The sequence below is a fragment of the Amia ocellicauda genome, unplaced genomic scaffold, assembly GCF_036373705.1.
Source record: "Amia ocellicauda isolate fAmiCal2 unplaced genomic scaffold, fAmiCal2.hap1 HAP1_SCAFFOLD_63, whole genome shotgun sequence".
NCBI classification, from domain to species: Eukaryota; Metazoa; Chordata; class Actinopteri; order Amiiformes; family Amiidae; genus Amia; species Amia ocellicauda.
Window position 1 is genome coordinate 61197 of NW_027102993.1, and position 118281 is coordinate 179477.

Sequence of the window (118281 nt, forward strand, 5' to 3'; positions counted from 1 at the left end):
TGACGTCTAAACAATTAAAGATATACAGATTATTATTTTTGGTAAAGTTATAATACATTGCTATTAACTATGTGTGTCAGTAAAAGTTTAAATTTCCTAAAGGATTTTTATTGATCTTGCAAAATAAGTGTTTAGGGAACATTTGTAACATAGAGGTGGGTTAGCCACCGGCTAAGGGCAGCGGCTCCGGCTCCAGCACCGTCACCATGTCGCTGGAAAAGCGCTAAGTGAGCTCACAGTGAGCTCAGTGTAATGTCTGCTCTGGTGAGCTCACAGTGTGACCTAGTCGTGAGTTCACGTCTTCACTGGGTAGTCCTTGACAACTTAATTGACTCAAATCTTGGGCTTAATTGGTCAAAATGACCATTGGTTGAAGGTACTCAGGGACTGATGTGTAGAGAGACTTATTAAACCTGCAGGATTGTGGTTTTCCCAGATCAGAATTAACCAGATCACCACAAAGGAACATGGTAGGTGCTATTGCAACACAGATTACACAAATACATTGAAATCCAAGTTTGCAGTGGTCCTTGGGCCATTGTGTGGTGATCCAGATCACTTCAGCAGGAATTTTGCAGTGGTCTGGACTACAACTCTCTCTCTCTCTCTCTCTCTCTCTCTCTCTCTCTCTCTCTCAATTCAGTGCATTTGAATTGTCAAAGCAATTGGACATGCATACATACATACATACATATACACTCACCTAAAGGATTATTAGGAACACCTGTTCAATTTCTCATTAATGCAATTATCTAACCAACCAATCACATGGCAGTTGCTTCAATGCATTTAGGGGTGTGGTCCTGGTCAAGACAATCTCCTGAACTCCAAACTGAATGTCTGAATGGGAATGAAAGGTGATTTAAGCAATTTTGAGCGTGGCATGGTTGTTGGTGCCAGACGGGCCGGTCTGAGTATTTCACAATCTGCTCAATTACTGGGATTTTCACGCACAACCATTTCTAGGGTTTACAAAGAATGGTGTGAAAAGGGAAAAACATCCAGTATGCGGCAGTCCTGTGGGCGAAAATGCCTTGTTGATGCTAGAGCTCAGAGGAGAATGGGCCGACTCGATTCAAGCTGATAGAAGAGCAACTTTGACTGAAATAACCACTCGCTACAACCGAGGTATGCAGCAAAGCATTTGTGATGCCACAACACGTACAACCTTGAGGCAGATGGGCTACAACAGCAGAAGACCCCACTGGGTACCACTCATCTCCACTACAAATAGGAAAAAGAGGCTACAATTTGCACAAGCTCACCAAAATTGGACAGTTGAAGACTGGAAAAATGTTGCCTGGTCTGATGAGTCTCGATTTCAGAGTCAGAATTTGGCGTAAACAGAATGAGAACATGGATCCATCATGCCTTGTTACCACTGTGCAGGCTGGTGGTGGTGGTGTAATGGTGTGGGGGATGTTTTCTTGGCACACTTTAGGCCCCTTAGTGCCAATTGGGCATCGTTTAAATGCCACGGCCCGTTGTTTCTGACCATGTCCATCCCTTTATGACCACCATGTACCCATCCTCTGATGGCTACTTCCAGCAGGATAATGCACCATGTCACAAAGGTCGAATCATTTCAAATTGGTTTCTTGAACATGACAATGAGTTCACTGTACTAAACTGGCCCCCACAGTCACCAGATCTCAACCCAATAGAGCATCTTTGGGATGTGGTGTGTAACGTTATGTTGGGTGTATTTGGATAAGAGTATTTGGACTCTGAGCTGAAGCACGGATCTAAAGAAGACCTCTCCCCCCCAAAGTTATCAGATTTCCTTAGCTCGTCAGCTTGGAACTGGTTTGCATCAAAGTGACAGTTTTGGGGAGGATGGCACCGAGAAGAGGCCAAATAGTTTGTTATTCTGCTATGAGATGTCTGGAGAAAGGGGCCTGTGGGTGATAAAAACTCTTTGAAGTGGATGAGAGCCGAAATCCCGACATAGAGCTACGAACCCAGGCCAACCGGCATTTCCAAAAGATGGCATGGATTGACATCAGTCATAAATCCAAAGTCACAAAAGATTAAGTCTGTTTTAGTTACTTGTGATAAATTGTTGATATCCTAAGCGTTGGCATTAGAGTCATTAGGTGATTAATCGAGTACTGTTCTGTTGGGTTGTTACTGAATAGCCAAAACAATGATTACCCAAATGTCCCCATGTGAAGCATTGATTGTTAAGGTACCAGGAACAGAGATTCCTGAATTCCTTGGACGCCTAGGCAGTTTGGACTTTGAAGTAGAGTCGCGTCGAACTCAGTTGGCAAACGACACTACGACGCAACTCGAAAAAGAGTCGATAGAGGTGATGAAAGTTATGGCTAGCTTAGCACTTGCGAGCTCAAGGGTAGTGAACTGGATCATAAGCAAGTTTGAAAAACTGAAAAAGCTAGGAGAAAAGTATGCTAAAGCGAAAGAAGAAAGAGCCAAACGGCATGGAATGGTTTTAGAATTTGAAGGAAAGCTAGATACTTGTGGAAAACAAGTCATTGTGTTGAATGCTGAAAAAGAGGACTTAATTGAACAGAGAGAGCAATTAGGAAATGATTTAAGACAATGTCAAGTTGAATTGGAAACAACTCTGATCCAAGTAAAAGGTCTGCAAAATGACAGATGTAAAGCGGTTGAAAATGAAAGGATAGTTTTGAAGGACCGGGATGTTTTGGAAATGCGTCTTTGCAAAACAGTCAGGGAGAAAGATTTGGGCACTGTAAAAATGGAGATACTCGAAGGCGAGGTCATACATTTAAAAAGGGACAGTGAAGAAATGAGGAGAGTAAATCAGGTGCTTAGGGGAGAACTCAAATCAACTGAAGTTGAAAATGAGCGTCTCAAGCAACAAATAGGGGCCCTGAAAGCTGCCTCTTGGTGGGCTGCAAAGCTGACACCTGACAGCATAAAGGAACAGCCGGAACCGGCCAATGCACGGAGTCGCACACCGTCTCCACATTTAGGCCCCGGGTTGCCTCGTCCTGATCGTACCCCTCCCTGTAGTCTTTCTCCACCCAGGGTAAGAAGCTCGTCGCACAGACGAACTTCCTCTCCCGAGAGTCCAGACCGAAAGGTTAACATGCGCCAGTTGAGAGAACTGGCTAAAGATTGTGAAACCTTTAACCCAGCAGACAAGGAAGGAAATGTGGAAGCGTATATTAAGGACATTAAGTATGCTTTGAGTTTCTATCCTGAGGCTACGGAGAAGGAAAAGGTTCTCCTAATCCGCAAAACTACCTCTCGCCAAGTCCATTCTTGGATGGAGAGGCAAGGGTCCATGGTCTGCGATAGGTTTCAACGCTTGTGCAGAGCATTAGTTAGGGACTATTCCAGGTTCATTGATCCAGTGGCAGCAGTGACTGCCGCACAGCAGATCAAACAGGGTAAGCATGAGTCCCCCCGTGATTACTATGAAAAGCTTAGGAAAACCTATTTTGCGGGTCAAGATCGACCCGGGGCCGAGGAAGAGGTGAGCTTTAAAGGGTTGTTTGTTGCTAATTTGTTCCCAGCGATTAAGGAAATGATCATATTACATGCAGACGCAATGTATATGAACATAGCTGAAATTCGAAAAAATGGCACAGAAAGCTTGTGAAAGCAAGTACAATAGCACTTCTGATCGTAAAGATTCAAGCACCCAAGTACTGGCAAGGCGCTCTGAGAGCCCTATTTCTCCACTGGAGTTAGAGGGGACAGAGATTCAAAGAAGGAAAGAACCTCCCAAGGATGGAATCCAAGACACCCAGGCTTACAATAAAAAAAAGAAATCTGCTCCTAGCCTAGGTGGGTTAACTCAGTCTCTGAGCAATGTTGCAGTTTCTGAGCTACTGCTACGCTTAGCTCTGCTCCCTTTGCCCCCTCTTCCCAAACTGGAAGTTAGTAGCCAGGGTAAAGGGCCGGACTCGCCACCTAAGGAATGACTAGCTCTGGAACCACCCCCTGTCCCCGCCTCTGTGTTTTTGATTGGATGTGAGGAACAGCAGGGGGGTTTCTCTGACACATCAGCCCACTGGGACCTCCCAGTGGGGGAAGTTGCCTGCAGGCAAGCTGAACCTTTGGTGATGTTACTGGGTGATCTGACACAGAGAGGCAGAGCCAAGCAAGTTTACATAGAAGTGACCATTGAGAATGTGTGGGAGTGAGGAGCCTTGTTGGACACTGGGGCTGAAATTTGTTTAATGTCTGCCACCACAATGGGCAACCTGAAACAAATTATGGAAACCTCAGACCAACGACTGAAAGTGGAAGCTTGTAGTGTGAACATTACAAGTTACACAGAGACTAAGGCACAGCTCACTCAAAAGGCATTGTTAGAGTTCACCTTTGGGAAGATTAAGTTGGTTCATCCAGTTTATATTTCCAAATTTGAAACAGAGAAGTTGATCATTGGTCAGGATCTATTGAACAGGTTGTGGGCTCAAGTTGAATCACCAAAGCCGGTGGAATTGAATGACAGATATGATACAGCCACCAAGATACAACTTCCCAATGAGACCATTTTTTGTGCATGTCCCTAAAGGGGGCACCGGCTTACCATGTAAGCCAACCATTCGAACCCAGGTCCCTACCAACTATTATAGACATAGTGAAGGTCAGGTGCCTGAATAACACCTGAATTCCCAGTCACCTCCCTCTGTTAATCAACTTCCACCTATTGGTTACCGTCAGTAACCATACTCAATACTGAGTAATACCAATTGTTTTTTTGTTTTAATGTACTTGTGTTATAATATGTAACCTGTATATGTGCTAGTATAGGATTGTCAATTTGATTGGAATACATTCTGCTTAAATAATGAACTATTAGTTTGTTTTCTTTGATTTCTCGGGGTCATGAATGGTGAAGTCCACTGTTGAATTCTGTTACATAACTTTGAGATAAATGCTTAACGTCTTATTTTGTCTTGAAGGGGATAACGTCCTAGTCGACCTCAGTCCCATTCAAGAAAGGGGGTATGTAGCGTTATGTTGGGTGTATTTGGATAAGAGTATTTGGGCTCTGAGCTGAAGCACGGATCTAAAGAAGACCTCTCCCCCCCAAAGTTATCAGATTTCCTTAGCTCATCAGCTTGGAACTGGTTTGCATCAAAGTGACAGTTTTGGGGAGGATGGCACCGAGAAGAGGCCAAATAGTTTGTTATTCTGCTATGAGATGTCTGGAGAAAGGGGCCTGTAGGTGATAAAAACTCTTTGAAGTGGATGAGAGCCGAAATCCCGACATAGAGCTACGAACCCAGGCCAACCGGCATTTCCAAAAGATGGCATGGATTGACATCAGTCATAAATCAAGCCCCCCTCCAATAGGACACTGGGGGCTGAAACCGAAATCCAATCTCAAGAACTCAGGAACCAATCACCTATTGATCTGACAGACTATAAAGGACAAACAAGGCCTTTCTTTCTCTCTCTCTCTCACCTGAACCAGTAACTCGCTGCCACAGCTCAACCTGTAGCTCTGTTGCCCGAACCGGAACCAGAAACCAACCAAGTCTTTGCCGGCAACAGAAGAGTTAAACTGGGAGAAGGAGATTGAGCCGTACAAAGAATTATTTTAAAGGACTTTATTAAATAAAGAACTTTACAGACTGCGCTGCCCGCCTGTGCCCACCTGATCAGTGGAGTTTTACAGCTGGACAAATGACTAAGTCGACTGAATACGAAAGTGTCAGTCATTTAAATAGCTATTTGAGTTTTAAGAAACTTGACCCTTGGAACAAACAGGGCCCTGCTTTCCTCAAAGACTTTGTCTTCAAGTAACTACGGTGGAAACCTGCTTACAAAGAAGATTTTGTGCACAACCTTGGAGCCTTCAAACCAGTGGAAAATCTGTTTGGAAACGACTCTACTTTCGCGAAACCCCAACTTCCAGGTGCATCGACTGAGTGGAAGTTCTTGGACAAAGCCGAACCGGACTGCCTTTGTTCCAAACCACACGGACCTCGTGCCGTGTGCTGTTATCTGAGCCCGAAGGCAGAGAGGCATCTCTGCGACGAAGTTCAGATAAGTTTACAGTTTGGAGTTCATGATTCATGACATTTGAGAAATCAATTAGAAATGTTAATCTGTGATTCATAACTCTAGAATGTGTAATATCATTTAGTTTTCTTAAATATAAATGTGTGTTGCATTAAACTGTTTTGTTGATAATTTTAGAAATAAAATCTGTCAACGCCGAGAAATATCTTCTCATTCCTGTTTAACTGTTTAGTCTGAAATTGACACAAGTTAATAGACATTAGATAATTGGTGGCCCTGCCTATCCTTAATCATTGAATAATAATCAGTTAAGGGAAATTGTGGTAACAAGTAATGATAGGATCTTTCTCTGTACCTAAACGTTAATGAGACTGATATATATATAACGAGAAGTTACCTGACATAAATACTAACCTGCGTAGTTATTTAATGTCTGACTAATAATACTAACAAGAGACTCACCTTCATCTTACTAACTGGTATTGTAGTCAATGTGTTTATAACCTCTTTTGTTTAAGATTTGTGTTATCATATGCGATCCCATGGTCTTTGATTTGGTCACGGAAGTGATTTGTCTTTGATTTGTTGATCTAGAGTTGAATTTTAATTAGTTTTTCCCTTTTGTATAATTAGTGTAGTGCTACATTTAGTCTTTGTTTTGAATAAATTTGACAATTTATATCTTTGGAATTGGTGTCTGCGTCCAATTATTACAGAAATTGAGTTCTACAAGATTCCAGGATTCGTGATAAGGTGATACTATAAATTCACTTCTTTAATTGAAATTTATAAGTGTACCTTACGCTACAGGTGGAACGGGAGCTTCGTGCCCTGGATGTGCATCCCACAAATCTCCATCAACTGCAAGATGCTATCCTATCAATATGGGCCAACATTTCTAAAGAATGCTTTCAGCACCTTGTTGAATCAATGCCACGTAGAATTAAGGCAGTTCTGAAGGCGAAAGGGGGTCAAACACAGTATTAGTATGGTGTTCCTAATAATCCTTTAGGTGAGTGTATATGGAAAAGGAACAATATGTGTACATCTCTGCATATGGTGCCCTAACAGATGTGCAAGTTACATGACAGACAGACACTCACACACACTTTCAAAGACAGACAGACAGACAGACAGACACTCACACACACTTTCACACACTCACTTTCACAGACAGACAGACACAGACACAGACACACTCACTTTCACACAGAGACAGGCACATTTTCACACAGAGACAGACACACAAACACACACAAACAGACACAGACACACATACTTTGACAGACAGACAGACAGACACATGCATATTATGGGTCTTTGTTGGGTAGTGAAATGGGTAGCATCAGTCGCAGTGTGGGTAATGTCAGGGAGCCAATCATAGTCCCCGTTATTTGCATATCGTGGCGCAAAGCATTATGGGAAAAGCAACTTAACACGTTTAGTCATGTATTTGTCCATAGTTTACACATGAGATGAAAGAGACAGTATGACGTATTGAGCACCTGGGATTCCTCATGTGTATGTGAGGGGCAGAGGAACCGGATCCCAAGTGTGCGTCCCAGGTGCTATAGGTTTCAAAGCATGCAGGGGAATAGGCACCCCACCCTGACACCTATAGAAGACTGGATAGGGAGATATAAATAGCAATGGGGAGACTCTTGTACTTGGTGTGGCTCTATCCATATAGTGGGGCCAGCAGGTGCAGCAATAGAAGCTCAGCCTGGGGAGACTGGATTTAGCATTTCCTCTCCATTTTGATAACTATCCATAATCATTTCTGCAAAATACTTCTATGATACCTATGTATGTTTTTTACTTGTACTATATTATACTATCAAGTATCAGTGTACACATACAATGTGACCTGTTACATTAATACAGAGGCCACGGAAGGCCAGATCACTAATAGCCACTGTCCCCTGATATTACACTTTTTTACAATCACTTTGGCACTCATTTCAGAACCTTGATGTCATTTTTCAAAACTCTAGACACTAAACTCACACCCGATGATCAAAATGCACATTTTTCAAAACTCTAACACTTTTATACAATTGCTTGGATACAATACACATCAACCTCAGATCATTTGTTCATTGAACTAAAATGACACAACTTAACATCAAAGTATTACCATTTCAAAATGCAATTCACACATTACATCTGAGATCACTGTCTATTCATTTCATTACAAAGATCTAACTATCAATTGATACAGCTGCTCAAAATGATAAGTGACTGTTGCATTACTCTTAATGCATAGTTTTATGGAAACTGACAAACAGTATTCCATGTTTCGATCATGAAAGTTTCAGGATAATGAGATCCATTGACACCAATAACCGAGGAGCATGGTTTCTTAGGGTTACCATAGACTTGACTGTGTCTTCTTGTTTGTGAAGGAACAGGACTGTGTTTTCCTGTCTGGGTTCCGCAGGCTTAAGTGTGTTTGTAAACTGCAGCGTAGGTTTGACCTACTATTAGAAAAAAAAAAAAAAAGGAGCGCTAATTAATTGTTCAATATCTGATACGCCGGTGATAATATAAAATAACGTGTTTATAGTTTATAGAAGTTTATAGTGTTTATGGTAAATGAAGAAAAGTCATTAAGTTATATACAAGTTCTATAAATGCAAACATTGAAAAGCATGTTTGTTGTTATTCCTATATAGGATTTAGTATTATTTGTGTTTTCTTGTTTTTTGCTATGTTTTCTCCCCTGTCGTTTATTGTTATTTTGCGGGCTTGCACGCCTTGGTTGTTGTGTACAAAACGATACATAGAAAATGGGAAAACGTGTTACTGTGTGGGAACAGCTCTAGTAAGACGGGCGACCCGCCACTTAAAGGTACACATGTAAGGTACATGTATGATAACTATGGAGTGAAGCGGTGCGTTTGACTGGACAATAGGTGACAGAAAATTAAGGTTTCCAGAAGATGGGACTTTTGATTCAGATAGACTTGAGCACCTAAAAACGGTTTTGCAAAATAGGAATACAAAGCATTAAGAAATGAGAAACCAAAGCTAGCTATCTTAAAACATTTGTTAGAGAAAAGAAAGAAAAGACAACAGGCATAATTCAATCTGAATGCCCCGAAGACAAATTAAAAATATATATATATGTTTTTCAGTATAAATGACAGTCCTCAAGATACTGAAGGAAAATTACTAGATAAGTAATAAATAAGGGTAGTTTGAGACACTGCAGGTCAATATAACATGCCAACCAAAACCATGGTATCTGAATTTACTATGGATATAAATTAATATGTGTCTCTTTGTATGTTTGTACGTTTTCAGTTTGCGCAAGGTAAATGTCCATATTTTGACTTTTTCATGTAAGTCACAAATAGTTACAGAATGATAGCTAAAAAACGCCAGTTAAATATGTTGTAATAACAGACCTACAAGAAAGTCAGCATTTAACTGTACACAGAATGCTATTGCAAACAGAAATAATAATACAAAATTAAGTTATTTAAATAGGTCTTACGAAGTTAAAAGTAACATGTTAGAAATGGAATTAGAGCCAAATTTAGAAATAGGAATCCGAGGCAACCACAAACATTCGGTGAAGGTTTCTTACATATTGATAAATAGATAACCAGATACTCCAGGAAATTAACGATGTGCTCATTTGGAAGCTATGAGTTCCACAATGAAGAGTTTTTAAATCCCTAGAAATAGATCCCTAAATACAATGTGTAGGTAAGAAATTAACTATTGATCAGTTCAATCTGGATTCGGGAACAGTTCTTCTGAACCTGTACTGGTGTAGATTGGACTTCAATAGGAGGAAGTGACACAATAAAGACATGAGCCGCGCAGGAGGACAGTCTTAGTGCCCACGCAGGTTCTTAGTTGGGGAAATCATTGACTGGACACATTTTTTGAAAATGTGCTTTCCTGAAGTACCTGGACATCATTATTGAGATCAATGAAAAGGCTTATTTTCCAAAGATTAAATACATTCATTAACTACAATAATGTAGTGAAATGTATATAAATAGTAATAATACAAATCGATCAAATATAACTTGCATTTTCTTGTAAGAAATTAGGAATAGGAGAAAGAACAGCTGTTGGGATGCAGTGCGATGTTATCCAAAATTGAAAGCGGTTGAGAAAGGAGAGTTTGTTCTGTGTGAGACAAATGTACTGCCACGAGAGACTCTGATGGTGATTGACTGGAATATGAGGGAAAATAATGAAGTTACTACAGGTATAACTAAAGGTGTAACATAACTAATTTAATGAAACATAGTCATGGCAAGTTATAAAACTGTTTGGAAATAGTCCTTTCACAAACAGAAATACCCTATCAATTAGGAAGAGGGGGGCAGGGGGCAAGGGCCGTATGTGCTCCTCTGCTCCCCCTGTTCGCCTGAGCAGACAAGCAGCCTGAGATGAGAGAGAGAGAGAGAGAGAGAGAGAGAGAGAGAGAGAGAGAGAGAGAGAGAGAGAGAGAGAGAGAGAGAGAGAGAGAGAGAGAGAGAGAGAGAGAGAGAGAGAGAAGTCAGAGACAAGGCAGAGACTGTAAGTACGTGTAAGGGTTCATAACTTATTACAAACAGAGCAAGAGTGTAATGAATGGTAATTTACACTGCTTGTATTAATAATGATAATAATATTGATGTTGATACAGACGAATACATCACATACTAGATGACAACCGCATAAAACTAATAATAATGAAAATAGGAATAATAGGAGTATGGAAATAATTTCAAATTATGGTTTATTGGTAAAAAATGAATTGAGAAACAAAGATTAATAACTGCCATCATTTACCCAACTACTATTAACTATGGTGTTGAAGGAGCTGCTGTAATAGTTATTGTAATGTTCTCAGGTATTTAAGTTAGATAAAAGGACAAAGATAAGCACATTGTTTTGAAACTTTGACAACTCCACACAAAAAGAGTATCTACACTAGGAAGTAAAGCTGATTCAATAAACACAGGAGATATGATGCTGCTGACGACAGCTGAGTGCTGTACTGAAATAATTTGATAAATGAGATAAATTGGAATCAAGATTATTATTATTTTGAATTGTCCCTTTACTAGAAACCTTATAGATTGTGCGAATGTCAACTAATGTGATAGAGATGCCTTTTATAAGGACGATCTCTGATGTTGTGTGAACCACACATTGTGTCTTCAGACTGATTTATTCCACATGGCAGATATGCATATTATGAATCGTGTCCTGAAGGAACCGATGTCTGACCCATATGGAGAAGATGCTGGTGTTCTTGTTGAGACACAGTAGGCCGAGGGCGCGGCTTTAAAGACAGCCTCACAGCAACTTGAACAGACCAATGCTGAGGTCCACTACGCTGAAGTGATGCTTGACTCAGTGGAGAAATAAGTTAAAATACTATAATTAAAGGTTTTCCAGATTATAGGAATCTACAATATATTGTGAAACTGCTCAGATGACGTCCGCAGTAGCACATATTCTTCTATTGATAGTTTAATTTATAATGTACTATTAGTGGAGATGTCACATTATTCAAATGAATAGAATGACAGCCATGAAGTCAGAATCAGTCCATTGCCCTTCACTTAAGATTTGTACAATGTATAATGTTTATAAATCAAAACGCAACAAATATATGTACAATACAGTTTACAAACTGAATTTGTAAAAAAGAATGTTTTGCTGACTTTTGTATTCTCTTTGAAGCAACAAAATGTATGTGTTATGTATGTCGTAACTAGGGTTTGACTTTTATGACCTGGGGCTGGATGAAATTTAATTTGAGATGCACTGTAAAAGCTCCAGGAAATTGCAACTGGCCACTGCACCTTCCATAAGAGAGCTCAAACATTTGCTAATGCATTGGTTGCCTCACAGGCACTCTTTCCCTGGTTTGCCCATGTGGCGCATGGTGTTGGCCACACGGGCAAAGGGGGGATGTGTGCATCAGTCTTTTAAATTGGTTTGCCCCAGGTTTTATAGTAACAGCTTAGCAATATTGTAGAACTTGCCACATTTGTCAAGCTCATAATCCTGCAATATGCAAATAGATTGTGTTCAAAAGCTTAAATGTTGTGGATATGAATATATACTTGTAATAATATATAGGTGTTCTAAATGGGTTGAAGCCTATCCCGTAGGAAGGCTGAAGTAGTAAAAGTAGCAAAAATACAGTTAAGGGATGTTATATGTAGATTTCGCATTCCAGGGAAATTTCCAGTGATAGGAACACTCACTTCACTGGGACAATAGTGCAGGAACTATGCAAAGCCCTGCGAGGTAAACAACATTTTCACTGCCCCATCAGGCTCAGTCAGCTGGAGCAGTGGAGAAACAAAATGGGATATTAAAGAATAAGCTGTCTAATATATGCAAACAAACAGGACTCAAACGTCCAGATCCCCTTCCTATAGTCCTAATGACAATGAAATCGTCAGCAAATTGAGAAAAACAGGTCTTTCTCTGTGTGAGATTATTATGGGATGACTTATGAGACTCTCCATCACTCCTCCATTGTCTGTAAGGGAAATGGACATCCACTTGATGGATGATGCTCTGTTGTCTTTTTGTATGGGACTAACACGTGCTTTCGAAGCTGTCCATTCACAGATGAAAGCCGCCCAGACTGAACCATCCCAGCAGGTTTACCACCCCTTCCAGCAAGGTGACTGTGTATATCAAAGCACACAAGAGAAAGTCCTCCCAACAGCCCAGGTGGACAGGGCCCTACCAGGTGCTCCTGACCACCCACACAGCTGTGAAGTGCCTAGGAACGACGACATGGATCCACTCCTCACACTGCAAACTTGCCAATCGAGGCGAACAGCACAACCCTGGTGGAGAACAGAGGGATAAAGGAATTGTTCTTCCACATCAGATTTGACATTACTGTATGTATGCAGGCCCTTGTAATTGCTTTTCCAATACTGCCAACTGGTTATTGATGATTGATTTCACATTGTGGTACGAGTATCGAGTGAAATGAGTGCTATCCACCTCAACAACACAGCGATAACATGGAGCCGGCAGGTGATCCAGGTCACAATAGAGGTCAAGCAGTGGGAGGAGGAAGACGTGGTGGTCAAAGGTGTAGCGTAAGGTACACTTATAAAATTCAATTAAAGAAGTGAATTTATAGTATCACCTTATCACGAATCCTGGAATCTTGTAGAACTCAATTTCTGTAATAATTGGACGCAGACACCAATTCCAAAGATATAAATTGTCAAATTTATTCAAAAACAAAGACTAAATGTAGCACTACACTAATTATACAAAAGGGAAAAACTAATTAAAATTCAACTCTAGATCAACAAATCAAAGACAAATCACTTCCGTGACCAAATCAAAGACCATGGGATCGCATATGATAACACACAAATCATTAAACAAAAAAGGTTATAAACACATTGACTACAATACCGGTTAGTAAGACGAAGGTGAGTCTCTCATTAGTATTGTTAGTCAGACATTCAATAACTATGCAGGTTAGTATTTATGTCAGGTAACTTCTCGTTATATATATATCAGTCTCATTAACGTTTAGGTGGAGAGAAAGATCCTATCATTACTTGTTACCACAATTTCCCTTAACTGATTATTATTCAATGATTAAGGATAGGCAGGGCCACCTATAATCTGGTGTCTATTAACTTGTGTCAATTTCAGACTAAACAGTTAAACAGGAATGAGAAGATATTTCTCGGCGTTGACAGATTTTATTTCTAAAATTATCAACAAAACAGTTGAATGCAACACACATTTATATTTAAGAAAACTAAATGATATTACACATTCTAGAGTTATGAATCACAGATTAACATTTCTAATTGATTTCTCAAATGTCATGAATCACAAACTCCAAACTGTTAAACTTATGTGAACTTCGTCGCAGAGAGGCCTCTCTGGCTTCGGGCTCAGATAACAGCACACGGCACGAGGTCCGTGTGGTTTGGAACAAAGGCAGTCCGGTTCGGCTTTGTCCAAGAACTTCCACTCAGTCGATGCACCTGGAAGTTGGGGTTTCGCGAATGTAGAGTCTTTTCCAAACAGATTTTCCACTGGTTTGAAGGCTCCAAGGTTGTGCACAAAATCTTCTTTGTAAGCAGGGTTCCACCGTAGTTACTTGAAGACAAAGTCTTTGAGGAAAGCAGGGCCCTGTTCGTTCCAAGGGTCAAGTTTCTTAAGACTCAAATAGCTATTTAAATGACTTTCGTATTCAGTCGACTTAGTCAATTGTCCAGCTGGATGGCTGGGCACAGGCGGGCAGCGCAGTCTGTAAAGTTCTTTATTTAATAAAGTCCTTTAAAAGAATTCTTCGTACGGCTCAATCTCCTTCTCCCAGTTTAACCCTTCTGTTGCTGGTAAAGACTTAGTTGGTTTCTGGTTCCGGTTCTGGCAACAGAGATACAAGTTGAGCTGTGGCAGCGAGTTACTGGTTTAGGTGAGAGAGAGAGAGAGATGCCGTGCGTTACCCTTTATACGCCTGTCAGATCAATAGGTGATTGGTTCTTTAGTTTGTGAGATTGGATTTCGGCTTCAGCCCCCAGTGTCCTATTGGAGGGGGGCTTGATGTATGACTGATGTCAATCCATGCCATCTTTTGGAAATGCCGGTTGGCACGGGTTCGTAGCTCTGTGTCGGGATTTCGGCTCTCGTCCATTTCAAAGAGTTTTTATTTCCTACAGGCCCCCTTCCCCAGACATCTCACAGCAGGGATTCCAAGCTATTTGGCCCATTCTTGGTGCCATCCTCCCAAGACTGTCACTTTGATGTAAACCAGTTCACATGCTGATGAGTTAAGGAAATCTGATAAATTTGGGGGGGAGAGGTCTTCTTTAGATCAGTGCTTCAGCTCAGAGCTAAAATGCTCTTATCAGAATACACCCAACATAACGCTACACTGGTTAATTCTGTTCTGGGAAAACCACAATCCTGCAGGTTTAATAAGTCTCTCTACACATCAGTCCCTGAGTACCTTCAACCAATGGTCATTTTGACCAATTAAGCCCAAGAATTGAGTCAATTAAGTTGTCATGGACTACCCAGTGAAGACGTGAACTAACGACTAGGTCACACTGTGAGCTCACCAGAGCAGACATTACACTGAGCTCACTGTGAGCTCACTTAGCGCTTTTCCAGCGACATGGTGCCGGTGCTGGAGCCGGAGCTGCTGCTCGGCCTGGGATCCAGCTGATCTTTTTTGAACCGGCCCGCTTTTCCACCGGTTTTGACGTCACTGGATGTGGGCGTTCCCAAGCATGGAGTAGAAGTGGAGAAACACAGCAATAGTAATCAGCACCGAGGCGACTGCGTCTTTAAACCCCATTTAACATCACAATCAAACTCATTCCGCGTCTATGGCAAATCGTAACCCTAATGTTACAAATGTTCCCTAAACACCTATTTTGCAGGATCAATAAAAAATTATTAGGATTTTTTAAACTTTTACTGACACACATAGTTAATAGCAATGTGTTATAACTTTACCGAAAATAATAATCTGTATATCTTTAATTGTTTAGACGTTATTAAGATATAATGCATCTTTCACATAGGGAACATTTGTAACATGTTAGGAAAAACAAACAAATGATTTGAAAATATTCATAATTACAGCATACAATTTGTCAGGCTTCATAACAATGGTATTTATAACATACTCTGTAAAAATCAAGCAAATAGCATTTGTGGTTCACGAGAAAATATGTATATATAATCAAAGCTATCAGACTATAGCAGCCGGTGTATGAAGACACATACGATTATACAGCATTATTTGGCAGCTTCGCAAGACCTAATTTGAAACGTTGTTGGTAAGTTAGATAATTAGTGGGGACCCGCTATTTGCAGTTCTTCCCCTCCATAATTGCTAAAATAAAGTTTTACTGACATTTTATTGACCCTACCACTGCATAGGGCACATCTGTAACATGAACGCTACTGAATGGCACATACATTGAAAACTACGGAGAACTGAGACAAATCCACTTTACACTTCATAAATAATCTTAAAACGTTTCCAACCAAGGCAACACCCACTTGAAATACGTTCATTCTCATTTTTGGTAAACAAAAAGAGAGATTGTTACATATGTTCCCTATGATGCATCTACAGAGAGAGAGAGACAGACAGACACTAACACTCTCTCTCTCTCTCTCTCTCTCTCTCTCTCTCTCTCTCTCTCTCTCTCTCTCTCTCTCTCTCTCTCTCTCAGCTGGGAGTGTGTGGGAGGGGTCTGCAGTGAGCGGGAGTGCTGCTGAGAGCTCTGTCCTTTGGCTGCGTTTTTTTGTTGCTTTACTTTTTTCAGTTTGTTTATTTTGTCTTCTGTTTTCAGTGCTTTTCTTATTGTGGGGGAACAGGGGAGGGGAGGGGGGAGTACCGGTAGTTCTTCCCGGGTCGGGGGGTCGGACCCCCTGAATGCGTCTTTTGAAAAACTGACCCGACGCCATGGAGTCAAGATCGCTCCGGTGCAGTTCTGCCCCCTAGAGCAGTGTGTGTTAGCGGTTGGGGAGGTAGCAGGGTGTGAAAATATCAAGTCTGCTGCCATTGTTATCTTCTTAAAAACCACTGATCTGCTCAATCAGCTAGTGGCTAATGGCACAGTGTTAGACGACACTTTCACCCCGGTGTTGCCGCTCGCTGCTCCTGCCCGGAAGGTAACGCTGTCTAACGTCCCTCCGTTCATCCGCACCGGCTCGGGCAGCTGATGTCCGGCATTAAGAGGGTCCCGCTGGGCTGCAAAGCCCCGCAACTGAAACACGTCGTGTCCTTCCGAAGGCAGCTGTATATGATCCTCAATAACATCAATGAGGATCTTAATGTCTCCGAAGTTGGATCTCTCTTGCTGCCACCACCACGAAGATTGCTCTTTAGTAATGTTGGAAAGTCAAAGACAGCAACCGTCAGGGTTCTTGCATATGACGTATTCGTGCTGCACCTCTCTGCAAGGATCCAGGACAGTTTGTCAATGTAAACTCCAGTGCCTGGGAACTTTTCCACCTAAAAGACAATGGTAAATAAAAAACAAGTTTATCCCCAAACTATTCTTATATTACGTTAAGTGGAATACATTATCAGTAAGGCTGTGATTTTGTTACAGAAATGTGTTATTAAAGACCACAGTATGTCTCAATTCTAAGTTTATTAATTTACAGACATAATAAAGTCAGTGAATCTGTGACACCCATAATTCAATTACATTCTTATTATCAACTATAACTATGAATATAACTGATAATGTAGCATCATTAGATTGTTTACAACCAATATTTGTTTTCAATATATATATTTTTACCTTGTCTTTGTAATATTGTAGACCAAGAGTGTTATACCTGTTTTGGTGATTCTTTGTCAGATTCAGAACAATTTGCTGTGGGGCTGTCAGAACCACTTGATGGTGACACACTTTTGTCTTCATTGCTGATAAATGTGGCTTTTGTTACAATTTTTTTCAGATTGTCCAAAAGGTCTGGAATCTCTGGAGAAAAAAACCTTAGTATTAAATGATAATCATTTCTAGTAATATATTTAATGCAAAGTGAAAACAAAACCATCAATGCCTGCAATTATACTTGAGAGACTTGCTCTATGTTATTGGCAAACTGACCTTTTTGTGGGTCATTAACATTAGCTACGAAAAAAATAAAAAAGATAAAATACAAGAATTTCCAGGTCTAATGTAATGCATATAGTCATTAATGTAGGATTATGAAGTTATGTTGAAAAACTTTATTTAATAATCAGTATTATTAAACTATTAGACAGTGCACATTAAGAGTCTGTATTGTGGTTCTAGATTACTTCAGTATGATCAACTATAATACATTACTCTGGAATCTAAATTACTGAAGAATAACATTTATCAAGGTAAGGAATTATTTGCTATAAATAAAAAAACTTACCATCAACCATACGGTTTCGAAGACATTGGTTTTCATTTTTAAGTCTTGTGTTTTCCTTTTCGAGCTGCTTAACGTTTTGCTGTAGCTCAACTTCACTGGACTCTTTAAATGTCTGTAGAATATGACGGGATCTAATTCTTGAAGCTCCATCGGTTTTCTTTCTTATTTTGTGCTGTATTCAGAGAGGAAAAGAGTTTAAAATGAAAATATATATATATATATATATGAATATGATTAAAAAAAAACAATCCTGCAATACATTTATTTAATATTTGCAGTAATTATCTCACCGGTAACTGTGGTTCATCAAGGTCACTATCATCTGAAATTTGAAGTTTTTTGTTTGGTTTAGGTACTCTCTTCATTTTAGGACAGGGCATTTTTGTTAGGTCATTAAGTTTTCTTCTTAGTTCGCCTTCTTTTCCTAAAATAAAAATAAAATAAATAAAACCCTGCATTATGTCCACAGATATTTGGGGATTATATTTATTTGTCATAAAAATACTGTGCTTTGACCATACAAATTAAGATGAACAGCCAACACTGAATCAAAACTGAAGTTAAATTATATCTGGTTTAATTTATTTTGTGATTTGGGGGATTTTATTGTAAAGCACAACACACAATAAATCGTTCTTACAAATGCCAGTCAAGTATGACGAGTTTTTAGCGCCCTCACCACCACCTACCATGTTATAAGAGTATGTTAGACGTACAACACATTAATAACTTAAACATTCATTTCAAATATACTGTGATTGTATATATCATATAGCATGTAAAGACTTTAATGTTTTTTTTTTTTTAAATAAACATTGTTACCAGTCATAATGATCTGCGCTTCATGGACAGGCCATCCACCTTTTGGAGGTTTGTTCGTGTCTCTCCACTCTGCTCTGAAGTTTCGAGTCGTCTCTTCGTCATCATCAGCAATGCTGAATAAATCAAAATTGCGAAAGCAAGCAGTGGAAATCACGCTGTAAGAGTCTTTGTCGACCCCGCTTTCCCACTTCACCAACGCGTGCATCACCGCCATACTACCTTCACCTTCTCGTCCGTTTTTTCTGCGCGTTTTTCCCCCGACAAGTCACGGCACAAAAAACAGTCCCGCTCTGCATTCTGGTACTTGGCGTTCTTAATAACACCAACAGGGTGTAATCGCATAGACCACTCGAGTATAAAGTACTACATATCCCATCTGTTACAGTTTTTTTTCTTCTTCTGAAACTGCAAGCGCACTACATAAAGTTTGGCAAATGAAGAAATTTGGATGATGAGTTTACAATCTTATAAACAGTATTTAAGTAAACCTAGATATGCAATTCCAAAAAGAACAGCATCGAGATGGAGAAACAGGATACAAAAATAATAATACAATGTTTATACTTTTTGTATTTTAATTACAGTATGTAATTATTGCCTTTTGATTTACATTTACAGAAAAAGAACGGCGGCAAACGTGGACTACCCAACAAGAAGCAACAAAGTTACTAAAATATCAGATTCTCAGGTAAGCTTCATGCAGCCATACATGTATAATTATAAAATCAATCCAAAAAATAGACCTTGTTTACCCTACAACTGATTTGAGTGTTAATTCTATTTAAGATATAAAAAAATATTTTATTTTCTGAACTAATAATCTGTGAACATTCTATTATCTCTATAATTTTAATTAATACATTTATTTTATTATTGGTGGAACATTATATTTTTCAGCTCAGATGATTTCACGTACCATCAATTTTTCTGTTAATAAATGTGCAAAAACAAATCAGATGGATAGGCCCCTACATATGAACATTAAGTTAAAGGCCTAGAGTGAGTGTTCTTCACTTCCAGTCATGGCGGGCCACAATCCAGCTCTTTGTAACTCATCAACAACCAAAGACCTGGGAAAAGGGTTAAGCCAATTCTTGGCTTCAGTTAAGCCAATTAGGTAATTAAGAGCTCAACTGGAAAAAAAACAGCAGGCATAGGGGTACTTTAGGACCACAGTCACTGATATAACCTACAATGTTGTTGTAATGAAAATCAGCAGACAGTGGGCCTCCTCCAGGACTAAGGTTGAGAAGCACTGGTCTTGAAGACCACAATAACAATCGACCTCAAGGGCTAGGGATATTCGAGGTGATGCTAAACCAGTCCTGAATGTTTAAATATAATGTTATTTTCTTGTAGTGTGCCGTTGCTGTTAATGCAACCAGTTATATTGAGCCATCAAATACAGAAGCTGACGAAAGACATCAACATGTAAATTTAGTTGTAAATTTAAAGTGTGTGTGAAAAGTATTTTGTATATGGAGATTAACCCATAGTTTCACAGATAAATTGTGGACCAGTGATATTCAGGATCTTCAAAACAAGTCCTGAATGCTCAAACTTAACACTTCTTTTTTTAGAGTGTCGTTGCTGTCAATCCAGCCAGTGATGTGGAGCCATCAGATACAGAAGCTGATGAAAAACAACATGTAAATTTCCTAAATTAATATGGTGCATCAAAATACTTATTTAGCACTTTCAACTGTTTCTTTGTGATTCCTAAAATTACTTTACAGGCTGGGGCTGGGGGAAGACACTGCGCCCGCCTGGAGAAGCCTGTACAAGCCCCCCTCAATAAGAGAGCTGGCAATCTGCAGTGGAGGGTGTTACACACCATTATTGCTGTCAATTCTTTTATTACTGTTCTTAACCCTGCTGTGTCCGACGCCTGCCCATTCTGTGCTCAGAGAGAGACCGTGTTTCACTGTTTCAGCACTTGCTCTCGGTTGTCACCCATTTTTAGTCTTTTAACTCGTCTTTTTACTGATCTTAACCTGATTTTTAACACAAAGGTTTTTATTTTAGGGGCGCGATACACCAGAAAGACCAAACATGTGGACCAGCTGGTAAACTTCTTGCTGGGCCAGGCTAAAATGGCCGTCTATAAGACTAGGAAGAACAGAGTGTGTGGGGAGGGCAGTGAGGATGCAGTGAGAGTGTTTGCCATGCTGGTCAAGTGCAGAGTCAGACTAGAGTTTAACTATTACAGGCTGATGAATGATTTGGAGAGTTTTGAACAGGTCTGGTGTATTAATGATGCCCTTTGTGAATTGTATGACGGGGAGTTGGTTTTTATTATGTAATTCATTTATAGGGTTTAGTATTTGATGGTTGTTTTGTTGTGTGTATTGGGTTGCTTTCTTTAAAAGTGTACAGATCAGTGGCGGAGTTAATGCTTGTTGGGGGGAGACAAACAAAGGGGAACACTATTTTTTATTTATTTATTTATTTTCTTTTGTATGAATTATTGCGTGTTGCAAACAGGCAATGAAGTCTGATAAAAGTCAAAAAGTCTCTCTCTCTCTCACACACACACACACAGCCAGCAAGACACACAGAGCCAGCCAGCTCAGCGATGACATCACAAACATCTCTCTCAGGTGACTCCTATGACATCACAGAGCACGTACATTCCGTTGCTTGCCGTCTGTCAACCACTCAGTCACTGCCAGCCAGACTGGCTGGCTGACTGGATGGTGGGGCTGCTTGCTGCTGCTGCGTACCTTAGCAAGCTTATTTGCTTGACCGGCCTTCCTCCTCCGCCCACATGCCCACCTATGTCCGATCTGCTGTTCACCTGGATCACAGCTCCGCCCCAACAAGGCAGAGCCTCCCAAGAATGGTACAAACTCACCCACGATCCCCTCCACGGAAAGCTATAGCAAAAGGCAAAAGCATTATACGTAATGAAGAGGAACCCGAGTCCAACACGCATCCGACCAGCCATACATATTTGTGTGTATTAAAGATCACATTTTATTACATTTAGATTTTCTGTACTTTATTACATCTTTTTGTGATTTTTAAATGTATTGTTTCTTTTCCTTATATATGTATGTATGTATGTATGTATGTGTGTGTGTGTCTGTGTGAAAGTGTATGTGTTTGTGTGTCTCTGTGTGAAAGTGAGTGTGTGTGTGTCTGTCTCTGTGTTTGTGTGTCTGTCTCTGTGTGAAAGTGAGTGTGTGTGCGTGTGTCTGTCTGTGAAAGTGTGTGTGTGTGTGTGGGTGTGACAGTGTGTATGAGTGTCTGTCTGTCATGTAACTCGCACATCTGTGAGGGCACCATTTTTGCAGAAAGAGATGTACACATTTTGGAGCAACATATGCTGCCATCCAGACATCGTCTTTTCCAGGGACATCCCTGCATTTTTCAGCAGGATAACGCCAAACCACATTCTGCCCAGATTACAAGCGCATGGTTGCGTAGGCAGAGAGTGCGGGTGCTAGCATGGCCTGCCTGCAGTCCTGACCTGTCTCCGAATTGAGAATGTGTGGCGCACTATGAAGTGCAAATTAAGACAACGAAGGCCCTGTGCAGTTGCGCAGCTGAGGAAATGCATAATGGATGAATGGGGGGAAATCCCACTTGCTAAACTTAACCAAGTGGTGTCTTCAGTGCCCAAGTGCTTAATAAGTGTTATTAAAAGAAAAGGTGATGTTACATAGTGGTAAACAGTCGACTGTCCCAACTTTCTTGGTTTCTTTTCACTGCTAATGAGATGCTGTAGAGTGAGTTAGTTATATTGCTTTCAGGAGCTCTAATCGTATTGATGAGTTCATGCAGCATTTGTAATTGAATTTCAAAAAGAAATCCTTGCTGTCTGGCCTGTGTGTATGAGATGTACTCTGTCAATCTTTGGCTAACAACTGAAACATTGGTAGAACAGAAATGGCAACATAAAAAAGAAAAGTACATTTTAAAAGAGCACATTAAATAGGATGAATATACAGTTTTTTACAATCACTTTGTCACTAATTTCAGAACCTTGATGTCATTTTTCAAAACTCTAGACACAAAACTCAAAACGGTCATCACTTGTAACACAGGCTGTCCAATGTTCAAAACATTGCATTGTGCATTCATATCTTTAAAGAAACCTTGCACTTGCAGACTTGTTGGTTCAAATAATTCATTTATCATGAAATACCATAGTAACATTTATTTAGATCACCCACACAGAAGATACCGATAGTTTCACTGTGTAGTTGTTCGTACAATCATTAAATATTGTAGTACAAAATATGTGATACATGTTTCATTATGGTACTACACATAAATACATCACTGTAAAAGGACTAGTAGAGAGAATACTACAGACACAGTGGAATCATTGAACAAAATCTGAAATGTATTGATGCAATACAATCAAATCACACCATAGGTTTCTTTGAAGCCATGCAACAATAATTAGCTACAAAAAAGAACAAAACTACAGTAAAATGTCAACTGCAGTGTTCCTCACCTGGCTTAGTGTAAAACAAAGGATTGATTACTGTACTTCTGAATTTCCATCAGCCCTGTGTTCAGGTTCAGGTTCTCACAACCATTTTTCACAAGAGGCATCTTGAAACTGAACATACCTGAACATACTCAGTCATCAGCTGCTTCACTCTGTCTGCATTTCTTTCAAAAGGCACACTATACTCTGTGCTACACATTGGTATGCAGTATACAGTCATTTGACAATTGAGAGTAGCCTAATGTTTAGTGCATGCTGAAGACTTGCCGCTTCTCAGTACGGAAATTTCTGATGATTGAGGCCACAGTTGATCCTGAGTTGATTCTGAGGTTTGATTGAATCATTGTAGCTGCCTCAGTCATGGTCATGCCATGATTTACAACATGCTCTACAACTATTTCTCGGATTTCACTGGACACTATTTGCTGTTGCTGCCGCTGTCTGGTCCGTGGCCTTGTCCTCTACCACGTTCCCCCAACACCTCTCAAATGAGGACCATGGCTGCCTCTCTGGTGAGGCCTAAGCCCTCCTCTATGACGAGGCCCACGACCACCTCTCAGAAGGGGTGCATGTCCCCTTCCATTCCTTTGACCACCACGTCTTCCTCCTCCCACTGCTTGACCTCTATTGTGACCTGGATGACTTGCCGGCTCCATGTTATCACTGTGTTGCTGGGGTGGATAGCACTCATTTCACTCGATACTCGTACCACAATGTGAAATCAATCATCAATAACCAGTTGGCAGTATTGGAAAAGCAATTACAAGGGCCTGCATACATACAGTAATGTCAAATCTGATGTGGAAGAACAATCATCTTCAACCAGGTTGGAGCGTTAGTTGCAATGCCTTTAATACACGCAGCGTGGAGAGAAACAGTGACTCAAGTAGATCCCAAAGTCGCTCTGCCTTCATTTTAACAGTCAGAGCTTTTATACACAAAAATCAAAGAGCTGGTTATAATCAGAAAGTCATTACTATGTTATCTTAAAAGTTAGCTAAGCAGAATTTATATCATTATAGGACAGAGTTCATAGATCAACACATGGATTAGGGAGCAGGCACTTCAATCATACTGTTTGACATTGTCTCCAAGATTCTCATCGTAAATAACAAACAGAAATCAAACTACCTTCTGGCCTGACCTTCTAGCTTGACCTTATCTTTCTTAAGTATACAAGAGAGAAAAACAGGTATTAGAGAAGGAATTTCTAACTTTCCTTCCACACTGCAAACATGGTATGGAAAAGTGCTACATGATGATGAATGATGATGAAATATTACATCCATAGATAATGTAGTCCAACTGGTTCATGCTCCTCGTTTATTGATGTCAATGGATCTCATTATCCTGAAACTTTCATGATCGAAACATGGAATATTGTTTGTCAGTTTCCATAAAATTATGCATTAAGAGTAATGCAACAGTCACTTATCATTTTGAGCAGCTGTATCAATTGATAGTTAGATCTTTGTAATGAAATGAATAGACAGTGATCTCAGATGTAATGTGTGAATTGCATTTTGAAATGGTAATACTTTGATGTTAAGTTGTGTCATTTTAGTTCAATGAACAAATGATCTGAGGTTGATGTGTATTGTATCCAAGCAATTGTAAAAAAGTGTTAGAGTTTTGAAAAATGTGCATTTTGATCATCGGGTGTGAGTTTAGTGTCTAGAGTTTTGAAAAATGACATCAAGGTTCTGAAATGAGTGCCAAAGTGATTGTAAAAAAGTGTAATATCAGGGGACAGTGGCTATTAGTGATCTGGCCTTCCGTGGCCTCTGTATTAATGTAACAGGTCACATTGTATGTGTACACTGATACTTGATAGTATAATATAGTACAAGTAAAAAACATACATAGGTATCATAGAAGTATTTTGCAGAAATGATTATGGATAGTTATCAAAATGGAGAGGAAATGCTAAATCCAGTCTCCCCAGGCTGAGCTTCTATTGCTGCACCTGCTGGCCCCACTATATGGATAGAGCCACACCAAGTACAAGAGTCTCCCCATTGCTATTTATATCTCCCTATCCAGTCTTCTATAGGTGTCAGGGTGGGGTGCCTATTCCCCTGCATGCTTTGAAACCTATAGCACCTGGGACGCACACTTGGGATCCGGTTCCTCTGCCCCTCACATACACATGAGGAATCCCAGGTGCTCAATACGTCATACTGTCTCTTTCATCTCATGTGTAAACTATGGACAAATACATGACTAAATGTGTTTAGTTGCGATATGCAAATAACGGGGACTATGATTGGCTCCCTGACATTACCCACACTGCGACTGATGCTACCCATTTCACTACCCAACAAAGACCCATAATATGCGTGTGTCTGTCTGTCTGTCTGTCAAAGTATGTGTGTGTGTTTCTGTGTGTGTCTGTGTCTGTCTGTCTGTGTGTGAAAGTGTGTGTGTGTCTGTCTGTCTGTCTGTCATGTAACTTGCACATCTGTGAGGGCACCACTAATGCAGAAAGAGATGTACACATATTGTTTATTTTCCATATATATGTATGTATGTATGTATGCATGTCCAATTGCTTTGACAATACAAATGAATTGAATTGAGAGGGAGAGAGAGAGAGTAAGAGAGAGAGAGAGAGACAGACAGACAGACAGACAGAGAGACACACACACACACACACACACACACACAGAGAGCCAGCCAGCCAGCTCAGCGATGACATGACGAGCCTCTCTCAGCTTACTGCTATGACATCACAGAGCACGTACATTCCGTTTAACAAATCGTTAAACAAAAAAGGTTATAAACACATTGACTACAATACCGGTTAGTAAGACGAAGGTGAGTCTCTCGTTAGTATTATTAGTCAGACATTAAATAACTACGCAGGTTAGTATTTATGTCAGGTAACTTCTCGTTATATATATATCAGTCTCATTTACATTTAGGTGCCGAGAAAGATCCTATTTGTTACCACAATTTCCCTTAACTGATTATTATTCAATGATTAAGGATAGGCAAGGCCACCAATAATCTAATGTCTATTAACTTGTGTCAATTTCAGACTAAACAGTTAAACAGGAATGAGAAGATATTTCTCGGCGTTGACAGATTTTATTTCTAAAATTATCAACAAAACAGTTTAATGCAACTCACATTTATATTTAAGAAAACTAAATGATATTACACATTCTAGAGTTATGAATCACAGATTAACATTTCTAATTGATTTCTCAAATGTCATGAATCACAAACTCCAAACTGTTAAAGTTATGTGAACTTCATCGCAGAGAGGCCTCTCTGGCTTCGGGCTCAGATAACAGCACACGACACGAGGTCCGTGTGGTTTGGAACAAAGGCAGTCCGGTTCGGCTTTGTCCAAGAACTTCCACTCAGTCGATGCACATGGAAGTTGGGGTTTCGCGAATGTAGAGTCTTTTCCAAACAGATTTTCCATTGGTTTGAAGGCTCCAAGGTTGTGCACAAAATCTTCTTTGTAAGCATGGTTCCACCGTAGTTACTTGAAGACTCAAATAGCTATTTAAGTGACTGACACTTTCGTATTCAGTCGACTTAGTCAATTGTCCAGCTGTAAAACTCCACTGATCAGGTGGGTCTGTGAAGTTATTTATTTAATAAAGTCCTTTAAAATAATTCTTCGCTCAATCTCCTTCTCATAGTTTAACTCTTCTGTTGCCGGCAAAGACTTGGTTGGTTTCTGATTCCGGTTCTGGCAACAGAGCTACAGGTTGAGCTGTGGCAGCGAGTTTCTGGTTCAGGTGAGAGAGAGAGAGAGAGAAAGACTGTCCGCTGTTCCTTATAGTCTGTCAGATCAGTAGGTGATTGGTCCCTGAGTTCTTGAGATTGGATTTCGGTTTCAGTCCCCAGTGTCCTATTGGAGGGAGGCTTTATTTATGACTGATGTCAATCCATGCCATCTTTTGGAAATGCCGGTTGGCCTGGGTTCGTAGCTCTATGTCGGGATTTCGGCTCTCATCCACTTCAAAGAGTTTTTATCACCTACAGGCCCCTTTCTCCAGACATCTCATAGCAGAATTCCAAACTATTTGGCCTCTTCTCGGTGCCATCCTCCCCAAAACTGTCACTTTGATGCAAACCAGTTCCAAGCTGATGAGCTAAGGAAATCTGATAACTTTGGGGGGGGAGAGGTCTTCTTTAGATCAGTGCTTCAGCTCAGAGCCCAAATGCTCTTATCCAAATACACCCAACATAACGCTACATATGTATGTATGTATGTATATATGTGTAGAAGGAAAATTAGAAATTATTTTCTTACACCTGTTTTTCTCTCTTGTATACTTAAGAAAGATACGGTCAAGCTAGAAGGTCAGCCCAGAAGATAGTTTGATTTCTGTTTGTTATTTACGATGAGAACCTTGGAGACATTGTCAAACGGTATGACCTACGTGCCTGTTCCCTAAAACCATGTGTTGACCTATGAACTCTGTTCTATAATGATATATGTTCTGCTTAGTTAGCCTTTAAGATAACATAGTAATGACTTTCTAGCATGTATGGATGTATGTATGTATGTATATATATATATATATATATATATATGTCTGTACGTCCAATTGCTTTGACAATACAAATGAATTGAATTCAGAGGAAGAGAGAGAGAGAGAGAGAGAGACAGACAGACAGACAGACAGCTCAGCGATGACATCACGAGCCTCTCTCAGCTGACTGCTATGACATCACAGTGCACGTACATTCCGTTGCTTGTCGTCTGTCAACCACTCAGTCACTGCTAGCCAGACTGTCCCTAAGACAAAGTGTACAATACTTCAATTATATCTCCTCCAGACAGATAAAGAGTATTAAGAGCTACGATGAAGTTACCCAGGAGACGTAAAAAGCTTGCATCACCTTGTATTTCCTGGAGGTCACCCATCCAAGTACTAACCAGGCCCTGGCCCGTTTAGTTTCCAAGGTCTGACGAGATCGGGCACGTTCAGGACGGTGTGGCCGCAAGCCGAGATGCCTGGCTGCATGATGTCTCTTAAAGGCTGGCGGGTATTGACGGAATTTCCAGCAAAAAATAAAAAATAAAAAAATAAAAAAAATGGAGGGAAAAATAACAGTGCAGGAAAGGGTGTTGAAAGTAGCCGGGAACGTGTACAATTCTTCAATTATATCTCCTCCAGACAGAAAGAGAGTATTAAGAGCTACGATGAAGTTACCCAGGAGACGTAAAAAGCTTGCAGCACCTGGTATTTCTAGGAGATCTCCCATCCAAGTACTGACCAGGCCATGCCCCGTTTAGCTTCCGAGATCTGACGAGACGGGGTGCGTCCAGGACAGTGTAGCCGCAAGCCGAGAGGCCTGGCTGCATGATGTCTCTTAAAGGCTGACGGGTGTTGACGGAACTTCCAGCAAATAAAAAAAGAAAAATGGAGGGAAAAATATCAGTGCAGCAAAGGGTGTTGAAAGTTGCCGGGTACGTGTACATTTCTTCAATTGTATCTTCTCCTGACAGAAAGAGAGTATTAAGAGCTACGATGAAGTTACCCAGGAGACGTAAAAAGTTTGCAGTACCTAGTTTTTCCAGGAGGTCACCAATCCAAATACTGACCAGGTCCTGCCACGTTTTGCTTCCTAGATCTGACAAGATCGGGCGCGTTCAGGACGGTGTGGCCGCAAGCCAAAAAGCCTGGCTGCATGATGTCTCTTAAAGGCTGGCGGGTATTGACGGAACTTCCAGCAAAAAAAAGAAAAATGGAGGGAAAAATACCAGTGCAGCAAATGGTGTTGAAAGTAGCCGGGTACGTGTACAAATCCTCAATTATAACACCTCCAGACAGAAAGAGAGTATTAAGAGCTACAATGAAGTTACTCAGGAGACTAAAAAGCTTGCAGCATCAGGTATTTCCAGGAGGTCTCCCATCCAAGTACTGACCAGGTCTTGCCCCGTTTAGCTTCCGAGATCTGATGAGATCGGGCGCGTTCAGGACGGTGTGGCCGCAAACCTAGAGGCCTGGCTGCATGATGTCTCTAAAAGGCTGGCAGGTATTGACGGAACATCCAAGAAAAAAAAATTAAAAAAAAATAGAAAAATGGAGGGAAAAATATCAGTGCAGGAAAGGGTGTTGAATGTAGCCGGGTACGTGTACAATACTTCAATTATATCTCCTCCAGACAGAAAGAGAGTATTAAGAGCTACGATGAAGTTACCCAAGTGACGAAAAAAGCTTGCAGCACCTGGTATTTCCAGGAGGTCACCCATCCAAGTACTGACCAGGCTCTGCCCCGTTCAGCTTCCGAGATCTGACGAGATCGGGCGCGTTCAGGACGGTGTGGCCGCAAGCCAAGAGGCCTGGATGTATGAAGTCTCTTAAAGGCTGGCGGGTATTGACGGAAGTTCCAGCAAAAAAAAAAGAAATAAGAAAAATGGAGGGAAAAATATCAGTGCAGCAAAGGGTGTTAAATGTAGCCGGGTACGTGTACAATTCTTCAATTATATCTCCTCCAGACAGAAAGAGAGTATTAAGAGCTATGATGAAGTTACCCAGGAGACGTAAGAAGCTTGTAGCACCTGGTATTTCCAGGAGGTCTCCCATCCAAGTACAGAATAGACACTGCCCCGTTTAGCTTCCGAGATCTGATGAGATTGGGCGCGTTCAGGACGGTGTGGCCGCAAACCAAGAGGCCTGGCTGCATGATGTCTCTTAAAGGCTGGCGGGTATTGACGGAACTGCCAGTAAAAAAAAAAGAAATAAGAAAAATGGAGTGAAAAATTTCAGTGCAGCAAAGGGAGTTGAAAGTAGCCGGGTACGTGTACAATTCTTCAATTATATCTCCTCCAGACAGAAAGAGAGTATTAAGAGCTATGATGAAGTTACCCAGGAGATGTAAGAAGCTTGCAGCACCAGGTATTTCCAGGAGGTCTCCCATCCAAGTACTGACCAGGCCCTGCCCCGTTTAGTTTCCGAGATCTGACGAGATCGGGCGCATTTAGTACGGTGTGGCCACAAGCCGAGAGTCCTGGCTGCATGATGTCTCTTAAAGACTGGTGGGTATTGACGGAACTTCCAGCAAAAAAAAAAGAAAAAAATAAATAGAAAAATGGAGGGAAAAATATCAGTGCAGCAAAGGGTGTTGAATGTAGCCGGTTACGTGAACAATTCTTCAATTATATCTCCTCCAGACAGAAAGAGAGTGTTAAGAGCTACGATAAAGTTACCCAGGAGACGTAAAAAGCTTGCAGCACCAGGTATTTCCAGGAGGTCCCACATTCAAGTAATGACCAGGCCCTGCCCCGTTTAGCTTCCGAGATCTGACGAGATGGGGCGCGTTCAGGACGGTGTGGTTGCAAGCCAAGAGGCCTGGCTGCATGATGTCTCTTAAACGCTGGAGGGAATTGATGGAACTTCCAGCAAGAAAAAAAAAAAAAAAAAAAAGAAAAATGGAGGGAAAAATATCAGTGCAGCAAAGGGTGTTGAAAGTAGCAGGGTACGTGTACAATTCTTCAATTATATCTCCTGCAGACAGAAAGAGAGTATTAAGAGCTACGATGAAGTTACCCAGGAGACGTAAAAAGCTTGCAGCACCTGGTATTTCTAGGAGGTCTCCCATCCAAGTACTGACCAGGCCCTGCCCCGTTTAGCTTCCGTGATCTGACGAGATCGGGACTGTGTGGCCACAAGCCATGAGGCCTGGCTGCATGATGTCTCTTAAAGGTTGGCGGGTATTGACGGAACTTCCAGCAAAAAAAAAAAAAAAAGAAAAATGGATGGAAAAATATCAGTGCAGCAATGGGTGTTGACAGTAGCTGGGTACGTGTACAATACTTCAATTATATCTCCTCCAGACAGATAGAGAGTATTAAGAGCTACGATAAAGTTACCCAGGAGACGTAAAAGCTTGCAGCACCAGGTATTTCCAGGAGGTCTCACATTCAAGTACTGACCAGGCCCTGCCCCGTTTAAATTCCAAGATCTGATGAGATCGGGGGCGTTCAGGACGGTGTGGCTGCAAGCCAAGAGGCCGGGCTGCATGATGTCTCTTAATGGTTGGCGGGTTTTGACGGAACATCCAGCAAAAAAAAAAAAGAGAAATGGAGGGAGAAATACCAGTGCAGCAAAGGGTGTTGAAAGTAGCCGGTTACGTGTACAATTCTTCAATTATATCTCCTGGAGACAGAAAGAGAGTATTAAGAGCTACGATGAAGTTACCCAGGAGACGTAAAAAGCTTGCAGCACCTGGTATTTCCAGGAGGTCACACATCCAAGTACTGACCAGGCCCTGCCCCGTTTAGCTTCCGAAATCTGATATGATCGGGCGCGTTCAGGACGGTGTGACTACAAGCCAAGAGGCCTGGCTGCATGATGTCTCTTAAAGGCTGGCGGATATTGACGGAACTTCCAGCAAAAAAATAAAATAAAAAGAAAAATGGAGGGAAAAATATCAGTGCAGCAAAGGGTGTTGAAAGTAGCCTAGTACGTGTACAATTCTTCAATTATATCTCCTGGAGACAGAAAGAGAGTATTAAGATCTACGATGAAGTTACCCAGGAGACGTAAAAAGCTTGCAGCACCTGGTATTTCTAGGAGGTCTCCCATCCAAGTACTGACCAGGCCCTGCCCCGTTTAGCTTCCGAGATCTGACGAGATCGGGCGCGTTCAGGATGGTGTGGCCGCAAGCCGAGATGCCTGGCTGCATGATGTCTCTTAAAGGCTGGCGGGTATTGACGGAATTTCCAGCAAAAAAAAAAAAAAAAAAAAAAAAAATGGATGGAAAAATACCAGTGCAGCAAAGGGTGTTGAAAGTAGCCGGGTACGTGTACAATTCTTCAATTATATCTTCTCCAGACAGAAAGAGAGTATTAAGAGCTATGATGAAGTTACCCAGGAGACGTAAAAAGCTTGCAGCACCTGGTATTTCTAGGAGTTCTCCCATTCAAGTACAGACCAGGCCCTGCCCCGTTTAGCTTCCGAGATCTGACGAGATTGAGCGCATTCAGGACGGTGTGGCCACAAGTCAAAAGGCCTGGCTGCATGATGTCTCTTAAAGGTTGGCGGGTATTGACGGAACTTCCAGCAAAAAAAAAAAAAAAAAAAAAAAGAAAAATGGATGGAAAAATATCAGTGCAGCAAAGGGTGTTGACAGTAGCTGGGTACGTGTACAATTCTTCAATTATATCTCCCCCAGACAGAAAGAGAGAATTAAGAGCTACGATAAAGTTACCCAGGAGACGTAAAAGCTTGCAGCACCAGGTATTTCCAGGAGGTCTCCCATCCAAGTACTGACCAGGTCCTGCCCCGTTTAGCTTCCGAGATCTTACGAGATCGGGCGCGTTCAGGACGGTGTGGCCGCAAGCCGAGAGGCCTGGCTGCATGATGTCTCTTAAAGGTTGGCGGGTATTGACGGAACTTCCAGCAAAAAAAAAAAAAAAAAAAAAGAAAAATGGATGGAAAAATATCAGTGCAGCAAAGGGTGTTGACAGTAGCTGGGTACGTGTACAATACTTCAATTATATCTCCTCCAGACAGATAGAGAGTATTAAGAGCTACGATGAAGTTACCCAGGAGACGTAAAAGCTAGCAGCACCAGGTATTTCCAGGAGGTCTCACATTCATGTACTGTCCAGGTCCTGCCCCATTTAGCTTCCGAGATCTGACGAGATCGGGCGCGTTCAGGATGGTGTGGCCGCAAGCCGAGATGCCTGGCTGCATGATGTCTCTTAAAGGCTGGCGGGTATTGACGGAACTGCCAGCAAAAAAAAAAAAGAAAAGTAGAGGGAAAATAACCAGTGCAGCAAAGGGTGTTGAAAGTAGCTGGGTACGTGTACAATTCTTCAATTATATCTCCTGGAGACAGAAAGAGAGTATTAAGAGCTACGATGAAGTTACCCAGGAGACGTAAAAAGCTTGCAGTACCTGGTATTTCTAGGAGGTCTCCCATCCAAGTACTGACCAGGCCCTGCCCCGTTTAGCTTCCAAGATCTGACGAGATCGGGCGCATTCAGGACGGTGTGGCCACAAGCCGAATGGCCTGGCTGCATGATGTCTCTTAAAGGTTGGCGGGTATTGACGGAACTTCCAGCAAAAAAAAAAAATTGAAAATGGAGGGAAAAATATCAGTGCAGCAATGGCCGTTGAAAGTAGCCGGGTACGTGTACAATACTTCAATTATATCTCCTCCAGACAGATAGAGAGTATTAAGAGCTACGATGAAGTTTCCCAGGAGACGTATAAAGCTTGCAGCACCAGGTATTTCCAGGAGGTCTCCCATCCAAGTACTGACGAGGCCCTGCCCCGTTTAGCTTCCGAGATCTGACGAGATCGGGCGTGTTCAGGACGATGTGGCCGCAAGACAAGAGGCCGGGCTGCATGATGTCTCTTAAAGGCTGGCGGGTATTGACGGAACTTCCAGCAAAAAATAAAAAATAAATAAATAGAAAAATGGAGGGAAAAATATCAGTGCAGCAAAGGGTGTTGACAGTAGCCGGGTACATGTACAATTCTTCAATTATATCTCCTCCAGACTGAATGAGAGTATTAAGAGCTATGCTGAAGTTACCCAGGAGATGTAAAAAGCTTTCAGCACCTGATATCTCCAGGAGGTCACCCATCCAAGTACTGACCAGGCCCTGCCCCGTTTAGCTTCCGAGATCTGACGAGATCGGGCGTGTTCAGGACGGTGTGGCCGCAAGACAAGAGGCCTGGCTGCATGATGTCTCTTAATGGCTGGCGGGTATTGACGGAACTTCCAGCAAAAAAAAAAAAAAAAAAAAGAAAAAAGAAAAATGGATGGAAAAATATCAGTGCAGCAAAGGGTGTTGACAGTAGCTGGATACGTGTACAATACTTCAATTATATCTCCTGGAGACAGAAAGAGAGTATTAAGAGCTACGATGAAGTTACCCAGGAGACGTAAAAAGCTTGCAGCACCTGGTATTTCTAGGAGGTCTCCCATCCAAGTACTGACCAGGCCCTGCCCCGTTTAGCTTCCGAGATCTGACGAGATTGGGCGCATTCAGGACGGTGTGGCCACAAGCCGAATGGCCTGGCTGCATGATGTCTCTTAAAGGTTGGCGGGTATTGACGGAACTTCCAGCAAAAAATAAAAATGAAAAAAAGAAAAAAGAAAAATGGATGGAAAAATATCAGTGCAGCAAAGGGTGTTGACAGTAGCTGGATACGTGTACAATACTTCAATTATATCTCCTCCAGACAGAGAGAGAGTATTAAGAGCTACGATAAAGTTACCCAGGAGACGTAAAAGCTTGCAGCACCAGGTATTTCCAGGAGGTCTCCCATCCAAGTACTGACCAGGTCCTGCCCCGTTTAGCTTCCGAGATCTTACGAGATCGGGCGCGTTCAGGACGGTGTGGCCGCAAGCCGAGAGGCCTGGCTGCATGATGTCTCTTAAAGGTTGGCGGGTATTGACGGAACTTCCAGCAAAAAAAAAAAAAAAAAAAAAAGAAAAATGGATGGAAAAATATCAGTGCAGCAAAGGGTGTTGACAGTAGCTGGGTACGTGTACAATACTTCAATTATATCTCCTCCAGACAGATAGAGAGTATTAAGAGCTACGATGAAGTTACCCAGGAGACGTAAAAGCTAGCAGCACCAGGTATTTCCAGGAGGTCTCACATTCATGTACTGTCCAGGTCCTGCCCCATTTAGCTTCCGAGATCTGACGAGATCGGGCGCGTTCAGGATGGTGTGGCCGCAAGCCGAGATGCCTGGCTGCATGATGTCTCTTAAAGGCTGGCGGGTATTGACGGAACTGCCAGCAAAAAAAAAAAAGAAAAGTAGAGGGAAAATAACCAGTGCAGCAAAGGGTGTTGAAAGTAGCTGGGTACGTGTACAATTCTTCAATTATATCTCCTGGAGACAGAAAGAGAGTATTAAGAGCTACGATGAAGTTACCCAGGAGACGTAAAAAGCTTGCAGCACCTGGTATTTCTAGGAGGTCTCCCATCCAAGTACTGACCAGGCCCTGCCCCGTTTAGCTTCCGAGATCTGACGAGATTGGGCGCATTCAGGACGGTGTGGCCACAAGCCGAATGGCCTGGCTGCATGATGTCTCTTAAAGGTTGGCGGGTATTGACGGAACTTCCAGCAAAAAATAAAAAAGAAAAAAAGAAAAAAGAAAAATGGATGGAAAAATATCAGTGCAGCAAAGGGTGTTGACAGTAGCTGGATACGTGTACAATACTTCAATTATATCTCCTCCAGACAGAGAGAGAGTATTAAGAGCTACGATAAAGTTACCCAGGAGACGTAAAAGCTTGCAGCACTAGGTATTTCCAGGAGGTCTCACATTCATGTACTGACCAGGTCCTGCCCCGTTTAGCTTCCGAGATCTGACGAGATCGGGCGCGTTCAGGATGGTGTGGCCGCAAGCCGAGATGCCTGGCTGCATGATGTCTCTTAAAGGCTGGCGGGTATTGACGGAACTTCCAGCAAAAAAAAAAAATGGAAAATGGAGGGAAAAATATCAGTGCAGCAATGGCTGTTGAAAGTAGCCGGGTACGTGTACAATACTTCAATTATATCTCCTCCAGACAGATAGAGAGTATTAAGAGCTACGATGAAGTTTCCCAGGAGACGTATAAAGCTTGCAGCACCAGGTATTTCCAGGAGGTCTCCCATCCAAGTACTGACGAGGCCCTGCCCCGTTTAGCTTCCGAGATCTGACGAGATCGGGCGTGTTCAGGACGGTGTGGCCGCAAGACAAGAGGCCGGGCTGCATGATGTCTCTTAAAGGCTGGCGGGTATTGACGGAACTTCCAGCAAAAAATAAAAAATAAATAAATAGAAAAATGGAGGGAAAAATATCAGTGCAGCAAAGGGTGTTGACAGTAGCCGGGTACATGTACAATTCTTCAATTATATCTCCTCCAGACTGAATGAGAGTATTAAGAGCTATGCTGAAGTTACCCAGGAGATGTAAAAAGCTTTCAGCACCTGATATCTCCAGGAGGTCACCCATCCAAGTACTGACCAGGCCCTGCCCCGTTTAGCTTCCGAGATCTGACGAGATCGGGCGTGTTCAGGACGGTGTGGCCGCAAGACAAGAGGCCTGGCTGCATGATGTCTCTTAATGGCTGGCGGGTATTGACGGAACTTCCAGCAAAAAAAAAAAAAAAAAAAAGAAAAAAGAAAAATGGATGGAAAAATATCAGTGCAGCAAAGGGTGTTGACAGTAGCTGGATACGTGTACAATACTTCAATTATATCTCCTGGAGACAGAAAGAGAGTATTAAGAGCTACGATGAAGTTACCCAGGAGACGTAAAAAGCTTGCAGCACCTGGTATTTCTAGGAGGTCTCCCATCCAAGTACTGACCAGGTCCTGCCCTGTTTAGCTTCCAAGATCTGACGAGATCGGGCGAGTTCAGGATGGTGTGGCCGCAAGCCGAGATTCCTGGCTGCATGATGTCTCTTAAAGGTTGGCGGGTATTGACGGAACTTCCAGCAAAAAAAAAAAAGAAAAAAAGAAAAAAGAAAAATGGATGGAAAAATATCAGTGCAGCAAAGGGTGTTGACAGTAGCTGGATACGTGTACAATACTTCAATTATATCTCCTCCAGACAGAGAGAGAGTATTAAGAGCTACGATAAAGTTACCCAGGAGACGTAAAAGCTTGCAGCACTAGGTATTTCCAGGAGGTCTCACTTTCATGTACTGACCAGGTCCTGCCCCGTTTAGCTTCCGAGATCTGACGAGATCGGGCGCGTTCAGGATGGTGTGGCCGCAAGCCGAGATGCCTGGCTGCATGATGTCTCTTAAAGGCTGGCGGGTATTGACGGAACTGCCAGCAAAAAAAAAAAAGAAAAATAGAGGGAAAAATACCAGTGCAGCAAAGGGTGTTGAAAGTAGCCGGGTACGTGTACAATTCTTCAATTATATCTTCTCCAGACAGAAAGAGAGTATTAAGAGCTACGATGAAGTTCCCCAGGAGACGTAAGAAGCTGGCAGCACCTGGTATTTCCAGGAGGTCTCACATTTAAGTACTGACCAGGTCCTTCCCCGTTTAGCTTCCGAGATCTGACAAGATCGGGCGCGTTTAGGACGGTGTGGCCGCAAGCCGAGATGTCTGGCTGCATGATGTCTCTTAAAGGCTAGCGGGTATTGACGGAATTTCCAGCAAAAAAAAAAAAAAAAAAAAAGAAAAATGGAGGGAAAAATATCAGTGCAGGAAAAGGTGTTGAAAGTAGCCGGGTACGTGTACAATTCTTCAATTATATCTCCTGGAGACAGAAAGAGAGTATTAAGAGCTACGATGAAGTTACCCAGGAGACGTAAAAAACTTGCAGCACCTGGTATTTCTAGGAGGTCTCCCATCCAAGTACTGACCAGGCCCTGCCCCGTTCAGCTTCCGAGATCTGACGAGATCGGGCGCATTCAGGACGGTGTGGCCGCAAGCTGAGAGGCCTCGCTGCATGATGTCTCTTAAAGGTTGGCGGGTATTGACGGAACTTCCAGCAAAAAAAAAAAAACAAAAGAAAAATGGATGGAAAAATATCAGTGCAGCAAATGGTGTTGACAGTAGCTGGGTACGTGTACAATACTTCAATTATATCTCCTCCAGACAGATAGAGAGTATTAAGAGCTACGATGAAGTTCCCCAGGAGACGTAAGAAGCTGGCAGCACCTGGTATTTCCAGGAGGTCTCACATTTAAGTACTGACCAGGTCCTGCCCCGTTTAGCTTCCGAGATGTGACAAGATCGGGCGCGTTCAGGACGGTGTGGCCGCAAGCCGAGATGCCTGGCTGCATGATGTCTCTTAAAGGCTAACGGGTATTGACGGAATTTCCAGCAAAAAAAAAAAAAAAAAAAAAGAAAAATGGAGGGAAATATACCAGTGCAGCAAAGGGTGTTGAAAGTAGCTGGGTACGTGTACAATTCTTCAATTATATCTCCTGGAGACAGAAAGAGAGTATTAAGAGCTACGATGAAGTTACGCAGGAGACGTAAAAAGCTTGCAGCACCTGGTATTTCTAGGAGGTCTCCCATCCAAGTACTGACCAGGCCCTGCTCCGTTTAGCTTCCGAGATCTGACGAGATCGGGCGCATTCAGGACGGTGTGGCCGCAAGCTGAGAGGCCTCGCTGCATGATGTCTCTTAAAGGTTGGCGGGTATTGACGGAACTTCCAGCAAAAAAAAAAAAGAAAAAAAGAAAAAAGAAAAATGGATGGAAAAATATCAGTGCAGCAAAGGGTGTTGACAGTAGCTGGATACGTGTACAATACTTCAATTATATCTCCTCCAGACAGAGAGAGAGTATTAAGAGCTACGATGAAGTTACCCAGGAGACGTAAAAAGCTTGCAGCACCTGGTATTTCTAGGAGGTCAGCCATCCAAGTACTGACCAGGCCCTACCCCGTTTAGCTTCCGAGATCTTACGAGATCGGGCGCATTCAGGACGGTGTGGCCACAAGCCGAGAGGCCTGGCTGCATGATGTCTCTTAAAGGTTGGCGGATATTGACGAACTTCCAGCAAAAAAAAAAAAGAAAAATGGAGGGAAAAATATCAGTGCAGCAAAGGCTGTTGAAAGTAGCCGGGTACGTGTACAATACTTCAATTATATCTCCTCCAGACAGATAGAGAGTATTAAGAGCTACGATGAAGTTTCACAGGAGACGTAAAAAGCTTGCAGCACCAGGTATTTCCAGGAGGTCTCCCATCTACGTACTGACCAGGCCCTGCCCCGTTTAGCTTCAGAGATCTGACGATATCGTGCGCGTTCAGGACGGTGTGGCCGAAAGCCAAGGGGCCCGGCTGCATGATGTCTCTTTAGGCTGGTGGGTATTGACGGAACTTCCAGCAAAAAAAAAAAAAAAAAAAGAAAAATGGAGGGAAAAATATCAGTGCAGCAAAGGCTGTTGAAAGTAGCCGGGTACGTGTACAATTCTTCAATAATATCTCCTCCAGACTGAAAGAGAGTATTAAGAGCTACGATGAAGTTACCCAGGAGACGTAAAAAGCTTGCAGCACCTGGTATTTCCAGGAGGTCACCCAACCAAGTACTGACCAGACCCTGCCCCGTTTAGCTTCCGAGATATGATGAGATCAGGCGCGTTCAGGACGGTGTGGCCGCAAGCCAAGAGGACTGGCTGCATGATGTCTCTTAAAGGCTGGCGGGTATTGACGGAACTTCCAGCAAAAAAAAAAAAAAAAAAATAGAAAAAGGGAGGGAAAAATATCAGTGCAGCAAAGGGTGTTGAAAGTAGCCGGGTACGTGTACAATTCTTCAATTATATCTCCTCCAGACAGAAAGAGAGAATTAAGAGCTACGATAAAGTTACCCAGGAGACGTAAAAGCTTGCTGCACCAGGTATTTCCAGGAGGTCTCCCATCCAAGTACTGACCAGGTCCTGCCCCGTTTAGCTTCCGAGATCTTACGAGATCGGGCGCGTTCAGGACGGTGTGGCCACAAGCCGAGAGGCCTGGCTGCATGATGTCTCTTAAAGGTTGGCGGGTATTGACGGAACTTCCAGCAAAAAAAAAAAAGAAAAAAAGAAAAAAGAAAAATGGATGGAAAAATATCAGTGCAGCAAAGGGTGTTGACAGTAGCTGGATACGTGTACAATACTTCAATTATATCTCCTCCAGACAGAGAGAGAGTATTAAGAGCTACGATAAAGTTACCCAGGAGACGTAAAAGCTTGCAGCACTAGGTATTTCCAGGAGGTCTCACTTTCATGTACTGACCAGGTCCTGCCCCGTTTAGCTTCCGAGATCTGACGAGATCGGGCGCGTTCAGGATGGTGTGGCCGCAAGCCGAGATGCCTGGCTGCATGATGTCTCTTAAAGGCTGGCGTGTATTGACGGAACTGCCAGCAAAAAAAAAAAAGAAAAAAAGAAAAAAGAAAAATGGATGGAAAAATATCAGTGCAGCAAAGGGTGTTGACAGTAGCTGGATACGTGTACAATACTTCAATTATATCTCCTCCAGACAGAGAGAGAGTATTAAGAGCTACGATAAAGTTACCCAGGAGACGTAAAAGCTTGCAGCACCTGGTATTTCCAGGAGGTCTCACATTTAAGTACTGACCAGGTCCTGCCCCGTTTAGCTTCCGAGATCTGACAAGATCGGGCGCGTTCAGGACGGTGTGGCCGCATGGCCGAGATGTCTGGCTGCATGATGTCTCTTAAAGGCTAGCGGGTATTGACGGAATTTCCAGCAAAAAAAAAAAAAAGAAAAATGGAGGGAAAAATATCAGTGCAGGAAAAGGTGTTGAAAGTAGCCGGGTACGTGTACAATTCTTCAATAATATCTCCTCCAGACTGAAAGAGAGTATTAAGAGCTACGATGAAGTTACCCAGGAGACGTAAAAAGCTTGCAGCACCTGGTATTTCCAGGAGGTCACCCAACCAAGTACTGACCAGACCCTGCCCCGTTTAGCTTCCGAGATATGATGAGATCAGGCGCGTTCAGGACGGTGTGGCCGCAAGCCAAGAGAACTGGCTGCATGATGTCTCTTAAAGGCTGGCGGGTATTGACGGAACTTCCAGCAAAAAAAAAAAAAAAAAAATAGAAAAAGGGAGGGAAAAATATCAGTGCAGCAAAGGGTGTTGAAAGTAGCCGGGTACGTGTACAATTCTTCAATTATATCTCCTCCAGACAGAAAGAGAGAATTAAGAGCTACGATAAAGTTACCCAGGAGACGTAAAAGCTTGCTGCACCAGGTATTTCCAGGAGGTCTCCCATCCAAGTACTGACCAGGTCCTGCCCCGTTTAGCTTCCGAGATCTTACGAGATCGGGCGCGTTCAGGACGGTGTGGCCACAAGCCGAGAGGCCTGGCTGCATGATGTCTCTTAAAGGTTGGCGGGTATTGACGGAACTTCCAGCAAAAAAAAAAAAGAAAAAAAGAAAAAAGAAAAATGGATGGAAAAATATCAGTGCAGCAAAGGGTGTTGACAGTAGCTGGATACGTGTACAATACTTCAATTATATCTCCTCCAGACAGAGAGAGAGTATTAAGAGCTACGATAAAGTTACCCAGGAGACGTAAAAGCTTGCAGCACTAGGTATTTCCAGGAGGTCTCACTTTCATGTACTGACCAGGTCCTGCCCCGTTTAGCTTCCGAGATCTGACGAGATCGGGCGCGTTCAGGATGGTGTGGCCGCAAGCCGAGATGCCTGGCTGCATGATGTCTCTTAAAGGCTGGCGTGTATTGACGGAACTGCCAGCAAAAAAAAAAAAGAAAAATAGAGGGAAAAACACCAGTGCAGCAAAGGGTGTTGAAAGTAGCCGGGTACGTGTACAATTCTTCAATTATATCTTCTCCAGACAGAAAGAGAGTATTAAGAGCTACGATGAAGTTCCCCAGGAGACGTAAGAAGCTGGCAGCACCTGGTATTTCCAGGAGGTCTCACATTTAAGTACTGACCAGGTCCTGCCCCGTTTAGCTTCCGAGATCTGACAAGATCGGGCGCGTTCAGGACGGTGTGGCCGCAAGCCGAGATGTCTGGCTGCATGATGTCTCTTAAAGGCTAGCGGGTATTGACGGAATTTCCAGCAAAAAAAAAAAAAAGAAAAATGGAGGGAAAAATATCAGTGCAGGAAAAGGTGTTGAAAGTAGCCGGGTACGTGTACAATTCTTCAATTATATCTCCTGGAGACAGAAAGAGAGAATTAAGAGCTACGATAAAGTTACCCAGGAGACGTAAAAGCTTGCAGCACCAGGTATTTCCAGGAGGTCTCCCATCCAAGTACTGACCAGGTCCTGCCCCGTTTAGCTTCCGAGATCTTACGAGATCGGGCACGTTCAGGACGGTGTGGCCGCAAGCCGAGAGGCCTGGCTGCATGATGTCTCTTAAAGGTTAGCGGGTATTGACGGAACTTCCAGCAAAAAAAAAAAAAAAAAAGAAAAATGGATGGAAAAATATCAGTGCAGCAAATGGTGTTGACAGTAGCTGGGTACGTGTACAATACTTCAATTATATCTCCTCCAGACAGATAGAGAGTATTAAGAGCTACGATGAAGTTACCCAGGAGACGTAAAAAGCTTGCAGCACCTGGTATTTCTAGGAGGTCTCCCATCCAAGTACTGACCAGGCCCTGCCCCGTTTAGCTTCCGAGATCTGACGAGATCGGGCGCATTCAGGACGGTGTGGCCACAAGCCGAAAGGCCTGGCTGCATGATGTCTCTTAAAGGTTGGCGGGTATTGACGGAACTTCCAGCAAAAAAAAAAAAGAAAAAAAGAAAAAAGAAAAATGGATGGAAAAATATCAGTGCAGCAAAGGGTGTTGACAGTAGCTGGATACGTGTACAATACTTCAATTATATCTCCTCCAGACAGAGAGAGAGTATTAAGAGCAACGATGAAGTTCCCCAGGAGATGTAAAAAGCTGGCAGCACCTGGTATTTCCAGACGATCTCCCATCCAAGTACTGATCAGGTCCTGCCCCGTTTAGCTTCCGAGATCTGACGAGATCGGGCGCGTTCAGGATGGTGTGGCCGCAAGCCGAGATGCCTGGCTGCATGATGTCTCTTAAAGGCTGGCGGGTATTGACGGAACTGCCAGCAAAAAAAAAAAAGAAAAGTAGAGGGAAAATAACCAGTGCAGCAAAGGGTGTTGAAAGTAGCTGGGTACGTGTACAATTCTTCAATTATATCTCCTGGAGACAGAAAGAGAGTATTAAGAGCTACGATGAAGTTACCCAGGAGACGTAAAAAGCTTGCAGCACCTGGTATTTCTAGGAGGTCTCCCATCCAAGTACTGACCAGGCCCTGCCCCGTTTAGCTTCCGAGATCTGACGAGATTGGGCGCATTCAGGACGGTGTGGCCACAAGCCGAATGGCCTGGCTGCATGATGTCTCTTAAAGGTTGGCGGGTATTGACGGAACTTCCAGCAAAAAATAAAAAAGAAAAAAAGAAAAAAGAAAAATGGATGGAAAAATATCAGTGCAGCAAAGGGTGTTGACAGTAGCTGGATACGTGTACAATACTTCAATTATATCTCCTCCAGACAGAGAGAGAGTATTAAGAGCTACGATAAAGTTACCCAGGAGACGTAAAAGCTTGCAGCACTAGGTATTTCCAGGAGGTCTCACATTCATGTACTGACCAGGTCCTGCCCCGTTTAGCTTCCGAGATCTGACGAGATCGGGCGCGTTCAGGATGGTGTGGCCGCAAGCCGAGATGCCTGGCTGCATGATGTCTCTTAAAGGCTGGCGGGTATTGACGGAACTTCCAGCAAAAAAAAAAAATGGAAAATGGAGGGAAAAATATCAGTGCAGCAATGGCTGTTGAAAGTAGCCGGGTACGTGTACAATACTTCAATTATATCTCCTCCAGACAGATAGAGAGTATTAAGAGCTACGATGAAGTTTCCCAGGAGACGTATAAAGCTTGCAGCACCAGGTATTTCCAGGAGGTCTCCCATCCAAGTACTGACGAGGCCCTGCCCCGTTTAGCTTCCGAGATCTGACGAGATCGGGCGTGTTCAGGACGGTGTGGCCGCAAGACAAGAGGCCGGGCTGCATGATGTCTCTTAAAGGCTGGCGGGTATTGACGGAACTTCCAGCAAAAAATAAAAAATAAATAAATAGAAAAATGGAGGGAAAAATATCAGTGCAGCAAAGGGTGTTGACAGTAGCCGGGTACATGTACAATTCTTCAATTATATCTCCTCCAGACTGAATGAGAGTATTAAGAGCTATGCTGAAGTTACCCAGGAGATGTAAAAAGCTTTCAGCACCTGATATCTCCAGGAGGTCACCCATCCAAGTACTGACCAGGCCCTGCCCCGTTTAGCTTCCGAGATCTGACGAGATCGGGCGTGTTCAGGACGGTGTGGCCGCAAGACAAGAGGCCTGGCTGCATGATGTCTCTTAATGGCTGGCGGGTATTGACGGAACTTCCAGCAAAAAAAAAAAAAAAAAAAAGAAAAAAGAAAAATGGATGGAAAAATATCAGTGCAGCAAAGGGTGTTGACAGTAGCTGGATACGTGTACAATACTTCAATTATATCTCCTGGAGACAGAAAGAGAGTATTAAGAGCTACGATGAAGTTACCCAGGAGACGTAAAAAGCTTGCAGCACCTGGTATTTCTAGGAGGTCTCCCATCCAAGTACTGACCAGGTCCTGCCCTGTTTAGCTTCCAAGATCTGACGAGATCGGGCGAGTTCAGGATGGTGTGGCCGCAAGCCGAGATTCCTGGCTGCATGATGTCTCTTAAAGGTTGGCGGGTATTGACGGAACTTCCAGCAAAAAAAAAAAAGAAAAAAAGAAAAAAGAAAAATGGATGGAAAAATATCAGTGCAGCAAAGGGTGTTGACAGTAGCTGGATACGTGTACAATACTTCAATTATATCTCCTCCAGACAGAGAGAGAGTATTAAGAGCTACGATAAAGTTACCCAGGAGACGTAAAAGCTTGCAGCACTAGGTATTTCCAGGAGGTCTCACTTTCATGTACTGACCAGGTCCTGCCCCGTTTAGCTTCCGAGATCTGACGAGATCGGGCGCGTTCAGGATGGTGTGGCCGCAAGCCGAGATGCCTGGCTGCATGATGTCTCTTAAAGGCTGGCGGGTATTGACGGAACTGCCAGCAAAAAAAAAAAAGAAAAATAGAGGGAAAAATACCAGTGCAGCAAAGGGTGTTGAAAGTAGCCGGGTACGTGTACAATTCTTCAATTATATCTTCTCCAGACAGAAAGAGAGTATTAAGAGCTACGATGAAGTTCCCCAGGAGACGTAAGAAGCTGGCAGCACCTGGTATTTCCAGGAGGTCTCACATTTAAGTACTGACCAGGTCCTTCCCCGTTTAGCTTCCGAGATCTGACAAGATCGGGCGCGTTTAGGACGGTGTGGCCGCAAGCCGAGATGTCTGGCTGCATGATGTCTCTTAAAGGCTAGCGGGTATTGACGGAATTTCCAGCAAAAAAAAAAAAAAAAAAAAAGAAAAATGGAGGGAAAAATATCAGTGCAGGAAAAGGTGTTGAAAGTAGCCGGGTACGTGTACAATTCTTCAATTATATCTCCTGGAGACAGAAAGAGAGTATTAAGAGCTACGATGAAGTTACCCAGGAGACGTAAAAAACTTGCAGCACCTGGTATTTCTAGGAGGTCTCCCATCCAAGTACTGACCAGGCCCTGCCCCGTTTAGCTTCCGAGATCTGACGAGATCGGGCGCATTCAGGACGGTGTGGCCGCAAGCTGAGAGGCCTCGCTGCATGATGTCTCTTAAAGGTTGGCGGGTATTGACGGAACTTCCAGCAAAAAAAAAAAAACAAAAGAAAAATGGATGGAAAAATATCAGTGCAGCAAATGGTGTTGACAGTAGCTGGGTACGTGTACAATACTTCAATTATATCTCCTCCAGACAGATAGAGAGTATTAAGAGCTACGATGAAGTTCCCCAGGAGACGTAAGAAGCTGGCAGCACCTGGTATTTCCAGGAGGTCTCACATTTAAGTACTGACCAGGTCCTGCCCCGTTTAGCTTCCGAGATGTGACAAGATCGGGCGCGTTCAGGACGGTGTGGCCGCAAGCCGAGATGCCTGGCTGCATGATGTCTCTTAAAGGCTAACGGGTATTGACGGAATTTCCAGCAAAAAAAAAAAAAAAAAAAAAGAAAAATGGAGGGAAATATACCAGTGCAGCAAAGGGTGTTGAAAGTAGCTGGGTACGTGTACAATTCTTCAATTATATCTCCTGGAGACAGAAAGAGAGTATTAAGAGCTACGATGAAGTTACGCAGGAGACGTAAAAAGCTTGCAGCACCTGGTATTTCTAGGAGGTCTCCCATCCAAGTACTGACCAGGCCCTGCTCCGTTTAGCTTCCGAGATCTGACGAGATCGGGCGCATTCAGGACGGTGTGGCCACAAGCCGAAAGGCCTGGCTGCATGATGTCTCTTAAAGGTTGGCGGGTATTGACGGAACTTCCAGCAAAAAAAAAAAAGAAAAAAAGAAAAAAGAAAAATGGATGGAAAAATATCAGTGCAGCAAAGGGTGTTGACAGTAGCTGGATACGTGTACAATACTTCAATTATATCTCCTCCAGACAGAGAGAGAGTATTAAGAGCTACGATGAAGTTACCCAGGAGACGTAAAAAGCTTGCAGCACCTGGTATTTCTAGGAGGTCAGCCATCCAAGTACTGACCAGGCCCTACCCCGTTTAGCTTCCGAGATCTTACGAGATCGGGCGCATTCAGGACGGTGTGGCCACAAGCCGAGAGGCCTGGCTGCATGATGTCTCTTAAAGGTTGGCGGATATTGACGAACTTCCAGCAAAAAAAAAAAAGAAAAATGGAGGGAAAAATATCAGTGCAGCAAAGGCTGTTGAAAGTAGCCGGGTACGTGTACAATACTTCAATTATATCTCCTCCAGACAGATAGAGAGTATTAAGAGCTACGATGAAGTTTCACAGGAGACGTAAAAAGCTTGCAGCACCAGGTATTTCCAGGAGGTCTCCCATCTACGTACTGACCAGGCCCTGCCCCGTTTAGCTTCAGAGATCTGACGATATCGTGCGCGTTCAGGACGGTGTGGCCGAAAGCCAAGGGGCCCGGCTGCATGATGTCTCTTTAGGCTGGTGGGTATTGACGGAACTTCCAGCAAAAAAAAAAAAAAAAAAAGAAAAATGGAGGGAAAAATATCAGTGCAGCAAAGGCTGTTGAAAGTAGCCGGGTACGTGTACAATTCTTCAATAATATCTCCTCCAGACTGAAAGAGAGTATTAAGAGCTACGATGAAGTTACCCAGGAGACGTAAAAAGCTTGCAGCACCTGGTATTTCCAGGAGGTCACCCAACCAAGTACTGACCAGACCCTGCCCCGTTTAGCTTCCGAGATATGATGAGATCAGGCGCGTTCAGGACGGTGTGGCCGCAAGCCAAGAGGACTGGCTGCATGATGTCTCTTAAAGGCTGGCGGGTATTGACGGAACTTCCAGCAAAAAAAAAAAAAAAAAAATAGAAAAAGGGAGGGAAAAATATCAGTGCAGCAAAGGGTGTTGAAAGTAGCCGGGTACGTGTACAATTCTTCAATTATATCTCCTCCAGACAGAAAGAGAGAATTAAGAGCTACGATAAAGTTACCCAGGAGACGTAAAAGCTTGCTGCACCAGGTATTTCCAGGAGGTCTCCCATCCAAGTACTGACCAGGTCCTGCCCCGTTTAGCTTCCGAGATCTTACGAGATCGGGCGCGTTCAGGACGGTGTGGCCACAAGCCGAGAGGCCTGGCTGCATGATGTCTCTTAAAGGTTGGCGGGTATTGACGGAACTTCCAGCAAAAAAAAAAAAGAAAAAAAGAAAAAAGAAAAATGGATGGAAAAATATCAGTGCAGCAAAGGGTGTTGACAGTAGCTGGATACGTGTACAATACTTCAATTATATCTCCTCCAGACAGAGAGAGAGTATTAAGAGCTACGATAAAGTTACCCAGGAGACGTAAAAGCTTGCAGCACTAGGTATTTCCAGGAGGTCTCACTTTCATGTACTGACCAGGTCCTGCCCCGTTTAGCTTCCGAGATCTGACGAGATCGGGCGCGTTCAGGATGGTGTGGCCGCAAGCCAAGATGCCTGGCTGCATGATGTCTCTTAAAGGCTGGCGTGTATTGACGGAACTGCCAGCAAAAAAAAAAAAGAAAAAAAGAAAAAAGAAAAATGGATGGAAAAATATCAGTGCAGCAAAGGGTGTTGACAGTAGCTGGATACGTGTACAATACTTCAATTATATCTCCTCCAGACAGAGAGAGAGTATTAAGAGCTACGATAAAGTTACCCAGGAGACGTAAAAGCTTGCAGCACCTGGTATTTCCAGGAGGTCTCACATTTAAGTACTGACCAGGTCCTGCCCCGTTTAGCTTCCGAGATCTGACAAGATCGGGCGCGTTCAGGACGGTGTGGCCGCATGGCCGAGATGTCTGGCTGCATGATGTCTCTTAAAGGCTAGCGGGTATTGACGGAATTTCCAGCAAAAAAAAAAAAAAGAAAAATGGAGGGAAAAATATCAGTGCAGGAAAAGGTGTTGAAAGTAGCCGGGTACGTGTACAATTCTTCAATAATATCTCCTCCAGACTGAAAGAGAGTATTAAGAGCTACGATGAAGTTACCCAGGAGACGTAAAAAGCTTGCAGCACCTGGTATTTCCAGGAGGTCACCCAACCAAGTACTGACCAGACCCTGCCCCGTTTAGCTTCCGAGATATGATGAGATCAGGCGCGTTCAGGACGGTGTGGCCGCAAGCCAAGAGAACTGGCTGCATGATGTCTCTTAAAGGCTGGCGGGTATTGACGGAACTTCCAGCAAAAAAAAAAAAAAAAAAATAGAAAAAGGGAGGGAAAAATATCAGTGCAGCAAAGGGTGTTGAAAGTAGCCGGGTACGTGTACAATTCTTCAATTATATCTCCTCCAGACAGAAAGAGAGAATTAAGAGCTACGATAAAGTTACCCAGGAGACGTAAAAGCTTGCTGCACCAGGTATTTCCAGGAGGTCTCCCATCCAAGTACTGACCAGGTCCTGCCCCGTTTAGCTTCCGAGATCTTACGAGATCGGGCGCGTTCAGGACGGTGTGGCCACAAGCCGAGAGGCCTGGCTGCATGATGTCTCTTAAAGGTTGGCGGGTATTGACGGAACTTCCAGCAAAAAAAAAAAAGAAAAAAAGAAAAAAGAAAAATGGATGGAAAAATATCAGTGCAGCAAAGGGTGTTGACAGTAGCTGGATACGTGTACAATACTTCAATTATATCTCCTCCAGACAGAGAGAGAGTATTAAGAGCTACGATAAAGTTACCCAGGAGACGTAAAAGCTTGCAGCACTAGGTATTTCCAGGAGGTCTCACTTTCATGTACTGACCAGGTCCTGCCCCGTTTAGCTTCCGAGATCTGACGAGATCGGGCGCGTTCAGGATGGTGTGGCCGCAAGCCGAGATGCCTGGCTGCATGATGTCTCTTAAAGGCTGGCGTGTATTGACGGAACTGCCAGCAAAAAAAAAAAAGAAAAATAGAGGGAAAAACACCAGTGCAGCAAAGGGTGTTGAAAGTAGCCGGGTACGTGTACAATTCTTCAATTATATCTTCTCCAGACAGAAAGAGAGTATTAAGAGCTACGATGAAGTTCCCCAGGAGACGTAAGAAGCTGGCAGCACCTGGTATTTCCAGGAGGTCTCACATTTAAGTACTGACCAGGTCCTGCCCCGTTTAGCTTCCGAGATCTGACAAGATCGGGCGCGTTCAGGACGGTGTGGCCGCAAGCCGAGATGTCTGGCTGCATGATGTCTCTTAAAGGCTAGCGGGTATTGACGGAATTTCCAGCAAAAAAAAAAAAAAGAAAAATGGAGGGAAAAATATCAGTGCAGGAAAAGGTGTTGAAAGTAGCCGGGTACGTGTACAATTCTTCAATTATATCTCCTGGAGACAGAAAGAGAGAATTAAGAGCTACGATAAAGTTACCCAGGAGACGTAAAAGCTTGCAGCACCAGGTATTTCCAGGAGGTCTCCCATCCAAGTACTGACCAGGTCCTGCCCCGTTTAGCTTCCGAGATCTTACGAGATCGGGCACGTTCAGGACGGTGTGGCCGCAAGCCGAGAGGCCTGGCTGCATGATGTCTCTTAAAGGTTAGCGGGTATTGACGGAACTTCCAGCAAAAAAAAAAAAAAAAAAGAAAAATGGATGGAAAAATATCAGTGCAGCAAATGGTGTTGACAGTAGCTGGGTACGTGTACAATACTTCAATTATATCTCCTCCAGACAGATAGAGAGTATTAAGAGCTACGATGAAGTTACCCAGGAGACGTAAAAAGCTTGCAGCACCTGGTATTTCTAGGAGGTCTCCCATCCAAGTACTGACCAGGCCCTGCCCCGTTTAGCTTCCGAGATCTGACGAGATCGGGCGCATTCAGGACGGTGTGGCCACAAGCCGAAAGGCCTGGCTGCATGATGTCTCTTAAAGGTTGGCGGGTATTGACGGAACTTCCAGCAAAAAAAAAAAAGAAAAAAAGAAAAAAGAAAAATGGATGGAAAAATATCAGTGCAGCAAAGGGTGTTGACAGTAGCTGGATACGTGTACAATACTTCAATTATATCTCCTCCAGACAGAGAGAGAGTATTAAGAGCAACGATGAAGTTCCCCAGGAGATGTAAAAAGCTGGCAGCACCTGGTATTTCCAGACGATCTCCCATCCAAGTACTGATCAGGTCCTGCCCCGTTTAGCTTCCGAGATCTGACGAGATCAGGCGCGTTCAGGACAATGTGGCCGCAAGCCAAGAGGCCTGGCTGCATGATGTCTGTTAAAGGCTGGCGGGTATTGACGGAACTTCCAGAAATAATAATAAAGAAAAAGAAAAATGGAGGGAAAAATATCAGTGCAGTAATGGGTTTTGAAAGTAGCCGGGTACGTGTACAATTCTTCAATTATATCTCCTCCAGACAGAAAGAGAGTATTAAGAGCTACGATGAAGTTACCCAGGAGACGTAAAAAGATTGCAGCACCTGGCATTTCCAGGAGGTCACCCATCCAAGTACTGACCAGGCCCTGCCCCGTTTAAATTCCAAGATCTGATGAGATCGGGGGCGTTCAGGACGGTGTGGCTGCAAGCCAAGAGGCCGGGCTGCATGATGTCTCTTAATGGTTGGCGGGTTTTGACGGAACATCCAGCAAAAAAAAAAGAGAAATGGAGGGAGAAATACCAGTGCAGCAAAGGGTGTTGAAAGTAGCCAGGTACGTGTACAATTCTTCAATTATATCTCCTGCAGACAGAAAGAGAGTATTAAGAGCTACGATGAAGTTACCCAGGAGACGTAAAAAGCTTGCAGCACCTGATATTTCTAGGAGGTCAGCCATCCAAGTACTGACCAGGCCCTGCCCCGTTTAGCTTCCGAGATTTTACGAGATCGGGCGCATTCAGGACGGTGTGGCCACAAGCCGAGAGGCCTGGCTGCATGATGTCTCTTAAAGGTTGGCGGGTATTGACGGAACTTCCAGCAAAAAAAAAAAAAAAAAAAAAAGAAAAATGGAGGGAAAAATATCAGTGCAGCAAAGGCTGTTGAAAGAAGCCGGGTACGTGTACAATTCTTCAATTATATCTCCTCCAGATTGAAAGAGAGAATTAAGAGCTACGATGAAGTTACCCAGGAGACGTAAAAAGTTTGCAGCACCTCGTATTTCCAGAAGGTCACCCATAAAAGTACTGACCAGGCCCTGCCCCGTTTAAATTCCGAGATCTGACGAGATCGGGCGCGTTCAGGACGGTGTGGCCGCAAGCCGAGAGGCCTGGCTGCATGATGTCTCTTAAAGGCTGGCGGGTATTGACGGAACTTCCAGCAAAAAAAAAAAAAGAAAAATGGATGGAAAAATATCAGTGCAGCAAAGGGTGTTGAAAGTAGCCAGGTACGTGTACAATTCTTCAATTATATCTCCTGCAGACAGAAAGAGAGTATTAAGAGCTACGATGAAGTTACCCAGGAGACGTAAAAAGCTTGCAGCACCTGATATTTCTAGGAGGTCAGCCATCCAAGTACTGACCAGGTCCTGCCCCGTTTAGCTTCCGAGATCTTACGAGATCGGGCGCATTCAGGACGGTGTGGCCACAAGCCGAGAGGCCTGGCTGCATGATGTCTCTTAAAGGTTGGCGGGTATTGACGGAACTTCCAGCAAAAAAAAAAAAAAAAAAAAAAAAGAAAAATGGATGGAAAAATATCAGTGCAGCAAAGGGTGTTGACAGTAGCTGTGTACGTGTACAATTCTTCAATTATATCTCCCCCAGACAGAAAGAGAGAATTAAGAGCTACGATAAAGTTACCCAGGAGACGTAAAAGCTTGCAGCACCAGGTATTTCCAGGAGGTCTCCCATCCAAGTACTGACCAGGTCCTGCCCCGTTTAGCTTCCGAGATCTTACGAGATCGGGCGCGTTCAGGACGGTGTGGCCGCAAGCCGAGAGGCCTGGCTGCATGATGTCTCTTAAAGGTTGGCGGGTATTGACGGAACTTCCAGCAAAAAAAAAAAAAAAAAAAAAAGAAAAATGGATGGAAAAATATCAGTGCAGCAAAGGGTGTTGACAGTAGCTGGGTACGTGTACAATACTTCAATTATATCTCCTCCAGACAGATAGAGAGTATTAAGAGCTACGATGAAGTTACCCAGGAGACGTAAAAGCTAGCAGCACCAGGTATTTCCAGGAGGTCTCACATTCATGTACTGTCCAGGTCCTGCCCCATTTAGCTTCCGAGATCTGACGAGATCGGGCGCGTTCAGGACGGTGTGGCCGCAAGCCGAGATGCCTGGCTGCATGATGTCTCTTAAAGGCTGGCGGGTATTGACGGAACTGCCAGCAAAAAAAAAAAAGAAAAGTAGAGGGAAAATAAGCAGTGCAGCAAAGGGTGTTGAAAGTAGCTGGGTACGTGTACAATTCTTCAATTATATCTCCTGGAGACAGAAAGAGAGTATTAAGAGCTACGATGAAGTTACCCAGGAGACGTAAAAAGCTTGCAGCACCTGGTATTTCTAGGAGGTCTCCCATCCAAGTACTGACCAGGCCCTGCCTCGTTTAGCTTCCGAGATCTGACGAGATCGGGCGCATTCAGGACGGTGTGGCCACAAGCCGAATGGCCTGGCTGCATGATGTCTCTTAAAGGTTGGCGGGTATTGACGGAACTTCCAGCAAAAAAAAAAAAAAAAAAAAAGAAAAAGAAAAATGGAGGGAAAAATATCAGTGCAGCAAAGGGTGTTGACAGTAGCTGGATACGTGTACAATACTTCAATTATATCTCCTCCAGACAGAGAGAGAGAATTAAGAGCTACGATGAAGTTACCCAGGAGACGTAAAAAGTTTGCAGCACCTCGTATTTCCAGAAGGTCACCCATAAAAGTACTGACCAGGCCCTGCCCCGTTTAAATTCCGAGATCTGACGAGATCGGGCGCGTTCAGGACGGTGTGGCCGCAAGCCGAGAGGCCTGGCTGCATGATGTCTCTTAATGGCTGGCGGGTATTGACGGAACTTCCAGCAAAAAAAAAAAAAAAAAAAAAGAAAAAGAAAAATGGAGGGAAAAATATCAGTGCAGTAATGGGTTTTGAAAGTAGCCGGGTACGTGTACAATTCTTCAATTATATCTCCTCCAGACAGAAAGAGAGTATTAAGAGCTACGATGAAGTTACCCAGGAGACGTAAAAAGCTTGCAGCACCTGGCATTTCCAGGAGGTCACCCATCCAAGTACTGACCAGGCCCTGCCCCGTTTAAATTCCAAGATCTGATGAGATCGGGGGCGTTCAGGACGGTGTGGCTGCAAGCCAAGAGGCCGGGCTGCATGATGTCTCTTAATGGTTGGCGGGTTTTGACGGAACTTCCAGCAAAAAAAAAAAAAAAAAAAAGAAAAATGGAGGGAAAAATATCAGTGCAGCAAAGGCTGTTGAAAGAAGCCGGGTACGTGTACAATTCTTCAATTATATCTCCTCCAGATTGAAAGAGAGAATTAAGAGCTACGATGAAGTTACCCAGGAGACGTAAAAAGTTTGCAGCACCTCGTATTTCCAGAAGGTCACCCATAAAAGTACTGACCAGGCCCTGCCCCGTTTAAATTCCGAGATCTGACGAGATCGGGCGCGTTCAGGACGGTGTGGCCGCAAGCCGAGAGGCCTGGCTGCATGATGTCTCTTAAAGGCTGGCGGGTATTGACGGAACTTCCAGCAAAAAAAAAAAAAGAAAAATGGATGGAAAAATATCAGTGCAGCAAAGGGTGTTGAAAGTAGCCAGGTACGTGTACAATTCTTCAATTATATCTCCTGCAGACAGAAAGAGAGTATTAAGAGCTACGATGAAGTTACCCAGGAGACGTAAAAAGCTTGCAGCACCTGATATTTCTAGGAGGTCAGCCATCCAAGTACTGACCAGGTCCTGCCCCGTTTAGCTTCCGAGATCTTACGAGATCGGGCGCATTCAGGACGGTGTGGCCACAAGCCGAGAGGCCTGGCTGCATGATGTCTCTTAAAGGTTGGCGGGTATTGACGGAACTTCCAGCAAAAAAAAAAAAAAAAAAAAAAAAGAAAAATGGATGGAAAAATATCAGTGCAGCAAAGGGTGTTGACAGTAGCTGTGTACGTGTACAATTCTTCAATTATATCTCCCCCAGACAGAAAGAGAGAATTAAGAGCTACGATAAAGTTACCCAGGAGACGTAAAAGCTTGCAGCACCAGGTATTTCCAGGAGGTCTCCCATCCAAGTACTGACCAGGTCCTGCCCCGTTTAGCTTCCGAGATCTTACGAGATCGGGCGCGTTCAGGACGGTGTGGCCGCAAGCCGAGAGGCCTGGCTGCATGATGTCTCTTAAAGGTTGGCGGGTATTGACGGAACTTCCAGCAAAAAAAAAAAAAAAAAAAAAAGAAAAATGGATGGAAAAATATCAGTGCAGCAAAGGGTGTTGACAGTAGCTGGGTACGTGTACAATACTTCAATTATATCTCCTCCAGACAGATAGAGAGTATTAAGAGCTACGATGAAGTTACCCAGGAGACGTAAAAGCTAGCAGCACCAGGTATTTCCAGGAGGTCTCACATTCATGTACTGTCCAGGTCCTGCCCCATTTAGCTTCCGAGATCTGACGAGATCGGGCGCGTTCAGGATGGTGTGGCCGCAAGCCGAGATGCCTGGCTGCATGATGTCTCTTAAAGGCTGGCGGGTATTGACGGAACTGCCAGCAAAAAAAAAAAAGAAAAGTAGAGGGAAAATAAGCAGTGCAGCAAAGGGTGTTGAAAGTAGCTGGGTACGTGTACAATTCTTCAATTATATCTCCTGGAGACAGAAAGAGAGTATTAAGAGCTACGATGAAGTTACCCAGGAGACGTAAAAAGCTTGCAGCACCTGGTATTTCTAGGAGGTCTCCCATCCAAGTACTGACCAGGCCCTGCCTCGTTTAGCTTCCGAGATCTGACGAGATCGGGCGCATTCAGGACGGTGTGGCCACAAGCCGAATGGCCTGGCTGCATGATGTCTCTTAAAGGTTGGCGGGTATTGACGGAACTTCCAGCAAAAAATAAAAAATAAAAAATGAAAAAAGAAAAATGGATGGAAAAATATCAGTGCAGCAAAGGGTGTTGACAGTAGCTGGATACGTGTACAATACTTCAATTATATCTCCTCCAGACAGAGAGAGAGAATTAAGAGCTACGATGAAGTTACCCAGGAGACGTAAAAAGTTTGCAGCACCTCGTATTTCCAGAAGGTCACCCATAAAAGTACTGACCAGGCCCTGCCCCGTTTAAATTCCGAGATCTGACGAGATCGGGCGCGTTCAGGACGGTGTGGCCGCAAGCCGAGAGGCCTGGCTGCATGATGTCTCTTAATGGCTGGCGGGTATTGACGGAACTTCCAGCAAAAAAAAAAAAAAAAAAAAAGAAAAAGAAAAATGGAGGGAAAAATATCAGTGCAGTAATGGGTTTTGAAAGTAGCCGGGTACGTGTACAATTCTTCAATTATATCTCCTCCAGACAGAAAGAGAGTATTAAGAGCTACGATGAAGTTACCCAGGAGACGTAAAAAGCTTGCAGCACCTGGCATTTCCAGGAGGTCACCCATCCAAGTACTGACCAGGCCCTGCCCCGTTTAAATTCCAAGATCTGATGAGATCGGGGGCGTTCAGGACGGTGTGGCTGCAAGCCAAGAGGCCGGGCTGCATGATGTCTCTTAATGGTTGGCGGGTTTTGACGGAACTTCCAGCAAAAAAAAAAAAAAGAAAAATGGATGGAAAAATATCAGTGCAGCAAAGGCTGTTGAAAGTAGCCGTGTACGTGTACAATACTTCAATTATATCTCCTCCAGACAGAAAGAGAGTACTAAGAGCTACGATGAAGTTACCCAGGAGACAAAAAAGCTTGCAGCACCAGGTATTTCCAGGAGGTCACCCATCCAAGTACTGACCAGGCCCTGCCCCTTTTACCTTCCGAGATCTGACGAGATCGGGGGCGTTCAGGACGGTGTGGCTGCAAGCCAAGAGGCCGGGCTGCATGATGTCTCTTAATGGTTGGCGGGTTTTGACGGAACATCCAGCAAAAAAAAAAAGAGAAATGGAGGGAGAAATACCAGTGCAGCAAAGGGTGTTGAAAGTAGCCAGGTACGTGTACAATTCTTCAATTATATCTCCTGCAGACAGAAAGAGAGTATTAAGAGCTACGATGAAGTTACCCAGGAGACGTAAAAAGCTTGCAGCACCTGATATTTCTAGGAGGTCAGCCATCCAAGTACTGACCAGGCCCTGCCCCGTTTAGCTTCCGAGATCTTACGAGATCGGGCGCATTCAGGACGGTGTGGCCACAAGCCGAGAGGCCTGGCTGCATGATGTCTCTTAAAGGTTGGCGGGTATTGACGGAACTTCCAGCAAAAAAAAAAAAAAAAAAAAAAAAAAAGAAAAATGGATGGAAAAATATCAGTGCAGCAAAGGCTGTTGAAAGTAGCCGTGTACGTGTACAATACTTCAATTATATCTCCTCCAGACAGAAAGAGAGTACTAAGAGCTACGATGAAGTTACCCAGGAGACAAAAAAGCTTGCAGCACCAGGTATTTCCAGGAGGTCACCCATCCAAGTACTGACCAGGCCCTGCCCCTTTTACCTTCCGAGATCTGACGAGATCGGGGGCGTTCAGGACGGTGTGGCCGCAAGCCAAGAGGCCTGGCTGCATGATGTCTCTTAAAGGCTGGCGGATATTGACGGAACTTCCAGCAAAAAAATAAAATAAAAAGAAAAATGGAGGGAAAAATATCAGTGCAGCAAAGGGTGTTGAAAGTAGCCTAGTACGTGTACAATTCTTCAATTATATCTCCTGGAGACAGAAAGAGAGTATTAAGAGCTACGATGAAGTTACCCAGGAGACGTAAAAGGCTTGCAGCACCTGGTATTTCTAGGAGGTCTCCCATCCAAGTACTGACCAGGCCCTGCCCCGTTTAGTTTCCGAGATCTGACGAGATCGGGCGCATTCAGGACGGTGTGGCCGCAAGCCGAGAGGCCTGGCTGCATGATGTCTCTTAAAGGTTGGCGGGTATTGACGGAACTTCCAGCAAAAAAAAAAAAAAAAAAAGAAAAATGGATGGAAAAATATCAGTGCAGCAAAGGGTGTTGACAGTAGCTGGGAACGTGTACAATACTTCAAATATATCTCCTCCAGACAGATAGAGAGTATTAAGAGCTACGATAAAGTTACCCAGGAGACGTAAAAGCTTGCAGCACCAGGTATTTCCAGGAGGTCTCACATTCATGTACCGACCAGGTCCTGCCCCGTTTAGCTTCCAAGATCTGACGAGATCGGGCGAGTTCAGGATGGTGTGGCCGCAAGCCGAGATGCCTGGCTGCATGATGTCTCTTAAAGGCTGGCGGGTATTGACGGAATTTCCAGCAAAAAAAAAAAAAAAAAAATAGAAAAATGGAGGGAAAAATATCAGTGCAGGAAAGGGTGTTGAAAGTAGCCGGGTACGTGTACAATTCTTCAATTATATCTCCTGGAGACAGAAAGAGAGTATTAAGATCTACGATGAAGTTACCCAGGAGACGTAAAAAGCTTGCAGCACCTGGTATTTCTAGGAGGTCTCCCATCCAAGTACTGACCAGGCCCTGCCCCGTTTAGCTTCCGAGATCTGACGAGATCGGGCGCGTTCAGGATGGTGTGGCCGCAAGCCGAGATGCCTGGCTGCATGATGTCTCTTAAAGGCTGGCGGGTATTGACGGAATTTCCAGCAAAAAAAAAAAAAAAAAAAAAAAAAATGGATGGAAAAATACCAGTGCAGCAAAGGGTGTTGAAAGTAGCCGGGTACGTGTACAATTCTTCAATTATATCTTCTCCAGACAGAAAGAGAGTATTAAGAGCTACGATAAAGTTACCCAGGAGACGTAAAAGCTTGCAGCACCAGGTATTTCCAGGAGGTCTCCCATCCAAGTACTGACCAGGTCCTGCCCCGTTTAGCTTCCGAGATCTTACGAGATCGGGCGCGTTCAGGACGGTGTGGCCGCAAGCCGAGAGGCCTGGCTGCATGATGTCTCTTAAAGGTTGGCGGGTATTGACGGAACTTCCAGCAAAAAAAAAAAAAAAAAAAAAAGAAAAATGGATGGAAAAATATCAGTGCAGCAAAGGGTGTTGACAGTAGCTGGGTACGTGTACAATACTTCAATTATATCTCCTCCAGACAGATAGAGAGTATTAAGAGCTACGATGAAGTTACCCAGGAGACGTAAAAGCTAGCAGCACCAGGTATTTCCAGGAGGTCTCACATTCATGTACTGTCCAGGTCCTGCCCCATTTAGCTTCCGAGATCTGACGAGATCGGGCGCGTTCAGGATGGTGTGGCCGCAAGCCGAGATGCCTGGCTGCATGATGTCTCTTAAAGGCTGGCGGGTATTGACGGAACTGACAGCAAAAAAAAAAAAGAAAAGTAGAGGGAAAATAACCAGTGCAGCAAAGGGTGTTGAAAGTAGCTGGGTACGTGTACAATTCTTCAATTATATCTCCTGGAGACAGAAAGAGAGTATTAAGAGCTACGATGAAGTTACCCAGGAGACGTAAAAAGCTTGCAGTACCTGGTATTTCTAGGAGGTCTCCCATCCAAGTACTGACCAGGCCCTGCCCCGTTTAGCTTCCAAGATCTGACGAGATCGGGCGCATTCAGGACGGTGTGGCCACAAGCCGAATGGCCTGGCTGCATGATGTCTCTTAAAGGTTGGCGGGTATTGACGGAACTTCCAGCAAAAAATAAAAAATAAAAAAAGAAAAAAGAAAAATGGATGGAAAAATATCAGTGCAGCAAAGGGTGTTGACAGTAGCTGGATACGTGTACAATACTTCAATTATATCTCCTCCAGACAGAGAGAGAGTATTAAGAGCTACGATAAAGTTACCCAGGAGACGTAAAAGCTTGCAGCACTAGGTATTTCCAGGAGGTCTCACATTCATGTACTGACCAGGTCCTGCCCCGTTTAGCTTCCGAGATCTGACGAGATCGGGCGCGTTCAGGATGGTGTGGCCGCAAGCCGAGATGCCTGGCTGCATGATGTCTCTTAAAGGCTGGCGGGTATTGACGGAACTTCCAGCAAAAAAAAAAAATGGAAAATGGAGGGAAAAATATCAGTGCAGCAATGGCTGTTGAAAGTAGCCGGGTACGTGTACAATACTTCAATTATATCTCCTCCAGACAGATAGAGAGTATTAAGAGCTACGATGAAGTTTCCCAGGAGACGTATAAAGCTTGCAGCACCAGGTATTTCCAGGAGGTCTCCCATCCAAGTACTGACGAGGCCCTGCCCCGTTTAGCTTCCGAGATCTGACGAGATCGGGCGTGTTCAGGACGGTGTGGCCGCAAGACAAGAGGCCGGGCTGCATGATGTCTCTTAAAGGCTGGCGGGTATTGACGGAACTTCCAGCAAAAAATAAAAAATAAATAAATAGAAAAATGGAGGGAAAAATATCAGTGCAGCAAAGGGTGTTGACAGTAGCTGGATACGTGTACAATACTTCAATTATATCTCCTGGAGACAGAAAGAGAGTATTAAGAGCTATGCTGAAGTTACCCAGGAGATGTAAAAAGCTTTCAGCACCTGATATCTCCAGGAGGTCACCCATCCAAGTACTGACCAGGCCCTGCCCCGTTTAGCTTCCGAGATCTGACGAGATCGGGCGTGTTCAGGACGGTGTGGCCGCAAGACAAGAGGCCTGGCTGCATGATGTCTCTTAATGGCTGGCGGGTATTGACGGAACTTCCAGCAAAAAAAAAAAAAAAAAAAAGAAAAAAGAAAAATGGATGGAAAAATATCAGTGCAGCAAAGGGTATTGACAGTAGCTGGATACGTGTACAATACTTCAATTATATCTCCTCCAGACAGAGAGAGAGTATTAAGAGCTACGATAAAGTTACCCAGGAGACGTAAAAGCTTGCAGCACTAGGTATTTCCAGGAGGTCTCACATTCATGTACTGACCAGGTCCTGCCCCGTTTAGCTTCCGAGATCTGACGAGATCGGGCGCGTTCAGGATGGTGTGGCCGCAAGCCGAGATGCCTGGCTGCATGATGTCTCTTAAAGGCTGGCGGGTATTGACGGAACTGCCAGCAAAAAAAAAAAGAAAAATAGAGGGAAATATACCAGTGCAGCAAAGGGTGTTGAAAGTAGCCGGGTACGTGTACAATTCTTCAATTATATCTCCTGGAGACAGAAAGAGAGTATTAAGAGCTACGATGAAGTTACCCAGGAGACGTAAAAAGCTTGCAGCACCTGGTATTTCTAGGAGGTCTCCCATCCAAGTAGTGACCAGGCCCTGCCCCGTTTAGCTTCCGAGATCTGACGAGATCGGGCGCATTCAGGACGGTGTGGCCACAAGCCGAAAGGCCTGGCTGCATGATGTCTCTTAAAGGTTGGCGGGTATTGACGGAACTTCCAGCAAAAAAAAAAAAGAAAAAAAGAAAAAAGAAAAATGGATGGAAAAATATCAGTGCAGCAAAGGGTGTTGACAGTAGCTGGATACGTGTACAATACTTCAATTATATCTCCTCCAGACAGAGAGAGAGTATTAAGAGCTACGATGAAGTTACCCAGGAGACGTAAAAAGCTTGCAGCACCTGGTATTTCTAGGAGGTCTCCCATCCAAGTACTGACCAGGCCCTGCCCCATTTAGCTTCCGAGATCTGACGAGATCGGGCGCGTTCAGGATGGTGTGGCCACAAGCCGAATGGCCTGGCTGCATGATGTCTCTTAAAGGTTGGCGGGTATTGACGGAACTTCCAGCAAAAAATAAAAAATAAAAAAAGAAAAAAGAAAAATGGATGGAAAAATATCAGTGCAGCAAAGGGTGTTGACAGTAGCTGGATACGTGTACAATACTTCAATTATATCTCCTCCAGACAGAGAGAGAGTATTAAGAGCTACGATAAAGTTACCCAGGAGACGTAAAAGCTTGCAGCACTAGGTATTTCCAGGAGGTCTCACATTCATGTACTGACCAGGTCCTGCCCCGTTTAGCTTCCGAGATCTGACGAGATCGGGCGCGTTCAGGATGGTGTGGCCGCAAGCCGAGATGCCTGGCTGCATGATGTCTCTTAAAGGCTGGCGGGTATTGACGGAACTTCCAGCAAAAAAAAAAAATGGAAAATGGAGGGAAAAATATCAGTGCAGCAATGGCTGTTGAAAGTAGCCGGGTACGTGTACAATACTTCAATTATATCTCCTCCAGACAGATAGAGAGTATTAAGAGCTACGATGAAGTTTCCCAGGAGACGTATAAAGCTTGCAGCACCAGGTATTTCCAGGAGGTCTCCCATCCAAGTACTGACGAGGCCCTGCCCCGTTTAGCTTCCGAGATCTGACGAGATCGGGCGTGTTCAGGACGGTGTGGCCGCAAGACAAGAGGCCGGGCTGCATGATGTCTCTTAAAGGCTGGCGGGTATTGACGGAACTTCCAGCAAAAAATAAAAAATAAATAAATAGAAAAATGGAGGGAAAAATATCAGTGCAGCAAAGGGTGTTGACAGTAGCCGGGTACATGTACAATTCTTCAATTATATCTCCTCCAGACTGAATGAGAGTATTAAGAGCTATGCTGAAGTTACCCAGGAGATGTAAAAAGCTTTCAGCACCTGATATCTCCAGGAGGTCACCCATCCAAGTACTGACCAGGCCCTGCCCCGTTTAGCTTCCGAGATCTGACGAGATCGGGCGTGTTCAGGACGGTGTGGCCGCAAGACAAGAGGCCTGGCTGCATGATGTCTCTTAATGGCTGGCGGGTATTGACGGAACTTCCAGCAAAAAAAAAAAAAAAAAAAGAAAAAAGAAAAATGGATGGAAAAATATCAGTGCAGCAAAGGGTGTTGACAGTAGCTGGATACGTGTACAATACTTCAATTATATCTCCTGGAGACAGAAAGAGAGTATTAAGAGCTACGATGAAGTTACCCAGGAGACGTAAAAAGCTTGCAGCACCTGGTATTTCTAGGAGGTCTCCCATCCAAGTACTGACCAGGCCCTGCCCCGTTTAGCTTCCGAGATCTGACGAGATTGGGCGCATTCAGGACGGTGTGGCCACAAGCCTAAAGGCCTGGCTGCATGATGTCTCTTAAAGGTTGGCGGGTATTGACGGAACTTCCAGCAAAAAAAAAAAAAAAAAAGAAAAATGGATGGAAAAATATCAGTGCAGCAAAGGGTGTTGACAGTAGCTGGGTACGTGTACAATACTTCAATTATATCTCCTCCAGACAGATAGAGAGTATTAAGAGCTACGATAAAGTTACCCAGGAGACGTAAAAGCTTGCAGCACCAGGTATTTCCAGGAGGTCTCGCATTCATGTACTGACCAGGTCCTGCCCTGTTTAGCTTCCAAGATCTGACGAGATCGGGCGAGTTCAGGATGGTGTGGCCGCAAGCCGAGATTCCTGGCTGCATGATGTCTCTTAAAGGTTGGCGGGTATTGACGGAACTTCCAGCAAAAAAAAAAAAAAAAATGGATGGAAAAATATCAGTGCAGCAAAGCGTGTTGACAGTAGCTGGGTACGTGTACAATACTTCAATTATATCTCCTCCAGACAAAAATAGAGGGAAATATACCAGTGCAGCAAAGGGTGTTGAAAGTAGCCAGGTACGTGTACAATTCTTCAATTATATCTCCTGGAGACAGAAAGAGAGTATTAAGAGCTACGATGAAGTTACCCAGGAGACGTAAAAAGCTTGCAGCACCTGGTATTTCAAGGAGGTCTCCCATCCAAGTACTGACCAGGCCCTGCCCCGTTTAGCTTCCGAGATCTGACGAGATCGGGCGCGTTCAGGATGGTGTGGCCGCAAGCCAAGATGCCTGGCTGCATGATGTCTCTTAAAGGTTGGCGGGTATTGACGGAACTTCCAGCAAAAAAAAAAAAGAAAAAAAGAAAAAAGAAAAATGGATGGAAAAATATCAGTGCAGCAAAGGGTGTTGACAGTAGCTGGATACGTGTACAATACTTCAATTATATCTCCTCCAGACAGAGAGAGAGTATTAAGAGCTACGATAAAGTTACCCAGGAGACGTAAAAGCTTGCAGCACTAGGTATTTCCAGGAGGTCTCACTTTCATGTACTGACCAGGTCCTGCCCCGTTTAGCTTCCGAGATCTGACGAGATCGGGCGCGTTCAGGATGGTGTGGCCGCAAGCCGAGATGCCTGGCTGCATGATGTCTCTTAAAGGCTGGCGGGTATTGACGGAACTGCCAGCAAAAAAAAAAAAGAAAAATAGAGGGAAAAATACCAGTGCAGCAAAGGGTGTTGAAAGTAGCCGGGTACGTGTACAATTCTTCAATTATATCTTCTCCAGACAGAAAGAGAGTATTAAGAGCTACGATGAAGTTCCCCAGGAGACGTAAGAAGCTGGCAGCACCTGGTATTTCCAGGAGGTCTCACATTTAAGTACTGACCAGGTCCTTCCCCGTTTAGCTTCCGAGATCTGACAAGATCGGGCGCGTTTAGGACGGTGTGGCCGCAAGCCGAGATGTCTGGCTGCATGATGTCTCTTAAAGGCTAGCGGGTATTGACGGAATTTCCAGCAAAAAAAAAAAAAAAAAAAAGAAAAATGGAGGGAAAAATATCAGTGCAGGAAAAGGTGTTGAAAGTAGCCGGGTACGTGTACAATTCTTCAATTATATCTCCTGGAGACAGAAAGAGAGAATTAAGAGCTACGATAAAGTTACCCAGGAGACGTAAAAGCTTGCAGCACCAGGTATTTCCAGGAGGTCTCCCATCCAAGTACTGACCAGGTCCTGCCCCGTTTAGCTTCCGAGATCTTACGAGATCGGGCACGTTCAGGACGGTGTGGCCGCAAGCCAAGAGGCCTGGCTGCATGATGTCTCTTAAAGGTCAGCGGGTATTGACGGAACTTCCAGCAAAAAAAAAAAAAAAAAAAAGAAAAATGGATGGAAAAATATCAGTGCAGCAAAGGGTGTTGACAGTAGCTGGGTACGTGTACAATACTTCAATTATATCTCCTCCAGACAGATAGAGAGTATTAAGAGCTACGATAAAGTTACCCAGGAGACGTAAAAGCTTGCAGCACCAGGTATTTCCAGGAGGTCTCACTTTCATGTACTGACCAGGTCCTGCCCCGTTTAGCTTCCGAGATCTGACGAGATCGGGCGCGTTCAGGATGGTGTGGCCGCAAGCCGAGATGCCTGGCTGCATGATGTCTCTTAAAGGCTGGCGGGTATTGACGGAACTGCCAGCAAAAAAAAAAAGAAAAATAGAGGGAAATATACCAGTGCAGCAAAGGGTGTTGAAAGTAGCCGGGTACGTGTACAATTCTTCAATTATATCTCCTGGAGACAGAAAGAGAGTATTAAGAGCTACGATGAAGTTACCCAGGAGACGTAAAAGCTTGCAGCACCAGGTATTTCCAGGAGGTCTCACTTTCATGTACTGACCAGGCCCTGCCCCGTTTAGCTTCCGAGATCTGACGAGATCGGGCGCATTCAGGACGGTGTGGCCACAAGCCGAGATGCCTGGCTGCATGATGTCTCTTAAAGGTTGGCGGGTATTGACGGAACTTCCAGCAAAAAAAAAAAAGAAAAAAAGAAAAAAGAAAAATGGATGGAAAAATATCAGTGCAGCAAAGGGTGTTGACAGTAGCTGGATACGTGTACAATACTTCAATTATATCTCCTCCAGACAGAGAGAGAGTATTAAGAGCTACGATGAAGTTACCCAGGAGACGTAAAAAGCTTGCAGCACCTGGTATTTCTAGGAGGTCTCCCATCCAAGTACTGACCAGGCCCTGCCCCATTTAGCTTCCGAGATCTGACGAGATCGGGCGCGTTCAGGACGGTGTGGCCGCAAGCCGAGATGCCTGGCTGCATGATGTCTCTTAAAGGTTGGCGGATATTGACGAACTTCCAGCAAAAAAAAAAAAGAAAAATGGAGGGAAAAATATCAGTGCAGCAAAGGCTGTTGAAAGTAGCCGGGTACGTGTACAATACTTCAATTATATCTCCTCCAGACAGATAGAGAGTATTAAGAGCTACGATGAAGTTTCACAGGAGACGTAAAAAGCTTGCAGCACCAGGTATTTCCAGGAGGTCTCCCATCTACGTACTGACCAGGCCCTGCCCCGTTTAGCTTCAGAGATCTGACGATATCGTGCGCGTTCAGGACGGTGTGGCCGAAAGCCAAGGGGCCCGGCTGCATGATGTCTCTTTAGGCTGGTGGGTATTGACGGAACTTCCAGCAAAAAAAAAAAAGAAAAAAAGAAAAAAGAAAAATGGATGGAAAAATATCAGTGCAGCAAAGGGTGTTGACAGTAGCTGGATACGTGTACAATACTTCAATTATATCTCCTCCAGACAGAGAGAGAGTATTAAGAGCAACGATGAAGTTCCCCAGGAGATGTAAAAAGCTGGCAGCACCTGGTATTTCCAGACGATCTCCCATCCAAGTACTGATCAGGTCCTGCCCCGTTTAGCTTCCGAGATCTGACGAGATCAGGCGCGTTCAGGACAATGTGGCCGCAAGCCAAGAGGCCTGGCTGCATGATGTCTGTTAAAGGCTGGCGGGTATTGACGGAACTTCCAGAAATAATAATAAAGAAAAAGAAAAATGGAGGGAAAAATATCAGTGCAGTAATGGGTTTTGAAAGTAGCCGGGTACGTGTACAATTCTTCAATTATATCTCCTCCAGACAGAAAGAGAGTATTAAGAGCTACGATGAAGTTACCCAGGAGACGTAAAAAGATTGCAGCACCTGGCATTTCCAGGAGGTCACCCATCCAAGTACTGACCAGGCCCTGCCCCGTTTAAATTCCAAGATCTGATGAGATCGGGGGCGTTCAGGACGGTGTGGCTGCAAGCCAAGAGGCCGGGCTGCATGATGTCTCTTAATGGTTGGCGGGTTTTGACGGAACATCCAGCAAAAAAAAAAGAGAAATGGAGGGAGAAATACCAGTGCAGCAAAGGGTGTTGAAAGTAGCCAGGTACGTGTACAATTCTTCAATTATATCTCCTGCAGACAGAAAGAGAGTATTAAGAGCTACGATGAAGTTACCCAGGAGACGTAAAAAGCTTGCAGCACCTGATATTTCTAGGAGGTCAGCCATCCAAGTACTGACCAGGCCCTGCCCCGTTTAGCTTCCGAGATTTTACGAGATCGGGCGCATTCAGGACGGTGTGGCCACAAGCCGAGAGGCCTGGCTGCATGATGTCTCTTAAAGGTTGGCGGGTATTGACGGAACTTCCAGCAAAAAAAAAAAAAAAAAAAGAAAAATGGAGGGAAAAATATCAGTGCAGCAAAGGCTGTTGAAAGAAGCCGGGTACGTGTACAATTCTTCAATTATATCTCCTCCAGATTGAAAGAGAGAATTAAGAGCTACGATGAAGTTACCCAGGAGACGTAAAAAGTTTGCAGCACCTCGTATTTCCAGAAGGTCACCCATAAAAGTACTGACCAGGCCCTGCCCCGTTTAAATTCCGAGATCTGACGAGATCGGGCGCGTTCAGGACGGTGTGGCCGCAAGCCGAGAGGCCTGGCTGCATGATGTCTCTTAAAGGCTGGCGGGTATTGACGGAACTTCCAGCAAAAAAAAAAAAAGAAAAATGGATGGAAAAATATCAGTGCAGCAAAGGCTGTTGAAAGTAGCCGTGTACGTGTACAATACTTCAATTATATCTCCTCCAGACAGAAAGAGAGTACTAAGAGCTACGATGAAGTTACCCAGGAGACAAAAAAGCTTGCAGCACCAGGTATTTCCAGGAGGTCACCCATCCAAGTACTGACCAGGCCCTGCCCCTTTTACCTTCCGAGATCTGACGAGATCGGGGGCGTTCAGGACGGTGTGGCTGCAAGCCAAGAGGCCGGGCTGCATGATGTCTCTTAATGGTTGGCGGGTTTTGACGGAACATCCAGCAAAAAAAAAAAGAGAAATGGAGGGAGAAATACCAGTGCAGCAAAGGGTGTTGAAAGTAGCCAGGTACGTGTACAATTCTTCAATTACATCTCCTGCAGACAGAAAGAGAGTATTAAGAGCTACGATGAAGTTACCCAGGAGACGTAAAAAGCTTGCAGCACCTGATATTTCTAGGAGGTCAGCCATCCAAGTACTGACCAGGCCCTGCCCCGTTTAGCTTCCGAGATCTTACGAGATCGGGCGCATTCAGGACGGTGTGGCCACAAGCCGAGAGGCCTGGCTGCATGATGTCTCTTAAAGGTTGGCGGGTATTGACGGAACTTCTAGCAAAAAAAAAAAAAAAAAAAAAAGAAAAATGGATGGAAAAATATCAGTGCAGCAAAGGCTGTTGAAAGTAGCCGTGTACGTGTACAATACTTCAATTATATCTCCTCCAGACAGAAAGAGAGTACTAAGAGCTACGATGAAGTTACCCAGCAGACAAAAAAGCTTGCAGCACCAGGTATTTCCAGGAGGTCACCCATCCAAGTACTGACCAGGCCCTGCCCCTTTTACCTTCCGAGATCTGACGAGATCGGGGGCGTTCAGGACGGTGTGGCCGCAAGCCAAGAGGCCTGGCTGCATGATGTCTCTTAAAGGTTGGCGGATATTGACGAACTTCCAGCAAAAAAAAAAAAGAAAAATGGAGGGAAAAATATCAGTGCAGCAAAGGCTGTTGAAAGTAGCCGTGTACGTGTACAATACTTCAATTATATCTCCTCCAGACAGATAGAGAGTACTAAGAGCTACGATGAAGTTACCCAGGAGACAAAAAAGCTTGCAGCACCAGGTATTTCCAGGAGGTCACCCAACCAAGTACTGACCAGACCCTGCCCCGTTTTGCTTCCGAGATATGATGAGATCAGGCGCGTTCAGGACGGTGTGGCCGCAAGCCAAGAGACCTGGCTGCAGGACGTCTCTTAAAGGCTGGCAAGTATTGACGGAATTTCCAGCAAAAAAAAAAAAAAAAAAAGAAAAATGGATGGAAAAATATCAGTGCAGCAAAGGATGTTGACAGTAGCTGGGTACGTGTACAATACTTCAATTATATCTCCTCCAGACAGACAGAGAGTATTAAGAGCTACGATAAAGTTACCCAGGAGACGTAAAAGCTTGCAGCACCAGGTATTTCCAGGAGGTCTCACATTCATGTACTGACCAGGTCCTGCCCCGATTAGCTTCCAAGATCTGACGAGATCGGGCGAGTTCAGGATGGTGTGGCCGCAAGCCGAGACACCTGGCAGCATGATGTCTCTTAAAGGCTGGCGGGTATTGACTGAACTGCCAGCAAAAAAAAAAAAGAAAAATAGAGGGAAATATACCAGTGCAGCACAGGGTGTTGAAAGTAGCCGGGTACGTGTACAATTCTTCAATTATATCTCCTGGAGAAAGAAAGAGAGTATTAAGAGCTACGATGAAGTTACCCAGGAGACGTAAAAAGCTTGCAGCACCTGGTATTTCCAGGAGGTCACAAATCCAAGTACTGACCAGGCCCTGCCCCGTTTAGCTTCCGAAATCTGATATGATCGGGCGCGTTCAGGACAGTGTGACTACAAGCCAAGAGGCCTGGCTGCATGATGTCTCTTAAAGGCTGGCGGATATTGACGGAACTTCCAGCAAAAAAATAAAATAAAAAGAAAAATGGAGGGAAAAATATCAGTGCAGCAAAGGGTGTTGAAAGTAGCCTAGTACGTGTACAATTCTTCAATTATATCTCCTGGAGACAGAAAGAGAGTATTAAGAGCTACGATGAAGTTACCCAGGAGACGTAAAAGGCTTGCAGCACCTGGTATTTCTAGGAGGTCTCCCATCCAAGTACTGACCAGGCCCTGCCCCGTTTAGCTTCCGAGATCTGACGAGATCGGGCGCATTCAGGACGGTGTGGCCGCAAGCCGAGAGGCCTGGCTGCATGATGTCTCTTAAAGGTTGGCGGGTATTGACGGAACTTCCAACAAAAAAAAAAAAAAAAAAGAAAAATGGATGGAAAAATATCAGTGCAGCAAAGGGTGTTGACAGTAGCTGGGAACGTGTACAATACTTCAAATATATCTCCTCCAGACAGATAGAGAGTATTAAGAGCTACGATAAAGTTACCCAGGAGACGTAAAAGCTTGCAGCACCAGGTATTTCCAGGAGGTCTCACATTCATGTACCGACCAGGTCCTGCCCCGTTTAGCTTCCAAGATCTGACGAGATCGGGCGAGTTCAGGATGGTGTGGCCGCAAGCCGAGAGGCCTGGCTGCATGATGTCTCTTAAAGGTTGGCGGGTATTGACGGAATTTCCAGCAAAAAAAAAAAAAAAAAAAGAAAAATGGATGGAAAAATATCAGTGCAGCAAAGGGTGTTGACAGTAGCTGGATTTGTGTACAATACTTCAATTATATCTCCTCCAGACAGAGAGAGAGTATTAAGAGCTACGATAAAGTTACCCAGGAGACGTAAAAGCTTGCAGCACTAGGTATTTCCAGGAGGTCTCTCATTCATGTACTGACCAGGTCCTGCCCCGTTTAGTTTCCGAGATCTGACGAGATCGGGCGCGTTCAGGATGGTGTGGCCGCAAGCCGAGATGCCTGGCTGCATGATGTCTCTTAAAGGCTGGCGGGTATTGACGGAACTGCCAGCAAAAAAAAAAAGAAAAATAGAGGGAAATATACCAGTGCAGCAAAGGGTGTTGAAAGTAGCCGGGTACGTGTACAATTCTTCAATTATATCTCCTGCAGACTGAAAGAGAGTTTTAAGAGCTAAGATAAAGTTACCCAGGAGACGTAAAAGCTTGCAGCACCTGTTATTTCCAGGAGGTCTCACATTCAAGTACTGACCAGGTCCTGCCCCGTTTAGCTTCCGAGATCTGACGATATCATGCGCATTCAGGACGGTGTGGCCGAAAACCGAGAGGCCCGGCTGCATGATGTCTCTTTAAGGCTGGCGGGTATTGACGGAACTTCCAGCAAAAAAAAAAAAGAAAAAAGAAAAATGGAGGGAAAAATATCAGTGCAGGAAAGGGTGTTGAAAGTAGCCGGGTACGTGTACAATTCTTCAATTATATCTCCTGGAGACAGAAAGAGAGTATTAAGAGCTACGATGAAGTTACCCAGGAGACGTAAAAGGCTTGCAGCACCTGGTATTTCTAGGAGGTCTCCCATCCAAGTACTGACCAGGCCCTGCGCCGTTTAGCTTCCGAGATCTGACGAGATCGGGCGCATTCAGGTCGGTGTGGCCACAAGCCAAGAGGCCTGGCTGCATGATGTCTCTTAAAGGTTGGCGGGTATTGACGGAACTTCCAGCAAAAAAAAAAAAAAAAAGAAAAATGGATGGAAAAATATCAGTGCAGCAAAGGGTGTTGACAGTAGCTGGGTACGTGTACAATACTTCAATTATATCTCCTCCAGACAGATAGAGAGTATTAAGAGCTACGATAAAGTTACCCAGGAGACGTGAAAGCTTGCAGCACCAGGTATTTCCAGGAGGTCTCACATTCATGTACTGACCAGGTCCTGCCCCGTTTAGCTTCCAAGATCTGACGAGATCGGGCGAGTTCAGGATGGTGTGGCCGCAAGCCGAAAGTCCTGGCTGCATGATGTCTCTTAAAGGTTGGCGGGTATTGACGGAACTTCCAGCAAAAAAAAAAAAAAAAAATGGATGGAAAAATATCAGTGCAGCAAAGGGTGTTGACAGTAGCTGGGTACGTGTACAATACTTCAATTAAATCTCCTCCAGACAGATAGAGAGTATTAAGAGCTACGATAAAGTTACCCAGGAGACGTAAAAGCTTGCAGCACGAGGTATTTCCAGGAGGTCTCCCATCTAAGTACTGACCAGGCCCTGCCCCGTTTAGCTTCAGAGATCTGACGATATCGTGCGCGTTCAGGACAGTGTGGCCGAAAGCCAAGAGGCCCGGCTGCATGATGTCTGTTTAGGCTGGTGGGTATTGACGGAACTTCCAGCAAAAAAAAAAAAAAAAAAAAGAAAAATGGAGGGAAAAATATCAGTGCAGCAACGGCTGTTGAAAGTAGCCGGGTACGTGTACAATTCCTCAATAATATCTCCTCCAGACTGAAAGAGAGTATTAAGAGCTACGATAAAGTTACCCAGGAGACGTAAAAGCTTGCAGCACCAGGTATTTCCAGGAGGTCTCACATTCATGTACTGACCAGGTCCTGCCCCGTTTAGCTTCCAAGATCTGACGAGATCGGGCGAGTTCAGGATGGTGTGGCCGCAAGCCGAGACGCCTGGCTGCATGATGTCTCTTAAAGGCTGGCGGGTATTGACGGAACTGCCAGCAAAAAAAAAAAAGAAAAATAGAGGGAAATATACCAGTGCAGCACAGGGTGTTGAAAGTAGCCGGGTACGTGTACAATTCTTCAATTATATCTCCTGGAGAAAGAAAGAGAGTATTAAGAGCTACGATGAAGTTACCCAGGAGACGTAAAAAGCTTGCAGCACCTGGTATTTCCAGGAGGTCACACATCCAAGTACTGACCAGGCCCTGCCCCGTTTAGCTTCCGAAATCTGATATGATCGGGCGCGTTCAGGACAGTGTGACTACAAGCCAAGAGGCCTGGCTGCATGATGTCTCTTAAAGGCTGGCGGATATTGACGGAACTTCCAGCAAAAAAATAAAATAAAAAGAAAAATGGAGGGAAAAATATCAGTGCAGCAAAGGGTGTTGAAAGTAGCCTAGTACGTGTACAATTCTTCAATTATATCTCCTGGAGACAGAAAGAGAGTATTAAGAGCTACGATGAAGTTACCCAGGAGACGTGAAAGCTTGCAGCACCTGGTATTTCTAGGAGGTCTCCCATCCAAGTACTGACCAGGCCCTGCCCCGTTTAGCTTCCGAGATCTGACGAGATCGGGCGCATTCAGGACGGTGTGGCCGCAAGCCGAAAGTCCTGGCTGCATGATGTCTCTTAAAGGTTGGCGGGTATTGACGGAACTTCCAGCAAAAAAAAAAAAAAAAAATGGATGGAAAAATATCAGTGCAGCAAAGGGTGTTGACAGTAGCTGGGTACGTGTACAATACTTCAATTAAATCTCCTCCAGACAGATAGAGAGTATTAAGAGCTACGATAAAGTTACCCAGGAGACGTAAAAGCTTGCAGCACGAGGTATTTCCAGGAGGTCTCACATTCATGTACTGACCAGGTCCTGCCCCGTTTAGCTTCCGAGATCTGACGAGATCGGGCGCGTTCAGGATGGTGTGGCCGCAAGCCGAGATGCCTGGCTGCATGATGTCTCTTAAAGGCTGGCGGGTATTGACGGAACTGCCAGCCAAAAAAAAAAAGAAAAATAGAGGGAAATATACCAGTGCAGCAAAGGGTGTTGAAAGTAGCCGGGTACGTGTACAATTCTTCAATTATATATTCTCCAGACAGAAAGAGAGTATTAAGAGCTATGATGAAGTTCCCCAGGAGACGTAAAAAGCTGGCAGCACCTGGTATTTCCAGAAGATCTCCCATCCAAGTACTGACCAGGTCCTGCCCCATTTAGTTTTTGAGATCTTCCGAGATCGGGCGCGTTCAGGACTGTGTGTCCGCAAACCGAGAGGCCTGGTAGCATGATGTCTCTTAAAGGCTGGCGGGTATTGACGGAACGTCCAGCAAAAAAATAAAAAAAAATAAAAAAAAAATAGAAAAATGGAGGGAAATATATCAGTGCAGGAAAGGGTGTTGAAAGTAGCCGGGTACGTGTACAATTCTTCAATTATATCTCCTGCAGACTGAAAGAGAGTATTAAGAGCTACGATAAAGTTACCCAGGAGACGTAAAAGCTTGCAGCACCTGTTATTTCCAGGAGGTCTTACATTCAAGTACAGACCAGGTCCTGCCCCGTTTAGCTTCCGAGATCTGACGATATCATGCGCATTCAGGACGGTGTGGCCGAAAGCCGAGAGGCCCGGCTGCATGATGTCTCTTTAAGGCTGGCGGGTATTGACGGAACTTCCAGCAAAAAAAAAAAGAAAAAAGAAAAATGGAGGGAAAAATATCAGTGCAGCAAAGGGTTTTGAAAGTAGCCGGGTACGTGTACAATTCTTCAATAATATCTCCTACAGACTGAAAGAGAGTATTAAGAGCTATGATGAAGTTACCCAGGAGACGTAAAAAGCTTGCAGCACCTGGTATTTCCAGGAGGTCACCCATCCAAGTACTGACCAGGCCCTGCCCCGTTAGCTTCCGAGATCTGATGAGATCGGGCGCGTTCAGGACGGTGTGGCCGCAAGCCAAGAGGCCTGGCTGCATGATGTCTCTTAAAGGCTGGCGGGTATTGACAGAACTTCCAGCAAAAAAAAAAAATGGAAAATGGAGGAAAAATATCAGTGCAGCAAAGGCTGTTGAAAGTAGCCGGGTACGTGTACAATTCTTCAATTATATCTCCGGCAGACTGAAAGAGAGTATTAAGAGCTACGATAAAGTTACCCAGGAGACGTAAAAGCTTGCAACACCTGTTATTTCCAGGAGGTCTCACATTCAAGTACAGACCAGGTCCTGCCCCGTTTAGCTTCCGAGATCTGACGATATCATGCGCATTCAGGACGGTGTGGCCGAAAGCCGAGAGGCCCGGCTGCATGATGTCTCTTTAAGGCTGGCGGGTATTGACGGAACTTCCAGCAAAAAAAAAAAGAAAAAAGAAAAATGGAGGGAAAAATATCAGTGCAGCAACGGGTTTTGAAAGTAGCCGGGTACGTGTACAATTCTTCAATAATATCTCCTACAGACTGAAAGAGAGTATTAAGAGCTATGATGAAGTTACCCAGGAGACGTAAAAAGCTTGCAGCACCTGGTATTTCCAGGAGGTCACCCATCCAAGTACTGACCAGGCCCTGCCCCGTTAGCTTCCGAGATCTGATGAGATCGGGCGCGTTCAGGACGGTGTGGCCGCAAGCCAAGAGGCCTGGCTGCATGATGTCTCTTAAAGGCTGGCGGGTATTGACGGAACTTCCAGCAAAAAAAAAAAATGGAAAATGGAGGGAAAAATATCAGTGCAGCAAAGGCTGTTGAAAGTAGCCGGGTACGTGTACAATACTTCAATTATATCTCCTCCAGACAGATAGAGAGTATTAAGAGCTACGATGAAGTTTCCCAGGAGACGTAAAAAGCTTGCAGCACCAGGTATTTCCAGGAGGTCTCCCATCCAAGTACTGACGAGGCCCTGCCCCGTTTAGCTTCCGAGATCTGACGAGATCGGGCGTGTTCAGGACGGTGTGGTCGCAAGCCAAGAGGCCGGGCTGCATGATGTCTCTTAAAGGCTGGCGGGTATTGACGGAACTTCCAGCAAAAAATAAAAAAGAAATAAATAGAAAAATGGAGGGAAAAATATCAGTGCAGGACAGGGTGTTGTAAGTAGCCGGGTACATGTACAATTCTTCAATTATATCTCCTCCAGACAGATAGAGAGTATTAAGAGCTACGATAAAGTTACCCAGGAGACGTAAAAGCTTGCAGCACCAGGTATTTCCAGGAGGTCTCACATTCAAGTACTGACCAGGTCCTGCCCCGTTTAGCTTCCGAGATCTGACGAGATCGGGCGCGTTCAAGACGGTGTGGCCGCAAGCCGAGATGTCTGGCTGCATGATGTCTCTTAAAGGCTGGCGGGTATTGACGGAATTTCCAGCAAAAAAAAAAAAAAAAAAAATAGAAAAATGGAGGGAAAAATATCAGTGCAGGAAAGGGTGTTGAAAGTAGCCGGGTACGTGTACAATTCTTCAATTATATCTCCTGGAGACAGAAAGAGAGTATTAAGAGCTACGATGAAGTTACCCAGGAGACGTAAAAGGCTTGCAGCACCTGGTATTTCTAGGAGGTCTCCCATCCAAGTACTGACCAGGCCCTGCGCCGTTTAGCTTCCGAGATCTGACGAGATCGGGCGCATTCAGGACGGTGTGGCCGCAAGCCGAGAGGCCTGGCTGCATGATGTCTCTTAAAGGTTGGCGGGTATTGACGGAACTTCCAGCAAAAAAAAAAAAAAAAAGAAAAATGGATGGAAAAATATCAGTGCAGCAAAGGGTGTTGACAGTAGCTGGGTACGTGTACAATACTACAATTATATCTCCTCCAGACAGATAGAGAGTATTAAGAGCTACGATAAAGTTACCCAGGAGACGTGAAAGCTTGCAGCACCAGGTATTTCCAGGAGGTCTCACATTCATGTACTGACCAGGTCCTGCCCCGTTTAGCTTCCAAGATCTGACGAGATCGGGCGAGTTCAGGATGGTGTGGCCGCAAGCCGAAAGTCCTGGCTGCATGATGTCTCTTAAAGGTTGGCGGGTATTGACGGAACTTCCAGCAAAAAAAAAAAAAAAAAATGGATGGAAAAATATCAGTGCAGCAAAGGGTGTTGAAAGTAGCCGGGTACGTGTACAATTCTTCAATTATATATTCTCCAGACAGAAAGAGAGTATTAAGAGCTACGATGAAGTTCCCCAGGAGACGTAAAAAGCTGGCAGCACCTGGTATTTCCAGAAGATCTCCCATCCAAGTACTGACCAGGTCCTGCCCCATTTAGTTTTTGAGATCTTCCGAGATCGGGCGCGTTCAGGACTGTGTGTCCGCAAACCGAGAGGCCTGGTTGCATGATGTCTCTTAAAGGCTGGCGGGTATTGACGGAACGTCCAGCAAAAAAAAAAAAAAACAAAAAAAAAAAAAAGAAAAATGGATGGAAAAATATCAGTGCAGCAAAGGGTGTTGACAGTAGCTGGGTACGTGTACAATACTTCAATTATATCTCCTCCGGACAGATAGAGAGTATTAAGAGCTACGATGAAGTTCCCCAGGAGACGTAAAAAGCTGGCAGCACCTGGTATTTCCAGGAGGTCTCACATTTAAGTACTGACCAGGTCCTGCCCCGTTTAGCTTCCGAGATCTGACAAGATCGGGCGCGTTCAGGACGGTGTGGCCGCAAGCCGAGATGTCTGGCTGCATGATGTCTCTTAAAGGCTGGCGGGTATTGATGGAACTGCCAGCAAAAAAAAAAAAGAAAAATAGAGGGAAATATACCAGTGCAGCAAAGGGTGTTGAAAGTAGCCGGGTACGTGTACAATTCTTCAATTATATCTCCTGGAGACAGAAAGAGAGTATTAAGAGCTACGATGAAGTTACCCAGGAGACGTAAAAAGCTTGCAGCACCTGGTATTTCTAGGAGGTCTCCCATCCAAGTACTGACCAGGCCCTGCACCGTTTAGCTTCCGAGATCTGACGAGATCGGGCGCATTCAGGACGGTGTGTCCACAAGCAGAAAGCCCTGGCTGCATGATGTCTCTTAAAGGTTGGCGGGTATTGACGGAACTTCCAGCAAAAAAAAAAAAAAAAAAAAAATGGATGGAAAAATATCAGTGCAGCAAAGGGTGTTGACAGTAGCTGGGTACGTGTACAATACTTCAATTATATCTCCTCCAGACAGATAGAGAGTATTAAGAGCTACGATAAAGTTACCCAGGAGACGTAAAAGCTTGCAGCACCAGGTATTTCCAGGAGGTCTCACATTCATGTACCGACCAGGTCCTGCCCCGTTTAGCTTCCAAGATCTGACGAGATCGGGCGAGTTCAGGATGGTGTGGACGCAAGCCGAGACGCCTGGCTGCATGATGTCTCTTAAAGGTTGGCGGGTATTGACGGAACTTCCAGCAAAAAAAAAAAAACAAAAAAAGAAAAAAGAAAAATGGATGGAAAAATATCAGTGCAGCAAAGGGTGTTGACAGTAGCTGGATACGTGTACAATTCTTCAATTATATCTCCTGGAGACAGAAAGAGAGTATTAAGAGCTACGATGAAGTTACCCAGGAGACGTAAAAAGCTTGCAGCACCTGGTATTTCTAGGAGGTCTCCCATCCAAGTACTGACCAGGCCCTGCCCCGTTTAGCTTCCAAGATCTGACAAGATCGGGCGCTTTCAGGATGGTGTGGCCGCAAGCCGAGAGGCCAGGCTGCATGATGTCTCTTAAAGGCTGGCGGGTATTGACGGAACTGCCAGCAAAAAAAAAAAGAAAAATAGAGGGAAATATACCAGTGCAGCAAAGGGTGTTGAAAGTAGCCGGGTACGTGTACAATTCTTCAATTATATCTCCTGGAGACAGAAAGAGAGTATTAAGAGCTACGATGAAGTTACCCAGGAGACGTAAAAAGCTTGCAGCACCTGGTATTTCTAGGAGGTCTCCCATCCAAGTACTGACCAGGCCCTGCCCCGTTTAGCTTCCGAGATCTGACGAGATCGGGCGCATTTAGGACGGTGTGGCCACAAGCCGAAAGGCCTGGCTGCATGATGTCTCTTAAAGGTTGGCGGGTATTGACGGAACTTCCAGCAAAAAAAAAAAAGAAAAAAAGAAAAAAGAAAAATGGATGGAAAAATATCAGTGCAGCAAAGGGTGTTGACAGTAGCTGGATACGTGTACAATACTTCAATTATATCTCCTCCAGACAAAGAGAGAGTATTAAGAGCTACGATAAAGTTACCCAGGAGACGTAAAAGCTTGCAGCACTAGGTATTTCCAGGAGGTGTCACTTTCATGTACTGACCAGGCCCTGCCCCGTTTAGCTTCCGAGATCTGACGAGATCAGGCGCATTCAGGACGGTGTGGCCGCAAGCCGAGAGGCCTGGCTGCATGATGTCTCTTAAAGGTTGGCGGGTATTGACGGAACTTCCAGCAAAAAAAAAAATAAAAAAGAAAAATGGATGGAAAAATATCAGTGCAGCAAATGGTGTTGACAGTAGCTGGGTACGTGTACAATACTTCAATTATATCTCCTCCAGACAGATAGAGAGTATTAAGAGCTACGATAAAGTTACCCAGGAGACGTAAAAGCTTGCAGCACCAGGTATTTCCAGGAGGTCTCACATTCATGTACTGACCAGGTCCTGCCCCGTTTAGCTTCCGAGATCTGACGAGATCGGGCGCGTTCAGGATGGTGTGGCCGCAAGCCGAGATGCCTGGCTGCATGATGTCTCTTAAAGGCTGGCGGGTATTGACGAATTTCCAGCAAAAAAAAAAATAGAAAAATGGAGGTAAAAATATCAGTGCAGGAAAGGGTGTTGAAAGTAGCCGGGTACGTGTACAATTCTTCAATTATATCTCCTGGAGACAGAAAGAGAGTATTAAGAGCTACGATGAAGTTACCCAGGAGACGTAAAAAGCTTGCAGCACCTGGTATTTCTAGGAGGTCTCCCATCCAAGTACTTACCAGGCCATGCCCCGTTTAACTTCCGAGATCTGACGAGATCGGGCGCATTCAGGACGGTGTGGCCACAAGCCGAAAGGCCTGGCTGCATGATGTCTCTTAAAGGTTGGCGGGTATTGACGGAACTTCCAGCAAAAAAAAAAAAAAAAAATAGAAAAATGGAGGGAAAAATATCAGTGCTGGAAAGGGTGTTGAAAGTAGCCGGGTACGTGTACAATTCTTCAATTATATCTCCTGCAGACTGAAAGAGAGTATTAAGAGCTACGATGAAGTTACCCAGGAGACGAAAAAGCTAGCAGCACCTGGTATTTCCAGAAGGTCACCCATCCAAGTACTGACCAGGACCTGCCCCGTTTTGCTTCCGAGATCTGACGAGATCGGGCGCGTTCAGGACGGTGTGGCCTCAAGCCAAGAGGCCTGGCTGCATGATGTCTCTTAAAGGCTGGAGGGTATTGACGGAACTTCCAGCAAAATAAAAAAGAAAAAAGAAAAATGGAGGGAAAAATATCAGTGCAGCAAAGGGTGTTGAAAGTAGCCGGGTACGTGTAGAATTCTTCAATAATATCTCCTCCAGACTGAAAGAGAGTATTTAGAGCTACGATAAAGTTACCCAGGAGACGAAATAACTTGCAGCACCTGATATCTCCAGGAGGTCACCCATCCAAGTACTGACGAGCCCTTGCCCCGTTTAGCTTCCGAGATCTGATGAGATTGGGCGCGTTCAGGACGGTGTGGCCGCAAGCCAAGAGGCCTGGCTGCATGATGTCTCTTAAAGGCTGACGGGTATTGACGGAACTTCCAGCAAAAAAAAATGGATAAAGAAAAATGGAGGGAAAAATATCAGTGCAGCAATGGGTGTTGAAAGTAGCCGGGTACGTGTACAATACTTCAATTATATCTCCTCCAGACAGAAAGAGAGTATTAAGAGCTACGATGAACTCACCTAAAGGATTATTAGGAACACCATACTAATACTGTGTTTGACCCCCTTTCGCCTTCAGAACTGCTTTAATTCTACGTGGCATTGCTTCAACAAGGTGCTGAAAGCATTCTTTAGAAATGTTGGCCCATATTGATAGGATAGCATCTTGCAGTTGATGGAGATTTGTGGGATGCACATCCAGGGCACGAAGCTCCCGTTCCACCACATCCCAAAGATGCTCCATTGGGTTGAGATCTGGTGACTGTGGGGGCCAGTTTAGTACAGTGAACTCATTGTCATGTTCAAGAAACCAATTTGAAATGATTCGACCTTTGTGACATGGTGCATTATCCTGCTGGAAGTAGCCATCAGAGGATGGGTACATGGTGGTCAAAAAGGGATGGACATGGTCAGAAACAATGCTCAGGTAGGCCGTAGCATTTAAACGATGCCCAATTGGTACTAAGGGGCCTAAAGTGTGCCAAGAAGACATCCCCCACACCATTACACCACCACCACCAGCCTGCACAGTGGTAACAAGACATGATGGATCCATGTTCTCATTCTGTTTACGCCAAATTCTGACTCTACCATCTGAATGTCTCACCTCTTTTTCCTATTTGTAGTGGAGATGAGTGGTACCCGGTGGGGTCTTCTGCTGTTGTAGCCCATCCGCCTCAAGGTTGTACGTATTGTGGCTTCACAAATGCTTTGCTGCATACCTCGTTTGTAACGAGTGGTTATTTCAGTCAAAGTTGCTCTTCTATCAGCTTGAATCAGTCGGCCCATTCTCCTCTGACCTCTAGCATCAACAAGGCATTTTCGCCCACAGGACTGCCGCATACTGGATGTTTTTCCCTTTTCACACCATTCTTTGTAAACCCTAGAAATGGTTGTGCGTGAAAATCCCAGTAACTGAGCAGATTGTGAAATACTCAGACCGGCCCGTCTGGCACCAACAACCATGCCACGCTCAAAATTGCTTAAATCACCTTTCATTCCCATTCAGACATTCAGTTTGGAGTTCAGGAGATTGTCTTGACCAGGACCACACCCCTAAATGCATTGAAGCAACTGCCATGTGATTGGTTGATTAGATAATTGCATTAATGAGAAATTGAACAGGTGTTCCTAATAATCCTTTAGGTGAGTGTATATGTATGTATGTGTATGTATGTCCAATTGCTTTGACAATACAAATGAAATGAATTGAGAGAGAGAGAGAGAGAGAGAGAGAGAGAGAGAGAGAGAGAGAGAGAGAGGAATATGAGCTCCTAAAAAACATTTGTTTTTATACATAAGCGGATTTAATTTGTCATTTACAAATGAATATATAGCACTATAAACATACACAGAAGACATGGAATAGAAATTCAGAAGAAAAAGTATTCAAAAAATAATAATTTTAAGAGAAACACAAAAAGAAGAAAGCAGAGAGACAGTTCAGGAAGAAAAGTCAGAAAAGAAAAGCTGAAGACAAGAATTGGAGGTAAGACCTTTCACCTATAGAGACAAATAATTAAACAAAAAAATATGTATTAATAAAATAAATAAGCATTCTCAGTAGTTGACTCAGCCAATGAAAATGCAGAGCTCCGATTTGAATAGAGTGACAGTAGGAGAGAGCCCAACTGCCACTGAGACTGATACAAATCTATCGAACAGCAGTCTGACTGCAGAGCTGCCTTTTGAAATCCGATACCCTGAAGACATTCGCTCTGCACAGGCTAAGAAGGACTACAAACAAGCTGTGATGAGAGCATCTCCTGAGACCCTCATCCTAGACTACACCGGTAAAGGAGAAAACAGGGTCAAGAACAATCTACTGTTCTACACCGCCTTTCACAAAACCCTGTGCCAGACATACCCCAATAACAACAAGAGGGGCATTAGCAGAGGCAGGCAGATCTCAGTGCTGGTAGAGAAAGACACAGACAGTGTGATGCTCACTTTTAATGTATACCACAACGGGACCATCATGGTGCAGGGCAGCGAGAGCAGCCTGGACCAATTAGCTCTCGGCTTCCACACCTCAAAGCAGCAGACTGAGGTAGAGAAACAAGAGCCAGAGCCGGCCACCCTGCAGTCTGCCCCCAGCCACACGGAGCCAGACAGTGCCCCATCTCCCACAGACTGCCCCCCTGTCTCCCCAAAACTCTCCAGCAACATTAAAACACTAAAGGAATGCCTATCAGTGCTGGAGCTGGAGTTTGCGGAGTTCAGGGAGCAGACCTTGAGCACCCTGGCCCAGTCCTCCTTGTGTGATCAGCTCCGGGATGAGATGCACAGACTAAAGATGCAGCACAAGGCTGAGATCCATGAGCTGAGAGCAGCAGTGAGAGACCTGGAGGAGCAGAGCCAAACCCTGAGGACGGAGCTGCGCAGAGCGAGGGAGGAGCTGACCTGGACACCCCAGCACAGCTAGCTGAGGAGCCTGCAGAGCCAGCTGGAGGAGCTAAGAGAGGAGCTACACATCACTGGAGCACAGAGACTGCACTGCACTGACCCCACAACACCTCCAACCCCTGACGCACCCACTGATCCACCCACACTCCCCACCACTCCTGACACACCCACTATCACCAGACCTGCCACTAATACACAACCCCCTGAAACGCCACTCCCCCAAAACACACCCGCTGCCCCCACCACTCCCGACGCAAACCCGGAGTGGCAGGTCAATGCAGAGGTGGTCATTCTGAGCGAATCCAATGGGAAGTTCCTGGTTGAGAGGCGCCTCTTCCCTGGGCGAAAAGTGAAAAAGCTTTGGTGCTCCACAGCACAGAGAGCCCTGGAGCTGCTCTCCAAGAGGAGGCTTTGCCAAGTCAAACACATCCTCATCCACACCGGCACTAACGACCTGAGTGCCCGCAGGGGCGATGTGGCCTCAGCCCTGAGACAGGTAGCAACGAAAGCCACAGAGGAATTCCCAACTGCCAAAATTTCCATCTCCACACTGCTGCCCCGCACAGACGTGCCCCTGCACATCATCCAGGCCATCAACGCAGAAGTGTCCCGAAGATGTGCCCTCCTCCCCAACGTCCACCTGGCACACCACTGAGACATCCAGCCACATCACCTGTATGACCACGTCCACCTCAACAAGACGGGTGTGAGGATCATCTCAAAGGTCCTCAAGGACACAACCCTGGGCCGAAACCCCACACACCCCCACCTCGAGACCAGGAGCAAACCCCCCAGCCCCCGGCCACATCCCCAGCCACCGGCTCCACCCCAGCCCCAGCCCCTGAGACCCCGCGGCCCCATTCCCCACCCCCCCATCCCCAGAGGGCCCGTCCAGCACAGCAGAGCGGACAGCCGGGGACCAGCACAGCCACACAGCCACGCAGCAGCGGCTTCCAGAGCCTGGAGGCCCGATGCTGCCCAGCTGGCCCAGATAAGGCAACTCCTCAGTGTCATCTGTTCCACACTGCTGAGTTAACTGAGCCTCAACACACATATATATGGTTGTGGAGATGGAGAGTAAGAAAAAATGTGATTTAATTATTCTGATATTTTGATGCAAACATAAAATCTTTGAGTGATTATTATGTATATCCATATATAATTATTAATAGTAATATAATATCAGTTGTAGACCACAAATTAAACTTTCTTATGTAGAAGAGACAAGTATAATAAAATATATTAACATGTCCTTTAAAATAAGCAGTTGGAATATGCAGGGTTTACGCTCCTCAACTTTTGGAATGAAGAGCACAGGCCCTGAACTGATCAACACTGTAAATAGTTCAGATGTTTTCATTCTTGTAGAGACTTGGTGCTGTGCAGATATGTCTATACACTGGATGGATACAATGGATACAGGGAGCTGATTGTGCCCTCCTATAAAAAACCCAAAGTCAGGTGTGGCAGGGCCTCGTGGGGGATTATCGTGTGGTACAGGGAGGAGCTCCGAGCAGCCCTATGCCCAGTACAGAGAGGAGACACACACCTGTGGATGAAAATCAGAAAAGACACCCTACAAAATAACACAGATATATACCTATGTGCAATTTATATGCCACCCGCAGACTCCCCCTACTATAATGAGGAAGGCTTTCATGAGCTTCAAAACGAAATCTGCCACTTCCAGACCCTGGGCTCTGTACTGCTGTGTGGCGATCTCAATGCCAGGACTGGCAGAGAGATGGACTACATCAATACAGAGGGGAACACACACCTGTTCGGAGACTCCCCGCTGTGCCACACACACACCTCCACACTGACACAGCCACGACAGCGTGGTAAACAAGAGCAGGAAGCAGGTAGTGCGCCTATGTAAAAGCCTGGGTCTATATATCATCAATGGCAGGACCAGGGGGTACTCTCTGGGGAGATTCACATACTGCTCGGCTCTGGGCAGCAGTGTGGTGGACTACGCCATAACTGACCTGGACCCACAAGCCAACAATGCGTTTATAGTCAGACAACAATCTCCACTATCAGACCACAGCCAAATAACACTTTACCTAAAAAGATCAGCGCAGCCACAAGTCAGAGCCAAACTTCCCACAAAACTGGTCTCCCTGCCACCCAGTTAGAGATGGTCAGAGCCCAGCACAGAGAACTACACAAGAGCCCTGAATAGTGATGAGATTGAAAACATGTTAGACAGATATCAATCCTCACACTATCAAATAAACCAAAACGGAATAAACTCAGCCACCAAAACACTGAATGAAATATTTGAGAGACTGGCTTTAAAATCAAACATTAAAACAATTAAAAACCAAAATATGAAATCGTCTAAAAGAAAAAAAGAACAGTGGTGTGACCAGGAGTGTGAAACTTCTAGGAAACACCTGAGACATCTCTCCAACACTAAACACAGAGAGCCCGACAACCAGGAGGCTCGCCTCAGCTACTGCCAGGCCCTGCGGCACTACAAGCAACTCCTCAGTAAGAAAAAAGACCACTATATGGGCAGAATAAATACCCCAAAAACAAAAAATGAAATACCAATTCAAAATGGAGAAATCTGGAAAACACACTTTGAAAAATTTTACCAAAATGTTGAAAACAATCCAAAGCCAGAACAGGTTAAAATATTAAAAAACCTAAATAAATTGGAAGAAATCATTAAGAATAACCAAAATCCCTTAGATAACCCATTTACAATACAGGAACTAAAACATCAACTCAAAATCCTCAAACCCAGGAAAGCCAGCGGCCCCGACAGCATCAGCCCTGAGATGCTGAAGCACAGGAGGCTCTGCTCAAACTCTTTAACCTGGTGCTGAGAGCCGGGTGTTTCCCTGAGGTCGGGAATCAAGGATTGATCACCCCGATTTTTAAAAGTGGAGACAAATTAGACCCCAATAACTACTGGGGCAGCTGTGTGAGCAGTAACCTGGGGAAGGTGTTCTGCAGTATCATCAACGCCCAGATACTGGCCTTCCTTACCAAGCACAGTGTCCTGAATAAGAGTCAGATTGGCTTCCTACCAAAACACAGCACAACCGATCATATTTACACTCTACACACCCTCAAAAATAAATATACCCAAAACAATAAAGGAAAAATATTTGCCTGTTTTGTAGACTTTAGAAAGGCATTTGACTCAATCTGGCACAAGGGATTATTTTATAAACTTCTACAGAGTGGTGTAGGGGGTAAAGTTTATGACATCATTAAATCAATGTATTCTGAAAACAAATGCGGAGTTCAAATTGGCAACTCAAGAACAGAGTTCTTCACTCAGGGGCGGGGAGTGAGACAGGGCTGCAGTCTGAGTCCAACACTGTTCAACATCTACATCATCGAGTTGGCCACAGTGTTGGAGCAGTCTGACGCCCGCAGCCTAACTCTCCATGACACAGAGATCAAGTTCCTGCTCTATGCAGACGACCTGGTGCTGCTGTCGCCCACAGAGCAGGGGCTTCAGCAGAACCTGGCGCTGCTAGAGCAGTACTGTCAGAAATGGGCCCTGGCAGTCAATCTGGACAAGACCAGAGTTATGGTTTTCCAGAAAAAAGCCCCATCTCAGGGAAACAGGTACCGCTTCACTCTGGGCAGCACTGGATTAGAGCACTGCACCAGATACAACTACCTTGGCCTGACCATCAGTGCGTCAGGGAGCTTCAGCCTGGCTATAAACGCATTAAAAGACAAGGCACGCCGGGCATTTTATGCCATAAAGACACAATTTGGGAAAACAACAATACCAATAACTATTTGGATTAAAATATTAAACTCCATCATCCAACCAATCCTGCTATATGGGAGCGAAGTGTGGGGTCCCCTCATGAACCTCAATAACAACAATTGGGACAAAAGCCCCATGGAAATATTCCACCTAGAATTTAATAAAAACATCTTACACGTACACAGAAACGCCCCCACGGCTCTGAGGCTCACAGAGCCCGAACACACAATGACCAAAACAACAACAATTGGGAAAATTGACATGTACCTGAAAAGCAAATACACAAAAGATTAGAGACACGAATTAGAATTACAAAACAAATTGGAATGCTACCGGGCCCTGAATAGAAACATTACATTGGCTGAATACTTAAAAATCCAAAATATAAAAGAGAGACAAAATCTAACTAAATACAGGCTCAGTGACCACAGCCTCGCCATTGAAAAAGGCCGCTACAGAAAATTCTGGGTTGCCAGAGAAGAGCGGCTGTGCAGCTAGTGTGACCTAGGGGAGGTCGAAACACAGGCGCATTTCCTGCTGTCCTGCCCTAAATACACAAAAATCAGGGAGACATACTTTAAAATATTAAAAATGCATATCCCTGAGTTCAGCATGATCCCCGATTGCTGCAAACTCCCCGTCCTGCTGGGAGAGGAGGAGCGCACTGCCTTCTTAGCAGCGCAATATGTATCCACCTGCCACAGCCTGCGAGACAGTGTGTAGACACCAGCCTGTGGCACTCCATTTGCAAAACAAAATAAAAACAGTGATTTTTCTGATGTCATGACACAAATTTTGATACAAACAACAAATATGGTTTATATCCTACTTAATTTTATTTCAATGTGTACTATATTTGTTCCACTGAATCTTGTATTGCAATGTTTTGTCTTGATTGATAGAACAATTGTATCTGCTTTGGCAATATTGTGATAGATCATGCCAATAAAGCACCTTTGAATTGAATTGAAATGAATTGACAGACAGACAGACACACGCACACACACACACACACACACACACACACACACAGAGCCAGCCAGCCAGACAGCCAGCCAGCTCAGCCATGACATCACGAGCCTCTCTCAGCTGACTGCTTTGACATCACAGAGCACGTACATTCCGTTGCTTGCCGTCTGTCAACCACTCAGTCACTGCCAGCCAGACTGGCTGGCTGGCTGGATGGGGGGGCTGCTTGCTGCTGCTGCGTACCTTAGCAAGCTTATTTGCTTGACCGGCCTTCCTACTCCTCTGCCCACATGCCCACCTATGCCCGATCTGCTGTTCACCTGGATCACAGCTCCGCCCCAACAAGGCAGAGCCCCCCAAGAATGGTACAAACTCACCCACGTTCCCCTCCACAGAAAGCTTTAGCCCAAAATAAGGGACACATTCTGCCCAATATGTCAGCGCCAACCACAGCCTGAGGGACACAGTGACACACGAGCACCGGCTGTAAATATAATGTAAATACTCGTTTGTAATGCATGTCATTGTATTTCAAAAAAGGAATCTGGAAATGGTATACCTATTTTCTTTATTTGTATGTATTAAAGATCACATTTTATTACATTTTCTTTTTCTGTACTTCATTACATCTTATTGTGATTCATAATTCTATTATTTATTTTCCGTGTATATGTATGTATGTATGTATTGTGACAAACCAAGGGGCAGGGTCATACATGGCAGATATGTCAGGCCAGGTCTGCTGCAAGGTGTGTACTCTAGGGTAGAATACCGACCCTAGGCAACTACACTCCCCAGAAACCCTCAGGCAGCCATTCTAGCACCTAATGTGGTCACTTGGTGTTACTTCCTCAATTATTCACCAGGTATATAAGGCGGGCCTGAGAGAGAGAGAAGTGAGAGACAATAGGGTGAGTTATCTGGAAAACAGAGGTAGCTCATAAGGAGAAAGCCAAGACTTATTTATTCCAGACTTTGTTTAAAATAGAATGATTATGTAAGATTAGTTACAACTCCAGTGTGAGTTAGGTTTTGTTTTCAGATTTGTTTTGTTTGAAGTAAACATACAGGCACAGCCCTGTATTTGCAACCTCCTCCCTGGGTCATGACTGGTTTTTACTCCTAAGAAGATCACAGAGAAGACCCGCACATGTGTACAGCCAAGGCGTTTTGTCACATTTGGTGTAGAATGCGGGCAGCACCTCATGAAACCCAGACTGGCTGAGTGAATTTTTTTATCCAAAAAAAAAAAAACTACAGGCTGTAATAGCCCAACAGGAAGCGACCAGGGTGCAGCAGGTGGCTCACCAGGATGCTATGCGGATGCATCAGGAAGCACTGCAGGTCCAGCATGATACAAATAAAATGTTTAGAGAAGAGCAGGAAAAGGTGACTAAAGAGCTGAAAGAGAGTGTTGAAGCACTTGCAACCAGGATTTGGCCACAGGGGGCTGCAACCCATTCCACTCCCCGCACCAATCACTTTCTGCAGAAAATGACAAAACAGGACGATGTTGAGGCCTTCCTTATGACCTTTGAGAGGACAGCAGGGAGAGGGATGGCCAAAAGATTCCTGGGCAGGGCTTGTGGCACCTTATCTGGCAGGGGATGCACAGAAAGCGTACTTTGATCTGGAGCTGAAGGACGCCCAGGTCTATGATAAATTGAAAGCGGAGATAATGACCCGATTGGGCGTGACCACCGCAGTGAGGGCACATCGGTTTCAGCAGTGGGCCTACCAACCAGGACAACCAATCCGAACGCAGATGTTTGATCTGATCCATCTGGCCAGGAAATGGCTACAGCCAGAGGTCCATTCATCAGCCGAGGTGGTGGAGGCCATAGTCCTTGACAACTACCAACGCTGTTTGCCCAAGGACGTTCGACGCTGGGTTGGCCAGAATGAGGTGCTGTCCGCTGACACCTTGGTGGCCATTGTAGAGCGGTTCTATACAGCCGGAGCAGCAGAGCATGTACCGGAGGTTAAAAACTCGTTCCCCAGGCCATGACGAACCAGCGGACCGGGTAAGATGGTTCCAAAGTACTCTGGGAAACATGACGCGCTGGATTGGAAGAAAAGAGCAAGACTGGGGGGGGCAAAGGTGGGGCCTAAAGCCGAGACTAAGGGTTATAGGGGGTCACCATCACAACCAATTGTCTGCTACAATTGTGACAAAGTAGGACATATTGCGGCCCACTGCCCAGGTAGAGAGGAACCAATGCAATGTAATGTGTGTGATATGGGGAAAGAGAAACCGGTATTTTATGCCTGCCCTGTTGGGATGGATGTTTTCATAGGCGGAGTACCTAATCCAAAACACATGTGTACAGTGATAGTCGATGAGAAAGAAGTGGCTGCTCTACTCGACTCTGGCAGTATGGTTACACTGGTCACAGAAAAATTAGTAGCGACCAACAAGCTGGATAGACATCAGGAGCTCAGTATCACATGCACACATGGTGACACACGCCCCTATCCCACAGCCCTTGTAAACATACAGACAGAGGCCGGGAAACTAGATTACGAAGTCGGTGTGGTACCCAACATGCCATATGATGTGATACTGGGACGATATTTTCCTAATTTTGGAAAACTAGATAGAAAACATAGTAAATTGGAAATGCACACTGAAAACTGTAAGCCAGAAGTTGCCTCGATCCCACAACTAGAGCTAAAAGTAGACCTGGTTCCAGTTGAGTCGACAGTGAAGGTTTTGGTTGGGGAAAATTAAACTGAAAACATAGGGGTGGAATGTAGTGACGTAGATGACCCTATGGAGGGTGAGGAACCCAGCACTAGCAGGGTGGGTGAGAATCCATTCATAGAGACCCCTGAAGCTGACAATGTAGAAGTGTCAGTGTTAGAGGGACTCCCCACTGATTTTGGCAGCGCACAGGTGCGAGATCTCACTCTACACTATGCTAAAGAAAATGTGAAGGTAGTAAATGGGACCCCTATGACTACTGCAGACCCGCCAACAGCTTATCCTTATTTTATGGTAAAAAATGACCTATTGTACCGTGTAAATAAGATAGGGGTGGACATTGTGGAGCAATTGCTAGTTCCCACCCCATTCAGACGAACAGTTCTCAATCTGGCACATGGGCATATCCTGGGGGGACATCTGGGGATGGACAAAACCAAGGATAGACTCCTGAGGAGGTTTTACTGGCCAGGCGTACATGCAGACGTGACAGAACATTGTAGCTCATGTCCTGAATGTCAACTACATGCTCCTAAACCAGCCTTCAGAAGCCCACTGGTCCCTTTGCCCATCATAGAGACCCCCTTTGCTAGGATAGCTATGGATGTGGTGGGACCTCTCCCGAAATCAGCCAGAGGGCATCAGTATATACTGGTTATTTTGGATTATGCCACCAGGTACCCAGAAGCCATTCCACTGCGGACCATGGCTTCAAAAGGTATTGCAAAAGAGCTAATGTTGATGTGTTGTAGGGTGGGGATACCGAGGGAGATATTAACAGATCAGGGCACACCCTTTATGTCTAAGGTTATGACCGATCTGTGTAAATTGTTGCAGGTTAAGCAGTTGAGAACATCAGTCTACCACCCACAAACAGATGGGTTGGTTGAGAGATTTAATAGGACCCTGAAGTCCATGCTAAGAAAGGTAATCGATAAGGATGGGAAAAATTGGGAATTCATGCTGCCCTACTTGATGTCTGCCATTAGGGAAGTCCCACAGGCTTCCCTGGGCTTTTCGCCTTTTGAACTGTTATATGGGAGGCACCCCAGGGGGATATTAGACATAGCCCGTGAAACGTGGGAACACGAGTCCACTCCTTTCCGGAGTGTAGTCGAGCACATCAATGCTATGCAAGAGAGAATAGCCACAGTCACTCCCATTGTGAGAGAGCACCTAAGGCAGGCACAGGAACACCAACAATTCGCCTATAATCGTCAGGCTACACTGAGGGTGTTCCAGCCTGGTGATAGGGTGTTGGTGTTGGTTCCCACTGTAGAATGTAAATTTCTGGCTACGTGGATGGGACCTTATGAGATTATAGAGCGAATACGGGAAGTGAACTATAAGGTTCAGCAACCCGGCCGCCGACCCCCAGAACAAATATATCATGTCAACTTAATAAAAGCCTGGAAGGACAGGGAAGTGTTGATGTTGACTTACCCCCCTCAGCCACTAGGGACACCGAAGGTGAATATTGCAGCTGCCTTGTCACCTGACCAGTTGAAGGAGGTGAACGACTTGATAATACGTAATAGGGAAGTTTTCTCAGGCATACCGGGGCGTACCCATTTAGTCTCTCACAACATTGTGTCTCTCCCAGGAAAGAAGGTAAATATGAGGCCTTACAGGGTACCAGAAGCTCGCAGGAACACTATTAGAAATGAGGTTAAGGAAATGCTGGAGGCAGGGGTTATTGAAGAATCCCACAGTGAGTGGTCCAGCCCTATAGTCATGGTTTCCAAACCTGATGGCTCCTGGAGATTCTGTAATGATTTTAGAAAGGTTAATGAAATTTCAAAGTTTGATGCATACCCAATGCCCCGAGTAGATGAATTGTTAGAGAATATTGGGAATGCTCGCTATATTTCAACTATTGACTTAGCCAAGGGCTACTGGCAGATTCCCTTGACCCCGGGTGCCAAAGAAAAAACAGCCTTTGCAACCCCAGATGGTCTGTTTCACTACACAGTGATGCCCTTTGGCCTGCATGGTGCTCCTGCCACCTTTCAAAGGTTGATGGACCACATACTTAGACCACACAGGACGTATGCGGCAGCATATTTAGATGATGTGGTCATTCACAGTCCAGATTGGGAATCACATTTGTCTCAGCTCCAAGCGGTATTGGATTCAATACATGCAGCAGGCCTGATGGCTAATCCAACCAAATGCAATTTGGGGTTGGAAGAGGCCAAATACTTGGGCTATACAGTAGGGAGGGGTATGGTGAAACCCCAAATATCCAAGGTTGAAGCCATAAACTCTTGGCCTAGGCCTGTCAATAAAAAGCAGGTTAGGGCATTTTTAGGGTTAACTGGGTATTACCGGAGGTTTATTCCCAACTATGCTACCTTAGCGGCCCCTCTGACTGATATGACTAAGGCTACAGAACCCAATATGGTTAGATGGGGTGATACAGCAAACCGGGCTTTCCGGAGCCTACAGGAGGCGCTCTGCCGCAACCCCGTTTTAATGGTACCAGACTTTCAGAAAAAATTTATAGTCCAGACGGACGCCTCTGAGGTGGGGATCGGAGTGGTTTTGTCCCAAAGAATGGGTGATCACGAACACCCGGTGTTGTTCCTTAGCAGAAAGTTGGAATCCAATGAAATAAATTATTTGGTAGTTGAAGAAGAATGTTTGGCAGTGAAGTGGGCTTTGGACAGTCTTCGATACTATTTGTTGGGCAGGCACTTCACCCTGATCACTGACCATGCCCCCCTCACTTGGATGCATCGTTCGAAAGACAGGAATGCCCGTGTGATGAGGTGGTTTTTGAGTCTCCAACATTTTCATTTCACACTGCAGCACAGGCCAGGGAAGGCCATGGGGAATGTTGATGGGCTGTCCCGGGTGCATGCTTTTTTGCGGCTGTCGCTCGACCTATGGGGTCGCAGCTGGGGGGGAGGATGTGGGACAAACCAAGGGGCAGGGTCATACATGGCAGACATGTCAGGCCAGGTCTGCTGCAAGGTCTGCACTCTAGGGAAGAAAACCGACCCTAGACAACTACACTCCCCAGAAACCCTCAGGCAGCCTAATGTGGTCACTTGGTGCTACTTCCTCAATTATTCACCAAGTATATAAGGCGGAAAGATAGAGTCAAGCTAGAAGGTCAGGCCAGAAGCTAGTTTGATTTCTGTTTGTTATTTACGATGAGAACCTTGGAAACAATGTCAAACGGTATGACCTACGTGCCTGTTCCCTAAAACCATGTGTAGACCTATGGACTCTGTTCTATAATGATATATGTTCTGCTTAGTTAGCCTTTAAGATAACATAGTAATGACTTTCTAGCATGTATGCATGTATGTATGTCCAATTGCTTTGACAATACAAATGAATTGAATTGAGAGGGAGAGAGCGAGAGAGAGAGAGAGAGAGAGACAGACAGACTGAAAAACAGACAAACAGACACACACACACACACACAGACATACACACACACACACAGAGCCAGCCAGCCAGCCAGCTCAGCGATGACATCACGAGCCTCTCTCAGCTGACTGCTATGACATCACAGAGCACGTACATTCCGTTGCTTGCCGTCTGACAACCACTCAGTCACTGCCAGCCAGACTGGCTGGCTGGCTGGATGTGGGGGATGCTTGCTGCTGCTGCGTACCTTAGCAAGCTTATTTGCTTGACCGGCCTTCCAACTCCTCTGCCCACATGCCCACCTATGCCCGATCTGCTGTTCACCTGGTCACAGCTCCGCCCCAACAAGGCAGATTCTCCCAAAAATGGTACAAACTGATCCACGTTCCCCTCCACGGAAAGCTTTAGCCCAAAATAAGGGACAAATTCTGTAACAACATAATGGATGCCCACCCAACCTGTGACAAAACTGAGAAAAAAGAAAAACGCCAGTCCTCCTGGGGGAGGGACACACAGCCACCCTGGCTGCCCAATATGTCAGCGCCTACCACAGCCTGAGGGACACAGTGACACACGAGCACCGGCTGTAAATATAATGTAAATACTTGTTTGTTATGCATGTCATTGTATTTCAAAAAAGGAATCTGGAAATAGTAAACCTATTTTCTTTATTTGTATGTATTAAAGATCACATTTTTTTACATTTTCATTTTCTGTACTTCATTACATCTTATTGTGATTCATAATTCTATTATTTATTTTCCGTGTAGATGTATGTATGTATGTATGTATGTATGTATGTATGTATATGTATGTATGTCCAATTGCTTTGACAATACAAATGAATTGAATTGAGAGGGAGAGAGAGAGAGAGAGAGAGAGAGAGAGAGGAATATGAGCTCCTAAAAAACATTTGTTTTTATACATAAGCGGATTTAATTTGTCATTTACAAATGAATATATAGCACTATAAACATACACAGAAGACATGGAATAGAAATTCAGAAGAAAAAGTATTCAAAAAATAATAATTTTAAGAGAAACACAAAAAGAAGAAAGCAGAGAGACAGTTCAGGAAGAAAAGTCAGAAAAGAAAAGCTGAAGACAAGAATTGGAGGTAAGACCTTTCACCTATAGAGACAAATAATTAAACAAAAAAATATGTATTAATAAAATAAATAAGCATTCTCAGTAGTTGACTCAGCCAATGAAAATGCAGAGCTCCAATTTGAATAGAGTGACAGTAGGAGAGAGCCCAACTGCCACTGAGACTGATACAAATCTATCGAACAGCAGTCTGACTGCAGAGCTGCCTTTTGAAATCCGATACCCTGAAGACATTCGCTCTGCACAGGCTAAGAAGGACTACAAACAAGCTGTGATGAGAGCATCTCCTGAGACCCTCATCCTAGACTACACCGGTAAAGGAGAAAACAGGGTCAAGAACAATCTACTGTTCTACACTCAGTACCCCACCGCCTTTCACAAAACCCTGTGCCAGACATACCCCAATAACAACAAGAGGGGCATTAGCAGAGGCAGGCAGATCTCAGTGCTGGTAGAGAAAGACACAGACAGTGTGATGCTCACTTTTAATGTATACCACAACGGGACCATCATGGTGCAGGACAGCGAGAGCAGCCTGGACCAATTATCTCTCGGCTTCCACACCTCAAAGCAGCAGACTGAGGTAGAGAAACACGAGCCAGAGCCGACCACCCTGCAGTCTGCCCCCAGCCACACGGAGCCAGACAGTGCCCCATCTCCCACAGACTGCCCCCCTGTCTCCCCAAAACTCTCCAGCAACATTAAAACACTAAAGGAATGCCTATCAGTGCTGGAGCTGAAGTTTGCGGAGTTCAGGGACTAAAGATGCACCACAAGGCTGAGATTCATAAGCTGAGAGCAGCAGTGAGAGACCAGGAGGAGCAGAGCCAAACCCTGAGGACGGAGCTGCACAAAGCGAGGGAGGAGCTGACCAGGACACCCCAGCACAGCCAGCTGAGGAGCCTGCAGAGCCAGCTGGAGAAGCTAAGAGAGGAGCACAGAGACTGCACTGCACTGACCCCACAACACCTACAACCCCTGACGCACCCACTGACGCACCCACTGATCCACCCACACTCCCCACCACTCCTGACACCCCCACTATCACCAGACCTGCCACTAATACACAAACCCCTGAAACGCCACTCCCCTAAAACACACCCGCTGCCCCCACCACTCCCGACGCAAAACCCGGAGTGGCAGGTCAACACAGAGGTGGTCATTCTGAGCGACTCCAATGGGAAGTTCCTGGATGAGAGGCGCCTCTTCCCTGGGCGAAAAGTGAAAAAGCTTTGGTGCCCGACAGCACAGAGAGCCCTGGAGCTGCTCTCCAAGAGGAGGCTGTGCCAGGTCAAACACATCCTCATCCACACCGGCACTAACGACCTGAGTGCCCGCAGGGGCGATGTGGCCTCAGCCCTGAGACAGGTGGCAAAGAAAGCCACAGAGGAATTCCAAACTGCCAAAATCACCATCTCCACACTGCTGCCCCGCACAGACGTGCCCCTGCACATCATCCAGGCCATCAACGCAGAAGTATCCCGAAGATGTGCCCTCCTCCCCAACGTCCACCTGGCACACCACTGAGACATCCAGCCACATCACCTGTATGACCACGTCCACCTCAACAAGACGGGTGTGAGGAAGGTCCGTTTTTAGTGTTTCTCTGAACACATCCAAGCTTACCTAGGCGCTACATATTATTTTCAATTACCCGTAATTCTGATCTGTATTTTGGCTTGTTAATAGAAGTTATTGAAGTTGGACTCCTAATTCAAAATAACCAATATGTATCTCAACGTAATTTACTGACAGACATCACTCTTTATCACTTTCACTTTTGAAGGAACTGCTTTGTATTCTGTGTATTGTTTTATTGTAGTGCTGCTTCCTTTCTTGGCCAGGTTTTACTTGCAAAAGTGATTTTATTCTCAATGTAAGCTCAAAGTCAAATAGTTTAAATAAGAAAACAATGTATTGAAATGAGAACATCATGAACCTGTGTAATTGTGCTGAAGGACAAGCACTGAAAGCAGAGAGAATTTTGTGTTTGGCATTGAATAGCCTTAAAGAAAACTATGCCGTTTTTGGAAACTTTCATATTTAAGTTGAATGTAGGCAAAAACATTCCAGTCACTCTGAAGAGAGAATACAGTTTACTGTTCGAATAAGTAGCCCCTGAATTGAAGATAAAAATCAAAAGTGCTGTTCGTAATTAGTTTACACTTTTACATCAGATGTCTTGTTTTTGCGTTCCAAATTGAGGAGTTGTGGCATATAATGTAAATGAAGTTACTTCACTAGTAGTGCGATTTTTACGTTGTGTATGTGTGTTTGTATATATGAACTCATACATTTTTTAAAGATTGTATTTGGAAAACAAATTCAGGTATAGCACGTGTCCCCCTTTTGAATGGGTTCTATATATAACATTTTAAAACGAATGGTTCTGTGTAGAACGCTATGTTTGGGGGTTCTTCATGTAACCCCTTTGAAGGGGTTCTACATAGAACCATAAAGGGATCCACCAGAGCGATTACTCGAGGAACCCTTTATGGTTCTGTGCAGAACAATTTCTTCTAAGAGTGTGGAGTGTCGCCACACAATTTCTCTCAGAGGGCTTTTGACCAATGGCAATCCAATCCTGAATGACGTCACCACTATCCTGTTGTACTTTATGGGAGAGATGTATTAAGTAGTTTATAATGAGAAGAATAACAATAATCACCTGTTTTTCATAGGTTTTGTATCCATGGTCTCCTTCATATTAGGAAAGGAAGTTGATCCATAGCCTACTCAGAGACAACTGAGAGTTGGTCTCTGAGCAGCAGCACAAAGGGGTCGAGTCTCTCAATGTCCGTGTGTTGGAGATATTCCACCATATTGGTCCCAGCCTTTAAAACAATGTTAAAGAAGATGTTAAAGATATTGTAGAAATATATTGCAGAAGAGCAGAACTACAATCACACTTTTTCAATGCTATTGCTGTTTTCTACCTCCCTGGTGAGGTACCAATGCGGGAAGTTTGAGAGAGTATTTCTAAAATGTGTATGATCCAATACACACAGTTATTTAAAAAGCTGACGTCTTGTACATGCTCACCAGAACCAAGCCTAATTAAATAACACATTTAATATTAAATAAGTACATGTGCAGTAGCCACTTGGACAATTACAGATCCCCAGGTCAAAACACAACAGAAAGACATGGAAGATCGTATTTTCAAATCACATCTGTGGCCCCCATAACTGTAATTTGGTATTAGTGGGTCAAAGGATTTATTTGGTTCAAGTGATAATAAGATCATATTTTGAAAACAAACACTACAGGATGTCATATTTAAAATGACTGTGAGTACCTTTCTTTAGTGACGGTTCTGAGGGGGGCAGGGATTAGTTGAGTGTGCTAATTGGAGCTGTGAAGTGTGCAGAGAAAATACAAATGTTTTCTTTTAATATGAAAACAAAGAACTTTTTTTTAACACCGACCTGGGATTGTGTTTCTTTCCAAGTTTCCTTATTGTTTCTGAGAAGAGACTGTTCACTTGCAAAGTGAACTGGACCCGTGTGACTCGCAGGTAAGGAGAGCCCGTGTTGAACTAAGATGGCTACAGTGAGTTTTCCTGGACAAAGCTCGGGCAAAGGATAGCGCAGAGTGCACCTGCACCTGAGATTGTGTTGAGAAGCTTTGTGATAAGAGCAGGTAAAGAGGGAAAAGAAACATAAGTATTTTCTTTGTTTGAAGAACACATTTTGTTTTAACTGAAACGGGACTACAACTTTTGAAAGGGAAATAGTTGCTAGTGCACTGTATTTTTATTGAGTTTATTAGAAGAAAAAAGCTTATATTTTGGACAGAACGAACTCGTTTGGCATGCAACTAGCAGCAAACGATGTGAAGCAAACAAAACAGTTAGCAAGTTAGCAAGTTACAGTCTGTCCTAGGTCCGGGGGTGCTTATGGTTGTTTATGGGTTCCCTTACCTTAGCCAGTGTCATGTACGGGTGTCCGTACCTTACTGGAGTGTTTGTTTTTATTATAATATATATACATAATATAATATATAATAATGTAATATTTCAGATAAATCGTCACAGTGAGTGACACCAGCATTATTGGTTTTTTGAGAAATAAAAAAACAGAATGTAGAGAAGAAAATGTTGGAAGGAAGTTGGGAGAAAGACTGGTCTCCGAAGGAGCACCGGGACTGGTGGAAGCAACAACAACCAGATAAGACAGAGAAAGGAATTGTGATATTGTGTCAGGTTGGTGAGAATCAAGAAAAGAAAATAACAGAAATGGAAGATCATCATAAACAGTAATGTGAATTGAGAGCAGAAGTTGTGAAAAATACGATAGAATTAATAGAACTACAAGGCAAATTAGAAGGGCAAGAAAAGTGGTCAGAAAAGGTGAAGGTGTAGGTGCGCGATGTGCTGCCGTGTTAGGAGCGCGTCGCGACACAGATCACTCCGAGGACGACAGGCCCGATTGGGATGATTTAGATCGCAAAGCATGGGAATATGAAAAAGGAGGTTTTGCTAGCGCTCCTCCCCCATATAATCCGGAATATAAATCAATCACTGATTTTGGTTATAATAATACATTGTATCCAGATCTGACCGCTCTGAAAACGGTCCCAGCTGCACCCATGCAAGTCAAAACTAGACAGAGTAAAGAGGAAGGTCAATCAATAGTCTATACGACTAAAACCCATCTCCCCTTCTCCCCAGGAGAAAAAGAAATGATATGGGCGTCCCTCCCAAAATTAAAACCAAACCAGGGTAACACAACTTTTTGGGATATTCTAGATGAAAAGATGGTTATTCACCTCCTTCACCCGCACGATGTACACATCATCGTGAAGGCTAAATGTCCGCCCAACATTTGGATACAGTTACTACGAGAATATCAGACCGGGGAGTGGGCTAATGTAGCCTCTACAGATGAGGAGGAAATAACAGAACTTTTTCACAATGGATCAAGAAAACTGAGATAGTGAAATAATGAAATAATCCAGTGGGATTATTTGACATTTTATTCTAAATAATCATAAGCTTAAATAATAAGTTATAAGGGCTGTTTGAGACACTGCAGGGTCAATAAAACATGCCACAGATCGGATATCTGAATTATCTTTAGATATCAATGTGTATGTGCTTTGTGTGTTTATGAATATGTATAGTTTGAAGGTGATATAAGGTAAATGTCTATGTTTTGGCAATCATTTTAGAATTATATTTAAAAATGTAACAACAGATTTATCATATTCATGAGGATCTTTGGCTCTATACAGAGTGCCTCAAGCATCAGAAATCAGAAAGAAAGACTATTATAAGAAAAGTAATCCAAAATATACATTGAATAAACAGATGGATAATAATAGTAATACATAAATAGTCATGGTGTCTCCACAAGAAGAACCAGAATTTGTTTGTTAAACATCATGTTATGGACAAGCTCTGTCAAAAGTCAAATTCAAGGAAACGAAAGGCTAGAAGAGAGCCTGGTGCAGCCCTGACAGCCTGTGAAAGCAGGAGAATGTAAACAGTCTGGTGACATGTTACAGTCTTTCAGAAAATGTTTGGTTATTGGTGCCTAGCATATAATACCTGAAATGAAAGTCAAAGTAGACCATGGTTTTAAGATGAGTGATGTAGGAAAAGGGTAAGATACCGCAGAAGTATAAGATTACAACTATAGAATAAGTAAGCTCAAGTAATATAAAATGCTTTACAGGAGAAAAGTAAGAATGGAAAGGAAGAGTAAAAGAGAAGGTGTCCTAGGATTATGGGAATCATTATTGAGATCAATGGCCTATTGGCTAATATTTTGTTAGGTACATATATGACTTCAATAAACGAATAATGGAGTGACATCTGTATAAATATAAATAAAACATATTGATAAAAAAACCTGAATACATTTCTTGTAAGAAATTAAGAATAGGAGAAAGAATAGCTGTTAGAATGCAGAGCAATGTTGACCAAAGTTGAAGAGGGTTTGAGTAAGTTGACGAGGGTCTGAGTAAGTTGATAAGGCTTGGGAAGCAGGAAAAGGCGAGTTTGATGTGTGTGAGACAAATGTGCTGCCACTTTTAGCACAGAGAGCTTCTGATGGTGATTGAATGAAACGTGGGAAAATAAATAAACTTGATGTAGGATAAATGAATAAATAATTGAATGAGATATGAGCCGCAGAGACCTCCCACATTGGAAAGTGGACTACAGCAGATAATCCTCTCCTCTCCCAGGGCAGGGTGATTAAGTGGGGACGCATGTGAAGAGTGCAGGTGGACCCAGGTGAGTTGTGTAAGAAAGAAGAAACAAAAATAATAAGGCACGCGTGCAAACAATCAAAATAATACTAAGTGAATAACAAATTAAACAATAAAGTGAAAGATAATCAACACACAAAATAATGGCAATATAGAACCAAACAAAATACACAAGCCATATTGCATAAAGTGAAGTGAAATATAAATATAATAAGTAATGGTGATTAAGGAGCTAATTAACACCGTCCGTGACATTTACATTGGTTGGGTGTGTGGATACCAGTAATAATTTTTGTTTTATTGAAATACAAAATAATTCTATTTTTCCGAAGTGCTGAACTTTAATACAGTCTAGAAAGATTAATATTTTTTGTCTTGGGCTATATTATTATTACCATAGTTTTACTATTGTATAAGTATCTTGGAGTATCTTGGACAATGTCAAACAGTATGATTGAAGTGCCTGCTCCCTAATCCATGTGTTGATCTATGAACTCTGTCCTATAATGATATAAATTCTGCTTAGCTAACTTTTAAGATAACATAGTAATGACTTTCTGATTATAACCAGCTCTTTGATTTTTGTGTATAAAAGCTCTGACTGTTAAAATGAAGGCAGAGCGACTTTGGGATCTTCTTGAGTCACTGTTCCTCTCCACGCTGCGTGTATTAAAGGCATTGCAACTAACGCTCCAACCTGGTTGAAGATGATTGTTCTTCCACATCAGATTTGACATTACTGTATGTATGCAGGCCCTTGTAATTGCTTTTCCAATACTGCCAACTGGTTATTGATGATTGATTTCACATTGTGGTACGAGTATCGAGTGAAATGAGTGCTATCCACCCCAGCAACACAGTGATAACATGGAGCCGGCAAGTCATCCAGGTCACAATAGAGGTCAAGCAGTGGGAGGAGGAAGACGTGGTGGTCAAAGGAATGGAAGGGGACATGCACCCCTTCTGAGAGGTGGTCGTGGGCCTCGTCATAGAGGAGGGCTTAGGCCTCACCAGAGAGGCAGCCATGGGCCTCATTTGAGAGGTGTTGGGGGAACGTGGTAGAGGACAAGGCCACGGACCAGACAGCGGCAGCAACAGCAAATAGTGTCCAGTGAAATCCGAGAAATAGTTGTAGAACATGTTGTAAATCATGGCATGACCATGACTGAGGCAGCTACAATGATTCAATCAAACCTCAGAATCAACTCAGGATCAACTGTGGCCTCAATCATCAGAAATGTCCGTACTGAGAAGCGGCAAGTCTTCAGCATGCACTAAACATTAGGCTACTCTCAATTGTCAAATGACTGTATACTGCATACCAATGTGTAGCACAGAGTATAGTGTGCCTTTTGAAAGAAATGCAGACAGAGTGAAGCAGCTGATGACTGAGTATGTTCAGGTATGTTCAGTTTCAAGATGCCTCTTGTGAAAAATGGTTGTGAGAACCTGAACCTGAACACAGGGCTGATGGAAATTTAGAAGTACAGTAATCAATCCTTTGTTTTGCTTTTTACACTAAGCCAGGTGAGGAACACTGCAGTTGACATTTTACTGTAGTTTTGTTCTTTTTTGTAGCTAATTATTGTTGCATGGATTCAAAGAAACCTATGGTGTGATTTGATTGTATTGCATCAATACATTTCAGATTTTGTTCAATGATTCCACTGTGTCTGTAGTATTCTCTCTACTAGTCCTACAGTGATGTATTTATGTGTAGTACCATAATGAAACATGTATCACATATTTTGTACTACAATATTTAATGATTGTACGAACAACTACACAGTGAAACTATCGGTATCTTCTGTGTTACTATGTTACTATGGTATTTCATGATAAATGAGTTATTTGAACCAACAAGTCTGCAAGTGCTAGGTTTCTTTAAAGATATGAATGCACAATGCAATGTTTTGAACATTGGACAGCCTGTGTTACAAGTGATGACCGTTTTGAGTTTTGTGTCTAGTTTTGAAAAATGACATCAAGGTTCTGAAATGAGTGACAAAGTGATTGTAAAAAACTGTATATTCATCCTATTTAATGTGCTCTTTTAAAATGTACTTTTCTTTTTTATGTTGCCATTTCTGTTCTACCAATGTTTCAGTTGTTAGCCAAAGATTGACAGAGTACATCTCATACACACAGGCCAGACAGCAAGGATTTCTTTTTGAAATTCAATTACAAATGCTGCATGAACTCATCAATACGATTAGAGCTCCTGAAAGCAATATAACTAACTCACTCTACAGCATCTCATTAGCAGTGAAAAGAAACCAAGAAAGTTGGGACAGTCGACTGTTTACCACTATGTAACATCACCTTTTCTTTTAATAACACTTATTAAGCACTTGGGCACTGAAGACACCACTTGGTTAAGTTTAGCAAGCGGGATTTTCCCCCATTCATCCATTATGCATTTCCTCAGCTGCGCAACTGCACAGGGCCTTCGTTGTCTTAATTTGCACTTCATAGTGCGCCACACATTCTCAATTCGGAGACAGGTCAGGACTGCAGGCAGGCCATGCTAGCACCCGCACTCTCTGCCTATGCAACCATGCGCTTGAAATCTGGGCAGAATGTGGTTTGGCGTTATCCTGCTGAAAAATGCAGGTACGTCCCTGGAAAAGACGATGTCTGGATGGCAGCATATGTTGCTCCAAAATGTGTACATCTCTTTCTGCAAAAATGGTGCCCTCACAGATGTGCGAGTTACATGACAGACAGACACTCATACACACTGTCACACCCACACACACACACACACTTTCACAGACAGACACACGCACACACACTCACTTTCACACAGAGACAGACACACAAACACAGAGACAGACACACACACACTCACTTTCACACAGAGACACACAAACACATACACTTTCACACAGACACACACACACATACATACATACATACATACATATATAAGGAAAAGAAACAATACATTTAAAAATCACAAAAAGATGTAAATGTAAATGTAGATGTAAAGATGTTAATGATCTCAAGGTAGCTGGGACCATAGTCACCAAGAAAACAATTGGTAACACACTATGCCGTGAAGGACTGAAATCCTGCAGCGCCCGCAAGGTCCCCCTGCTCAAGAAAGCACATGTACAGGCCCGTCTGAAGTTTGCCAATGAACATCTGAATGATTCAGAGGAGAACTGGGTGAAAGTGGTCTCAGATGAGACCAAAATCAAGCTCTTTGCCATCAACTCAACTCGCCGTGTTTGGAGGAGGAGGAATGACCCCAAGAACACCATTCCCACCATCAAACATGGAGGTGGAAACATTATGCTTTGGGGCTGTTTTTCTGCTAAGGGGACAGGACAACTGCACCGCATCAAAGGGACGATGGACGGGGCCATGTACCGTCAAATCATGGGTGAGAACCTCCTTCCCTAAGCCAGGGCATTGAAAATGGGTCAAATACTTATTTCCCTCATTAACATGCAAATCAATTTATAACTTTTTTGAAATGCATTTTTCTGGATTTTCTTGTTGTTATTCTGTCTCTCACTGCTAAAATACACCTACCATTAAAATTATAGACTGATCATTTCTTTGTCAGTGGGCAAACGTACAAAATCAGCAGGGGATCAATTACTTTTTTCCCCCACTGTACATACATATATATGGAAAAGAAACATTACAAGTATAAATCACAATAAGATGTAATAAGGTACAGATAAACAAAGTGTAATAAAATGTGATCTGTTTGAAAATGCAGGGACGTCACTGGAAAAGATGATGTCTGGATGGCAGCATATGTTGCTCCAAAATGTGTACATCTCTTCTGCAAAAATGGTGCCCTCACAGATGTGCGAGTTACATGACAGACAGACAGACAGACACTCACACACACTGTCACACCCACACACACACTTTCACAGAGAGACATATACACACACACACACACACACACACACACACATACATACATACATATGGAAAAGAAACAATACTTTTATAAATCACAATAAGATGTAATAAAGTACAGAAAAACTAAATGTAAGAAAATGTGATCTTTAATACACACAAATATGTATGGCTGGTCGGATGCGTCTTGGACTCGGGTTCCTCTTCATTACGTATAACGCTTTTGCCTTTTGCTAAAGCTTTCCGTGGAGGGGATCGTGGGTGAGTTTGTACCATTCTTGGGGGGCTCTGCCTTGTTGGGGCGGAGCTGTGATCCAGGTGAACAGCAGATCGGGCATAGGTGGGCATGTGGGCAGAGGAGTAGGAAGGCCGGTCAAGCAAATAAGCTTGCTAAGGTACGCAGCAGCAGCAAGCAGCCCCCCCATCCAGCCAGCCAGCCAGTCTGGCTGGCAGTGACTGAGTGGTTGACAGACGGCAAGCAACGGAATGTACGTGCTCTGTGATGTCATAGCAGTCAGCTGAGAGAGGCTCGTGATGTCATCGCTGAGCTGGCTGGCTGGCTGGCTGGCTGGCGGACTGGCTGGCTCTGTGTGTGTGTGTGTTTGTGTGTGTGTCTGTTTTTCTGTTTGTCAGTCTGTCTGTCTGTCTCTCTCTCTCTCTCTCTCCCTCTCAATTCATTTGTATTGTCAAAGCAATTGGACATACATACATACATACATACATATATGTAGCGTAAGGTACACTTATACATTTCAATTAAAGAAGTGAATTCATAGTATCACCTTATCACGAATCCTGGAGTCTTGTAGAACTCAATTTCTGTAATAATTGGACGCAGACACCAATTCCAAAGATATAAATTGTCAAATTTATTTAAAAACAAAGACTAAATGTAGCACTACACTAATTATACAAAAGGGAAAAACTAATTAAAATTCAACTCTAGATCAACAAATCAAAGACAAATCACTTCCGTGACCAAATCAAAGACCATGGGATCCCATAGGATAACACACAAATCGTTAAACAAAAAAGGTTATAAACACATTGACTACAATACCGGTTAGTAATTCTAGGAATCACTAAGAAACAGTTGAAAGTGCTAAATTGCAGTTTCAGAAGATGAAAAAAAACTGTAACTGATGGGATATGTAGTACTTTATACTCGAGTGGTCTATGCGATTACACCCTGTTGGTGTTATTAAGAACGCCAAGTACCAGAATGCAGAGCGGGACTGTTTTTTGTGCCGTGACTTGTCGGGGGAAAAAGGCGCAGAAAAAACGGACGAGAAGGTGAAGGTAGTATGGCGGTGATGCACGCGTTGGTGAAGTGGGAAAGCGGGGTCGACAAAGACTCTTACAGCGTGATTCCCACTGCTTGCTTTCGCAATTTTGATTTATTCAGCATTGCTGATGATGACGAAGAGACGACTCGAAACTTCAGAGCAGAGTGGAGAGACACGAACAAACCTCCAAAAGGTGGATGGCCTGTCCATGAAGCGCAGATCATTATGACTGGTAACAATGTTTATTTAAAAAAAAAACATTAAAGTCTTTACATGCTATTTGATATATACAATCACAGTATATTTGAAATGAATGTTTAAGTTATTAATGTGTTGTACTTCTAACATACTCTTATAACATGGTAGGTGGTGGTGAGGGCGCTAAAAACTCGTCATACTTGACTGGCATTTGTAAGAACGATTTATTGTGTGTTGTGCTTTACAATAAAATCCCCCAAATCACAAAATAAATTAAACCAGATATAATTTAACTTCAGTTTTGATTCAGTGTTGGCTGTTCATCTTAATTTGTATGGTCAAAGCACAGTATTTTTATGACAAATAAATATAATCCCCAAATATCTGTGGACATAATGCAGGGTTTTATTTATTTTATTTTTATTTTAGGAAAAGAAGGCGAACTAAGAAGAAAACTTAATGACCTAACAAAAATGCCCTGTCCTAAAATGAAGAGAGTACCTAAACCAAACAAAAAACTTCAAATTTCAGATGATAGTGACCTTGATGAACCACAGTTACCGGTGAGATAATTACTGCAAATATTAAATAAATGTATTGCAGGATTGTTTTTTTTTAATCATATTCATATATATATATATATATTTTCATTTTAAACTCTCTTCCTCTCTGAATACAGCACAAAATAAGAAAGAAAACCGATGGAGCTTCAAGAATTAGATCCCGTCATATTCTACAGACATTTAAAGAGTCCAGTGAAGTTGAGCTACAGCAAAAAGTTAAGCAGCTCGAAAAGGAAAACACAAGACTTAAAAATGAAAACCAATGTCTTCGAAACCGTATGGTTGATGGTAAGTTTTTTTATTTATAGCAAATAATTCCTTACCTTGATAAATGTTATTCTTCAGTAATTTAGATTCCAGAGTAATGTATTATAGTTGATCATACTGAAGTAATCTAGAACCACAATACAGACTCTTAATGTGCACTGTCTAATAGTTTAATAATACTGATTATTAAATAAAGTTTTTCAACATAACTTCATAATCCTACATTAATGACTATATGCATTACATTAGACCTGGTAATTCTTGTATTTTATCTTTTTTATTTTTTTCGTAGCTAATGTTAATGACCCACAAAAAGGTCAGTTTCCCAATAACATAGAGCAAGTCTCTCAAGTATAATTGCAGGCATTGATGGTTTTGTTTTCACTTTGTATTAAATATATTACTAGAAATGATTATCATTTAATACTAAGGTTTTTTTCTCCAGAGATTCCAGACCTTTTGGACAATCTGAAAAAAATTGTAACAAAAGCCACATTTATCAGCAATGAAGACAAAAGTGTGTCACCATCAAGTGGTTCTGACAGCCCCACAGCAAATTGTTCTGAATCTGACAAAGAATCACCAAAACAGGTATAACACTCTTGGTCTACAATATTACAAAGACAAGGTAAAAATATATATATTGAAAACAAATATTGGTTGTAAACAATCTAATGATGCTACATTATCAGTTATATTCATAGTTATAGTTGATAATAAGAATGTAATTGAATTATGGGTGTCACAGATTCACTGACTTTATTATGTCTGTAAATTAATAAACTTAGAATTGAGACATACTGTGGTCTTTAATAACACATTTCTGTAACAAAATCACAGCCTTACTGATAATGTATTCCACTTAACATAATATAAGAATAGTTTGGGGATAAACTTGTTTTTTATTTACCATTGTCTTTTAGGTGGAAAAGTTCCCAGGCACTGGAGTTTACATTGACAAACTGTCCTGGATCCTTGCAGAGAGGTGCAGCACGAATACGTCATATGCAAGAACCCTGACGGTTGCTGTCTTTGACTTTCCAACATTACTAAAGAGCAATCTTCGTGGTGGTGGCAGCAAGAGAGATCCAACTTCGGAGACATTAAGATCCTCATTGATGTTATTGAGGATCATATACAGCTGCCTTCGGAAGGACACGACGTGTTTCAGTTGCGGGGCTTTGCAGCCCAGCGGGACCCTCTTAATGCCGGACATCAGCTGCCCGAGCCGGTGCGGATGAACGGAGGGACGTTAGACAGCGTTACCTTCCGGGCAGGAGCAGCGAGCGGCAACACCGGGGTGAAAGTGTCGTCTAACACTGTGCCATTAGCCACTAGCTGATTGAGCAGATCAGTGGTTTTTAAGAAGATAACAATGGCAGCAGACTTGATATTTTCACACCCTGCTACCTCCCCAACCGCTAACACACACTGCTCTAGGGGGCAGAACTGCACCGGAGCGATCTTGACTCCATGGCGTCGGGTCAGTTTTTCAAAAGACGCATTCAGGGGGTCCGACCCCCCGACCCGGGAAGAACTACCGGTACTCCCCCCTCCCCTCCCCTGTTCCCCCACAATAAGAAAAGCACTGAAAACAGAAGACAAAATAAACAAACTGAAAAAAGTAAAGCAACAAAAAAACGCAGCCAAAGGACAGAGCTCTCAGCAGCACTCCCGCTCACTGCAGACCCCTCCCACACACTCCCAGCTGAGAGAGAGAGAGAGTTAGTGTCTGTCTGTCTCTCTCTCTCTGTAGATGCATCATAGGGAACATATGTAACAATCTCTCTTTTTGTTTACCAAAAATGAGAATGAACGTATTTCAAGTGGGTGTTGCCTTGGTTGGAAACGTTTTAAGATTATTTATGAAGTGTAAAGTGGATTTGTCTCAGTTCTCCGTAGTTTTCAATGTATGTGCCATTCAGTAGCGTTCATGTTACAGATGTGCCCTATGCAGTGGTAGGGTCAATAAAATGTCAGTAAAACTTTATTTTAGCAATTATGGAGGGGAAGAACTGCAGATAGCGGGTCCCCACTAATTATCTAACTTACCACCAACATTTAAAATTAGGTCTTGCGAAGCTGCCAAATAATGCTGTATAATCATCCCAACAGCTGTTCTTTCTCCTATTCCTAATTTCTTACAAGAAAATGCAAGTTATATTTGATCGATTTGTATTATTACTATTTATATACATTTCACTACATTATTGTAGTTAATGAATGTATTTAATCTTTGGAAAATAAGCCTTTTCATTGATCTCAATAATGATGTCCAGGTACTTCAGGAAAGCACATTTTCAAAAAATGTGTCCAGTCAATGATTTCCCCAACTAAGAACCTGCGTGGGCACTAAGACTGTCCTCCTGCGCGGCTCATGTCTTTATTGTGTCACTTCCTCCTATTGAAGTCCAATCTACACCAGTACAGGTTCAGAAGAACTGTTCCCGAATCCAGATTGAACTGATCAATAGTTAATTTCTTACCTACACATTGTATTTAGGGATCTATTACTAGGGATTTAAAAACTCTTCATTGTGGAACTCATAGCTTCCAAATGAGCACATCGTTAATTTCCTGGAGTATCTGGTTATCTATTTATCAATATGTAATAAACCTTCACCGAATGTTTGTGGTTGCCTCGGATTCCTATTTCTAAATTTGGCTCTAATTCCATTTCTAACATGTTACTTTTAACTTCTGTATTCGTAAGACCTATTTAAATAACTTAATTTTGTATTATTATTTCTGTTTGCAATAGCATTCTGTGTACAGTTAAATGCTGACTTTCTTGTAGGTCTGTTATTACAACATATTTAACTGGCGTTTTTTAGCTATCATTCTGTAACTATTTGTGACTTATGACTCTCTTAGTCATATTCTGGACTATACAGTACATGAAAAAGTCAAAATATGGACATTTACCTTGCGCAAACTGAAAACGTACAAACATACAAAGAGACACATATTAATTTGTATCCATAGTAAATTCAGATACCATGGTTTTGGTTGGCATGTTATATTGACCTGCAGTGTCTCAAACTACCCTTATTTATTACTTATCTAGTAATTTTCCTTCAGTATCTTGAGGACTGTCATTTATACTGAAAAACATATATATATATTTTTAATTTGTCTTTGGGGCATTCAGATTGAATTATGCCTGTTGTCTTTTCTTTCTTTTCTCTAACAAATGTTTTAAGATAGCTAGCTTTGGTTTCTCATTTCTTAAAGCTTTGTATTCCTATTTTGCAAAACCGTTTTTAGGTGCTCAAGTCTATCTGAATCAAAAGTCCCATCTTCTGGAAACCTTAATTTTCTGTCACCTATTGTCCAGTCAAACGCACCGCTTCACTCCATAGTTATCATACATGTACCTTACATGTGTACCTTTAAGTGGCGGGTCGCCCGTCTTACTAGAGCTGTTCCCACACAGTAACACGTTTTCCCATTTTCTATGTATCGTTTTGTACACAACAACTAAGGCGTGCAAGCCCGCAAAATAACAATAAACGACAGGGGAGAAAACATAGCAAAAAACAAGAAAACACAAATAATACTAAATCCTATATAGGAATAACAACAAACATGCTTTTCAATGTTTGCATTTATAGAACTTGTATATAACTTAATGACTTTTCTTCATTTACCATAAACACTATAAACTTCTATAAACTATAAACATGTTATTTTATATTATCACCGGCGTATCAGATATTGAACAATTAATTAGCGCTCCTTTTTTTTTTTTTTTCTAATAGTAGGTCAAACCTACGCTGCAGTTTACAAACACACTTAAGCCTGCGGGAACCCAGACAGGAAAACACAGTCCTGTTCCTTCACAAACAAGAAGACACAGTCAAGTCTATGGTAACCCTAAGAAACCATGCTCCTCGGTTATTGGTGTCAATGGATCTCATTATCCTGAAACTTTCATGATCGAAACATGGAATACTGTTTGTCAGTTTCCATAAAACTATGCATTAAGAGTAATGCAACAGTCACTTATCATTTTGAGCAGCTGTATCAATTGATAGTTAGATCTTTGTAATGAAATGAATAGACAGTGATCTCAGATGTAATGTGTGAATTGCATTTTGAAATGGTAATACTTTGATGTTAAGTTGTGTCATTTTAGTTCAATGAACAAATGATCTGAGGTTGATGTGTATTGTATCCAAGCAATTGTAAAAAAGTGTTAGAGTTTTGAAAAATGTGCATTTTGATCATCGGGTGTGAGTTTAGTGTCTAGAGTTTTGAAAAATGACATCAAGGTTCTGAAATGAGTGCCAAAGTGATTGTAAAAAAGTGTAATATCAGGGGACAGTGGCTATTAGTGATCTGGCCTTCCGTGGCCTCTGTATTAATGTAACAGGTCACATTGTATGTGTACACTGATACTTGATAGTATAATATAGTACAAGTAAAAAACATACATAGGTATCATAGAAGTATTTTGCAGAAATGATTATGGATACTTATCAAAATGGAGAGGAAATGCTAAATCCAGTCTCCCCAGGCTGAGCTTCTATTGCTACACCTGCTAAGTGGCTGCTGGCCCCACTATATGGATAGAGCCACACCAAGTACAAGAGTCTCCCCATTGCTATTTATATCTCCCTATCCAGTCTTCTATACGTGTCAGGTATACAAGTGTGTGTGTGTGTGTGTGTGTGTGTCTGTCTGTCTGTCTGTCTGTGAAAGTGTGTGTGTGTGTGTGTGTGTGAAAGTGTGTGTGAGTGTCTGTCTGTCTGTCTGTCATGTAACTTGCACATCTGTTAGGGCACCATTAATGCAGAGATGTACACATATTGTTTATTTTCCATATATATGTATGTATGTATGTATGCATGTCCAATTGCTTTGACAATACAAATGCACTGAATTGAGACAGAGAGAGAGAGAGAGAGAGAGAGAGAGAGGTGCTAAGGCACATTTGTAACATAAATTAGGGAACATTTGAAACATGCTTAGGGAACATTCATAAGAACATAAGAACATAAGAAAGTTTACACACGAGAGGAGGCCATTCGACCCATCATGCTCGTTTGGTGTCCATTAATATCTAAGTGATCCATGGATCCTATCCAGTCTATTTTTAAATGTTCCCAAACTTTCAGCTTCTACCACTTTCCATCTTGAATGCCTTGAAGCCCAATTTCCATTTGTTGTCCCCTGGTGCGTGTGTCCCTGCTGATCTGGAAAAGCTCCTCTGGTTTGAGGAACCTTTCATGATTTTGAAGACTTGGATCAAGTCCCCACGTAATCTCCTCTGTTCCAGGGTGAAAAGGTTCAGTTCCCTCAGTCTCTCCGAGTAGGACTTTCCCTTCAGACCTGGAATAAGTCTGGTTGCTCTCCTCTGAACTGTCTCTAAAGCAGCAATATCCTTCTTGAAGTGTGGTGCCCAGAACTGTACACAGTATTCCAGATGAGGTCTAGTGCATTGTACAGTCTTAACATTACTTAAATTCTACACTTTTGACGATATACCCTAGCATTCTGTATGCCTTTTGTATTGCTTCCCCACATTGTTTGGATGGAGAAAGTGAATCCACATAGATTCCTAGGTCTTTCTCATGCATTACTTCATCTAGATCTGTACCTCCCATAGTGTAATTATAGTGGACATTTTTGTTTTACTGCATGTATTACCTTGCACTTGTCCACATTGAATTTCATTTGCCAGGTGTCAGCCCACAACTGAATTTATCTAAGTTCCTCTGAATAGCATGTGCTGCCAAGATTGTATCTGCTAAGCCACCTATTTTAGTATCATCTGCAAATTTGACAAGGTTGCTAAGTATCCCAGAGTCCAGATCATTAATATAGATTAGAAAAAGCAAAGGCCCTAGTACTGATCCCTGTGGAACTCCACTAACAACCTCACTCCAGTTAGAAGTGACTCCTCTAATCTGTTTCCTATACATCAACCAGTTCATAATCCATCTACTTACATGACCCTGAATGCCTACAGCTTCCAATTTGAGGATCAGTCTTTGGTGTGGAACCTTATCAAAAGCTTTTTGGAAATCTAAGTATATCATATCATATGCTTTCACGTGATCTACAGCTGCAGTTGCATGTTCAAAAAAATTTATTAAGTTAGTAAGACATGATCTGCCTCGTCTAAACCCATGTTGACTATCTCCAAGAATATGGTTTTCATTGAGATGCTCCTCTATTTTCTGTCTAATCATTTTTTCCAACATTTTACAGGTGATGCAGGTGAGACTGATTGGTCTGTAATTTCCTGGCTCAGTTTTGTCCCCTTTCTTGTGGATTGGTATGAAATTTGCTGTCTTCCAGTCAGTGGGAACATCCCCTGTTCTAAGTGTCATTTGAAATAATCGAGTTAACGGCCTATACATAATTTCCCTCATTTCTTTAAGTACTGTTGGAAATATCCCATCTGGCCCAGGTGATTTGTTTGATTTTAATTCTGCTAGTCCCTTTAGTACCTCCTCCTCATTTATCCTGATCTCTCTTAGGGTTTGACTGGATTGATTGTCAACCTGTGGCATGTCATCTGTTTTTTCTTTTGTACAAACCTCTGTGAAATACTCATTTAGAATATTTGCCACATCTTGTTCGTTTTCCAAGATACCTCCATTTTTGCCCTTTATCTGTTTCACCTCCTCCTTAATTGACTGCTTGCTGTTGTAATTTTGAAAAAAGCTCATTGCATTGGTTGTAGCTCCAAGAGCTATGTTTCTTTCTATTTCCCTCTTTGCTTTCCTGATCCCTTTCTTAAGATCTCTTTGCAGCTCAACATATTCTATGTATTTTGTTTCATCACCATCCCTTTTGTATGTGCTATACAACATTTTCTTCCTCTTTATATTTTTTTGCATGCCTCTGGTTTGTATGTATGTATGTATGTATGTATGTATGTATGTATGTGTGGAAGGAAAGTTAGAAATTCTTTTCTCACAACTGTTTTTCTCTCTTGTATACTTAAGAAAGATAAGGTCAAGCTAGAAGGTCAGGAGGCCATAAGGTAGTTTGATTTCTCTTTGTTATTTACAATGAGAACCTTGGAGACAATGTCAAACAGAATGACCTACGTGCCTGTTCCCTAATACCATGTATAGACCTATGAACTCTGTTCGATAATGATATATGTTCTGCTTAGTTAGCCTTTAAGATAACATAGTAATGACTTTCTAGCATGTATGTATGTATGTATATATATATATATATATATATATATATATATATATATATATATATATATGTATGAATGTATGTATGTCCAATTGCTTTTGACAATACAAATGAATTGAGAGGGAGAGAGAGAGAGAGAGAGACAGACAGACAGACTGACAAACAGAAAAACAGACACACACACACACAGAGCCAGCCAGTCCGACAGCCAGCCAGCCAGCCAGCCAGCCAGCCAGCCAGCCAGCCAGCCAGCCAGCTCAGCGATGACATCACGAGCCTCTCTCAGCTGACTGCTATGACATCACAGAGCACGTACATTCCGTTGCTTGCCGTCTGTCAACCACTCAGTCACTGCCAGCCAGACTGGCTGGCTGGCTGGATGTGGGGGCTGCTTGCTGCTGCTGCGTACCTTAGCAAGCTTATTTGCTTGACCGGCCTTCCTACTCCTCTGCCCACATGCCCACCTATGCCTCTACTCCAAGATACTTATACAATAGAAAAACTATGGTAATAATAATATAGCCCAAGACCAAAAGTTCAGCACTTCGGAAAAATAGAATTATTTTGTATTTCAATAAAACAAAAATTATTACTGGTATCCACACACCCAACCAATGTAAATGTCACGGACGGTGTTAATTAGCTCCTTAATCACCATTACTTATTATATTTATATTTCACTTCACTTTATGCAATATGGCTTGTGTATTTTGTTTGGTTCTATATTGCCATTATTTTGTGTGTTGATTATCTTTCACTTTATTGTTTAATTTGTTATTCACTTAGTATTATTTTGATTGTTTGCACGCGTGCCTTATTATTTTTGTTTCTTCTTTCTTACACAACTCACCTGGGTCCACCTGCACTCTTCACACGCGTCCCCACTTAATCACCCTGCCCTGGGAGAGGAGAGGATTATCTGCTGTAGTCCACTTTCCAATGTGGGAGGTCTCTGCGGCTCATATCTCATTCAATTATTTATTCATTTATCCTACATCAAGTTTATTTATTTTCCCACGTTTCATTCAATCACCATCAGAAGCTCTCTGTGCTAAAAGTGGCAGCACATTTGTCTCACACACATCAAACTCGCCTTTTCCTGCTTCCCAAGCCTTATCAACTTACTCAGACCCTCGTCAACTTACTCAAACCCTCTTCAACTTTGGTTAACATTGCTCTGCATTCTAACAGCTATTCTTTCTCCTATTCTTAATTTCTTACAAGAAATGTATTCAGGTTTTTTTATCAATATGTTTTATTTATATTTATACAGATGTCACTCCATTATTCGTTTATTGAAGTCATATATGTACCTAACAAAATATTAGCCAATAGGCCATTGATCTCAATAATGATTCCCATAATCCTAGGACACCTTCTCTTTTACTCTTCCTTTCCATTCTTACTTTTCTCCTGTAAAGCATTTTATATTACTTGAGCTTACTTATTCTATAGTTGTAATCTTATACTTCTGCGGTATCTTACCCTTTTCCTACATCACTCATCTTAAAACCATGGTCTACTTTGACTTTCATTTCAGGTATTATATGCTAGGCACCAATAACCAAACATTTTCTGAAAGACTGTAACATGTCACCAGACTGTTTACATTCTCCTGCTTTCACAGGCTGTCAGGGCTGCACCAGGCTCTCTTCTAGCCTTTCGTTTCCTTGAATTTGACTTTTGACAGAGCTTGTCCATAACATGATGTTTAACAAACAAATTCTGGTTCTTCTTGTGGAGACACCATGACTATTTATGTATTACTATTATTATCCATCTGTTTATTCAATGTATATTTTGGATTACTTTTCTTATAATAGTCTTTCTTTCTGATTTCTGATGCTTGAGGCACTCTGTATAGAGCCAAAGATCCTCATGAATATGATAAATCTGTTGTTACATTTTTAAATATAATTCTAAAATGATTGCCAAAACATAGACATTTACCTTATATCACCTTCAAACTATACATATTCATAAACACACAAAGCACATACACATTGATATCTAAAGATAATTCAGATATCCGATCTGTGGCATGTTTTATTGACCCTGCAGTGTCTCAAACAGCCCTTATAACTTATTATTTAAGCTTATGATTATTTAGAATAAAATGTCAAATAATCCCACTGGATTATTTCATTATTTCACTATCTCAGTTTTCTTGATCCATTGTGAAAAAGTTCTGTTATTTCCTCCTCATCTGTAGAGGCTACATTAGCCCACTCCCCGGTCTGATATTCTCGTAGTAACTGTATCCAAATGTTGGGCGGACATTTAGCCTTCACGATGATGTGTACATCGTGCGGGTGAAGGAGGTGAATAACCATCTTTTCATCTAGAATATCCCAAAAAGTTGTGTTACCCTGGTTTGGTTTTAATTTTGGGAGGGACGCCCATATCATTTCTTTTTCTCCTGGGGAGAAGGGGACATGGGTTTTAGTCGTATAGACTATTGATTGACCTTCCTCTTTACTCTGTCTAGTTTTGACTTGCATGGGTGCAGCTGGGACCGTTTTCAGAGCGGTCAGATCTGGATACAATGTATTATTATAACCAAAATCAGTGATTGATTTATATTCCGGATTATATGGGGGAGGAGCGCTAGCAAAACCTCCTTTTTCATATTCCCATGCTTTGCGATCTAAATCATCCCAATCGGGCCTGTCGTCCTCGGAGTGATCTGTGTCGCGACGCGCTCCTAACACGGCAGCACATCGCGCACCTACACCTTCACCTTTTCTGACCACTTTTCTTGCCCTTCTAATTTGCCTTGTAGTTCTATTAATTCTATCGTATTTTTCACAACTTCTGCTCTCAATTCACATTACTGTTTATGATGATCTTCCATTTCTGTTATTTTCTTTTCTTGATTCTCACCAACCTGACACAATATCACAATTCCTTTCTCTGTCTTATCTGGTTGTTGTTGCTTCCACCAGTCCCGGTGCTCCTTCGGAGACCAGTCTTTCTCCCAACTTCCTTCCAACATTTTCTTCTCTACATTCTGTTTTTTTATTGCTCAAAAAACCAATAATGCTGGTGTCACTCACTGTGACGATTTATCTGAAATATTACATTATTATATATTATATTATGTATATATATTATAATAAAAACAAACACTCCAGTAAGGTACGGACACCCGTACATGACACTGGCTAAGGTAAGGGAACCCATAAACAACCATAAGCACCCCCGGACCTAGGACAGACTGTAACTTGCTAACTTGCTAACTGTTTTGTTTGCTTCACATCGTTTGCTGCTAGTTGCATGCCAAACGAGTTCGTTCTGTCCAAAATATAAGCTTTTTTCTTCTAATAAACTCAATAAAAATACAGTGCACTAGCAACTATTTCCCATTCAAAAGTTGTAGTCCCGTTTCAGTTAAAACAAAATGTGTTCTTCAAACAAAGAAAATACTTGTGTTTCTTTTCCCTCTTTACCTGCTCTTATCACAAAGCTTCTCAACACAATCTCAGGTGCAGGTGCACTCTGCGCTATCCTTTGCCCGAGCTTTGTCCAGGAAAACTCACTGTAGCCATCTTAGTTCAACACGGGCTCTCCTTACCTGCGAGTCACACGGGTCCAGTTCACTTTGCAAGTGAACAGTCTCTTCTCAGAAACAATAAGGAAACTTGGAAAGAAACACAATCCCAGGTCGGTGTTAAAAAAAAGTTCTTTGTTTTCATATTAAAAGAAAACATTTGTATTTTCTCTGCACACTTCACAGCTCCAATTAGCACACTCAACTAATCCCTGCCCCCCTCAGAACCGTCACTAAAGAAAGGTACTCACAGTCATTTTAAATATGACATCCTGTAGTGTTTGTTTTCAAAATATGATCTTATTATCACTTGAACCAAATAAATCCTTTGACCCACTAATACCAAATTACAGTTATGGGGGCCACAGATGTGATTTGAAAATACGATCTTCCATGTCTTTCTGTTGTGTTTTGACCTGGGGATCTGTAATTGTCCAAGTGGCTACTGCACATGTACTTATTTAATATTAAATGTGTTATTTAATTAGGCTTGGTTCTGGTGAGCATGTACAAGACGTCAGCTTTTTAAATAACTGTGTGTATTGGATCATACACATTTTAGAAATACTCTCTCAAACTTCCCGCATTGGTACCTCACCAGGGAGGTAGAAAACAGCAATAGCATTGAAAAAGTGTGATTGTAGTTCTGCTCTTCTGCAATATATTTCTACAATATCTTTAACATCTTCTTTAACATTGTTTTAAAGGCTGGGACCAATATGGTGGAATATCTCCAACACACGGACATTGAGAGACTCGACCCCTTTGTGCTGCTGCTCAGAGACCAACTCTCAGTTGTCTCTGAGTAGGCTATGGATCAACTTCCTTTCCTAATATGAAGGAGACCATGGATACAAAACCTATGAAAAACAGGTGATTATTGTTATTCTTCTCATTATAAACTACTTAATACATCTCTCCCATAAAGTACAACAGGATAGTGGTGACGTCATTCAGGATTGGATTGCCATTGGTCAAAAGCCCTCTGAGAGAAATTGTGTGGCGACACTCCACACTCTTAGAAGAAATTGTTCTGCACAGAACCATAAAGGGTTCCTCGAGTAATCGCTCTGGTGGATCCCTTTATGGTTCTATGTAGAACCCCTTCAAAGGGGTTACATGAAGAACCCCCAAACATAGCGTTCTACACAGAACCATTCGTTTTAAAATGTTATATATAGAACCCATTCAAAAGGGGGACACGTGCTATACCTGAATTTGTTTTCCAAATACAATCTTTAAAAAATGTATGAGTTCATATATACAAACACACATACACAACGTAAAAATCGCACTACTAGTGAAGTAACTTCATTTACATTATATGCCACAACTCCTCAATTTGGAACGCAAAAACAAGACATCTGATGTAAAAGTGTAAACTAATTACGAACAGCACTTTTGATTTTTATCTTCAATTCAGGGGCTACTTATTCGAACAGTAAACTGTATTCTCTCTTCAGAGTGACTGGAATGTTTTTGCCTACATTCAACTTAAATATGAAAGTTTCCAAAAACGGCATAGTTTTCTTTAAGGCTATTCAATGCCAAACACAAAATTCTCTCTGCTTTCAGTGCTTGTCCTTCAGCACAATTACACAGGTTCATGATGTTCTCATTTCAATACATTGTTTTCTTATTTAAACTATTTGACTTTGAGCTTACATTGAGAATAAAATCACTTTTGCAAGTAAAACCTGGCCAAGAAAGGAAGCAGCACTACAATAAAACAATACACAGAATACAAAGCAGTTCCTTCAAAAGTGAAAGTGATAAAG

The 118281-nt window shown here is 43.3% G+C and overlaps 38 non-coding genes and 110 pseudogenes across 38 annotated transcripts; 1 reads left to right on the forward strand and 147 right to left on the reverse strand.

The window, feature by feature from the left end:
* Nucleotides 1-21501: 21501 nt before the first annotated feature.
* LOC136740242 (U5 spliceosomal RNA) lies at nt 21502-21616 on the reverse strand. The gene has a single exon (XR_010813080.1). It is a non-coding gene; the product is annotated as a U5 spliceosomal RNA (small nuclear RNA).
* Nucleotides 21617-28006: 6390 nt separating this feature from the next.
* LOC136740106 (uncharacterized) lies at nt 28007-28125 on the reverse strand (annotated as a pseudogene).
* Nucleotides 28126-28347: 222 nt separating this feature from the next.
* Nucleotides 28348-28466, reverse strand: LOC136740136 (uncharacterized; annotated as a pseudogene).
* A 209-nt stretch (nt 28467-28675) lies between these two features.
* On the reverse strand, nt 28676-28794 carry LOC136740232 (uncharacterized; annotated as a pseudogene).
* A 205-nt stretch (nt 28795-28999) lies between these two features.
* On the reverse strand, nt 29000-29118 carry LOC136740028 (uncharacterized; annotated as a pseudogene).
* A 220-nt stretch (nt 29119-29338) lies between these two features.
* Nucleotides 29339-29457, reverse strand: LOC136739980 (uncharacterized; annotated as a pseudogene).
* A 215-nt stretch (nt 29458-29672) lies between these two features.
* LOC136740201 (uncharacterized) lies at nt 29673-29791 on the reverse strand (annotated as a pseudogene).
* A 215-nt stretch (nt 29792-30006) lies between these two features.
* LOC136740051 (uncharacterized) lies at nt 30007-30125 on the reverse strand (annotated as a pseudogene).
* Nucleotides 30126-30347: 222 nt separating this feature from the next.
* Nucleotides 30348-30466, reverse strand: LOC136740175 (uncharacterized; annotated as a pseudogene).
* Nucleotides 30467-31009: 543 nt separating this feature from the next.
* LOC136740074 (uncharacterized) lies at nt 31010-31128 on the reverse strand (annotated as a pseudogene).
* Nucleotides 31129-31338: 210 nt separating this feature from the next.
* On the reverse strand, nt 31339-31457 carry LOC136740067 (uncharacterized; annotated as a pseudogene).
* A 216-nt stretch (nt 31458-31673) lies between these two features.
* On the reverse strand, nt 31674-31792 carry LOC136739976 (5S ribosomal RNA). The gene has a single exon (XR_010813048.1). It is a non-coding gene; the product is annotated as a 5S ribosomal RNA (ribosomal RNA).
* Nucleotides 31793-32010: 218 nt separating this feature from the next.
* LOC136740172 (uncharacterized) lies at nt 32011-32129 on the reverse strand (annotated as a pseudogene).
* Nucleotides 32130-32349: 220 nt separating this feature from the next.
* Nucleotides 32350-32468, reverse strand: LOC136740150 (5S ribosomal RNA). The gene has a single exon (XR_010813064.1). It is a non-coding gene; the product is annotated as a 5S ribosomal RNA (ribosomal RNA).
* A 218-nt stretch (nt 32469-32686) lies between these two features.
* On the reverse strand, nt 32687-32805 carry LOC136740129 (uncharacterized; annotated as a pseudogene).
* Nucleotides 32806-33015: 210 nt separating this feature from the next.
* LOC136740000 (uncharacterized) lies at nt 33016-33134 on the reverse strand (annotated as a pseudogene).
* Nucleotides 33135-33345: 211 nt separating this feature from the next.
* On the reverse strand, nt 33346-33464 carry LOC136740043 (uncharacterized; annotated as a pseudogene).
* A 221-nt stretch (nt 33465-33685) lies between these two features.
* Nucleotides 33686-33804, reverse strand: LOC136740056 (uncharacterized; annotated as a pseudogene).
* A 225-nt stretch (nt 33805-34029) lies between these two features.
* Nucleotides 34030-34148, reverse strand: LOC136739981 (uncharacterized; annotated as a pseudogene).
* A 225-nt stretch (nt 34149-34373) lies between these two features.
* LOC136740162 (5S ribosomal RNA) lies at nt 34374-34492 on the reverse strand. The gene has a single exon (XR_010813065.1). It is a non-coding gene; the product is annotated as a 5S ribosomal RNA (ribosomal RNA).
* Nucleotides 34493-34711: 219 nt separating this feature from the next.
* On the reverse strand, nt 34712-34830 carry LOC136740130 (uncharacterized; annotated as a pseudogene).
* Nucleotides 34831-35040: 210 nt separating this feature from the next.
* On the reverse strand, nt 35041-35159 carry LOC136739982 (uncharacterized; annotated as a pseudogene).
* A 225-nt stretch (nt 35160-35384) lies between these two features.
* LOC136740095 (uncharacterized) lies at nt 35385-35503 on the reverse strand (annotated as a pseudogene).
* Nucleotides 35504-35714: 211 nt separating this feature from the next.
* On the reverse strand, nt 35715-35833 carry LOC136740005 (uncharacterized; annotated as a pseudogene).
* A 221-nt stretch (nt 35834-36054) lies between these two features.
* LOC136740057 (uncharacterized) lies at nt 36055-36173 on the reverse strand (annotated as a pseudogene).
* Nucleotides 36174-36398: 225 nt separating this feature from the next.
* LOC136739989 (uncharacterized) lies at nt 36399-36517 on the reverse strand (annotated as a pseudogene).
* Nucleotides 36518-36741: 224 nt separating this feature from the next.
* LOC136740140 (uncharacterized) lies at nt 36742-36860 on the reverse strand (annotated as a pseudogene).
* A 210-nt stretch (nt 36861-37070) lies between these two features.
* Nucleotides 37071-37189, reverse strand: LOC136740163 (uncharacterized; annotated as a pseudogene).
* Nucleotides 37190-37408: 219 nt separating this feature from the next.
* Nucleotides 37409-37527, reverse strand: LOC136739988 (uncharacterized; annotated as a pseudogene).
* A 216-nt stretch (nt 37528-37743) lies between these two features.
* Nucleotides 37744-37862, reverse strand: LOC136740192 (uncharacterized; annotated as a pseudogene).
* Nucleotides 37863-38081: 219 nt separating this feature from the next.
* On the reverse strand, nt 38082-38200 carry LOC136740233 (5S ribosomal RNA). The gene has a single exon (XR_010813073.1). It is a non-coding gene; the product is annotated as a 5S ribosomal RNA (ribosomal RNA).
* Nucleotides 38201-38425: 225 nt separating this feature from the next.
* Nucleotides 38426-38544, reverse strand: LOC136739971 (5S ribosomal RNA). The gene has a single exon (XR_010813043.1). It is a non-coding gene; the product is annotated as a 5S ribosomal RNA (ribosomal RNA).
* Nucleotides 38545-38753: 209 nt separating this feature from the next.
* LOC136740194 (uncharacterized) lies at nt 38754-38872 on the reverse strand (annotated as a pseudogene).
* A 216-nt stretch (nt 38873-39088) lies between these two features.
* Nucleotides 39089-39207, reverse strand: LOC136740034 (uncharacterized; annotated as a pseudogene).
* A 218-nt stretch (nt 39208-39425) lies between these two features.
* On the reverse strand, nt 39426-39544 carry LOC136740011 (uncharacterized; annotated as a pseudogene).
* A 224-nt stretch (nt 39545-39768) lies between these two features.
* On the reverse strand, nt 39769-39887 carry LOC136740141 (uncharacterized; annotated as a pseudogene).
* Nucleotides 39888-40111: 224 nt separating this feature from the next.
* Nucleotides 40112-40230, reverse strand: LOC136740155 (uncharacterized; annotated as a pseudogene).
* A 213-nt stretch (nt 40231-40443) lies between these two features.
* On the reverse strand, nt 40444-40562 carry LOC136740036 (uncharacterized; annotated as a pseudogene).
* A 218-nt stretch (nt 40563-40780) lies between these two features.
* Nucleotides 40781-40899, reverse strand: LOC136740013 (uncharacterized; annotated as a pseudogene).
* Nucleotides 40900-41123: 224 nt separating this feature from the next.
* LOC136740142 (uncharacterized) lies at nt 41124-41242 on the reverse strand (annotated as a pseudogene).
* A 210-nt stretch (nt 41243-41452) lies between these two features.
* Nucleotides 41453-41571, reverse strand: LOC136740109 (uncharacterized; annotated as a pseudogene).
* A 211-nt stretch (nt 41572-41782) lies between these two features.
* On the reverse strand, nt 41783-41901 carry LOC136740254 (5S ribosomal RNA). The gene has a single exon (XR_010813092.1). It is a non-coding gene; the product is annotated as a 5S ribosomal RNA (ribosomal RNA).
* Nucleotides 41902-42117: 216 nt separating this feature from the next.
* On the reverse strand, nt 42118-42236 carry LOC136740023 (5S ribosomal RNA). The gene has a single exon (XR_010813052.1). It is a non-coding gene; the product is annotated as a 5S ribosomal RNA (ribosomal RNA).
* Nucleotides 42237-42461: 225 nt separating this feature from the next.
* LOC136740020 (uncharacterized) lies at nt 42462-42580 on the reverse strand (annotated as a pseudogene).
* A 210-nt stretch (nt 42581-42790) lies between these two features.
* LOC136739983 (uncharacterized) lies at nt 42791-42909 on the reverse strand (annotated as a pseudogene).
* A 225-nt stretch (nt 42910-43134) lies between these two features.
* LOC136740096 (uncharacterized) lies at nt 43135-43253 on the reverse strand (annotated as a pseudogene).
* A 211-nt stretch (nt 43254-43464) lies between these two features.
* On the reverse strand, nt 43465-43583 carry LOC136740006 (uncharacterized; annotated as a pseudogene).
* Nucleotides 43584-43804: 221 nt separating this feature from the next.
* On the reverse strand, nt 43805-43923 carry LOC136740059 (uncharacterized; annotated as a pseudogene).
* Nucleotides 43924-44148: 225 nt separating this feature from the next.
* Nucleotides 44149-44267, reverse strand: LOC136739990 (uncharacterized; annotated as a pseudogene).
* Nucleotides 44268-44491: 224 nt separating this feature from the next.
* Nucleotides 44492-44610, reverse strand: LOC136740143 (uncharacterized; annotated as a pseudogene).
* A 210-nt stretch (nt 44611-44820) lies between these two features.
* On the reverse strand, nt 44821-44939 carry LOC136740164 (uncharacterized; annotated as a pseudogene).
* A 219-nt stretch (nt 44940-45158) lies between these two features.
* LOC136740116 (5S ribosomal RNA) lies at nt 45159-45277 on the reverse strand. The gene has a single exon (XR_010813061.1). It is a non-coding gene; the product is annotated as a 5S ribosomal RNA (ribosomal RNA).
* Nucleotides 45278-45493: 216 nt separating this feature from the next.
* On the reverse strand, nt 45494-45612 carry LOC136740193 (uncharacterized; annotated as a pseudogene).
* A 219-nt stretch (nt 45613-45831) lies between these two features.
* LOC136740267 (5S ribosomal RNA) lies at nt 45832-45950 on the reverse strand. Its single transcript, XR_010813105.1, has one exon. It is a non-coding gene; the product is annotated as a 5S ribosomal RNA (ribosomal RNA).
* A 225-nt stretch (nt 45951-46175) lies between these two features.
* On the reverse strand, nt 46176-46294 carry LOC136739972 (5S ribosomal RNA). The gene has a single exon (XR_010813044.1). It is a non-coding gene; the product is annotated as a 5S ribosomal RNA (ribosomal RNA).
* Nucleotides 46295-46503: 209 nt separating this feature from the next.
* Nucleotides 46504-46622, reverse strand: LOC136740195 (uncharacterized; annotated as a pseudogene).
* A 216-nt stretch (nt 46623-46838) lies between these two features.
* LOC136740037 (uncharacterized) lies at nt 46839-46957 on the reverse strand (annotated as a pseudogene).
* Nucleotides 46958-47175: 218 nt separating this feature from the next.
* LOC136740014 (uncharacterized) lies at nt 47176-47294 on the reverse strand (annotated as a pseudogene).
* Nucleotides 47295-47518: 224 nt separating this feature from the next.
* On the reverse strand, nt 47519-47637 carry LOC136740144 (uncharacterized; annotated as a pseudogene).
* A 224-nt stretch (nt 47638-47861) lies between these two features.
* Nucleotides 47862-47980, reverse strand: LOC136740156 (uncharacterized; annotated as a pseudogene).
* A 213-nt stretch (nt 47981-48193) lies between these two features.
* LOC136740038 (uncharacterized) lies at nt 48194-48312 on the reverse strand (annotated as a pseudogene).
* A 218-nt stretch (nt 48313-48530) lies between these two features.
* On the reverse strand, nt 48531-48649 carry LOC136740015 (uncharacterized; annotated as a pseudogene).
* A 224-nt stretch (nt 48650-48873) lies between these two features.
* On the reverse strand, nt 48874-48992 carry LOC136740145 (uncharacterized; annotated as a pseudogene).
* Nucleotides 48993-49202: 210 nt separating this feature from the next.
* LOC136740110 (uncharacterized) lies at nt 49203-49321 on the reverse strand (annotated as a pseudogene).
* Nucleotides 49322-49532: 211 nt separating this feature from the next.
* Nucleotides 49533-49651, reverse strand: LOC136740255 (5S ribosomal RNA). Its single transcript, XR_010813093.1, has one exon. It is a non-coding gene; the product is annotated as a 5S ribosomal RNA (ribosomal RNA).
* Nucleotides 49652-49867: 216 nt separating this feature from the next.
* On the reverse strand, nt 49868-49986 carry LOC136740035 (5S ribosomal RNA). Its single transcript, XR_010813053.1, has one exon. It is a non-coding gene; the product is annotated as a 5S ribosomal RNA (ribosomal RNA).
* Nucleotides 49987-50211: 225 nt separating this feature from the next.
* On the reverse strand, nt 50212-50330 carry LOC136740121 (uncharacterized; annotated as a pseudogene).
* A 216-nt stretch (nt 50331-50546) lies between these two features.
* On the reverse strand, nt 50547-50665 carry LOC136740021 (uncharacterized; annotated as a pseudogene).
* A 208-nt stretch (nt 50666-50873) lies between these two features.
* On the reverse strand, nt 50874-50992 carry LOC136740072 (uncharacterized; annotated as a pseudogene).
* Nucleotides 50993-51212: 220 nt separating this feature from the next.
* On the reverse strand, nt 51213-51331 carry LOC136740080 (uncharacterized; annotated as a pseudogene).
* Nucleotides 51332-51542: 211 nt separating this feature from the next.
* LOC136740039 (uncharacterized) lies at nt 51543-51661 on the reverse strand (annotated as a pseudogene).
* Nucleotides 51662-51882: 221 nt separating this feature from the next.
* LOC136740174 (5S ribosomal RNA) lies at nt 51883-52001 on the reverse strand. The gene has a single exon (XR_010813066.1). It is a non-coding gene; the product is annotated as a 5S ribosomal RNA (ribosomal RNA).
* Nucleotides 52002-52220: 219 nt separating this feature from the next.
* Nucleotides 52221-52339, reverse strand: LOC136740134 (uncharacterized; annotated as a pseudogene).
* A 210-nt stretch (nt 52340-52549) lies between these two features.
* On the reverse strand, nt 52550-52668 carry LOC136740262 (5S ribosomal RNA). The gene has a single exon (XR_010813099.1). It is a non-coding gene; the product is annotated as a 5S ribosomal RNA (ribosomal RNA).
* A 225-nt stretch (nt 52669-52893) lies between these two features.
* Nucleotides 52894-53012, reverse strand: LOC136740082 (uncharacterized; annotated as a pseudogene).
* Nucleotides 53013-53237: 225 nt separating this feature from the next.
* Nucleotides 53238-53356, reverse strand: LOC136739977 (uncharacterized; annotated as a pseudogene).
* Nucleotides 53357-53574: 218 nt separating this feature from the next.
* Nucleotides 53575-53693, reverse strand: LOC136740083 (uncharacterized; annotated as a pseudogene).
* A 211-nt stretch (nt 53694-53904) lies between these two features.
* LOC136740040 (uncharacterized) lies at nt 53905-54023 on the reverse strand (annotated as a pseudogene).
* A 221-nt stretch (nt 54024-54244) lies between these two features.
* On the reverse strand, nt 54245-54363 carry LOC136740186 (5S ribosomal RNA). Its single transcript, XR_010813067.1, has one exon. It is a non-coding gene; the product is annotated as a 5S ribosomal RNA (ribosomal RNA).
* A 219-nt stretch (nt 54364-54582) lies between these two features.
* On the reverse strand, nt 54583-54701 carry LOC136740131 (uncharacterized; annotated as a pseudogene).
* A 210-nt stretch (nt 54702-54911) lies between these two features.
* On the reverse strand, nt 54912-55030 carry LOC136740263 (5S ribosomal RNA). The gene has a single exon (XR_010813100.1). It is a non-coding gene; the product is annotated as a 5S ribosomal RNA (ribosomal RNA).
* Nucleotides 55031-55256: 226 nt separating this feature from the next.
* Nucleotides 55257-55375, reverse strand: LOC136740084 (uncharacterized; annotated as a pseudogene).
* Nucleotides 55376-55600: 225 nt separating this feature from the next.
* On the reverse strand, nt 55601-55719 carry LOC136739978 (uncharacterized; annotated as a pseudogene).
* A 211-nt stretch (nt 55720-55930) lies between these two features.
* LOC136740268 (5S ribosomal RNA) lies at nt 55931-56049 on the reverse strand. Its single transcript, XR_010813106.1, has one exon. It is a non-coding gene; the product is annotated as a 5S ribosomal RNA (ribosomal RNA).
* A 209-nt stretch (nt 56050-56258) lies between these two features.
* Nucleotides 56259-56377, reverse strand: LOC136740017 (uncharacterized; annotated as a pseudogene).
* Nucleotides 56378-56601: 224 nt separating this feature from the next.
* LOC136740260 (5S ribosomal RNA) lies at nt 56602-56720 on the reverse strand. Its single transcript, XR_010813097.1, has one exon. It is a non-coding gene; the product is annotated as a 5S ribosomal RNA (ribosomal RNA).
* A 216-nt stretch (nt 56721-56936) lies between these two features.
* LOC136740248 (5S ribosomal RNA) lies at nt 56937-57055 on the reverse strand. Its single transcript, XR_010813086.1, has one exon. It is a non-coding gene; the product is annotated as a 5S ribosomal RNA (ribosomal RNA).
* A 216-nt stretch (nt 57056-57271) lies between these two features.
* Nucleotides 57272-57390, reverse strand: LOC136740160 (uncharacterized; annotated as a pseudogene).
* Nucleotides 57391-57609: 219 nt separating this feature from the next.
* On the reverse strand, nt 57610-57728 carry LOC136739987 (5S ribosomal RNA). The gene has a single exon (XR_010813049.1). It is a non-coding gene; the product is annotated as a 5S ribosomal RNA (ribosomal RNA).
* A 217-nt stretch (nt 57729-57945) lies between these two features.
* LOC136740198 (5S ribosomal RNA) lies at nt 57946-58064 on the reverse strand. The gene has a single exon (XR_010813068.1). It is a non-coding gene; the product is annotated as a 5S ribosomal RNA (ribosomal RNA).
* A 219-nt stretch (nt 58065-58283) lies between these two features.
* On the reverse strand, nt 58284-58402 carry LOC136740132 (uncharacterized; annotated as a pseudogene).
* A 210-nt stretch (nt 58403-58612) lies between these two features.
* Nucleotides 58613-58731, reverse strand: LOC136740001 (uncharacterized; annotated as a pseudogene).
* Nucleotides 58732-58956: 225 nt separating this feature from the next.
* Nucleotides 58957-59075, reverse strand: LOC136740097 (uncharacterized; annotated as a pseudogene).
* A 211-nt stretch (nt 59076-59286) lies between these two features.
* Nucleotides 59287-59405, reverse strand: LOC136740007 (uncharacterized; annotated as a pseudogene).
* Nucleotides 59406-59626: 221 nt separating this feature from the next.
* LOC136740060 (uncharacterized) lies at nt 59627-59745 on the reverse strand (annotated as a pseudogene).
* A 224-nt stretch (nt 59746-59969) lies between these two features.
* On the reverse strand, nt 59970-60088 carry LOC136740098 (uncharacterized; annotated as a pseudogene).
* A 209-nt stretch (nt 60089-60297) lies between these two features.
* LOC136739973 (5S ribosomal RNA) lies at nt 60298-60416 on the reverse strand. The gene has a single exon (XR_010813045.1). It is a non-coding gene; the product is annotated as a 5S ribosomal RNA (ribosomal RNA).
* A 225-nt stretch (nt 60417-60641) lies between these two features.
* LOC136740251 (5S ribosomal RNA) lies at nt 60642-60760 on the reverse strand. Its single transcript, XR_010813089.1, has one exon. It is a non-coding gene; the product is annotated as a 5S ribosomal RNA (ribosomal RNA).
* Nucleotides 60761-60985: 225 nt separating this feature from the next.
* LOC136740099 (uncharacterized) lies at nt 60986-61104 on the reverse strand (annotated as a pseudogene).
* Nucleotides 61105-61315: 211 nt separating this feature from the next.
* On the reverse strand, nt 61316-61434 carry LOC136740009 (uncharacterized; annotated as a pseudogene).
* A 221-nt stretch (nt 61435-61655) lies between these two features.
* Nucleotides 61656-61774, reverse strand: LOC136740061 (uncharacterized; annotated as a pseudogene).
* Nucleotides 61775-61998: 224 nt separating this feature from the next.
* On the reverse strand, nt 61999-62117 carry LOC136739984 (uncharacterized; annotated as a pseudogene).
* Nucleotides 62118-62332: 215 nt separating this feature from the next.
* LOC136740117 (uncharacterized) lies at nt 62333-62451 on the reverse strand (annotated as a pseudogene).
* Nucleotides 62452-62748: 297 nt separating this feature from the next.
* Nucleotides 62749-62867, reverse strand: LOC136739999 (5S ribosomal RNA). The gene has a single exon (XR_010813050.1). It is a non-coding gene; the product is annotated as a 5S ribosomal RNA (ribosomal RNA).
* Nucleotides 62868-63091: 224 nt separating this feature from the next.
* On the reverse strand, nt 63092-63210 carry LOC136740146 (uncharacterized; annotated as a pseudogene).
* A 210-nt stretch (nt 63211-63420) lies between these two features.
* LOC136740166 (uncharacterized) lies at nt 63421-63539 on the reverse strand (annotated as a pseudogene).
* A 217-nt stretch (nt 63540-63756) lies between these two features.
* LOC136740256 (5S ribosomal RNA) lies at nt 63757-63875 on the reverse strand. Its single transcript, XR_010813094.1, has one exon. It is a non-coding gene; the product is annotated as a 5S ribosomal RNA (ribosomal RNA).
* A 217-nt stretch (nt 63876-64092) lies between these two features.
* On the reverse strand, nt 64093-64211 carry LOC136740091 (uncharacterized; annotated as a pseudogene).
* A 208-nt stretch (nt 64212-64419) lies between these two features.
* LOC136740078 (uncharacterized) lies at nt 64420-64538 on the reverse strand (annotated as a pseudogene).
* A 225-nt stretch (nt 64539-64763) lies between these two features.
* On the reverse strand, nt 64764-64882 carry LOC136740222 (5S ribosomal RNA). The gene has a single exon (XR_010813072.1). It is a non-coding gene; the product is annotated as a 5S ribosomal RNA (ribosomal RNA).
* Nucleotides 64883-65091: 209 nt separating this feature from the next.
* On the reverse strand, nt 65092-65210 carry LOC136740196 (uncharacterized; annotated as a pseudogene).
* A 224-nt stretch (nt 65211-65434) lies between these two features.
* On the reverse strand, nt 65435-65553 carry LOC136740122 (uncharacterized; annotated as a pseudogene).
* Nucleotides 65554-65769: 216 nt separating this feature from the next.
* Nucleotides 65770-65888, reverse strand: LOC136740022 (uncharacterized; annotated as a pseudogene).
* Nucleotides 65889-66096: 208 nt separating this feature from the next.
* LOC136740073 (uncharacterized) lies at nt 66097-66215 on the reverse strand (annotated as a pseudogene).
* Nucleotides 66216-66432: 217 nt separating this feature from the next.
* On the reverse strand, nt 66433-66551 carry LOC136740085 (uncharacterized; annotated as a pseudogene).
* A 210-nt stretch (nt 66552-66761) lies between these two features.
* LOC136740269 (5S ribosomal RNA) lies at nt 66762-66880 on the reverse strand. The gene has a single exon (XR_010813107.1). It is a non-coding gene; the product is annotated as a 5S ribosomal RNA (ribosomal RNA).
* Nucleotides 66881-67089: 209 nt separating this feature from the next.
* Nucleotides 67090-67208, reverse strand: LOC136740018 (uncharacterized; annotated as a pseudogene).
* A 219-nt stretch (nt 67209-67427) lies between these two features.
* Nucleotides 67428-67546, reverse strand: LOC136740261 (5S ribosomal RNA). Its single transcript, XR_010813098.1, has one exon. It is a non-coding gene; the product is annotated as a 5S ribosomal RNA (ribosomal RNA).
* Nucleotides 67547-67754: 208 nt separating this feature from the next.
* On the reverse strand, nt 67755-67873 carry LOC136740064 (uncharacterized; annotated as a pseudogene).
* A 216-nt stretch (nt 67874-68089) lies between these two features.
* On the reverse strand, nt 68090-68208 carry LOC136740147 (uncharacterized; annotated as a pseudogene).
* A 210-nt stretch (nt 68209-68418) lies between these two features.
* On the reverse strand, nt 68419-68537 carry LOC136740176 (uncharacterized; annotated as a pseudogene).
* Nucleotides 68538-68753: 216 nt separating this feature from the next.
* Nucleotides 68754-68872, reverse strand: LOC136740253 (5S ribosomal RNA). Its single transcript, XR_010813091.1, has one exon. It is a non-coding gene; the product is annotated as a 5S ribosomal RNA (ribosomal RNA).
* Nucleotides 68873-69087: 215 nt separating this feature from the next.
* On the reverse strand, nt 69088-69206 carry LOC136740161 (uncharacterized; annotated as a pseudogene).
* Nucleotides 69207-69422: 216 nt separating this feature from the next.
* On the reverse strand, nt 69423-69541 carry LOC136740149 (uncharacterized; annotated as a pseudogene).
* Nucleotides 69542-70085: 544 nt separating this feature from the next.
* Nucleotides 70086-70204, reverse strand: LOC136740003 (uncharacterized; annotated as a pseudogene).
* A 214-nt stretch (nt 70205-70418) lies between these two features.
* On the reverse strand, nt 70419-70537 carry LOC136740125 (uncharacterized; annotated as a pseudogene).
* Nucleotides 70538-70746: 209 nt separating this feature from the next.
* On the reverse strand, nt 70747-70865 carry LOC136740230 (uncharacterized; annotated as a pseudogene).
* A 216-nt stretch (nt 70866-71081) lies between these two features.
* On the reverse strand, nt 71082-71200 carry LOC136740126 (uncharacterized; annotated as a pseudogene).
* Nucleotides 71201-71410: 210 nt separating this feature from the next.
* Nucleotides 71411-71529, reverse strand: LOC136740104 (uncharacterized; annotated as a pseudogene).
* Nucleotides 71530-71744: 215 nt separating this feature from the next.
* LOC136740265 (5S ribosomal RNA) lies at nt 71745-71863 on the reverse strand. The gene has a single exon (XR_010813103.1). It is a non-coding gene; the product is annotated as a 5S ribosomal RNA (ribosomal RNA).
* Nucleotides 71864-72072: 209 nt separating this feature from the next.
* On the reverse strand, nt 72073-72191 carry LOC136740120 (uncharacterized; annotated as a pseudogene).
* Nucleotides 72192-73082: 891 nt separating this feature from the next.
* On the reverse strand, nt 73083-73200 carry LOC136740127 (5S ribosomal RNA). The gene has a single exon (XR_010813062.1). It is a non-coding gene; the product is annotated as a 5S ribosomal RNA (ribosomal RNA).
* Nucleotides 73201-73744: 544 nt separating this feature from the next.
* LOC136740139 (5S ribosomal RNA) lies at nt 73745-73862 on the reverse strand. Its single transcript, XR_010813063.1, has one exon. It is a non-coding gene; the product is annotated as a 5S ribosomal RNA (ribosomal RNA).
* Nucleotides 73863-74073: 211 nt separating this feature from the next.
* Nucleotides 74074-74192, reverse strand: LOC136740019 (uncharacterized; annotated as a pseudogene).
* Nucleotides 74193-74412: 220 nt separating this feature from the next.
* On the reverse strand, nt 74413-74531 carry LOC136740025 (uncharacterized; annotated as a pseudogene).
* Nucleotides 74532-74751: 220 nt separating this feature from the next.
* On the reverse strand, nt 74752-74870 carry LOC136740250 (5S ribosomal RNA). The gene has a single exon (XR_010813088.1). It is a non-coding gene; the product is annotated as a 5S ribosomal RNA (ribosomal RNA).
* A 214-nt stretch (nt 74871-75084) lies between these two features.
* Nucleotides 75085-75203, reverse strand: LOC136740128 (uncharacterized; annotated as a pseudogene).
* Nucleotides 75204-75760: 557 nt separating this feature from the next.
* On the reverse strand, nt 75761-75879 carry LOC136740111 (uncharacterized; annotated as a pseudogene).
* Nucleotides 75880-76089: 210 nt separating this feature from the next.
* Nucleotides 76090-76208, reverse strand: LOC136740033 (uncharacterized; annotated as a pseudogene).
* A 213-nt stretch (nt 76209-76421) lies between these two features.
* Nucleotides 76422-76540, reverse strand: LOC136740199 (uncharacterized; annotated as a pseudogene).
* A 226-nt stretch (nt 76541-76766) lies between these two features.
* Nucleotides 76767-76885, reverse strand: LOC136739974 (5S ribosomal RNA). The gene has a single exon (XR_010813046.1). It is a non-coding gene; the product is annotated as a 5S ribosomal RNA (ribosomal RNA).
* A 209-nt stretch (nt 76886-77094) lies between these two features.
* LOC136740264 (5S ribosomal RNA) lies at nt 77095-77213 on the reverse strand. The gene has a single exon (XR_010813101.1). It is a non-coding gene; the product is annotated as a 5S ribosomal RNA (ribosomal RNA).
* Nucleotides 77214-77437: 224 nt separating this feature from the next.
* LOC136740173 (uncharacterized) lies at nt 77438-77556 on the reverse strand (annotated as a pseudogene).
* Nucleotides 77557-77771: 215 nt separating this feature from the next.
* Nucleotides 77772-77890, reverse strand: LOC136740052 (uncharacterized; annotated as a pseudogene).
* A 210-nt stretch (nt 77891-78100) lies between these two features.
* Nucleotides 78101-78219, reverse strand: LOC136740270 (5S ribosomal RNA). Its single transcript, XR_010813108.1, has one exon. It is a non-coding gene; the product is annotated as a 5S ribosomal RNA (ribosomal RNA).
* Nucleotides 78220-78436: 217 nt separating this feature from the next.
* On the reverse strand, nt 78437-78555 carry LOC136740062 (uncharacterized; annotated as a pseudogene).
* Nucleotides 78556-78770: 215 nt separating this feature from the next.
* Nucleotides 78771-78889, reverse strand: LOC136740178 (uncharacterized; annotated as a pseudogene).
* A 24775-nt stretch (nt 78890-103664) lies between these two features.
* On the forward strand, nt 103665-103779 carry LOC136740237 (U5 spliceosomal RNA). Its single transcript, XR_010813075.1, has one exon. It is a non-coding gene; the product is annotated as a U5 spliceosomal RNA (small nuclear RNA).
* Nucleotides 103780-118281: the final 14502 nt, after the last annotated feature.